Source organism: Mytilus edulis, chromosome 1 (assembly GCF_963676685.1).
Source record: "Mytilus edulis chromosome 1, xbMytEdul2.2, whole genome shotgun sequence".
In the NCBI taxonomy this organism is placed as follows: domain Eukaryota; kingdom Metazoa; phylum Mollusca; class Bivalvia; order Mytilida; family Mytilidae; genus Mytilus; species Mytilus edulis.
In genome coordinates, this window is record NC_092344.1 from 22,044,295 (window position 1) to 22,183,265 (window position 138,971).

Sequence of the window (138,971 nt, forward strand, 5' to 3'; positions counted from 1 at the left end):
TTAATTGTATTAAATAAATCTTTGTAACATACAATATATAAGTGTGGACATCTGAACATGGATTAACTTGGGTTAATTTCCTTCTTATATTATTTTATAACCACTATCAACACCAGTTACTCAATAGTTCAAAAGGTCAATTGACTGTTCTCCTTTTATTACCAATGTCTCCATTGTATTTACCCAGACATATAATTGGACCTTATAATGACAAAATTGAAAGTCTTTGATCTGTGAAGTTTTTGGCCCGTTTATTACCAGGTTTGACCTAACATGTTCACCCAGTTATCATATTTATGTCCCCAATAGAAATGGTGTAATCATGGTAATAGTATTGATCTGGTTTAGTAGTTTGAAAGTTTGTTTTTCTGTTGAGTAAAGGAACATACACAACATATTCATAGAATAGCAGAATTATCTTTGAACTAATAACATATATTTATTTGTCAAACGAAATATATGGATTCATAAGTCATAAGTGTAGTTTAGGTGTGTTATTAAATACCATTGTAATAATATTGGGTTTTAATTTGATTTCTACACATCTTCAGTTGTTCTTATGTTCAAGAAGGAAGGCCTTACAGAAATGAAATATTGAAACAATAACTAAATGGTTTTCTTGACCTTCTTCACAGATTCATTAAGTTTGACCCCTGTTATTAGTAAGGTGTGTTTGACAATGATTGATAGTTTGTCTGCCAAAGGTCAGTGGTTCTATCAGAGTAGTACACTGTACTCCAGCTTCACAGATTCATTAAGTTTGACCCCTGTTATTGGTAAGGTGTGTTTTACAATGATTGACAGTTTGCTGGCCAAAGGTCAGTGGTTCTAGCAGAGTAGTACACTGTACTTCAGCTTCACAGATTCATTAAGTTTGACCCCTGTTATTGGTAAGGTGTGTTTGACAATGATTGACAGTTTGCCTGCCAAAGGTCAGTGGTTCTAGCAGAGTAGTACACTGTACTCCAGCTTCACAGATTCATTAAGTTTGACCCCTGTTATTGGTAAGGTGTGTTTTACAATGATTGACAGTTTGCTGGCCAAAGATCAGTGGTTCTAGCAGAGTAGTACACTGTACTCCAGCTTCACATATTCATTAAGTTTGACCCCTGTTATTGGTAAGGTGTGTTTGACAATGATTGACAGTTTGCCTGCCAAAGGTCAGTGGTTCTAGCAGAGTAGTACACTGTACTCCAGCTTCACAGATTCATTAAGTTTGACCCCTGTTATTGGTAAGGTGTGTTTTACAATGATTGACAGTTTGCTGGCCAAAGGTCAGTGGTTCTAGCAGAGTAGTACACTGTACTCCAGCTTCACAGATTCATTAAGTTTGACCCCTGTTATTGGTAAGGTGTGTTTGACAATGATTGACAGTTTGTCTGCCAAAGGTCAGTGGTTCTAGCAGAGTAGTACACTGTACTCCAGCTTCACATATTAATATAAGGAAAATAAAAGTGGCGTAAAACACCAATAGTCAATCAAACAAACTATGTGTCCCACTTCAAATATTTACATGTTCTGTTTGTTCCGCTTACTTCAAATATTGTTTTTGATAAAGCATCCAGCTGAATAAAAGTTAAGAAAATGATAAAATAAATTTGAAAATGACAATGTTTAAAGAAAAATAGCTTCCTCTTGAGTTAAGATGTCAACAAAGTTCGTGCTGACTCCAACTGTTACATTAGAAATCTGAGAACAGAAAACGGTTCTTAAAAAAACAATTGTAGTCAGTGTCGTGCTATTAATAAGTGGATAAATGTAGGGAAAATTAATGGTACAGTACAATTCATACTACAGTACATTTAGAATTAAAAAAAATCTGTTATTCAGGGATAATGAGACATGCAGTTAATGAAATGTTCAATGCCACATATTTATATATATATCTGTCAAGTACATTTTACATATATACTAACCATTATGAATGGGTAACATGCGTGATGTAAATGTAGACTCTGCTTAGAATGGGTATAGTATTTTGTCTGCACCATATGACACTCAAATGATTTGTGGTTTTAATTCTTTCTTGAAGGATTAGTTAGGATTAAAATACGCTTTAAAATAATTGAATGAAATTATTCGTCTGAACAATACAGTGAATATATATTTTTATTCAAAATTTGTTTATGCTGGTTAGGCCACTCCAAATTGTTTGTTTCTTAGCTATTAGTTCAAGGAGTTCTTTGTTGAATACATTTTGTGAAATTTATCTTGTCTTTCTTCATTTGAGGCAGATGGTTCCAGTATCATTATTTTTCAGAAAATCAATAGTTGGAAGATTTTGTAGAGCCTTTCATGTAAGATTAAAGTATTTGCAAATAATAAATGACAATGCTTATCTCTCAAGCCTCTCATCTTTTTTTTTGCGCAATGATAGGAAAACTGACCTTATGTCTGTATTTCCACATTTAAAAAAAAAGAAAAATTAAGATACCCCATCACATTAAAAAAAGACAAACTTTAGTTCATGTCTAAAAAAGGGATCCTGAATTAAAAGTACTTAATAAACCAAAAGTTTGAGTAGATGGTGTAAAAAAAAACATTAAAAGACCTATGAACAATGACCTGATATTAAAGGGCAGGTAGAATGACTTCTATGTTTGTAAATTGATACTTGTATAACATGGTTAATTTGCTGTCATTGTTCCCAGCTTAACAACTTTCCCTTTATTACCTCCCCTGATGGTTATCACAAGGATCATCAGTCTTGTCAGTGACAACAAGGTGTGTGTTCCTTTAGGGCACCTGTCTCACAAAGGATAGCTCAGCTGTGCACCTCTTGTCCACACAGTTTTTTTTGAAAAAATACACATATTTGTGGTTTTGTGATTAGACTCAGGACTGAAGAAAAATATTGTGGTTTGGTATCTGTGCGAAGCATTTTAATTTGCAGGAATTATTTTTGTGTGGGTTTTGGCAGTCAAACTTTATTTTTGTGCACTAAGATATACCTTGGATCATATAAACAGGATCAACCACAAGGGTAAGGTTACATGTGATACATGAAAGTGTTAACCATAAAATTTAACCAAATTTCAACACTTACATGCTTGAGTAGACTGACTTTCAAATATGGCTATGGTCCAGATAGTGATATATCATTTTTGGATATCTAAATTTTTGTCATTATATGGCCGATAATTTTCTTCTAAAATATAATGTGCATGTATATAAAATTTGCATAAAATTTGCACAAAAATTTCCTTAATGTGGTTTTAAATATAAAATGAATCAGTTTGAAATGATATTTAAAATGATTTACAAAATAAAATGTGGTAGGGTAAATTCTTTTTAAAAAAATGATTTATTTCAATAGGAAGATTCATATGGGTGTTTTTAATTTGAAATCTTATACATGAACATGATTGACTTGACATTCCTTTATATAGGTTTTATGTATGAATTAACTTCCTTCAGAAAATCTACTTCCCAAAAAGGGTACACACATTCAAAATGAAAGACCGAAAAAATACATGCATGGAAAATAGTTTTGGTAAAATTCTGATATCCTCCAGACTTTATAAACAAAGAACTGGTCAATATTTCTTGTTTATTCATGAATATTACACAATCTTTAGATTTCGTCATTCTGTCCCGTCAATGGCCATGCATAAATGATAAAGTTAAGGTATGCTAATCAAATAGTTAATAGAACAAACATGATCTGTTACGTAAGGTGAAGATAATGTTAAGTAAGGTAAACAATCGTCCCTAGATCACAGAGAGGCCTCGGTTACCTGTATAGGTAACGTTTGAACAAGATTTTTAAGATACAGGGTAACGTCATTGTGGTCAGGTAGGTTTTTGCTTCTCAAGTTTAATATTCAGTTTTGACAATTGATACTATTATATACTGTTGAGTCAGTAGTAAATTTTTAAGCTTAGTCAGAAGTTCCTTTGTAATGGTTGGTTAATATTGAGTTCTCACAATACATACTTTTATATTGCTTAGTCAGTAATATATTAGTAAGCTTAGTCAGTACATTTGTAATGGTTGGTTAATAATCGAGCTTTCACAATACATACTTTTATATTGCTTAGTCAGTAGTAAATTTGGAAGCTTAGTCAGTTTTGTAAGATTTATGCGTTTTGTACATGTTGTACATTCATATTTTAATAGGCAATTCATTACAATTGGAGGGGGTTAAACTGTGGCATGTTTCAAGTTGAATTTTCTGCTCTCTGTCCGATAGGTCCTTGCTTGAACAGTGTAAGTCAATATTCTTGCTCTCATCTTAGTCAACCCACTATGTAGAAGCTACCTTTTGGGGTTTATTTGCAATATTTCTCTCTGTCTGTATATGCATGGAAGATTTGCCACTGGTCATTAGCAAACAACATAGTGTAGGTAAACACAAATTTTGTGGTGACTCACTGACTTTAGTGTCAAAGAGTTTGTTGTTTTTTAAATGCATAATTTGTGTTTTTTTTGCAAGTGATTCAAATGCAGTTTTTTTTTTACAAGGTGGTGTTTCAATATAAAATATAAAAACAAGAGAATGGGTGTTTCGGCACAACACATCAGTCATAAGATAATAACCTCAATTCTACAAGATCAGTTACTGTTTTGGCAAAGGTCTCTTGGTTTAAGGGTGAGGCATGAGAATGTCTGCCAGTATGGCTAAGGTTGAATATCTGTCATTTATCACAAAGAAAATGATATAACAGAAAATGGTTTCATAGATATCAAGGAGTCAAAGGTCAAAAATGTTCAGTAAATTACAGGATATTATTTTTGTCTCAAATGTGTGATGAGATTTTGGAGATAAAACTTAAGAGATGAAAGGCAAATCCCAAACAATGATGGACAATAGTTTATTGTTCTACTGTTATCATAAATCCTTGGGAGGTGAGAGTAAAGTGTTGAAATATGATATCATTGTTGACCATATAGTGTTGATGTATGGTCTGCTGCTTCACCCCTATCTGTCAGTCATCCAGACAGCTGAGATTATAGAATACTTTTTCAAGGAAAAAATTATAGGGGTTGAAGCTTATGCTTAAGAAATAAAAGAGAAAGGAAGAAATGTTTTACTGTTGTACCTGTATCTTTTTTGACATAGAGGTATTATCATGTATCAATCAACCATTTAACCATTCATAAGGTATCATTTAAAAATAAGAAGGTTCTCCTATAGTACAGCAAACAATGATTGTAATGACAGAAGAGTACAAATTGTGAACGTTTCTTTTCTAACAGTTTACCAAAAAATTGTTTTTTAAAGATTGAAACTATCTCTGGTTTGTATCTGTTTGTAACATTGTATGTTTAGAATTTTATTTATCAAATTATTGCCTAATGAATGTTGTGCACATTCTTTTGTAATAAAACTAATGTTAAGTTTGACTCAAACCCACCAGGAAGTATGTCAGTTGTAACTAGTTATCTGCAGTCGCAGACAGGCACCAAGAGTCAGTACTTTAAAATTTCTACTGGTAAATAATGCAGATTACTGTCAAACACATATTTAATAACAAGGAATGTATGTCTGGTAACAGCAAGAAAAGGGGTATTACTTTCTGAGTAAATTTAATTAATTGGTCCTTAATAGACTAGGTAGATCTTGGTCACATTAAAACAGATGAGGGACCAATTCTGTTCATTCTTCTGTACTGACCAAGCACCTGTTGATGAGGGGTAGATAACTCTGTTTATCACCTGTTACAGACAGACTTATCATATGTTATGGTATATCTGATCTGATAGCCATAACATATAAAACAAATGTTTTGACAAATTAGTTTGGATGTATTAGTTATTGATACATTTATAAACTAAAACATACATCTGGATTCTATTTTAGAATTGATTCAATGGAACATGTATTAATAATAGTACTACAGACTAAAATGTTGGTTGTTATATTTTCTCAGAATAGAAAAACAAAGGATATGGGGTATACATCCATTACACAATGCAGTTCATGCACAGCAGAATACAATTAAAAAGCAATATAGAATTTTCAACCTTTTTTTAAAGAAAAACTGTGTTTCAATCTGGGACTATTATACTCATAGTCCCAAGTTTCAATTTAAGCTTGAACTCTTACACATTTTCCCCTCAAAAGTGGACTAAGCATCAAAATGTAGGTCTGATCAGTATCTGACTTCTGTGTTCTTGATACACAATTCCATTTAGTTTTCCAAATTGCATAATGTTTATTGAAATAAAGTAAAACAATAAATATGATTTTAATGAATATTTAAACTAGAAATTATAGATAAACCTTTAGTCATGTAATTTTAATTACCTTGGGGTTAGATTTCAGCAGTTCAATGTCGAATTTGCCTGGGCAGTGGTGACACTAGCATTGTCAATATTGTTATTATGTAGTCATCATGAATTATGTCATATTTTAATCTAATTAAATAATTTGGACTTAGTCATGTGAACTCAGGTGAGAAAACCAATCAGTCATGACAACCTGTGATAATTACACCACTGTCAAGTAATAATTAGCATAATTAGTATTAGCTGTTCTAGTTTTACTTTCCTGAGTGAAATGATTGGTGAATATAGAGTAGTTGTCAACTATTAATTGTATATGTATAGCCTACATATTACTGATCTGTATACACCTATACCAAACCACAAGAAGAAATTGTAATAAAAATTTGACAAGGTAGGAAATGTAGGAAGTGCACCATTTTATAAACAGAGGTCACATGTACTTTTATATTGATTTCAACAAAACCAAAAGGATAGGTGGTGACAGGCAAATATTTAGATTTGTGGTTTTAATCTCATAATTTGGAATAAATAATGGAAAACATGTATGAGCAATTTACCACTTATTTTGTTGAAATAATTGGTTGTTATCTTATTTATATGTTGTTTATCGTGACTCAAGGACTTGGTAATTTTGAAGTACAAATTAAATGAATGAAAAAATGCAGATCAATAATTATAAAAAAAAACAGTACAAATCAGATGTTATAAATGATAATTAAAAATGTAGGAAAATGGATATTATATTTGAACATTAATTTTTATAAAGGATTAAAAATCAATGCATATTCTTTCAAAAATTTACTTGAAAATCAGAACAAATGGGCTTTTTATGTTAAAATATAATTGAAATTGGGCAACATGTGCACATCTGCATCTTAGTATTCTTAACATTGAATAAAGAGTGTAGCAGCTGTATTAAACTGGCAATAAAAAATAATGTATTCAATATTTGGCAGATTACAATTTTCTTTTATAATTTTGCACTAACTTGACTACACTGGTGAACTATTAATTGGCATATAATTAATCAAGAGATATTCTATAAATCAAATAGTGAAATTATACCAGACAAATTTATCAAAAAAAGACATTGTCTCACAAACTTTGGTCTAGAAAAATCAGTAGATTTTAAGATAATATATCCCCAATGACGTAAGAAAATAATAATTTTCAAATAAAATGAGTTACTGAAGAAGAAAAAATAGCAACCACACCCTGTTAGTTTAACAGTGTGAAACTATTTGATACATGGCGTTCAAGAACAGCGATAAAATCCTATTTCTTACTCTCCATTAGTTTTCTCTTTTGACATGATATAAATTCCGGTTATCAGTATCATGTTTTACTACATTTTTTTTTATTTTTTGAATTAAGCTATGAAAATGTTTGTTCTATGATATAATAAAACTGGGTAAAATTAATCAGATCTTTACAACTGCACGTTTTTTCTCTCTGTTGAATGTCTGTAGATTCCTGATGATGCAAAATTCATGTAGTTTGTTATTTTTCTCTGAAGATATTGATTGCCACGGTAACACATTACACATTACCATTTTTGTAGTAGTTTTTGTGACACCCTGTTATTCTGAGAAAATCATCCTGACCACAAATATTTGAAGTAGGATTAGCTTGATCAATTTTTTTGTTTTATTTTAAAATACTGTTTCAAATGGACAAAACTAACATTTAATGAAGTTTTAGTATATATAATAACAGGCCTTTGCAAATATTTGGCCACGACAATACAATGGTTAGAAAAATGTGTTATAAAGTAACTGGTCCATTATGATTAATAATAAATAATCAAGAAACATACAACTGAACATTGTTTTTAACAAAATGTCATCCATGTGATGAAAATTACTTTGACATTTACGCTGAAATGGATCACACCTCTCTTAATGGCAGAAAATAGATTGTAAATCACTCCATGTTTGTCACCATTGTAATGAAATGTCAGGTTTTATAGAGAAGTAGGGCCTTTGTTAAAACAAGGAGATGGTAGAATTAGAGTCTAGCTGCATTTCAATTTTTGTCATCAGGTTCATCCTTCAGTCTTGAATTGATGCTACATTGTAAGCATGTCTGAAAGTCAAGTGTCAAAGATGATGAATGAGGATTTTCTATGGGAAAATAGTTACATTTTTCATTGACCAGAAATGTAAAATGACCCTAATGGACATGAGTGGACATCAAATGAAATCTTCTGTTCACTGGAATGTAGAACTGTCATAAGCATCAGTGTAGGTGGCTGTGGAAATGATTCTCAACAAAGTGATAATTACAAAACAAGACCTTTAGCATTGATGTGTCCTGACCCGAAGTGATTAGCCAACTGATTAGCTAGGGGTGTGAAGATCTATTACAATTGCTTTTAATTGCTTTTATCACTTATATCTTTTTTCTCATTGATAAAAAACATTTACTTTTACACTGGCTCCAATGTCATTGAGAGATTTAGGAAAGTTGAGTAATCCAAACAATGCGTAATGGGATTATTAGATTAGGATTAGATTAGTAGTATTTTGGATAGTGTGATCTGCTTTAACTCCCTTTGTCTTGAAACATTTGGCGAACAAGTAAATAAAATACCTCAGCACTGTGGGATTGTAAATTACACATGTCATGTGAATTCAAAAATTGATTTATTTAACGAGAGATGAATTACTCAGACATGTAAATTGTGTACTTCCATTTCAAGGTATAGCATGTTTTATAACCTTGGGCAAAAAAATATATTTGATTATTTTACATTAGACATATTAGCATGTATATTATTCCATTACAGCTAACTCACTAATTACATAGTGACTGAAGAAGTAGGTTGTAAAAACGGTGAAATCGTATTATTTTTCGTCTATGCCATCATAATGATAGATATAGATTGTGTTATAATGTAGTTATCGTTTTCTATTGCAGGTGATCTGAGATTCAGTTTATCATTATTGTGACTGTGGATAATTATTTGTTTGGAAAGCGAACATTCCTCTCGAGACGTTTTATGCAGCAACACTGAATAGTGAGTTATGAAGGATTGGGATAGATGCAACAACTGCAGTTCTAATTTGGATTGTACTAAATCACAGAAATTTGTCAAGAGGAAGCAAACATACTCTATAAAAATGAATTCTTTAACATTTTTATCCCTAGGATTTTTACTCATTTCACAATGTGTAGCACAGGATTTTAAGTTAGATGTAGAAAATTTAGTTAATTCTTTGGATTTTAAAAAGCCAGGAAAGACAGAACCAGTAGCTTTACATTGGGGAATAGCCGATACTTCAGCTGTAGTTGGGAAAATGTTTAATTATGTCATACCTAGTGATGCCTTTAAAGGAGATATAATCAGTTATAAGGTTAGTACATATTTATTGAGCTTGAAATTTAAAGAAAATGTGCATGAAACTCTGAAAAAAAAGTCAATTATTATTAGAAACAAAAAAAAAAGAAATGAGCACTAGAGAAAAAGACTAGCTGAGATCTGATTGACCAATGTGACAGTAGCTAGCAAAAAACATTAAAAAGCCAATGGGCAACCCCACAAAAAAAAACATTAAAAAAGCCAATGGGCAACCCCACAAAAAAAAACATTAAAAAAGCCAATGGGCAACCCCACAAAAAAAAAACCAATCCAAACTAGCAAGTGTTAGAAATGTTAACAAAATGAAATGCAATTGATGACTTTAGACATATTTATAAATCCAACGAAACAAGAAATTTCATAATGTTAGAAGCTACAAAATGTACTGTTATCTACAAACTACTGGTGAAAATTAAAAGGTAAAGGAGTGCTTGACCTGCAACAGGCATTATTCCATAAACATTATTTAACTCCAAATTAATTAGTAAGTTTGGCAAAATAAGGACCCATTTAGACCCAAATTTAGGTATCTTTATTTGAATCTGAAAGTTACATATTGTATTTGATATTTGGAAAGTCATTAACATTTAATGTGTTGGATGAAAGATGTGACAAATGTGTTTCATTGTATGATGTCAGCTGGAAAAATTGAATATTTGATAGTTACACACAATTTCATCATATTATGAATTAAAAAAGGTGTTGAGTGCTAGCCATGGGCCAAATTGGACACTATCAGATCTGTAAGCTTGATGAATGACCAATAAATTTGTTACCATGCTGGCCTCAAGTGAAAATATCACACATAATTTACAACATTACAAAACTTCCTGTTAATTAAAGCCAAGGTCAGGTCCCTGAAGAGTGACAACATGGACAATGACAGGCTAATCAGCCCTTCACCCCAGTTAGGTAAGGGGATCAATCTTGGGTGAAATAAAGGGAAGTCAATCCATGTCATGCTAGGTTGCAATTGTTAATAAATGAGCATAGGGGTTAATTGTGATGTTGCATGACAAGCAATGTATCATCTCTCTAATCAAGCACACTTCCTTCTCAAACCTTTGATCTTCATATAAGGAACCCACAAGAGATTTAGCTAAACTTCTGGTCAATGAGTTACATTTAATGGATCCCTCCCAAGTAAAAAAATGCAAGCAAGTTTAAAAAAAAATAAATAAATGGTACAAACTGCCAATGGAATAATTAGATAGTATATGTAGAAGATGATTGATTTTAATCCCATTTTTATTCAATCAATAAGAGAGAGTTTTGCTCTGAGTTCAACCTTTTCTCTAAGGACCATTTTAGCTAATTACACTCATATAGAATTACTTAATAGCAAACACAATTGGAAATTCAACAACTGAGGCTTTACAATCATCATCTCATAAAATAGATAATAAAGATCTATTTCTGAATCAACTCAATTGATATTTTTATATCAATTTCATGATCATAACATTTATCATTTTTAAGAGGTTAAAAAAATGTAACATTCTGTCCATAAAACGTAACTGTTGTCCTTCAACCCACACATGGTAACACATTTCTCTAATAAAACGCCTTTCCATGATAACACTACAATTATCATAATGAAGAAATAAAAATATGTGTAAAGAAAAAGAAAAATAATATGGTCCAATAAAAACTATCAAAGAGAAAAGATGAGCAGTTATTATCAAGTTATTGAGCAATATAATAGTCTTCTTCCAACATCTGGTTTACATATTGTATTTCTGGCAGATATAATAGATTTCCTAAATTTATTACCTCCCCTTAGCTCTGACAAATAATTGTATGGGTCATTGGTAACAGTATGCAGATATAGGGATGATTAGGATTGTTTATTGCAAGTGTCAGGAATAAAACAGAAAGCTGTAGTCACATATTTAACATTGTTAATTTCTAATGATTTACATGAATGTCTGCTTTAACAATGGAGTGCATGTGTCCTAAACTGAAACATGTTATTAGAAAGTCCAATACGTTTAAATCATTGGGAGAACGAAAAAAGATAATACTTTAACAAAGCAGTAAATATCATCTTTTATTCAAATCTTTGTTTTAAGTCGTGACAAGAAACTCTATCAGATAAACAATAATCTGACTTGATCAGCCTAATGCAGTAACCAATATTGATCACGTTCATTAAAAAACAAGAATGTCTGTTTTATTTTTATTTTCCAACATTTCTTAAATGTCAATTGTATCAGTTGGTGATAAAAATAATCTGGTTAACCAATATGACAGTTTGTCCCTCGCTTGTTGGATTTTAGATTATCTTCCAGACAGAATTTTGATGTTTTTGTCATCTGTGAAAATTACTCCAATGCATAGGAGCTCCTCCAGGGACCTATTAACCAAGTTTTCATGTCTACAACTAAACTTACAGGAATTTGCTTTATCTTAAAGCTGTCAGTTCCCAAGCATTTCTTGACGTTGATAGTTATTTTATAGATCTAATACAATTTTGCTATTATTGTTTTTGGTTTACCAGGTGCAGTATGGGTTAAAAAATGTCAGTTTCTGTTTTTGCTCAATACTTTTAGCATTTCCAGTCAGGAGTTATAATTACAGGGTTAAATATTTCTTTCAAATTGTTACTTAGGAATGAGAAACGTGCACTGAAGGGTAAAATCTTAAATCTGTGTTTTGTCTACTTGTAAATTTAATACTAGGTTATACATTTGAAAAATAAATGTCTTATCTTCAAATATATAATAAGGTCTTCAAAATGAGGGTAGCAATGGACTATTTAAATAATGACACTGAATATAGAGCAGCTGAATGTATTTACTTTTTTGTCATAATTACACATGGTTGATAACATTTTCAGTACCCCTGTAAATGTGATATCAGGAAGGCCGACAAATTTAAACCAGATTTAACCATTAAATTATAGCTTACATGAAATAAATATTAATCTGATCTACTCTATGATGTGGTACTAAGTTGGACTATGCAGATGTCACAGTTCTCAGTCTATCCCATTCTCATATCTAGTTTCTTATTAAGGTGTGCACATGTACCATGTGTACTAAAATAAATTGTAGAAACTTTTAACATTACTTAATAATAATATTTTTTAAAATTAAAGTTTCATACTATTTTGTAAACTAATTGACCAAAGCATGCATTCCTAAAGTTATTTTTTAAGTCTGTCTAAAATGCAACATCTAAGGCTGCAAGTGCTTCTAGTTTCTCTGTGATAAATTTGAAATAGACTCTGTATACAGACTTGCATTAACTGGTTTGGGAGAAGACTATATAAGTTTGATTCACTTGTGTCTCATCCCTTTTGCATATTTTTAAAAGCAAGTAAGATATGTTTTAATTATTTAAGTTGTATAATAAAAATGTAATAACAAGGTCTTCTTGTAATTTTATAATTTTAAAAGCTTTGAACATGCTCACATATTTAGTGACACAAATATGTTCTTCAGTAAATGCTTTTGTACACCCCTATAAAGTTTCCAAAAGATTCATTCAATTCTTTAAAAAAAATGTGAATTCATTTCCAAACAAAGAGAGATAACTCTAATGGACCTAAGGACTGTCCTGTTACTTGTGCCTTTTAGATAATCATTTTAAAATGAGTAAATCTTTTAATTTAATCAATTGTTTGCTATAACCACATGTTTAAAGGTACTAATTTAATTTTGGATATCATCCCAAACATGATTTTCTAAGTTGTGCAACTTTTTTATGATGATATTTAAAATAACCTAAAATACCAAAATTATACAAATTGAAGTTCTTTAATTGTGGCCCTTTTCCAAGAACTCAGGATCTACTCCTGATCAAGAAAAAAGAAACTAAAAAAGATATATTCTGAATGTAATAAAAGTCTAATACAGTTCTTAATTGAAGTTGTCAGACATGTAAGATATAGAATCAACAAAATAATATCATGCTTTATAGTTATTAATGTTATGATTAGTATTTCTTGGTTTGACCTATTAAGGTGATGTTATCTTGTCTAGCCTACGATGGAATAACATGTGCTCTGACTGAACTTGATCATGATGAAGTGATTTGAGCTTTACTTGCTGCTGAGAAACAGCATTTCACCGAATTTTTAGCATTGCATCACACTTTTCAAATTAGCAATCATAGATATAGCATAGGATTTCTTTCATCCGTCTGGAGAATAAGTCATTATTGCATTCACATCTCTACAGGCATTCTTTTATTCAAGTGCAAATAGTAAAGTAAAGAATTTCTTTAAATTTTTGTGTTTTTTTTTACTATTCCAGTCTATTTTCTTTAAAAAATGACATTTCTGTAGGAAAGCAGACAATTTACAAATAAATCATGGTGCCATGGTGCTTTATTCTTGACCAGGGTGTTGTCTGAATAGATATTATAAAAATATGTTTTGTAACTTTAATGCTGCATTAGTACCAAAAAAACCTGTTGTACTATTTATCACAAACCATTACACATTATATAACTTTAAGCATGTTTACATGTTATGCAAGTCTAATGACTTGTTTAGTTACAAAAAACATTAAGTAGTAGAGAAACTTGTTTCCAATGTCGCCAAAAGTGCAAGTTTATATGTACTTATAGAAGTTATAAAAAAGGTAATTCAAAACATGTTGTTAGTAATGTAACTTTCAGTGAGAATAGAGTTATACTTGACTTAATTTTCTTTTCTTTTTTACAGATTATGGAAGTTGGCAAAGATGGATTACCAGTATGGTTACATTTTGATAGTAAAAATCACCAATTGAAAGGCATTCCAAGTCCAGGAGACCTTGGACAACATTACCTCGAAGTTGTAGTCAAAGGATTGCAGAATTCTGTAGCCAAAGATGTTTTCTCAGTAACTGTAACAGGAGAATCTCCAGTCCTTAAATATACCCCATCAAACTCACAGAACGGGAAACCACAGGTCGTCAGATGTAGACGAGAAGTTCCAGAAACAGCCGTCACAATTGTTGTTGATGCCGATTTAGAATCTTTACCAGCTTTAAATAGATTAGACTTGGTCAATTCTGCCGCATCCTACCTCGGTCTAGCCAATGATATGATGAAACTGCTTCCAAAGGGAGATAAACCAATGATTGACAGCTCAACTTTAGTGGCTGGATCTGGTAATATCAAAGAGCCTAAACACACTGGGGTTCAAGTATCATGGCTGGTTGGTTGTGGACAGGTAGAGAAAGATCACATGCCAGTTTTACATCATGTTGAAAAAACAGCTCTTAATGGTAGTTTGGCTCGTGCAGTTGGTTACCAAATTAGTGGATGGCAAGTAACTAATACACTGTTTCAGGAAGCTCCTCATAGGAGGAGGAGAGCAATAAGAGCAACAGCTACTCCAGCCGTGACTAGAGGTCCACCAACGGTTTCAGAAGTGGTTACTGTCACTGATCCAATCAAACCAACCGATGTAGAGGAACCAATGACCAGAAGTATACCTATAATGGTCTCGCCATCTTTGGATATCCAAGCCACAAAGTCTGTTGTAGTACCACCAGCAACTCCAGAACCAACAGAAATGATGACCAAAGTTGTCACTAAATCTACTCCAATCATGCCACCAACAACACCAAAAGGTACACCGAAACCAGTCCCAACCAAAACAGAAATCTTACCAACTAAAACACATGTGATGACAGCAGCCCCACCCACTAAAACTACTACCGAGTCTTCAATGATTGATAACTCACCCAAATGTGACGATGGTAGTCTAGCAGCTCCTATCAGAAAGGGCAAAATGGACGATCTTGTATTTACCGCAGGAGAATCTAGTGTGATTGCAGTTCCTGATGATTTGTTTTATGATTGTCTGGAAGGGTCAACCGGTCAATTACGATTGGATTTATTCATTGATGGTATGCAAGTCCTTAGTCCAAATTCATGGATTGGTTTACAAAGGAAAAATAACAAGTGGTTTATTACTGGAGCACCGCTTGCAAATGACATGGGAATGAAAAGTTATAGAATTACAGCACAAAATAGAAAAGGACTCTTCTCTCCTGCGTTTGCCAATTTCATGGTGACAGTTATAAAGTCAAACATTAAAAATCTTGAAAATCCTTCACATGAGTTGGGATTAGTTTTAGATGAAGATTTTGATAAATTTACTGTGGCCAAAAGGATGATTCTAGTTAATCAAATTAAGAGAATATATCGGGATGATAGCACAGATAACATTAGCATACTCAAATTTGAACGTGGATCTGTAAAGTTTGGCTGGACAAATAATACTCTCCCAACAGACCATTGTCCTATTGATGGCATTAAAACTGTGGTTGGCAGACTTGTCAAGGAAGATGGTCAATTAACAGATAGGGCCAGGCGTATGTTGAAAGACTTTTCTGTTAACAAGGCTACTGCACAGCCAAAAGGAGAATGTTTGAATAATCCAGACTTTCCTGTCCACGGTGAAGTTGATCAACCACAACCAATTGATCCCATTCCAGATGGTAAAACTCCCAAGCCTACGCCAAAACCTACAACATTAACTCCAAAGAAAGAGGAACAAGAAAGTGATGATGATATGTTGATAACCACTGTTGTTCCTGCCGTTGTCATAATCATCATCCTACTGATCGCTTTGTTTATTGCCTGCTGTTTGTACCGTAAGAGAAGGAAGGGAAAGATGTCATTGGAAGATAAAAATACCTTTGTAAACAAAGGAGCACCGATTATATTCCCCGATGAATACGATGAGAAACCAAATGATGCTAACAAACCACTTATAATGGATGATGAAAAACCACCAATGCCACCACCAGAATATACTCGTGCATCAAGTGAAAGTTCCAGATCGTCCGATCATAAAAATGAGGAATATGAAGAACATGATATGACTGACATGAGTTCTCCTATGATTCAACCTCCTCCTCCAATACATAGTTCTGGAGGAAACAAACAACCAAGACCTCACATGCAAACTGCTTACAATAACAAGCCTGCTCCATACGTGCCACCGTAATGAGAAAGGCTTTTTTAGATCTATAGTTTAAATAAATTTGATGAGGACTTACGTGCTAACATACTGCAATATTTCCAAAAACATATATAAATATACATGTATACATGTAGAAAAAACTGTGACGTTCTCCAAGGATCTCACTGAGTTGGAGACGGACACTGTCTTGGGCTCGTCACATTTCACCCGTTATCTGTACACTATGCATGGATGTGAGGTAAATGATTGATGGAAGACTTTCTGAACTGTTAATTGGTAAAATTGTATGAAGTGACAGGAATGTTTACACATGGTTGTCTTAAAGATGTTGATTCTGACCAAAGAAAGCAATGCAAGACAATGTACAAGATTTGTTATTTTTTTATGCAAAATGTTGTGATTGAATTTTAAACATATTGAATGAATTGAAGGGAATTTATAGAAGAAGGTAAACCAAATTGTCTGTCAGTTCATAAATTTAATTTACAAAAAATGTCAGTTAAATGTATTCTTTTATATATTCAAATTAGGATCTTAGTGCCTAGTTTTTCTGTGTGACAGTGTTCAGGATTTTTATGTAGTTTTTGTGTTAAATATTGCTTTAAGATTCTGTTTATACATGTATATCCATTTTGGATTTTTTTTCTCACTATCTCTTCCTCTCTTAAGTGGTATATTTACTGTAAAGTGAATGTTCCAGGTATTTGATGATGTCACAGCTATGAAACAAAATGTAAATTTTCTAAATGTCTGTACATATCAATATCTGTATAGCACTAGCAGGCCATTCAAACAGTATATGTGAAGCACTAGTAGGCCATTCAAACAGTATATGTGAAGCACTAGTAGGCCATTCAAAAAGTATATGTAATGTGACCTAAATGTTTGAAAACATGTTGGCTTTATGATAGCTTTTAAATGTTGGGTCCAACTGAAGTGGACCAATTATTCAAGGTCAAAAATCCAGCAAAATTAGCATCATCATAGGGTAAATTGTTTCATTTGTTTTCTTTCTATTTCATGTTTTTAACCGAAAAACACTGCCCATAATCTATGTATTAAATTTCATATATTAAAGATTTCTCACTTTAGCATTTCTTAAACCACCAGATTATTTTATCACATAAATTCAAACAAAATCCAAAGACGTGATAATTCATAACTAACAGATAATCTCCCCTTCCCCATGAAATGTGTAAACTGGTATTTAAATAATATATCTTTGTATTCACATGTATATATTTAAGAATGAAATCCTCTATTTTTCCAAATTAATGATATTTCAAACATTTTATATCTATGGTTATTTTCATTTTATTTTAAGAAAGAGAGATATATTTGTTGCTTTTTTCCATCTTCCTATTATTTATTAGTAAAGCATTTATGTATTCAGATTAGTGCTGTTATGATTGTTTTATGTATTGTACTATTACACCACTATAGGTATCATCTTATGTCTTGTGGTACAACAAACTTTACCTGTATAAAGAGGACACTGTCTAGAGAAACCACATTTTCCTTCTGAGGCCTATTCATAGTGTCATTACAATCCATTTCTCATGTTGAGTGAGTGTGTACATGCGTTCTTATGTATGTGTTTTAAAAGATTCTTTCCATTGTATGGTCTTTTGAGATGGTAAAAAGTGGTTTATCTAGACATTTCATGTTTCTACGTGACTTGTATGTCAATGTATGTATAGAATATTTCACGTCTTCAGAATAAAAAGATCATGACAATTTTCCTATATCCGATACAATAACAATACTCAAGACTTTTTTTTATCAGGGATCGTATGATATTCAATATCGGAAAAGAAAAAAGACTTCTGTCCATGTTAGATACAATGCACACAATTGGGACTTACTTTTATAAGCACTTCATTTTGAACTAAATAAAAACCTATATAATATACCTTAAAAAAATCCTAAATAATAGTTCTTGAATTTTATGACATTTTACTTGATAAGATGTAATTACGGAAGAAATAGATGAAATCTTCCTTAAAAATGCTGAATCTTGTTCTGTTGTTTTTGTCATTTATGTTGACATATATTTGTAAATATTGCATTCAATTGAAGTGATGGACGAATGAATTTGATGTTATTTTAGTGCCTATGAGTATATGACTGAGTAAAGAAATAAAATTTTGCCTTTTTGCTAGGTGTTTCGTAGATGTATTTTAGTTTTTCATTTCTTCTGCAGCAGTTACATTTTACAAATAATACTTTGCATTTATTTACCCATTTACTTGCACCATGCAAATTCAAGTAGTTGGTCCATTGTATATTTTTAAGAAAAAAATCAACTTTCAAGTTGCATCATCCTTTTTTCTCAAATGAAAGAATTGATGATTTTTTATTTGACTTAAAAAAAAATTAGGTTTATATCTATTTATACATATAATGTATACGAAATATTTCTCTGTATAAAATATCATATTGATTGCAGGGAGGAAATGTTATTCCTGACACATACATATTTTAAATGAAAGTAAAACTTGCCAATGTCATTATACATATGTTTAAGTCATTTTTCTTACTCTTTTATCTATTTATTGGAATAATTATAGAAGATGTTTAGATACATTCATCTCTATCTGTCTGTGTAATTAGTTCATCCTACGAGCATTTCTTTTCTTGTTTAATAAAAGCCTCAGACGTTCTGGAGAACCAAACTAATGGTAAATGTAACATCATTAAAAAAATCAATGTTAAGAAGATTTATTTTTCATTAACAGACATGTTTCACAAATTCTGCAGATAATTGCAATACCATTATAGAAGCATAAGAGATCTACAACAATTTCAAATTGAATCTCCCAAGAGACTTTTCGATGCCTTTCATTATAATGATATAATGCAATGATTAATGTCATATAACTTGGCAAATGCTTACAACCATGAGGAAAAGCTTTTTATGCAGACAACACTTGCCATTGCTGAAATGGAGGGAAGTTAATGGGGGTGAATATTTATTTTAATTTTTTCACCAATTCACCTTTCTTTTCTTTATGTATTTTTTCGAAGACTTTAATCTGTTGCATATGCATTTTATATAAAAACATCTATATAATATACATGTATCTTACATATTTTATCTGTATTCAATCTTTCTTGTATGTGCCATACATATAATATCATTATTCTTCATAAACACTGTATGGAAGAAGATAACACTGGACCTAAATAAAGGGACATAATTTGTATTTATGGAATTTTCAAAGTGAGATAACTTGTATTTTTTAAATATCAAAGGGTCATAACTGTCCTAGTTCCTTCAAGACATTTAGACACGGGAGGGAAAACAGGGGAATGCTGCTGTAAACTGATGGAAGTACAATGTTCATAATATTTGAGTTAAAATGAAATACCACTGATCACAAATTTATCCACTGTTTTATTAGCGATTATTTTATTTTGTGTACAGTGTTTTCGCTGGAAGTATTATTTATCTATTATTAGTGAGGTACGCTACAAATTTTATTGTATTGTATGCTGTTGTATATTGATTTATTTTCATCCAAGCATGATAAAATAATAAATATCCATAATAAAAGTTTTTATATTTATTTTATTGTGGCAGTGGACTGCATGAAGTACAAGGTTGGAAAACAAAAATTATAACCTAAAATTGTTGCATGACTTTTGATGAGATACCATTTATATTTAATTTGGGTGTGGTTCTGCATTATTTTTAAACAGCATACATATGTTAGTCATCAAATTTGCACACAAGAATCATGAAAGTGACATTTAAAACAAATGAAAACCTATATGAATATGATATATATGCATAGCAGACATATAGCCACCCTTGTCTCTTTAAAGACAAACAAAACAATGACCACCTTTTAGATAAATATATAATATTAAAATGCACCCTTCTCATAGGAAAATAATAAATAATAATAAAATTATCCCCTTTGTCAGGTCAATCAGCATATCATTAAGGTCAGTCAGGGATAAGGATCAAATTGTGACGTGGTGTTTTTCTTGATTTTTAACAAACAAAAGGTCCTTGGGTTTGATTCTTTTTTTTATAGTGTGGTGTGTGCTTTGTCATTTCACAAATTTGTTTGAATACCAAATCGTGTACTTACAGGCAAAAGTTCAAGGCCATTACCTGAACCTAATAAGTTAGTGTTGCCAGTTACAGCACATGCATATCCTCCTCCAACAGTGAAGGTGACTGCATTCCTTATTGTGTATAGCTTATCATTTCAGAAGTCATAGTTTGTGTAAAGCTGATAAAAGATCAGACAATTTAGTCTGGCTTATATCGATTGACCTTAGTCTCAATTGTATGGTTGAATCAACATAATATTCATCCTAAATAATATATTTAACATGATGCTTCACTTTCGTTAGTAGGGAAAACAGAATATACCTGTCCATCTGTGTTTAACCTTCCTTTTTTCAATTTATTTATCAAGGTGTAGTTAGTGGATATGTCAGTTTCTTATTAACCTATCTAATATTTTAAAATTAATTTAGTTCAAAGAAAGAGTGAACAAAAAAGGCATTTCAGTGCATTCACTCTTGGTTATTTGAGGGAAAAGGAATATTTAGTGAATAACGATTTAAGCAACTATGATGGGTCCAAACAGGACAGCTTTCGTGTACACAGCAAAATGTTAATAGATTGGTGAAACCTTCAAAACAACTAGCAAAGACATACACAAAATACATACTGTTATTTCAACAAATATATCCATTACACCTTTTGGAACTCTGTAGTTTCATACTAGCATTTAATTTTTACTGGACCTTAATTACATAATTCAAGCTCGCCATGCAGTCAATACCGGACAATCTCCGATCTTAAATTCAACAAAATTGGACCATTACTTTGTCCTTATGAATTTGTACAAGGAGACTTGATTGGTTTTAGTATCTGTATAGGAGACTTGATTGGTTTAAGTATCTGTATAGGAGTTGATTGGTTTAAGTATCTGTATAGGAGTTGATTGATATAAGTATCTGTATGGGAGACTTGATTAGTTTAAGTATCTGTATAGGAGTTGATTAGTTTAAGTATCTGTTTATGAGTTGATTGGTTTAAGTATCTGTATAGGAGTTGATTGGTTTAAGTATCTGTATAGGAGACCTGATTGGTTTAAGTATCTGTATAGGAGACCTGATTGGTTTAAGTATCTGTATAGTTGATTTGTTTAAGGAAGTACACCACTAATTCATGGTCCCATTACTTTCTATGTTAAATTCCTCCATTTCAACCAGGCACACCTCTTTCATTTTAAGTTCAAATAAAGTGGCAATCATTTCATGTCAAAGCAACACTTTATGGTGTCTTCTACTGAAAAAATCAACATACCTTACATGGCATATAAGAAAGAACTGGTTCCCTGAACTTCGGATGTACCAAAACAGGTACTTCAGATCTGACAAACAGACCAAATGTACCCTCTTTTTAAAATTTGCTGCAGTTTTTTAAATATTTAAAATTAAAAGTCCAAAAGTGTTCTACAATGATCACCAGTCCTTCAGCTTTCATTTGATGCCAAAAATACCTAAATATCCTACATATTTTGAAAGTTACACTCATGCGTAGGAACTATTTTGCGTTAAATATGTACTACTTTCTGGTATGTGCTTTCTGGCCGGGCCCGAATTAGTGGTGTTACACCTTAAGTATCTGTATAGGCGACCTGATTGGTTTAAGTATCTGTTTAGGAGACTTAATTGGTTTAAGTATCTGTATAGGAGTTGATTTGTTTAAGTATCTGTATAGGAGACCTGATTGGTTTAAGTATATGTATAGGACTTGATTTGTTTAAGTAGCTGTATAGGAGACCTGAATGGTGTGAGTATCTGTATAGGAGACTTGATTTGTTTAAGTATCTGTATAGAAGACCTGATTAGTTTAAGTATTTGTTTAGGAGACTTGATTGGTTTAAGTATTTGTTTAGGAGACTTGATTGGTTTAAGTATTTGTTTAGGAGACTTGATTGGTTTAAGTATTTGTTTAGGAGACTTGATTGGTTTAAGTATTTGTTTAGGAGACTTGATTGGTAGAGTAGCAGAGTAGCAGCCAATTGTTTTTAAGCAAAGCACAGAGTTGGGTTTGTAAGAGTATAAACTGTCTTTACCATAAGCACCAGACATTAAGATCGAAAAATTGAGATAGAATCTCTACTGAATCAATTCTTATCTTGTTCACATACATCTATTGCATTTTGTTATTTGTGATGATCCGGACTATGATTGAGGACACAACATATCATATCATTGAACATGAGCTTAATAAATGTGAGTACAAAAGGGAAGCTTATACCTTTAGTTGCTTTTAGAAAACTTTTAAAACTTTCCAAAAGAATTGAACAATAAAAATTTAGAACAAGCACTCATTTTCTCAGCCTAAATAATTATGCTGTGTTTAAAGTAGCTTTTAATTTTTATGTAATGATAAGCACGTCCAGTGGCAAATATTTCGTGTACTTTCATGATAATACCAGACTTTGAATACGAATGGATGTGTTCATTTGCAATACGAATAAACGCTGTTTGGCTTTGGGTTTTTTTTGTCTTAATTTACATTCAACAGAAAGTTATAACAATTTCAGAGGACCAGTAGTACAACCGTATTTGCAATACGAATAAACGCTGTTTGGCTTTGTTTTTTTTTTGTGGTCTAAATTTACATTCAACAGTTATAACAGTTTCAGAGGACGAGTAGTACAACCGTATTTTGTTCAAAATACTATAGACCTCTGAATGGAATTCCTAAGTTACTGACTTTTCATCAATTTGCCAATGTTATGATGAGTAAGCATAATCTTTGTGTCATACCACAACGCAAAACATTTATAGCTAATTGTAATTTGGCATGTTAAGTTCAGTCGGAATGACAATTTAAAGAGTTAACTCTATAAGCTAGCTTAATATACCTCTATGACATTTGTAGTGCATCGGTTACTGACTGTCTGGAATATTATCCTGATATCTAATGTTTACATTGGAAAACACTTATATTTACGTAATCTACAAGCAAAACAATGAGAAACAGAATAGACACTTAAAACATCTGATATATTACAAATATCTGTCAGAAGAATGAATATATTGTTTAACAATATTATCAATAGGATGATGCGATTTTAAGTGATTTGCCCTTCTATAATGTTCATTACACTGATTGAACAGTTTAAGGGCGTTTCTTTCATCAGCATCTACGCATTCACAATAGAACATGTTCTGTACTGGGACGAATGCAAAACTTGAAAGGGAGATGGGGGTTCAAAGTAGGGATGAGTGCTGAGATAGTTTTTTTTTTGCAAAAATTACAAATACAGGATATGGAGGTATTTCAAACTGCTTTTAGACCCCAAGGTTTGACTGGGGGTATAGACATTTGGTCATTCATTTGTCTTATTCCGGTGGCAGTAAATTTCTTTTCAATGTGGGGCATATGTTTGGTTGGGCGGGATGTATCAATTCGCACATACGTCTGCTCGGAATTGGGAATTTGATTCCAATACCGCTAGACGGGATATTGCATCACTCTCGGCACGCCAATTGCCCTAGCAACAACTGTTTGAGGGATCAATAGATTGTCTATTGCAAGGTTAAATTTCTGTCCCTGTCCAATATACCAGTATTAGTTCCCAGTAGCATTCCTAATTTCCCGTCCATCATCCCGTTTGACCCCCTATTGCAGGTCTTTGATCTTGAAATTTTAATGTTAAGAAAATCATTGCCTGTCTGCATGAAATATTTGTCACTGGGCGTAAAGCAAATAGAAAATCATTGCCTGCCTGCATGAAATATTTTTCACTGGACGTAAGCAAACAGCAATCATCCAATTATAATGAACTTATTCTATAGAATCTTGACTGTTGTCTTTCCCTCCACGTCGAATATCTGCCTAATTAAATTACCACACTAATATTTAGAAGTGAAAGGGGTGTTTACAATGCATAGTCATAGTCTTAATGATTATCCCTGTTTAGAAAATTAGTCCAAAATGCAAAACCAAATGTTAACATTCATTTTCATGTACATTTATTAGGCTATGACAAAACGCAAAACGTTTAACAATAATCAAGTTAGTCATCTCTAAAAACGAGTAGTTCTCGGTCAATGCTTGTATAAATTGTATATTGTTGACTTTTCCATATTTAGGAAGAATATCCTCAGCTAAATGAAGTAACATCCTCTGGCAATATCTGCCAATTTTGTGTTGGTTTTGGCAGTTATCAAGGTCTTGTTTAGATTCTGGAAAAGTGATTTTTATTAAGGAGATCTATTTTCGGAATATATTGAGGTGTGTGCATTGCTTGTGATAAGATTTTAATTAAATGACTTGTTTGCGTACAGTATTGAGAATGTTTACGTAATTATTACATGCTTTTACTAAAATGATTACATAACCAATGAACAAACTGTAATTATATTTATATTCAAGTAAATCATACATTTTCCTCAAATTTCGGCAGATTTTTAAATCAGAAAATGACGAAAAAGAGAGGCGAAAGATACTACAGGAACATTCAAACTCATAACAATTGTGTGATAACAAATCAATGTACTAATTATACCTAAAATGGGTCCACTATTGGAAATAAAAAGAAGTCTTATCTATCTTATCATAAGTCGAAAATAAACTGACAGCACCGTGGATAAGAAAGAAAAGACAAACAAATAATAGTACACAAACCACAACACAGAAAACGAAGGAATGAGCAAAACAGTTGTTCCAAAAGGGTAAGCGGATCCTGCTTCACATGTGGTACCCACTGTGTTGCTCGTGTTAATTAGTACAAACCCGGTAATAAGTCTTAGTTCGATAGGTCGCATTCAAGAACAAGAGGCTCTCAAGAGCCTGAATCGCTCACCTGAATTTTTTTGGTTTAATCTCATATCAATGATTATTTTGGCTTTTCAATTTATTTAAATGTTCTTTGAATCGTCCTATTTTCTTCAAAAGCAAAAAAAAATCATTTTCTCCTATCTTCTATTTTAGCCATAGGAGCTATGTTTCTTGACATACAAGGAAATGAAATATAAAATTTATACTAGATACTCTGAAACTCTAAAACTCATTTAGCCTAAGTTTGGCTGAAATTGATACAGCAGTTTCAAAGGAGAAGATTTTTTAAAGTAAGTCAACATGATGAACAAATTGTGAAAAAAGTCTTTAAAGGGCAATAACTCCTTAAGAGGTCAATTGACAATTTTGGTCAAATTGACTTATTTGTAGATCTTACTTTGCTTAACATTTTTGCTATTAACAGTTTATCTGTATCTATAATAATATTCAAGATAATGACCAAAAACTGCAAAATTTCCTTAAAATTACCAATTAAGTGGCAGCAACCCAACAATGGTTTGTTTGATTCATCTGAAAATTTCAGGGCTGATAGATCTTGACCTAATGAACATTTTTACCCCACGTCAGATTTGCTCTAAATGCTTTCGTTTTTGAGATATAAGCCAAAAACTGCATTTGACCCCTATGTTCTATTTTAAGTAACGGCGGCCATGTTTTTTGACGGATCAAAAATCGAAGCACACACTTTGTGCAGGATACTCTAAGGAACAATCATGCTAAGTTTCAATCAAATCCATTCAGTAGTTTCAGAGGAGAAGATGTTTGAAAAATTGTTAACGACGACGACGTCGACGACGACGACGACGACGACGACGACGGACGCCAAGTGATGAGAAAAGCTCACATGGCCTTTTAGGCCAGGTGAGCTAAAAAGGGGACGGGATGCTAGTTACGTCATTAGGAACATATCCGCCATCACATTTGAAACAGATTTTACATGGTAATAAACCAACTCGTGATGGCATCCGTAAATTTACGAAGCGATGATTTTAGGTTTACTTGAAAAGATTCCTAGTAGGCAACAATTCTTTATTAAGGAAATCATAATAGGAAATACAAGCCCTTGAAAATCGTGTAAACTGCTGGTGCTGCTAGAATGTTGCTATATAGAAATGGAAAGTTCACACTTGGGAGGTTGAAATCATCTCTTTTCTCTTAAAGTTTTATTTTCAACTGACCGTCATTTACAATTTCTTGAGGTTAGGCAAGATATGAGACAGACGTAACTGTATCTGTTGTACCATTCATCTCAAGTTCTATTGTATAGATGAAGAGATGAAGTGGACAATCCTGAGTTGAGTGGACAGTTTTTCTTCTTTAAGCACAATAATTTAACGTGTGTTAAAATCATTTAAATGGCCAAGAAAAACGATAAATGAAGGCACGTATGTTCTACTGGAGATGAATAGGATAAGTAAATAATCCTGCTTAGAGTGGACAGTTGTTTTTCTTAACGCACAATCCTAGAATGTGTGTAAACATAATTAAATCAACGCCTCATTTACCTGATATTAATAACGGGCATGGGTTATTAACACAAATTAGGCGTATCACAATATTTATGATAAGGTTATCATAAAACTTACAATTTTCATAAGAAAAATATCACAACAAAGATATTAAATTAATACCTACATGATTACTGGTTTATGTTGAATCACTGCATACACGCTTATCTAAAGAATGTTGCCATTACTCTTGAGTAATGTTCAAAAAATCTTAATAGTTTGATTCACCGTTAACTAATACGTAATTTAAAAAAATTGAAACTTCGACTTATGTCGAAAACAATATTTTACACCGCCCACGATAGAAGAGGTGCATAATGTTTTCTGCTCTGTCCGTCATTCCGTTCGTTTCGCCTTACTTATTCTCAATCTTTATACCAAGAGTACACATGCTGAAACGTCTCGCCTATTTTACTGAACGAGGTTGAATTTATATTGAAAGTCTTTAAGCAACTTTAACCACAACTTATACCTCCTATGCTCATAGAATCTGAGAAACAGACCCGACAGATAAACACTAACCAATGAAAAATGAAAAAAATATATCAAGGTCAATTGAATCCTCAGAATGAATCATAGCACTCAACCATTTCGGACACCAAATATTGTTATGTTAAGCTACTTCATGCTTATAGACTTGACCAGGAAATCAAACTTATCCTTGATGACTGATCCATAAAATGTGGTCGAGGTCAGTTGAACATATCTGTCAGACGGACACGAAGACCTTGCAAATATTCCATATACCTGCGACTACTAGAACACATTATACCAAATATAGTTATCCGAACTATATGATGAATAAGAAATTAAAACAATAAAAATAAAAATTTTAAACAGGTCAAGGAAAATGGACATATGACAGGCGGACATTTCAGAACATACAGTACCTGTAAATTCAAGATGTAGATTAATGTTTTCTATCTTTTAAAAATATAAAGCTTTATTCAAAGTTTACGCCGTTGCCACCATATGAATAGCATCTATTCTACTACTTTCGTCGCAGCGGGAGAAAAACACATGTGTATGCCCTCCTACGATAGTACTAGTGTCTCGAATGAGTGACGGTCATCCTGTCTCCGCCATATCAGCTATTACAGGCAAGGCTTAGCAAGTCTTGGTCTGAGTTAACTCTCACCAATAAAGCATAGAAAATATGCGACTGTTTAATTTAAAGGGACCTTATTTGAATTATTTTACGTTCGTCACTTCGGGGCATTGTTTAGTTGACTATGCGGTATGATCTTTGCTCATTGTTGAAGGCTGTACGCTGACCTGTAAGTGTTAATTTCTGTGTCATGTAGTCTCTTGTGAACAGCTGCTGAAGAAATGTCTCATTGGCAATCATACTTCATCTTTTTTATATTATCAATATCAAGGACGTATAACTAACATATATACGTCCTTGTCAGTATCAATTGATCATTTCATTAGTATATATATATCTATAATACTAAAATTACGAGGTCCAATTTATCAGCCGGCATCAGGTAAAAACGACATATCAAAGAATTCAACTTTATATATAGCTAATATAGGACAATTGTGTAGATTAAAAATTACACCACTCCAGACCCTTTTGTTTTCCACATAATTAATATTGCCAAGTTCCGGGTCGAATCCGGTACCGATACCAAAAGTATATTCACCTGTTACCCATTACCTTATCTGTACGTTCCGCATCTAACAGGCGCACCACCAAATGGTGTATTTGATTTTACTATATACACGGGTCATAACCACAAAGTCGACACAACTAAATTCAATCATTGTCAAATTGTTCCCTATTGTAGTTTTTTTTAATTAGTAAAACAATACTAAGATAACAATACGAATACTAAAAATTTGGACTAAGGCGTATAGGTACAGTTTTCAATTTGTTAGCGGGCATGACGCAAAACAGCGAATCAAAGATTTGAACTTTATTGGACAATGCTGTTGATTAAAAAATACTCAATTCCAGGACCTGAATATTACCAATAATTGAAAAGTTCCAGGTCGACGGGTTCAAACAGAAAGATTTGAAAGCAGAGAAAACTGTGTATCTTATAATCGGCACGACTTTATCAGATGACAATACCAATACTAAAATAAGGCTTACGCATAGTTATATACTTTAATTCAGTCACGGACCCGCGATATCACGGATCCATGTGTTCTAGTATATATATATATGTTACAGTGAATTTGTATAATCAGGGATTATGTAGAATCCCTGTTTTTTCAGGGATTATGTAGAATCACTAAAAACATTAGTGATTATATAGATTCCCTGAAAATGACCAGTGATTTTATATAATCACTGATAATTTTAATTATTATTCTACAAATTCCGTAATATGATTTCAGGGCCTATCAATAATTAAAAGTTTCAAAGGTGATATCTCAAACCAATTACACTAGTGGTTCGAGCAAGGATTTGTATAGTCTTACTATACAAATCCTTGGTTCCAGGAAAGGGAGATCCCAAAAAAACTAATGGTAAAAACGAAAAGGCTGAAGAAGGATATAGCCTTGCTATATACATTGTAGCATGGAATCCTGCTCGGATCTTTAATACAAGAAATCAGTTTGAGGTTGCTGATTTCCCTTCATTGGTACAATTTGTACCTTCAGATGTTTGTGCTGAAAACTCTATTTCTCTGAGACGTGCCGTCAAATGTGATTTGATGTGGAGGACAAGGTTTTTTTTTAATGTTGATATCGTGGTAAAAACAGATGTGAATTTGATAGATATTGCCTGTAGAAAATCAGGGCAAATGTGTAATAGTCGATGCCATCCAAATTTAGTTTGTAAATAAAATGTTTAATATTAAAATATTATATGTAACATTAACATTTATCAAAACAACTGTATGCATAAAAATAGTTTTAATGACAATTTCATTTTATTTCATTTCTCAACCTAAAAACAATTGCTAAAACAATACGATAAAAAGAATAATCATTATGCAATTTAATATTTTCATACTGACTTCATCAACCCGCACGTGTGGGCTCGCTTGATATTATTAATACTAATACAGTCAATATCAAAAAGAACTTGCTTGATATTATTACTGATAAAGTCAGTATAAAAATCAAAACATGAATTATTCTATATATAAAGTGTTACAATTCTTATTTAGATGCAACACATAAATGGTGACCAAAAAGGTTCTGCTTTCACACGAGAGGATCTAGAAAAAAATTAAATGTACACATTTTCAATAGTTAGTAGGACTTACTATCAAATGGAATTAAGGAGATATGTACATGTAGTTTGAGACTTCTGCTGAATAGAAATATGTGGGTCTACCTGTGCCTGTGCCTGTTTTCAAATTAGTCCATATTGAAGTTTAAAGGATCCAAAATTAAAAATATGTTTGATTTCAACTGACATAAAAAAATTTGGTGTTATTTATATGCTCAATATACATCTGCGGTCGTATCAGGCTGTGCATGGCAAAGCATTTTATTGCCTTTAGGTTTGTACTTTTTTTTTTGGGGTCATGAAAATAAATTTGCTAACATGAGAATACCCTAATTTTACCTAAATTGTCAGTTTTTTTTACCAAACTTTTTTTTATGTACCAGACAAAAGTTTATTCTGTGCTTATTTTGTAGACTTCCCTTGTTTACAATAGAGTAATACCAATTTAATTCTGAGTCCATGTAGAGTCATTGAAAAATTAGTTTGAAATAACATCCAAACAATCCATGATCCTGTAATGAGACCAGTACCCAAATTCCATACATCTTTACATGTATGGTTAATTTCAAATCCTTTAAACTGGGATATAAAAAGAGATTTTGTTTTATTTCATGCTGTAACTATTATTTTTGAAAGAAAAGGATGTTCATGGTAACACATTTAATTTGCTCATTTTATTGGAACCCAATTGAACCTTTCCATAGATTCACCTAAAATATGTTTTGCTTATCATTTAATTATATTGTGCTTATCATTTAATTATTTTGTGTATAACATTTCAATATTTTTGTCTTTCATATTAATAAATTATGCCTAACGTTTTACAATATTAAAATTGATGAAATGGTGATAGACACGGAAGAGTATTGTATGTGTATGTAGAAAAACTGTCAATAAAAGTCCGTTAAAAAGATTTCAAAAAAAAATATTGGTGTCGTTTAAGCAAAATATTACCAATAGATGCAGAATTGTCACACGTTTGTTTGTTTAATTGGATGTATTCTTTTTTATATGAAACTGGATGTAATAGACCAAAACAAGAAAACGCACGTTCACATGCTGTTAAAAGGGTTTGTAATTAAATGGTGTCTTTTGGTATTGGTCATCATATTTGTATTTTGTTCATTGTTTTGTACTTAAATCAGGCCGTAAGTTTCCCGTTTGATTTGATTTGCATATGTCATGTATAGGGGCCTTTTATAGCTTACTATGCGGTATGGGTTTTACTCATTGTTGAAGGCCGTCCGATGTCCTATAGTCGTTAAGCCATTTGGTCTCTGATTGATATTTGCCTCATTTGTAATAATACCACGTCTTCTTATTTGTATAAGCACGTCCCTATTATACTTCAATGTATTGAGAGATAAAAATTGAAGTATCGGCAAATTTACACTAATTGCAGACAGACAGATCAGAAAGTGTACACACGTTAAAACTCGTCGTATAATAGACAACTTTCGAGTTCGATGCATTTCCGTCATAAACTCTGGTTTTAGTGAACGTTATTTGTGCGTTTAGGGGCGTAGTCACTTCCATTCCAATGTTGAGAGAGTGGTTGGAAAACTATAATTCTATATTGTACGAATTATACGACAAATTGAATTCTCAAAATTGACAATCAGCATTGATGTCATTAGGGAATTGTCATTAAGTACCTACAGAACAACCATTATTTCTAGTTTATCCTGCACAATGACGATCACAAAGACGCTTGATGAACGTAAATAGTGCAGGGATACAGGCGACCCCCTCTATCTGGTAAATGACGTCATAAAGGCGCGTATAATTGACGAGTTTTTTCCGGTGACGGATGAACTCGAAAGTGGTCTATTAGAAAAGTCGGACAGACGAACAAATTGTTTTCACTATAGCTCTACTTCTAGACAAACAAGTACGCCAATATTCATACGTATACGCCGTAAAAAAAGGTTATGTACATTTAACTTATCTATTGATAAAGACATCTTTCAATATTATTCTCTTATACCGGCTGCTGCACTTCCTATGAAATATTATATTACAACTTCATTTTCGGTCGATTGAGGCAATAATGGCATGAGTTAAATTGCACAAAACAGCTCTTATTATAAAACAAGAAGTACTGCTTATAATTTAAATTTGAAAGATGATAATCTTTTGAATGTAAAAATAAAATAAAAATCAAAGTACGTCGGGACCTAAAGTTGACGATACGGTATCGGTTTTGTCATTGTTGAAGGTTATACTGTTGTCAATTTAAGGTATCGCCTCACTTAATTTATAGTTGGTTCACATTTTGAGATGTCAATAAAGTTGTCTATCCTCTTACAGTTCATGAAGCAATTTAGAACTAATGTCGGACGGAGATGCACCTTTATTTCAATCAGATTTTCTTTTTTGCCGTACATCTGACAAAGCAATCTGCTAGAATTCTTTTTTATAGTCTTTTTTTTAAATTATTATTATGAAAAGGTTCCTGTCCAAATTTCGTTTCGTAAATGTTTAGCACAAATGTTTTTTTCATTTTATGATTTACCATCTTATAAACTTTTGTGATAAGTATCAACGCTTTGAAAAACACCTGCAAACTCGTGTACGGCGGGAATGCTTACACGACGTTGTTGCGATTAAAACTAAATTTAACGTAATTTAGCGCCATACTGATAGACGTCGTAAAAAATTAAGGTTTATGGCTTTTATTGAAAAAACGAGCACATGAACCCCAATTTTTTTCTTTTGCAATCAATCAAGTACTGTTTCAAGAACACTCCGCCAAAATTTCAGGAAAAAATCAACGATCAAATTTTTTCTGCACTGCCGAAAAGACGCAAAAATATGTTCAATTTCTTTATTTCGGATATAGCAATCTAAATCCGGAACATGATGATTTGATTTAACCTTAAACTTGTTTCAGCATGTTGATGCCATGGATCAAAGGAATATTTTACAAAAAACCCGGTTAAGTTATGACTTTTCATTCAAAAGTATGGTTACTTTCTTTAAAAGTCATAATTTATGAAATTTCAGGGATTTTCTTCCAAATATGCAAATTTCGAACCAAATTATCTCAAAAAGTAAGTCATGAAGGTACTTTTTTCTTTGCATATTTGAAAAGTACACATTGAAATTGACCTTCTATCAAAATTTTAAGAAAAAATCAACGAGGGATCTCTACTGTATCGTATGCCCTTAAGGTTAACTTTTTAGATATTTCAATATGTTATATATTTTAGTATTATTTCAGTTATTCTGTATAATCCCTGACGTTTTTTCTAGTGATTATACATAATTATTGAAAGTTTATGTGATTATATATAATCCCTAAACTAACCAGTGATTCTACATAACCCCTGAAAACTTTAGTGATTTTACATAATCTCTGATTATACAAATTCACTGTGACATATATATATATAGTAATGTCCAACCTACACTTCTGTACACATGCATACATGTTCAACGTATCCTCGAAAACCGATGTTGGGAGAATAAGTAATCATCAGTTGTTCCTTGTGTGTAGGTTTATCTAAACCATCGTGTTTTTTTGGAAGCAGCATGACTGTATGAATGGGTGTCGTAGAAAGAACGATAACTCTATCAATTTAATAAACTAAATAAAATGAAAATGGGGAATGTGTGAAAGACACTCAGTGTACGGCCCGAGGGTTAACCGGGATGTATTAGTGTCTAGTCCCGTGGTAGCATACTCGCTCGTAGTGCTGATGATGGGGAATAATGAGATGCTAAATTATTAGCATAATGGTCAAAAGTTTAAAGAATAGACAAAAATGGCTCTCTTGATTGGAGAATACAGAAATAAACTAACCCCATCCAGACCCTTATGCTTTTGATCGATTGGTGCTTATTGCCACCTTCAGCACTTATATGCTATCTAGAGTTAGTCGGTTTTTATTGGTAGAAGAAGACTGAATGCCCAGAGAGAATAACCGACCTTCAGTTGGAAAACTGTCAATCTTAGTCAATACAGATTGGACTCGAGTGCACCGGTCACGTGTGGGATTCAAACACACAACCTTAGTGTTGACAGGCTTGTGCATCTGATGCAGTATTTTGTCTACCAAGACCATCCGGCCATCAAGGACCGGACAGCAAAATTTGACTCTCGGTGACAAGAACAAACGAAACACTTACCTACAATTTCTGAAAGCCGCTGGTGGCTACATTTTTGTACCAAGTCATGATCAGATTACCAAAAATTAAAAGAAAAAAGTAACTAAGGACTTCTATAGTGATATAAATCTTAGATATAACATAAAATTAATTGGTCTCTTTTCCCCATAATTTTATTTTCATACCAGAAAGATGTTCTTTAGATATTCTTCTTATTCCCATTGGTAAATGAATAAGATAAAATGATTTAAAGTTCAAATACATTGATGGCAAATGGATTTGAACACAATTTTGTTTTTTATATAGAATGAAATTCAAAACAGTGTGGCTGTGGTCATTGATTGACACATTAAATTCATCCATTGGCTGGGACAATTTAGGTGAACGTTTGTATGCAACGACCACTGCTCACTATGTACTTTTTAAAGACACTTAAATTATGGGGTCACCAAAGGTTCTCAACACCTTGATAAAGTAATTCGAAACAATTTATCAGAAATAACTCTATGTTTTGATTTATATCAATTATATAAATCAAAACATAAAGGTTATTCCTGATTATTTTTTCGAATTATTTTATAATTAAAGGCGTTAAGAAACCTTTGGTGGCCCCACATTTTAAATGTCTATCGTAGGTACGTCGTGAACAGTGGTCGTTACAGACAAACGTTCACGTAAATTGTCCCAGTCAATGGATGAATTTAATGTGTTAATCAATGGCCACAGCCACACTGTTTTGAATTTCATTCTACTTACATTCGGTAACTGTATTAACGGCTGTATACAACGAAGGATCGGAAAGTGTACCAAGTTCCAACTAGAGGCTCTAAAGAGCCTGTGTCGCTCTCCTTGGTCTATGTGAATATTAAAGGAAGCAGATGGATTCATGACAAAATTGTGTTTTGGTGATGGTGATGTGTTTGTACATCTTACTTTACTGAACATTCTTGCTGATTAAAATTATCTCTATCTATAATGAACTTGGCCCATTGGTTTCAGTGGAAAATGTTAGTAAAAATTGCAAATTTTATGAAAATTGTTAAAAATTAACTATAAAGAACAATAACTCCTAAGGTGGTCAATTGACCATTTCGGTCATGTTGACTTATTTGTAAATCTTACTTTGCTGAACATTATTGTTGTTACAGTTTATCTCTATCAATAATAATATTCAAGATAATGACCAAAAACAGCAAAATTTCCTTAAAACTAACAATTCAGGGTCAGCAACCCAACAACGGGTTGTCCGATTCATCTAAACTAAAGGCTCTAAAGAGCCTGTGTCGCTCACCTTGGTCTATGTGAATATTAAACAAAGGAAGCAGATGGATTCATGACAAAATTGTGTTTTGGTGATGGTGATGTGTTTGTACATCTTACTTTACTGAACATTCTTGCTACTTACAATTATCATTATTCTTGCTACTTACAATTATCTCTATCTATAATGAACTTGGCCCAGTAATTTCAGTGAAAAATGTTAGTTAAAATTTACAAATTTTATGAAAATTGTTAAAAATTGACTATAAAGGACAATAACTCCTAAGGGGGCAATTGACCATTTCCGTCATGTTGACTTATTTGTAAATCTTACTTTGCTTAACATTATTGATGTTTATAGTTTATCTCTATCTATAATAACATTCAAGATAATAACCAAAAAACAGCAAAATTTCCTTTAAATTACCAATTCAGGGGCAGCAACCCAACAACAGGTTGTCAGATTCATCTGAAAATTTCAGGGCAGATAGATCTTGACCTGTAAACAATTTTATCCCTGTCAGATTTGCTCTAAAGGCTGCGGTTTCAGAGTTATAAGCCAAAATCTACATTTCACCCCTATGTTCTATTTTTAGCCATGGCGGCCATCTTGGTTGGTTGGCCAGGTCACGGGACACAATTTTTAAATAGATACCCAAAAGATGATTGTGGCCAAGTTTGGTTTAATTTGGCCCAGTAGTTTCAGAGGAGAAGATTTTTGTAAAAGATAACTAATATTTACGAAAAATGGTTAAAAATTGACTATAAAGGGCAATAACTCCTAAAGAAATCAACTTATTTGTAGATCTTACTTTGCTGAACATTTTTGCTGTTTACAGTTTATCTCTATCTATAACAATATTCAAGATAATAACCAAAAACAGCAAAATGTCCTTAAAATTACCAATTCAGGGGCAGCAACCTATCAACGGGTTGTCCAATTCATCTCAAAATTTCAGGGCAGATAGATCTTGACCTGATTAACAATTTTACCCCATGTCAGATTTGCTCTAAATGCTTTGGTTTTTGAGTGATAAGCCAAAAACTGCATTTTACCCCTATGTTCTATTTTTAGCCATGGCGGCCATCTTGGTTGGTTGGCCAGGTCACCGGACACAATTTTTTAACTAGATACCCCAATGATGATTGTGGTCAAGTTTGGTTTAATTTGGCCCAGTAGTTTAAGAGGAGAAGATTTTTGTAAAAGATGACTAAGATTTACGAAAAATGGTTAAAAATTGACTATAAAGGGCAATAACTCCTAAAGGGGTCAACAGACCATTTTGATCCTGTTGAATTATTTGTAGATCTTACTTTGCTGAACATTTTTGCTGTTAACAGTTTATCTCTATCTATGATAATATTCAAGATAACCAAAAACAGCAAAATTTCCTTAAAATTACCAATTCAGGGGCAGCAACCTATCAACGGGTTGTCCGATTCATCTCAATATTTCAGGGCAGATAGATATTGACCTGATTTACAATTTTACCTCATGTCAGATTTGCTCTAAATGCTTTGGTTTTTGAGTTATAAGCTAAAAACTGCATTTTATCCGTATGTTCTATTTTTAGCCATGGCGGCCATCTTGGTTGGTTGGCCGGGTCACTGGACACAATTTTTAAACTATATACCCTAATAATGATTGTGGCCAAGTTTGGTAAAAATTGGCCCAGTAGTTTCAGAGAAGATTTTTGTAAAAGCTAACGACGGACGACGACGACGACGGACGCCAAGTGATGAGAAAAGCTCACTTGGCCCTTTGGGCCAGGTGAGCTAAAAGTTCAGAGCAGATAAATGTTGACCGGATAAACAATTTTACCCCATGTCAGATTTGCTCTAAATGCTTTGGGTTTTGAGTTATAAGCCAAAAACTGCATTTTACCCCATGTTCTATTTTTAGCCATGGCGGCCATCTTGGTTGGATGGCCGGGTCACCGGACACATTTTTCAAACTACTTACCCAACAGATGATTGTGGCCAAGTAGTTTCAGGAGAAGATTTTTGTAAAAGATTACTAAGATTTACGAAAAATGGTTAAAAATTGACTATAAAGGGCAATAACTCCTAAAGGGGTCAACTGACCATTTCAGTTATGTTGACTTATTTGTAAATCTTACTTTGGTGAACATTATTGCTGTTTATAGTTTATCTCTATCTATAATAATATTCAAGATAATAACCAAAAAGAGCAAAATTTCCTTAAAATTACTAATTCAGGTCCAGCAACCCAACAACGGGTTGTCCGATTCATCTGAAAATTTCAGGGCAGATAGATTTTGAACTGATAAACAATTTTACCTCTGTCAGATTTGCTCTTAATGCTTTGGGTTTTGAGTTATAAGCCAAAAACTGCATTTTACCCCTATGTTCTATTTTTAGCCATGGCGGCCATCTTGGTTTGATGGTCGGGTCACCGGACACATTTTTTAAACTAGATACCCCAATAGTGATTGTGGCCAAGTTTGGTTTAATTTGGCCCAGTAGTTTCGGAGAAGATTTTTGTAAAAGTTAACGACGACGACGGACGCCAAGTGATGAGAAAAGCTCACTTGGCCTTGTAGGCCAGGTGAGCTAAAACGTATAACTACTAATGAAACAGGAGCTGCAATTGAATGTGGGTACAATTCTGTAAGTTCAAATACTTATTAGATAAAAACTGTTAGACTCTCCCCTTACACCTCTGCAAATTAGAAAATAACTTAGTGCCAAAATCTTAATGTTTGAGGAGTAAGTGATGAGATTTTTACCAACATGAAGAAACCCCACTTTAGAATCTATCATTGTGCCAAGTTTAATGAAATTCAACAGATCATTTAGAAGTTGCAAGGTGAAGGCTGTGTCGCATCCTCATGCATATTCAAAGGGTATTATATGAAGACTACAAAGCACTCAAATCATGTCTTCTTTAATATTGAATGCCTTGTCTGTATAACAATAATCATGAACAAGAAAGCTAGAAATATTTAAATGTAGTGTCTAAATAGTCCTTTCTTAAACCGAAAAGCACTAAAGTTTTCTTACTTATCTTTGATATAAGAAAAACATTGTTGATTTTCATTTGAGAATTGTTTCATATTTTTATCAACCCTTAAAAGATATGTTTTGTACATTATAGAAGGTCATATGTTACTGCTGACCTCCACTTGTTTAGAAAACCTGGATGCTTCATACCTTGTATACAGATACCTTATGATACAAAATTTCCATCTGTACATTGTACCAAGACTTGTTTCAGTGACTACATGACCTATATTTGGTATATGGATTCCTTTTAACGTTTAGTATATGTCTGTCAGGTAGGGTTCACCTGACCTTAACCTTTTAATGGATCAGTAATAAAAGTTATATAGTCAAATTCTAATGTCAGTACTGAAAGCATTAGGTCAATTATATTTGATGAATGGAGTGATTGTTAAGTGTACATGTGTATCTGTCCTTTCATATAACAGACTTTATGGTGACCTATAGTTTTTAATTTCTGTCATTGGGACTCTTGTGGAGAGTTGTCTCATTGTCAATCATACCACATCCTTTTTATATTTAAACACGAATTCAATAATATTACAGGCAATAAATTCAGTGTGTGTTGTCTTGTTTTAATATCCTATAAATATGGAAGGTATTAATTAGAAACCAAGCAAATAACTAATGAAAATCAACATAACAATACAGAAACAAAGTCTGATATTAAAGGGTTGCAGTTAGTGCCCATAGGAATGTCTATAACAAGTCCATAACATAACAATACAGAAACAAAGTCTGATATTAAAGGGTTGCAATTAGTGCCCATAGGAATGTCTATAACAAGTCCATAACATAACAATACAGAAACAATGTCTGATATTAAAGGGTTGCAGTTAGTGCCCATAGGAATGTCTATAACAAGTCCATAACATAACAATACAGAAACAAAGTCTGATATTAAAGGGTTGCAGTTAGTGCCCATAGGAATGTCTATAACAAGTCCATAACATAACAATACAGAAACAAAGTCTGATATTAAAGGGTTGCAGTTAGTGCCCATAGGAATGTCTATAACAAGTCCATAACATAACAATACAGAAACAAAGTCTGATATTAAAGGGTTGCAGTTAGTGCCCATAGGAATGTCTATAACAAGTCCATAACATAACAATACAGAAACAATGTCTGATATTAAAGGGTTGCAGTTAGTGCCCATAGGAATGTCTATAACAAGTCCATAACATAACAATACAGAAACAATGTCTGATATTAAAGGGTTGCAGTTAGTGCCCATAGGAATGTCTATAACAAGTCCATAACATAACAATACAGAAACAAAGTCTGATATTAAAGGGTTGCAGTTAGTGCCCATAGGAATGTCTATAACATGTCCATAACATAACAATACAGAAACAAAGTCTGATATTAAAGGGTTGCAGTTAGTGCCCATAGGAATGTCCATAACAAGTCCAAAACATAATAATACAGAAACAATGTCTGATATTAAAGGGTTGCAGTTAGTGCCCATAGGAATGTCTATAACAAGTCCATAACATAACAATACAGAAACAAAGTCTGATATTAAAGGGTTGCAGTAAGTGCCCATAGGAATGTCTATAACAAGTCCATAACATAACAATACAGAAACAATGTCTGATATTAAAGGGTTGCAGTTAGTGCCCATAGGAATGTCTATAACAAGTCCATAACATAACAATACAGAAACAATGTCTGATATTAAAGGGTTGCAGTTAGTGCCCATAGGAATGTCTATAACATGTCCATAACATAACAATACAGAAACAAAGTCTGATATTAAAGGGTTGCAGTTAGTGCCCATAGGAATGTCTATAACAAGTCCAAAATATAACAATACAGAAACAATGTCTGATATTAAAGGGTTGCAGTTAGTGCCCATAGGAATGTCTATAACAAGTCCATAACATAACAATACAGAAACAATGTCTGATATTAAAGGGTTGCAGTTAGTGCCCATAAGAATGTCTATAACAAGTCCATAATAACAATACAGAAACAATGTCTGATATTAAAGGGTTGCAGTTAGTGCCCATAAGAATGTCTATAACATGTCCATAACATAACAATACAGAAACAAAGTCTGATATTAAAGGGTTGCAGTTAGTGCCCATAGGAATGTCTATAACAAGTCCATAACATAACAATACAGAAACAAAGTCTGATGTTAAAGGGTTGCAGTTAGTGCCCATAGGAATGTCTATAACAAGTCCATAACATAACAATACAGAAACAATGTCTGATATTAAAGGGTTGCAGTTAGTGCCCATAGGAATGTCTATAACAAGTCCATAACATAACAATACAGAAACAATGTCTGATATTAAAGGGTTGCAGTTAGTGCCCATAGGAATGTCTATAACAAGTCCATAACATAACAATACAGAAACAATGTCTGATATTAAAGGGTTGCAGTTAGTGCCCATAGGAATGTCTATAACAAGTCCATAACATAACAATACAGAAACAAAGTCTGATATTAAAGGGTTGCAGTTAGTGCCCATAGGAATGTCTATAACAAGTCCATAACATAACAATACAGAAACAATGTCTGATATTAAAGGGTTGCAGTTAGTGCCCATAGGAATGTCTATAACAAGTCCATAACATAACAATACAGAAACAAAGTCTGATATTAAAGGGTTGCAGTTAGTGCCCATAAGAATGTCTATAACATGTCCATAACATAACAATACAGAAACAAAGTCTGATATTAAAGGGTTGCAGTAAGTGCCCATAGGAATGTCTATAATATGTCCATAACATAACAATACAGAAACAGTCTGATATTAAAGGGTTGCAGTTAGTGCCCATAGGAATGTCTATAACAAGTCCATAACATAACAATACAGAAACAAAGTCTGATATTAAAGGGTTGCAGTAAGTGCCCATAGGAATGTCTATAACATGTCCATAACCTTTATTGCCTAAAAGTACAAAGATGTTACCAAGTAGAGAATTTTAAGCTTTAACCATAGCATCACAGCTACAGCTATAGAAAGTCCCTGGATCCAGTAAGTATATCTAAAATTGAGAATGGAAATGGGGAATGTGTCAAAGAGACAACAACCCTACCATAGACAGCAGCAGGTCACCAATAGGTCTTCAATGCAGCGAGAAACTCCCGCACCAGGAGGCGTCCTTCAGCTTCAAATATATATACTAGTTCAGTGATAATGGACGTCATACTTGACTCCAAATTATACACAAGAAATTAAAATTAAAAATCATATAAGACTAACAAAGGCCAGAGGCTCCCAACTTGGGACAGGCGCAAAAATGGGGCGGGTTTAAACATGTTTTTTGAGATCTCAACCCTCTAGCCTGAAGCATGTTCAACTAAAAAAATCAAAATGTTCCTTTTTATCCAAACATACTACCCTTATCCTAGGAACATTTTTACAATGTCCCTTCAGGTAAATACTAAAAAAATATTCTCTTATTTATATTATAAAACGATTTATGGATAGTAGCACCTGCAAGCTTTAACTGTTGTTACACTTAAACCTTGAACACTGGTCAAGCAAACTAGAAAACATTCTCAGGAGACAAACATTTTTGAGTATTGATATTACAGATTAAAAAAAAAAGAAAAAAGAAGCACTACACAAAAATTAAAAATGTTTAATACCTCACAACCAAAAATCAAAGCTTTCAGCTAAGATAACATAAATCATAATAATAAAAACCAACAAAACAAGACTTTAGCACTATCAACATATAAAACAATGGTTCTTAATGGCTTTCGAAAGTTATCATACCAAAAAGGTTTGAAAGATGCACATGTAAATAAAATAAAATAGAAAAAATCTGCTAACAAAACAAACGTGGCAAATTACATATTATTTTTAGTATACAGAACAAAACTTACATTTTTTTATTATAAGCTACACATACAAGATATCTGGTACTTCCACATTTGCATACACCCTTTTGTAGAAGAAAATTTGATATTATAACTTTTTTGTACTAAATTTTTATGAAGACAAAAAGATAAACATATCAAAGATAACAATTATCCTAACTGACTAGTTTCACAAGAGACATATTTATGTTGTATTTTATTTTCCAGTTACCCTTACAGACTACAGTACACAATATATCAAAGCAAGGGAAAACTTGAAATTGTAATGAAATTGAATTATAATCTCCCTTAACCTAACAAAAAATACCTTTGCTACAAGCATAACTGAAAATGAAAAATACACATCATGTCAATCAACTAGTATGCAGTGGCGGATCCAGAAATTTTCATAAGTGGGGGCCCACTGACTGACCGAAGAGGGGGCCCGCTTCAGTGATTCCCTATATAAGCAACCAAATTTTTTCCCAAAAAGGGGGGGGCCCGGCCCCCTGCCCCCCCCCTAAATCCGCCTCTGGTATGACTAAAAAGTGTTCAGTATGAAAAGGAGACATTCAATTCTTTGTTTGTTTGTTTAGGTAAACCAGAATGGACATGTTGGCCACACTTTCAAGTTACTGACCAAAGATTGAGTAATTTTGTTATAATTTTGCATCTGTCATCAATTGAAACAAGTAAAACATGATGCATTGAGTAAAGATCTAGTTATAAACATTAGCTATTTTTCAAATTTCATTACATGTATATTATAAAAAGTAATGTCAATCTTCAGAAAAACAATTTATCAATTTATTTTAATGAATATTTGGCACAAGTGCTGGCTACACCATAACAATTGTGATACATGTATCATTATTCGAATTTTGAGAAATAATTAGAACAATATTATAACTATTTTTTAATCCTGAATTAAATATCTTAATAAGTGCAGTTCAAATTTAGCAACCAATTTTATTCAATGCAATTATATAAATGAAAGAATAATGATAAATCATAATTTTCATTTTATATTGATGTAAAAAGCCTTAAATCATAAATCACAAAATTGAAATAATACAAAACCCTGAATAGTTGAGGAAAGTTTACAGGTAGGAATGAAACAAAATGGAATGTCATGGTAACTCATTTTCAGTAACGCTCAATAATGAAAGACTTGCTTAAGTTAAATTTTACTCGTATTCTTGTACACTCTAGATTAAGAAAAAACTTGAGTGAGTTAAATTTGCACAAATTTAGCAATCAGAAGCCTTGGACATTGGTTTTCCAGATAACCAACTTATCTCTAATAAATTAAGAGATGTCATGTCTATGTATTTAAACAATAAAACTAAATCCTAAACATTTTATGTGTTATTTTCAAACATTGACCATACTGAAAAGCTGTCAAAGTTAAGGTCAAAAAGCAATCCTCAATGGTTTGCAGCATATCCTTTGAGGTAATGAATGTATGAGCCTAATATCAAAATCCTAATGCCAAAAGTAGAATGAATGATGGTCTGGGCAAGATGCTGGCAGGTAATTCATTAACCCACGTGAATCTGTTTATGAAACATTCTGGACATGCATAGTATTTTCAAATGAACCAAACTACTGGACTTGGAGTGTATAATTCAGACTCTTTAAGACCTGGACAATATTTTTTTTTTAAATGTATTCAAAAACAACTAGTGTTTGCCCAGGTTACTTCTAGTTTTTCTTAAAATTATGGCACTAGTGATCATTTGGCATAGATGAATAAAAATATAAATGAGAATAAATAACAGAAAAAATCAGTAAAAAATATGGAGTTTATATTTTCATTCATGAGAGTCACAAATGCCTTCCAAAAAAACTTCCAAAAAAATGTTGTGACATTTTCAGCATTATCATTGCAAATAAAACAGGTCTGAGAAATTTATAGTTACAAATTTGACAAGGTTGCTGATTGAATCATAAATACTTAACCTAATTTAAAGCAAATTTTCCAAGCATGTCCTTACAATCACAGTGTAAATGCATCAGATATTTGTCAAATCTATGGATCTTTTCATGGAATATCATAAATATGAGAGCAACCACTTGTCTTTTCAATGCAAAGGTTTTCAGAAATAAATGATTATATATTAAGGATACTTATCAGACAGACGGTAACTATTTATTAAGTAATATCACAAAAATACCGAACTCCGAGGAAGATTCAAAAAGGAAAGTCCTTAATCAAATGGAAACTATGCATGGCTATGTTACCGGGTTTCTATTTATAATTCATTCACCTTGTAAGGTTAAAATTCCTCACAGGAAGTTTTTAAATGCAGAACACATAGGACTTAAATGCATCATTTCAAATTTTGTATAAAATATCAAAAAGGTTGTTGCTGTACAATACAGGGAATGATACAACATGAATTCTTTTTTTAAAGATGTCAATTCCTCCTGTTAAAGAGTTGTCTCATCAACCTCTCTGTTTTCTCTGCCTCTTCATCATCCCCCATCATCTTCTGGGCATGTTTTAACATGTTATAAAATCCTTGCTGCTTAGGACTCAGTTCTATTCCCTGAAATGATTTCAGTATTCTTATAGAACCTAAAGGGTTAACTTGGATTAGAAATATGGTAATTTCTGGACTTTAATTCCTACCATCTTATTGTTAGAATTAGTACAAATAAACACATTTTTGTATGCAGTGCCGCATGTCTATTGATACCATGTATTACCCTTGACTGTGCAATCTTCCCCCGTTATTACAGATGTCCAGTATTTCATTTTTATTTTCAAAGCTGGAGCAAGGGCATTCATGTCCTCCTTTGTTTTTTTTATAGTATGCAATTTTGACAAAAGAAGATCATATTTGGTAAATGCTGTTCTCTCAGGACTAAATTATACTTAAAATGAATAGTCTCATTTTAGGTGTTACTAAATAACAAATTCTCCAAACTCTTTCCAATTTTCCTGTTGCAGAATAATCCTTGACTGTTTGTATCTTGTTCTCTTCCATGTTCTATTCTAATATAAAATATTTGCCACTGAACAGCATTATGTGACTTGATATCTTGTTTATTTAATAATTGTAAACTCTGCTTCAGTAGTAATTGCAATTTATACAAACCCTCTTGAAATGTTTGATAGCATCCTCAGGCCGTTTATGATTGACCAGAAAGGAGCCATATTGAGCATGAACATCCCAGAGGTTAGGATTTAATTCAATGGCTTTTTTATAGGAATCTTCTGCTTCTTCCATCTTGTCTAGCTGAAAATATATCAAATGCCATGGTTATGATGTTCACTTACAATCCTGACTAAGCTCAGGAATAATGTCCCATAAAATACATTTACAAAGATTAACCAGAACAAAAGGTATGTAAAATTATTTCAGGAAATTTTTGTGTCACTTATTTTTTTCATTTCAGTTAAGTTTGTAATGCTTCACATGCAGTCATATAAAATCAGTGATTTGCCTGCATTCATTTTTCCATATTCTTAGTGAAAAAATTCCATGGTTTCTACATCAGGTATGTATTTATGCATACCCATAATGTACCAACTTTGGTGGCCGTTACAATGGAAACGAGTCTGGTGACATACTATTTTTAACTCAAATTTTTATAGAGGCCATTGCATAGTATATGTATGCAAATTTTAAGAAAAATTCAATGGGGAAAAAAAATTGCTATATCTGTAGGGTGCCACCTTAAAGCACAAAAAAAAACAAAAACACAAAGAACATGCATAATATTACCTTGTTCAATAAATCTGCTTTATTTAAATAAGCCAGCACAAAATATGGATCTTTATCTATTGCTTTCAGCGTTAATTCTAAACCTTTTTCCACATGGCCATGTTCTCCGTAGGTTTGACCTAGTTTCATCATCACCTCTGTACTTTCTGACCAAAAAATGATTATTTTAAAGTATAAGCAGTAAAATTGATAACATAAAAGGGTTTTTACTTATACGAGACCTTCTAATTTGGGTTTAAATTGGTTAATATGAGAGCTAATGCTCATTTAAGATGAAGAATCGATGATTGGCAATAACTTACCACGATTTTCAGCAAAAAATAAATAAAAGAACAGCTTTCCAATGTTTCCCACTGATATACATTTTATATCTGTCAAAGGGCAATAACTCAATGGTTGTTTTTCTTTTCTTAAATTTCAAATTAAATATGCTAAAAAAACAGGAATTATTGTTTAGAAATGTATGATGAAAACTAACCTAGCTTGAGTTTGATTTCATATTTCATAATTCAATCAGTAAATGTCAAAACAATAAAAAAAATAATCTAACCTGTATTTTTTTGGTCATTTTTGTTGTGTTTCACAAATCTAAAAGATTGGCCAAGTAATGTTGTCATTCATGCAGACAGACATGTGCAACCCTATAACACCTCTTTCTTTGAGGCAAGGGTATAAATACCGGTATGTATATTCTTTGTGAACTTTGGATATTCTTTCACAAAGGTGTTTGAGCTATCATATTTTTTAAATTTAATTCTACTCTAGTAAGCATAAATACATGAAAAGTTATAAAAAATAAATACCTGGTAGTAGTTTATTAAGTTCCTCATATAGATGAAGTATTTCTGTATGGGTATCAGCCTTTTCTTTTTCAGACAATTTACCATTCAAACTGTTCCTTCTGTTGAGTTCTGTGAAATTTAATTTGCATAATGTAATTCTTGATAAAAAAATATTAAACAGAATAAGACCATCTAGATTTCATGTCTATAAGATGAAGAAATTTCTCATACAAAAAATATAAACTATTAAGACAGTACCATTTGGATTTAAACATAGTATTTCTTCAGTCCGTTTGCATTAGTCCATATTTAACAGCATCCACATACTCTCCATTGCATGATTGTGTCTTATATTTGTTTCACTTGTGACTCATGGAATATAAGTATACACCAAACTGGGGATTTATATATATCAGAGGCAGATTAGATGCTAAGCCCCCTCTTTATGAAATGCACCCTCCCTATTAAAATCCTGAATCTGCTTCTGAAACTGAATATGCCTCCCTCCCCTCCACCTACACACCTTAATGGAATGTGAACTCCCTTTAAAACCCTGGGTCTGCTTTTGCAGCTTTACATCTGTGGAAGCCAATTTTTGTATGTATTGATTTGAATAATTCACTAAAACTGAAAAGCAAAACAATGAAAAGCTTAAAAGTTTCAGTTGTAACTTAAATTCTAAAATAAAATTGAGAAAGGTATAATTATAATGATATGTCCCATTCTACATCAAAATTGAACATTCCTTCCTGAGTATCAGTTGGGCAATTTTTATACATTTGATCTTGTATTTCTCTATCCAACAAGAGTGCACACGCTGAAATGTCTCGCCTTCTTTACTAATCATTGATATTATGTTGATAGTCCTAAATATAAAGCTTTAATACAACTGTCACATAAACTTAACACTAACCAAGAAAACTAAACATTGACCAATGAACCATGAAAATGAGGTCAAGGTCAGATGAACCATGCCAGGCAGACATGTACAGCTTACAATTCTTCCATACATGTACAACAAATATAGTTGACCTATTGCTTTTAGTTTTAAAAAATAGATGAAAACACAAAAACTGAACACTGAGCAATGAACTGTGAAAATGAGGTCAAGGTCAAATAAAACCTATGCGACTGACATATAGATCATAAAATATTCCATACACCAAATATAGTTGACCTATTGCATGTTAGAAAAAAAAACCAAAACTAAAAAAAATGAACCATGAAAATGAGGTAAAGGTCAGATGACACCTGCCAGCTAGACATGTACACCTTACAATCATTCCATACACCAAATGGGTCAATATCTTTAATTGTTTTTACATAGGCGGTAATGGTAACGTTTTTTCCTGAAGCTCAGTCCATATTGTAAACTTGGATATGTATGATAGCTCGTTTCAAAGCTGCGAAAATCCCTTTTTTAACACATTAAGTTCTTTGAAAATTTAATATTTGAACACATTTAATAGCTCCATAGTTTTTACACATTTATTCTATGTTCCTCTACTTTCCTAATCACCACAAATGGTTAAGCTCAGTCATTTGTAAAAAAATAGAAACATGTCCAATATCACTACACAGAGATTTGTTTTTAACACAATCCTCATTTCAAGGCGCATTAAAGATCTTGACCCAAATATTGCAGACCTTTTGCATACAGTATAAGAAGAAGCAGACCAAAACACAAGAACTTTACAATAACCACTGAACCATGAAAATGAGGTCAAAATCAGATGACACCTGCCAGTTGGACATGTTCACCTTACAGTCCTTCCATACACTGAATATACTAGACCTATAATTGCTTATAGTGTCTGAGATATGAACTTACCAAAAAAACTTAACCTTGTTCATTGATCCATGAAATGAGGTCGAGGTCAAGTGAAAACTGTCTGACGGACATGAGGACCTTGCAAGGTACACACATACAAAATATAGTTATACGATTTCTTATAATAAGAGATAATATAAATTAACAAAAACTTTTTTTTCAAGTAGTCACTGAACCATGAAAATGAGGTCAAGGACATTGGACACGTGACTGATGGAAACTTTGTAACATAAGGCATCTATATATAAAGTATGAAACATCCAGGTCTTCTACCTTCTAAAATATAAAGCTTTAGAAGTTTGCTAAAGCCGCTGCTGTTGGATCACTATCCCTATCTCGAGCTTTCTGCGACAAAAGTCGCAGGTTCAACAAAAATAAGATCTTAGCTAACTGAAGTAGTAATGAGGGAATAATATTAAGCCTATGCATGAACTAAAATACACACCATATAACATGAAAGGAAAGCATCATAAGAGGATTGATTAAAATGCTATGTGTCTGCTGCTAAATATATAATTATGAAAAGAGAGGGGAAGGTTATTATTAAAAGGAAGACAAAAAAATCGAAGATCTTAGTTCATATCAATTGTTAAGATTTTGATATATACATGGATGACCAACCAAATAAGATTTCTACATGTATATGAAAAGTTACCACAGTGACTTGGGGCAATTGCTTAACTTAAATAAGCTAATAAAGTATAACAAAGTATAACACGAAGAGCATGATGCTTTAAATTCTCAAGAAATATTTAATGATAAAATAAGACCATGGTTGTTTTTTACTTACTTTATCAAGAAACTGAAATGTTAACGCCAAGATGTATATAATAAGCAAACTGGCTAAACAATACGGGAAACCTTGGAGTTACATTATTATCTAGAAGGATGAGGAGGTAAAGGAAATAATAATATCATCTATCATGTCTAACTCTGGGAAATACAAATTATTCCTATCCCATGCAAACAAATTCAAATTCAAACCTACTGTTCACTGAAATAAAAAGGAATTTTAAAACAGTGGGCTATTTATTCTAACTTGGTTTTATGACCTGCAGTTTAAGACAAAACTTTTGTAATATTCTGACCTTTCTACTACACAAATACATGTGTACAAATAAGATGATAAGCATTGCTTTTCTTTTTCCTTAAAGCTCAGTGAATAAATTGTTTAAATATATTTTCTTCCTCTGAAAAATATTTTGTACATGTATCCAAATTCATATTTTTATCTTCAATTTTTTTTTTTCCTATCTCCATTTTTCAGTACATAAAACTCTCTAGAGTTATCTCCCATTCATCACTGATTTCCTATACAAAAGTGTTGCATAATTTTCAATTTACCGATTAAATCTGTGGACTATACTTGTGCAAATTTTCTACCTCCACTTTTTTACTGTATTTCTAGTTAGATTTTAGCTGAGTTAAAACTAGGGGACTATTCTAACTTTGTTTTATCCTGCAATTTTAGACAAAACTTCTCCAACACCTATGTACAAAGGTGATCCTCACTTTTCTCTGTTCCTAAAGCTTGATGAATAAATTTGTTCAAATATAATTCCCTACTCTGTACAAATATTGTCTGTATCTAAATACATATTGTTTTCCCTTTTCACCCTTTTTTTCAGTACATAAACTTTCCAGAGTTGTCTCCCATTCCTTACTGAATTCTTATACATAAGACCTTAAACTGTCACATAATTTTCAATTAACCAATTAAATCAGTAGACATTACTTGTGAAAAATTTCTACCTTTTCTTTTTCACAGTATTTCTAATTAGATTTAAACTAAAATAAAAGACCAACCTTCGTAAACTAATTTTTCTTGTTTAGTAGAAGCTTTCTTTCTCTGTATACCTATTGCCACTGTGTCCCCCATATTTATTGTACCATGGTATGTCCCTTCTGGCTGTCAAAAATTAAAATGCAGTTTATTATTACATATGTTAAAAAGGTGGAACAAACTTTATTACTGAAAATATAAGATAAGATGACTTAATTTATAATTTCATAGCCATTGGTCAAACACTTGATAATAACATTCAATTTGTTGTATTACTTTCTTTTGGCATCATAAAAAGGTTATTTCCTTTTATTTGTCTGGTGAAATCTTAGAATCCAGAAAAGTATTATCTATTTCTTTGCATGAAAGACAAAGGATTCAGTCATAATGAAATACTGTAATTCAACTTATTTCAGCATACTTTTTATTCACATTTAGCCATCTTATTTCTTATTTATATCATTTCCCTGCAATATAATTTTGTTGGCATTTTTCATATAGATTTAAAATTCACTACATATTCAAAATTCCCCCAGTTTGTTTACAGAAAATCAACAGGGTATTGATAATCACTGAAAACTTATAGAAATAACTACTATTAAATGAGTTTTGGCTACTACATTTTAATTTAGTATTTAATATTTGAACAGATTCAAAGATTTCCAAGAACAAAATTTGGCAAGAAATTTAAAGCCAAATAAATGTTTAAAATATTTTATATAAATTGATCATGAGAGAAGCAGATCTATAACAAATTTGACCCCAACAACTTCTTAATGTAACTATATTATGTACCAGGTATAGGATTTCTCCTGCTTTCTGAACACATTCTATTGGTTTTTCTGACTCTGGTAACAAAGGATACACCTTCTCAAACCATTCAATCTGTGTAAAACCTGGGTAAACTCCTGAAATAATAGTAAATGAAAGTTATATTTATCAATTAAAATCACTCCCATATGTAGCCCGAATAATTCAGTCCCTCCCCGTAATCGATCTCTCCTACTTGCGAGGGCCTGCATTCTTTACACGATAAAAACTCTTCACAAATCCTGGATTTTGATTGGTGCCCTGTAGATGAGGTGACCAATCAGCAATTAGCTCAATTTTATCGAGATAGGTAAATCCCGAGCTAATTATGAATGGTTGATTGAAGATTTTTCATTGTCTACGCATTCAGGCGTTAATGTAGTAAGCGGAATATAACGACTGAATTATTCGGGATATCCCATATGATAAAAGTGCTTGCTAATTCAATTTTAACATTTTTCTATGTAAGGGGAGATAAGTGATGAAATTTGACAATGCTTCACTCTGCATAGCATGCTTACATACAATTTCCTATAAGATAATAAAGAAAATTTTGCTTTGCAGTTTGAGAAAAGTGGGATAAAAATTTCAAGGACCAGATGTATGGAAGGACTGATAAACATAAAGCAGGCTATAATAAAAAGTTCTATGAAACTTTATTGAAAAAAAAAATACTGGTTATATATTTATAATTTAATTTTGGATGTAACGCGTCTTCTGATTGGCTGACGTTATTTTATTATCAGCCCATAGACATAATTTAGTCATGTGACCGTGACGTCATCAACATTTTTTCATGGTTTACTACGGTTGAAAATGGAATTTAGAATTAAATTATAAGAAATGACTAATATTTTTTCTGTCAATTGGAAATAATATAAAAAATGTGGTGCACTGTTAAATAACTCGCTATGCGCGTTATTCAGTGTGCACCAATTTTTTTGTTATTTCTTCATAGACAGAAAAAATATTTACAAAAATTAGAATTAGTGACCATAATTTGCTCATTAAGAAGGGCAGATATCTAAAAAATACCTCGAGACAATAGAACATGTCCAACTTGTAAAACCTTAGAAGATGAAAATCACTTTCTCCTCCACTGTCAAATTAATAATGTTTTACGTATAAAACTTTTTAATGACATGGCAATAGATAATCCTATGTTTCCAAATTTATCTGATACTGAAAAACTAGTAGTCCTACTAAATCCTTCTAATATAAACCAAGTGAAAAAAACAGGTTCCTTTATAAAACAGTCTTTAGAGCTGAGGACAGGGGACTCTTAGTTACTTTTACTTGTATATATATAGATATGTGTGTGTTTAACTCAGTTATTTTATTGTTGCTGTTACTTTTGTTTATGTCACAAGTATAATGTTACTTATATGACAAATAAAGATTATTATTCTTAAATATAAAAAAATGCAACCAAAGTATCAAGAAATACATGTAATATGAGATATTGGAGTGTTTATTTATGTTGAGATGTTACAATAATGTTTTAGGTAAGGGTGAAGGTTGGTACCTATTAAAACCCACTGCTTTGTTTGCACCTGTCTTAAGTCAGGAAACTGATATGTTCAGTGGTTGTCATTTGTTTGATGTGGTTCAAAGGGGTTTCTTTTTTTAAATATAGATTAGACTGTTGGTTTTCCTGTTTGAATGGTTTTACATATTTTTGGGGTCCTTTATAGCTTGTTGTTGAAGACAGTACTTTGACCTCTAATGGTTTACTTATACAAATTGTAATTTGGATGGAGAATTGTTTCATTGGCACTCATACCAAATCTTCTTATATCTATTTACATGTTGAATGGGAGTTATGACATACCTCCTGGAGGTGTATGGTTTACTGGATATAAAAACCATCTTTTTTCTCCGTATATCACTCCATTCCAAGCATCAGCATGTTTATGGAAGCTGACACCACTACTAGAGGCTCCAAGGAAAAATATACTATCATCTCGGCCATCCTTAAAAATACGACGTTCATTTATGATCACCTACTAGGTTCTTTGTTCCAAACCTGTAACTCTATTATTTTAGTCATATATTCTAAAAATCTTCTTTGGTTTTAAGGTATAATTCTATGTGGTTTATATATCTTGACCCAAAGATTGAATATGTTGCTACATTAAAACATGCAATTCAAAATATTGGGTTTTTTCCCCTTTAATCAGTTTCATGGAATTTGGATGTGGAAAACTAAAATTTGAATGCAGAAAAGCAAATGGGATGGACAGACAGAGACAGACAGTAGAACAGTCAAGTGTAACACCCAATGCCCCATTGCCTATGGACGGGACATACAAATTTCAGTTTTTTTCCAGTCATTCGTAACCTATTTTTTCCAGTTAAAACTAACTTTTATAAAAGACAAGAAAGCATTGCAACAGTTTCAGTTCATTTAGACACAGAGAGTCTCAGTTACAACCATATCCCTGGAATTTATTCTAATTATTGTAATAATTGTATTGTATTGTCGTATTAAGAAATTTGAAATATGCATCAGAAAATTCACATTTATGACAACAAATATGAATGAACCAATACATTTGAAAAAAGACTGCCATAAATTAACTCTATCTTACAAAAGATATATAATCCACTTATACATATAGGGCATATAATGAAGACGAATCAATGCGTTTTATTTTCTCCTTCTTGTGAATCAAACAAAGTATGTTTACTTTGATTCTATAAATGGCCATTCGTCTCTGTTTACTCAGACAGTTTTATTTACATTTAATTCTAAATATTTTTCTTCTTTTGTGTTGTTAGAAGATTGGAGTGGTTGTAAAATATTTTGAAGTTGCATTGCGGTAATTATACTGTACCTTTATTTCAAAATATTTCGGTGGTTTTAACGTTGTTGGTAGACTTGAATCATTGTAAAACATTCGGTCAAAAATGTACCTACAATTATATTTAACAATAATTATTTTAAATACTACCAGCACTTGGAGTTTAATATCAGAGTATTTGTAGAAGTATATTGAGACGTACAAACAAAGAATATAGCTTGTTAAACATTTTTCTTTTGATTAGAAAACCAATAAACAAATAGTTATAATGAGTACTTCTCGATAAAAACAAATAACTCAAAAGTTTACTTTAAATCACTTTTCCATTGGATGAATTTTTAATCAGGATCAAACAATTTTACATTTTAATAATGTATTACTTGGTACATGTAGTTATTGATGCATAAGAATATCTAGTTTTAATTACCTATCAAAACTAAAACTTTCTAAAAATAAAAACTATTTAGAACAAGACAATCTGTCAATAAGACACTATGACCAGTGTCACTGTAACATTTTCAGGTTCAGTGAACTGTCAAATCTGGGTCAAAAACATAATTTGGCATATTTTTAAATACTTCAAATCAATATGAACAAGAGTAGTTAAGTTTCAAGTTGAAAAGACTACATCTTTTTGGTTAAAAACCTGAACTAACAAGAATGTGTCCCAAGTACACGGATGCCCCACTCGCACTATCATTTTCTATGTTCAGTGGACCGTGAAATTGGGGCCAAAAATTTAATTTGGAATTAAAAATTTAATTTGGAATTAAAATTAGAAAGATCATATCATAGGGAACATGTGTACTAAGTTTCAAGGTGATTAGACTTCAACTTCTTCAAAAACTACCTTGACCAAAAACTTAAACCTGACAGACGGACGAACGAACGCACGGACGAACGAACGCACGGACGAACGGAGGCACAGACCAGAAAACATAATGCCCCTCTACTATCATAGGTGGGGCATAAAAACTTAAACCTGATACATGTAACAGGGGTGGATCTAGCCATTTTAAATCAGAGAGGTTCCAAACATATGTCCCCATACAAATGCATTGATCGTCCAAATAATAAGGTGTGGTTCCACCCCTATAAAACCTCCTGTGGTTCAGTCCAAACCCTAATTTGCCATACATTTTAATAAGTTCACATTTTTTATAGAGAACATGTGTATTATAAAGTTTCAAGTAACTTTCAATAGGGTGAGAAAGTAGGTCCTAGCAATATATGGAGATATATCTATGTTGTATGTTTGGGTTTCAGTTGATCGAGATATGTCTATGTTGTATGTATGGGTTTCAGTTGATCGAGATATGTCTATGTTGTATGTATGGGTTTCAGTTGATCGAGATATGTCTATGTTGTATGTATGGGTTTCAGTTGATCGAGATATGTCTATGTTGTATGTATGGGTTTCAGTTGATCGAGATATGTCTATGTTGTATGTATGGGTTTCAGTTGATCGAGATATGTCTATGTTGTATGTATGGGTTTCAGTTGATTTTACCACTTAGATGTAAGGGAGGCATTCAGAAACAGAATGAATGCTTTGTTTAACGATTTCACAGAGTTATCTACCAATACTCACAATGGTTCTCCCTTGTCATCTTTAGACCTTATTAACTGGTCTACAAACTTAGTAAAAGAACTCTCCACATTCCCATTACCACCTCTCCTGACAATTTCTAAGGAGCTTCCTGAGTAAACTAGCCAGTCACCATATTCTTTTTTCAAGCTTTCCACTGACCAGGATTCTGGTCTTGTCCAACCTGATGCACCATTGTCAAATGAAACTATGAGAGGTTTTTTAAACCTGAAGTCTTTTTCAAATTCTGCATTGGTGAAGTATTTGGCATCTTTACGAGTAACTGTACACTTGGATGAACCAAACTTTTGAATCACATTGTCTGAAGCTAATCGCCATCCCCCTTTTGTGGATATTGGAGGAGAGTGAGATTTTTGCAATGTTTTAGGCAATAAGTCACTAGTATAGACTACAAAAATAGATAAAAAGATGATGGATACAGCTCCTATAGACAATGCTGTGGAAGACAATCCACTTGGGGACGGAGAATCAGGTGTAGATTCTACGTTGTTATTTTGTGATGAACCATTCTTTACATGTTTGGTCTTTCTGTTTTTCATACTACCGAGATACCAATATGAACTGAAAAATAAAAATCTAAGTTATTTCAGATAAAATTTAAATAATGCTAAAATTTCATTTTCCACATGCTCAGCAGAGGCCGGAAATGTTTTAGTTGTTTATACAGGGAATCACTGAAGAGTGAAGGTAGCAGCCCCTCTTTTAAGCAGCTAGTGGGCCCTAACTTATGAAAATGTCTGGATCTGTTACTGCTCTGTCCTAAGAGCTGCAACATTTAACATTTAACAAAAAAATCAGTTTTCAAATCAAATCAATATGAAATTATTAAATATACATAACAAAAAGTTAAAGGACCAGGGGATTGTAAATAAAAGTTTCCTCAGTAAATTCTACATTTTTTCATGTAACATTTTAAGAAATCAAATTACTAACATTAAAGTGTGGTTTTTCATACAGAATTGTGATGTATATTAAAAGCCAATCATGTGGTTTACAAAAATAGAGTATTATTGTTTTTACTAAAATATACAATAAAAAATAACTTTTATAATAATCGGTAATATCAAAAATTTTAAGAAGCAGATTTACCTGAACAATGACTTGTTAACCTCTGTTTTATATGTAAATTCTTGTAAATATATATTTCACTTGTCAAAATTATTCCAGGTAACCCATACTTGATGTATATCACATTGCCGATAGCTATGATTATTTTTTTCTCCTGATATCAACCTGATTAATAGAGACAATTAGCTTTCTTATAATTCATGTACATGATTGAAAACTTTTAGGTAAAAGATTCAAATCGATAAATCTCAACGTAAATATTAGAATTTTAAGACTAATTTTCCTTTAACCAATATTATTTTTGAATGAAGTATATAGGCAGAATTTATAACAAGTTAATATTAATCAGAAGTAAAATAAAAGATGAAATTAAAAGTATGAAGAGAAATATTTTCAAGGGGCAGGTAAAAATTGACTGCTATTGATAGTCACATAAATTCCGTTTTTTTTTCTTTCAAATAACATATTTACATACATACAATCCTACCTTGTAATTCTCCATAAAGAAGAAATAATAACTTAGTTTCTGTATTATCTAAAACATTGCGTTATAAGCAATAAAACTTGAGTGTTCTTTTTTTTAACAAGAGCTTCCCAAGTCTTTAGGGTATATTTGCCATCTACACAGAGGTAAAGTTATCATAACAATAATGTCTTTTAATGTAATATTTACATACATAATCATGATCAGGTAATACCATGCATTACATCTGGACATTGTTTGTATACTATAGGAGGAAGATTACTGTGAAGCTTTGGTAACAAGAAAGAATTTTTATTCTTTTTCAAGGGGAATAATTTAAGTAAAGGGCAAACAAGCTTTTGTAGACGTCATATGTGTAACCTCTAAGAATGGCAATAAAGTACTAGTAATATCCTTGTCAGAAAAGATCATAAAAGTTGTTACACATAGCAAACAAGTTTTACAGTAAGCTGTTGACACAGAGATATGTCTCGCCCTGCATGTAATTTTGATAGTAAAACACAAATGAAGCTCGATACCAAATTTCAGGAAGCTCTGGTTTGTAGTTTGATATTTAAGACAAGTCTAATGATAGACCAACCAACAGAGACATATAATACCAATATATAATACCATTCATGGCAGTGGTATGAAAATTCAAATCAATGATCAGTGAAGATAAATCATTTCCCCAAATTTTAGCAAAGTGTCTTGGTCTTCAATGTAAGCATAAGTCTTATTATAGAAATCTCACCGAATTTAGTCAATATTTGTGGAGTACTGTGGATTCATTTATTTTCATGGGGATCATTATTTGAATACAAAGGACTTTTGATATCACTAGTTGTACTTATAGCAGTAGCTTTTACTTGCCTTTTTACAAGGTGAGCAAAAACACAGATATTCATTCCTTTAAGATTAACCTCAATAAAAGACCTGTTTGCACTATTAACTCTCATAAAAAAATCTCTTTCCATCTGTGAATTTTGTTAATATCTTCATAATCCTTTTTTTATTTTAATCCCATTGTCTCATGTTTAGATCTTTAATACGCCCATCATGATGTAATACAATTCAGTTACTGTTTCCGTGTATTTGTTTATAGAGCACAAATAATTGGTTTTTAATGTTAACATCAGCTATTTTACAATGAAAAGGTGTTTTAACTGAAAACTAGTGCATTCTTTGAGCAAGCATAAATTGCTAACCTGTTTAAATTATGTTATACAGACTTTTCATAATTATATTTTATAATTTCTAACTTTTTTTGTAATTGAAATTTCCCCCCAAAATAAATAAATAAATAATTAGCTTATTGATTGTGTTCATACCAGTGCAGACAGACTTTTGGCCCCCTTGAAAAAAAAAAAATTAAAAAAACCAACAAATATATAAGGCAATTCAAAGTCATTTCTATGTGATTTTTCATATATATTCAATACATTTTGTCTTCTCAGATAATGATCATATAAGAGTCATTTGAACATTTTTGTAGAAGATTTATTACTGGGTTTTTATGGCAAAGTTAAGCAAAAAAGCTTAAAACTGTAAAAAAAAAAAACTTCATTTGTTGGAAGTTATACCAGTATATAGAGATGTTCAGTTATACCAGTTATACCAGTATATAGAGATGTTCAGTTATACCAGTTATACCAGTATATAGAGATGTTCAATCATTTTCTAGAAATGTAAGGATTATTATCTAGTTCTTTATATTTTGGGCAATTTTAAATTTTAAGATTTTCTGTTATCTCTAATTTTTAAGATAATTGGACTTTTTTTTGCATTTTACCATTATGTTCTATTTTAAGCCATTTCCACTAGATTGGTAGGCATTAAGACTCAAAATATGATTTCGAACAGGATACCCTAAGAAACATTGTATAAAACTTTGGTGTGCCACAAAATCTTTTTTTGTTCATAGAAATTATAATTATCAAAAGATTAGTCATAACTAAAACTATGATGCTGCACATAACTAAAAGTCTGGACTTTGCATCACTGAAAATGAATCTTGATGGATTAAGGTTTTATTAGATACTTAACACAAGATTAAGTCTGGAAGAACATTTTAAAGCGGCCATTAATAAAAATGTATTGACTACTTACTGATACAAGCGTTAGCCTTTCAAAAAGGCTATTCGACTCTTAGCTGATGAAAATATCAACAAATTTTACCACACACGTGAGGTCACACATTATGAAGTAGTATGTTTATCGTTGTTGTTTACTCCAGAAGATTCGACTATTTGTAGATAAAGGTTACATGTGTAAAATCTAATTGCTAAAATAGAGAGGACAAATCCGATACTCTACGGGATTGAAGGACATTAACTAGGTTTGGATTGTCCTAACCAATCAATAAACTTTGATTATTCACGTCTCGTAATATCTTCCAATCAGGTAGCAAGAAAAATTCACGTCCTTACTGTCCATCGTTCAATTCTTAATCTCGACTCCTAGGAGTCGAGAATAAATTTCCTGCTATGGATTTAAGAGAAAAGTAACATGACGGATAGAAGTATTACGTGATATGAAACAATAAGCAAATAGATAATAATTATGACAACTTTTCCATCAAATAGCTTGGATTATAGACATGTTGTATAAACTGATAGATAGAATCTAAAAACAATCCACTAGGACAAAAATCATTGATTGAATGATTGGTGTTTAACTCAATATCCACTAGCACTCTAAACTATTCCACCGTGGCCATTTTTTTTTATTGTTGAAGGAAGCAGTTTTGACTGAAGACTACATGTTGAAACTGATGATTGGATCTAATTAAACAATTCTCTGAAAAAATGATTGATTGAATGATTGGGAGGTGTTTAACTCAACATTAAGCACTAGAAATTATCATAATGTGGCCAATTTTTATTGTTGAAGGAAGCAGGTTTGCATTAAGGGAACCACCAGAGGATTGGGGGGGGGGGGGGGGGGGCTGATGCCTGCCTCCTTCTTTTTGTGGAAAAAAGTTGTTTGATTATATAGGGGAATCACTGAAACATAACTGGAGCAGGATGGGCCCCCTCTTATGCAGTCAGTGAGCACCCCTTATGAAAATTTCTGCATACATGAGGTCCTTGACTGTAATTCAACCTTCGCTATGAACCTATGAAATATCATTGTTGTAAATTGTAAATGTAGCTCATCTAGATACAATATTAAGCACAAAATTAATTAAAAAATATTGACTTTAAATTTTTCAAATATCAGTCAGGACAACAAAATGTTTGTACAGCTTTTAGTTTTAAACTAGACCCCTTTTCTTAAAGTGGTCTGTTCATAATAACTCTAAGTCAAGAAGTAGGCTATTAAATCAGACTAAGTCCTGAAAACAATATATAAATATAAGAGGATTTCATTTCTGTTTTATCATGGAATATATTAACACTAAATCCTATTGTTATTTTACAAAACTATTCAAAGCTGTCGGATCAAACACCAGTATTTCACTTAATGATTCACAATTAATATTATTATGATCAAATGAGCGAACTTAAGTAATCTATCACCTAGTTTAAGAGATGAAGACAAAAATAGGATAACAATATTCATTGAGTATACACATTTCATAGAATAGAAACTTAAGCAATTTGGGTTCTCTTTCAATACATTGATACTGTTAATTTGGCACAAATCCTACTCTTGAATCCATATGTAAATGAGTGTTTCAAATGAATTGTTTAAGTGTTTAAAATTTCTTGTATTATAAGCTACAAATATTTAACTGCAGCTGGCTTATCAAACCCAGATAAACCAGAGTTTTCTTATTAGTTTGCATATACTTTAATATAAAGAAACTAAGAGACACATCATATCAATAAATCTTTTATTTTCCTGGGGTGTTAAACCACTGAATATTTCTGTCATCACCCACTTCCAAATTAGACTTGAATACAATTTACTGCTATGTAGATATACTGGGAAAGGAGAGCAATTGAAGGCTAATCATTTAAATAAAAATAATTTACTGAAACGTACCAATGATGATGATCTCGTAAGTTTGTTGACATATTAGTTCCCAAGAAATGTTAAAAATTTCAGAACAAGCAGTATTGTATGGAATACCTAAATAATTTCAATTTCAATAGAAATTTGTTTTAATTTACCATTACTAGTTTAATTGGCAATTACATTGTCTAGAAAAATAGCCATTTGAGGTTATTTGCATTTCAAGATATGTATAGCTCCATATAAATTCTTGAAAAGAATTTTTTTTTTTTTAAAACCATATATGCATTTCTAGCTGTATTTAGTAATACACTTTTGTGTTGTTGGGCTGTTGTCTCAATAATAAATCTCTACTTCCAAGCTTTATTAATTTAATAGTTTTATATTTTTTACCAAGTTTAAATTTTTAAATGAAATTCAGCTCTCAGCATCAATTATTTTATAATGCTAAAATTCCTGTCATTCAGTGAAATCAAGAAAATGTCATAAACATTAGTATGAATATATGCAATTAATTACATTTTTACAATACTTATTTTCAAATCAAATATTTATGTATTAATAAAATCCTACAACTTACAATAAAATAAAATCAACCTTACCTTAATAAAGAGAGTTTAACTTTCTCCGTTTACTCTCTTACTTGAGAGAAATGAAAATGTCTTACTGTAATTCAACATACGAAAAAAATCAATGCTGAACTGAGTGTTAATATACAATGGATGATGGTTTAAGTCTTTTTGGTAAATTTAGTTTTTAAATTGTTTAAATATTCACCAAAATAATTTAAAAGATATTTCATTTACAATTTAAAAACTTTTTATCCAAAATCTATCTGCGTAACATTGTTCAGTATTATAGGCATTAAAGAAAATAAAACCAAATTTAGATCTGAAGTCAAATAACCTTATCAATAAGTTTAACTAGGTAAGGAAAGTATTAAGCCACCACAAAATACATATTAAGTTTACAGATTTGACGATTTAAATTCATTTCTTTTATTAGTAAGTGCATCTTTTATTAGTTGTAAACCAGGTAATCGTCAAAGGATGAGAGTTGAAAGACATTTAATGAATTGAAATATTGTTTGTCAGACACATTTAAATTGAATATTTAACAAAACAGAACTTCATAATGTTTTGAGGAAAGATCGTAGATTGTAAAAAGAAGATTACTGTCAGTAATGTTTTTACTTTTATCTACCGTTATGTATTGTTTTAACATTGGAAACCCCCATATTGATTTGGAATAAAGTGTACAGTGAGTGAGCAGTCATTTCTCCCTTTCCTTCAAGTACTGTTTTCCCATTGAAATACTCTCCAAAATACTTTTGATCAAATTGTACTGTGAGCAGAGCTGTAACTTCCATCCAGTATTGTATTGGAAGCCTCTTTACAATTTGGATCAATTAAGCAGAGGCATTCCAGGGCAGGAGGATTTAGGGGTTAACCCCCCTTTTTTTTTGACACCAATGCTTTTGAATGTGAACATATTAACCCAACTCACATATTTTTTAGATAACAGCCAAACCTCAGTAAAAACTGAAAAAAAAATGAAAATTTCAGAGGTAACTCCAAAACAGGTTGTCAAACATATCAAAGTAGACAGATCTGGTCATACTGATAATTTTTAAAAATTTAACCCCAGAAGAGATAGGTCTTGTCATGTTAGTCATTACAATTTTTAACCCAGTTCATTTTTTTTAACAATAACAGCCAAAAACTGCAAAAGTGATTTTTTTCAGGGGACATTACTCCGAAACAGGTTGAAGTATTTTTTTCTATAATTTTTAAAATAAATACATTTTGTTGTGCTGGGAATTTTTGCGATTTACATTTTTAACCTAAAAAAGCAAGGAAATGCAAAAAAAATTGAAAAATCAACATTTCAGGGGCAATAACTCCAAAACAGACTTCAAAGCATCATCATGGAAGATTTAGATTATCCAGCTCTTCTACCTCTTAAAAAAACTTTAGTAAATACAAATAGAATAGAGAAAAGAAATGGGGAATGCATCAAGAAACAACCCCACCAAAGAGCATAAAACAGCTTAAGGCGAACTATGGGTCTTCACAACACAGCAAGAAATACCCGCAACCTGAGGCCTGCTTCAACTTGAGTTGACATTACCACTAACACCAAATATGCACCTGCTTGTCTCACATACCAAAAAAAAACCATTAGATGCAGACAAGACAAAAATCAAAAAGAACGCCACACAGATAATTGAAGGATGAATAAAAGTACCATAAGTAACATCCTATGTCCCATTGATGATGGGCGTATAAAAGATTAATTGGTGCAGATTTATGATGACACCTACTGTTTTGGCACCTTGTGCACCATGCACACCTGTAATTACATGCACAAAATATAATAAATTTTGCAATATAAATTATATGAGCTTGAACAATATAATTTTCTGAACAATATATTTTAAAAGATTTATGTGGTCTTTCTACATATAAAAGAGGATGTTATAGATATTACAAGGTATGATTTATTATATTTTCCAAAATTCTTTCCCTTTGTTTTCAAATATCTCCCAGCGTTTTATGAAAGATTTACCTTACAGGTGTAAAATTTAGCTATGCAGTTTAAATAAGAGGAGTTATGATATTAAGACACAGCAATCCAACAACACAATAATAGGTCAACGTATGAACCATATGCACTAAATTAACAAAGGATATTAATTTTATGGATGGATGAAGTTCTGAATAAAATTAAGTTTCGTTGTTTTAAACTGTCATTTTGCTCTTTTTGAAATTTATGAAATAGGAATTCTATGAAGAATCATTTAAGGCAAAAAAAATGGAAACAACATCTACCAAAAACTAAATAAGTACTCAAAACAAAATGAAATAAAATCACTTACATATCGTATGAAGTAAATGACTATATACTAAAGACAGCAACATGTAATGAAAAGGTTTATCAAAAGTGACAGTGGTCCAAGTAATATATTTCTAGACAAAAGGTCCTTTTGTAATTACTGCTTGCATACTGTAGGTGTTTTGCAGTTTAGTCCAACCATTCCTTGCATCAAAAAAAGTTATCCTATTACAGCTAGTATTGCATATGGATTCTTAGAATGGACCTTATCACTGATCTATCGAATGAGGTTAAGGTCAGGTGATCTGTGTCTTGATAGACATGAAAACTTTGCAAGGAACCCATATATATTCCAAATAAAGTTATTCTATTATTCTATTACTAAAAACTAGAGGCTCTAAAGAGCCTGTGTCACTCACCTTGGACTATGTGAATATTAAACAAAGGAAGAAGATGGATTCATGACAAAATTGTGTTTTGGTGATGATGATGTGTTTGTTCATCTTACTTTACTGAACATTCTTGCTGCTTACGATAATCTCTATCTATAATGAACTTGGCCCAGTAGTTTCAGTAAAAAATGTTAGTAAAAATTTACAAATTTTATGAAAATTGACTATTAAGGACAATAACTCCTTAGGGGGTCAATTGACCATTTAGGTCATGTTGACTTATTTTTAGGTCTTATTTTGCTGTACATTATTGCTGTTAACAGTTTATCTCTATCTAAAATAATATTCAAGATAATAATAGAAAACGGCAAAATTTCCTTAAAATTACCAATTCAGGGGCAGCAACCCAATAACAGGTTGTCCGATTCATCTGAAAATTTCAGGGCAGATAGATCTTGACCTGATAAACAATTTTACTCTGTCCAATTTGCTCTAAATGCTCTGGTTTTTGAGTTATAAGCCAAAAACTGCATTTTTACCCCTATGTTCTTTTTTTCACCATGGCGGCCATCTTGGTTGGTTGGCCTGGTCACCGGACACATTTTAAACTAGATACCCAAATGATGATTGTGGCCAAGTTTGGTAAAATTTGGCCCAGTAGTTTCAGAGGAAAAGATTTTTGTAAAAGTTAACGATGACGGACCACGGACGCCGACGGACAACGTCAGACGCCAAGTGATGAGAAAAGCTCACTTGGCCCTTTGAGCCAGGTGAGCTAATAAGGGAGAAATTCACAAGAAAAAAAATCTAACAAAAAACCCTAATTTGGCATAAATATTAGAAAGAATATATCACAGGGAACATGTGTACTAAGTTTCAAGATCAAAAACTACTTTGACCAAAAACTTAAACCTGAAGAGGGTGGACACTGATGAGCACACAAACCGAAAAACATAATGCCCATAAATGGGGCATAAAAATGTGTGAAATAGACATTTCAAGCAGTATTTCTTTCCTGTTTTCTGCAGACAATTTCTGAGAATACTAAGATACAATGCATGGATATGACAATAGCACATTGTGGCCTTAATAGCTAGTTGACGTTATATTGTCAAAAGGGTTTGATGCACAAGTAATCTGATTTAAGTTTCCAAATAACAAATTCTAGCCATTTCTTTATTTATGGTCAGCCATATATACAACATCCTTTCATCCAAATGAGCATTCACCATTAAAAGACACACTCATATAAACCAATACAAAAAAAACTATAAAGAGAAATAATAACACTTTATTTTCAAATCAGGGAACATCAAAATGAAATTAACATTTTCCTATTTTGGTTTGTAACACCCATTTTTCTAAATGAGGCCATGAAAACCCAATCAGGTTCCTATATAAATCTAATTGTAAAATCAAATTAGAATTTTATATATAAAAACAGCTGGCTTATGTAAATTCTGTATTAAATCTATATAAAGGTGCATTTGATTTGCAATTTTACACATTTGAAATGAAACAATCAAAATAAATTTTAATAAAAAAGAAATATTAAAAGTACAAATGACTTTTTCCTCACATCTCATCAGTGATTACTAAATTTTATATTGATCTGATGAGTTAAAACCTTTTCAACTGATTTATTTAGTTTGTCTAAATTTCGTATTGTTACACCACTGTCCGAGATTGGGGGGAAGGCTTGATGCCTCACTCATGCAGCAAACATATTTAACCGTGCGACATGTGCCTGTAATTCAGTGGTTGCTGTTAGGTGCTGTATATAATATTTTTTTTTAGTTTTTGTTTTGTTCATAAATCAGGCAATTAGTTTTCTTGTTTGAATTGTTTACATTTGTCATTTTTGGGGCTTTTGCTAATTGTTGAAGGATATACAGTGACTCATAGTTGTTAACTTCTATGTCATTTGGTCTCTGGTGGAGTGTTGTCTTATAGGCACTCATATCACATTTTCTTATCTTTATATATGTGCAAGGTTTTGAGTCTACTTTAAACCCAAGCTTTAGCCCACATAAAAATAAGAAGATGTGGTATGATTGCCAATGGGACAACTATCCATTAGAGTTCAAATGAAGTAAATGAAAGCACTCATAGGCAACCATACAGCCTTTAACAATGAGAAACACCCATATATTATAAATGTTGAACCATAAAATCTTGGTAGAATTGTGATTTGGTATATATATTAAACAGTTAGGTTCAAAAGGAATTTGTGAACCAAGTTTTATGTTGATATGACCACAAACTACTTTAAACCACCTAACTTTACAACATGACTAGACCCACAAACTACCTTAAACCACTTAACTTTACCAGAAACATGACTAAACCCACAAACTACCTTAAACCACTTAACTTTACCAGAAACATGATTAGACCCACAAACTACCTTAAACCACTTAACTTTACCAGAAACATGACTAGACCCACAAACTACCTTAAACCACTTAACTTTACCAGAAACATGACTAGACACACAAACATAAAAACAGTATTGTCTCTCTTTTACTGCAGGTGGAACAAAAAAAACTTAGCATATCAATAACTGACAGAAAGGCATACACCAAATGTTGAAATAAACTCATACTGGCCAGTTTGACCTGATGACCAAGAATTTCCTGTTTTCTGAGCCTGTTCTAATCAAGTCTATTTACACATACTCTTTTTTAAGACTTCAGTAATACAATGGGACCTTATTTCATTCATTATTTAGTATGTATTACTTATTTTTACTAAAATTGTGTTTTTTTCAATGAATTCTGTGGATAGAACAGATGTTTATTTAATTAATTCATTTACATGAATTGGAGATGTAAATTTAGGGTACCTTATAATTGAATTTCTACACAAGAATATTTAACAGTAATATGCATGTATATTGGGTATCAAGACTTCTTTTTGTCAATTGTTGTTTGTGATATATGGGTCCCTCGTAAATTTATACTTAGTGAATATATAAACTGTTTACCGAGACACCTGATCTTCAAAAGTTTCAATTGAATACTAAAGAGACTTGAATAGGTGTTAATTTACTTTGTAAGATTAAGCAGCTCATAAAATTCTAGATGGTTTCATTGTACTAAGATTGACTTTAGACCTGACAGTTCTTATATAAATAGGAAAGAATAATTAACTTTTAATGAAGTTTCAAAATAGTAATGTATTTTGTGAAAATGTTCATCCAATAATCAAGAAATACTTCTATAATTTTCAAATGATCCATTTTTACAAACTTTCATGCAAATTATTATAAAAATTTATAGAAGTCAGAAGTAATGACTTTAGACATGATCAATTGAACCTGAAGTATTGGTCAAATTTTTATTTCTAAAAACAAAAAACCAATGTTGACTTTGAAAATTATAATTTGCCTAAAAATCTATGAAGACGAGATTTATTTGACCATTTAAAAAAAAAAGTAAATAGAAGTTTTAGTTCTAAAGTATTCCATTGTTAAATATTTTATTTGAAAAACAATACTGTTAACCTGACCAGTAAAGATAGCCATTGCTACTGCCAATAAAATATAAAAATCAGTAACTTTATAAATACTTATAAAATAACTCCTTGGTCTGTTTAGACTATTTGCTCAAATATAGTAATTCTATAACAGAAAATGATGACCTGGACATCCACTTCTAAGGGGTATAATGTGATTCTGAAGTAGAATCACTAAAGGCATAGATCCAGTTTTGATTCAATGGTGATGTTTTTAATAAAGTTTGCATGCCTAGTCAATTCAAATATAAAATAAAAAATATCCCTTTATGTGCTACTCTCAGAAATAAATAGGGTTGAAATTTTAGATGTTAATTTTTGGGCATTTCTTTCCTTTGTAAAAACATACCTATTTTGTTTTGTTTCAAAAGATAAACACAAGCTGATTTTTGTAAACAAATTTGAAAGATCTTCTTTACATATGTATGCCCTAAATTTGTATAACAATTCTTTGGAGATGATTATTTTTTTTTATCAAAGTTTCATCAGGCCTCGACAATAACGCTTGTCCAATTGTCTGGTACCAGAGGGAAAAAAGGTCGGACAAGTAAAAGTTGTATCAAGCTTGTCCGTCGGGACAAGTTCAATTATTCTGCAGAAAATAAATTTAATTCAACTTTGATGAACAAAGTAATTATAAACAAAAAACAAGAAAACAAATATTAATTTGACACGTTTCTGTATTCTGTTTATTCAAATTCAAAATCGTTTTCTTCAACATCTTTACTTGCAATCGATCATTTTGAGCTGTTTCTTTGTCAGGTACGTTTTAAAAGGTAAAGGTATACTATTCTCGGAAACCAGTCTTACTGATCCAATGTCACCTGACAGGTTTAGCTCCAAGTTTAATAGACAGTTTGGCACCGTAGGAGACATATTTAGTAGACATGATTGATAGACAGTTTGGCAAGGCAGGAGACATTTTAGGACCAAGACAAATCAGTACCTCATTTTGCTACCTTATTCTGTTCCTTATAATAAATACCATACTGGTAATTTTTTCACAAAAATATTTTTGTTTATTTACCATAAAATTCACAAAATCATATTTGATCATTATTAGAAAAAAAAACAATACTTGCAATATGGTGACCTATAGTTGTAAATTTCTGTGTCATTTGGTCTCTTGCAGAGAGTTGTCTCATTGGCAATCAGACCTTATCTTCTTTTTATTGATTGCATTTGAATAAATTTTTTCAACTTAAAAAAACCATGATACAAATCCAATGAGTGAACAGGCCTATTAGATGCACAGAGTCTGGTGAGACTATCATTGATGAAAACTAGAACCTAAGTCCTGTGACATGACTGAATTCAGTTGTACTTGACTCATATTTTTGAAAAGTATTTCAAAAAGAAATACATCAAATTCTGTTCTATTGTTTAAATTCGTTTTGTTCCTTTAATCAACTTAAGATGTAAAAAGGTTATTTTTAATAAAAAAATAAAAATTGGACAAGTAACAATTTCATTCGGACAAGTAAGTTTTGGTATGTACTTGTCCTACTGGACAAGTTGAAAAAAAAGTTATTGTAGAGGCCTGTTCATGATTTTAGAGATCATTGTTTGCTGTATACCTTTGAGATTCAAAGGGGCTTTATTCATTATGACCAAAGTTGTAAAGTATTTAATTACTTTTAAAAGAAACACATATACTATTTTTTTTTATCACACTCCTAAAATCATTGATCACATGGTACATCTATTTACATCTCTATAGAGTTTTGTAAATGTTTTCAGGTGACAGAGTTGTCTACCCCTTTACCTAATCCCATGAGGCTGAGTAGGTATTCTTCATATTTCAGCAGTAAAATAAAAACTATCAATTGACTGCTTATATGGTGAACTTTATATCCAGTGGCCAATATTTCAAGCATTTTTAGGACAAACATCAAGAATTTTAAACGTGTCATATTTTTGCCGACAGTGCGATGGTTGTATAGCCAGTCAAGGTCGTTAAACACTTCCACCATCTGCAGATTTTCACTTTCAGTTTTTATTGAAATATCTAGCTAAAAAAATACTATCATTTTCTTCTTTGCACCATGATACATTCCCCCTATATATTTGTATACATAACCTTGCCAGTAACTTAAACCTGATAGATATGAATTGCATTACTATAGATTATATTGTCTATCAACACAACAAAAGAATCAAACAATACTATCTGTTTTGGTGCATACAGAATTAATTTATTTTATAAACTTATGTAGCAACCAAGTCATTTATATAGCTTATGGACCACTACAAAGAAAAGAAATATACCTATAAAAAATAATCCTAACTGTTACATAAACAGTATTTGTATATCATACAAGGCCATTTCTTTCATCAAATCAAAATATTTTGTCTATAGTGAAATTTCTATTATGTGTTCATTAAATTAAAGATTTCCCTTTTTCTCGTTTGTATGAACGGCCATATGAAAGTAAAGGAGAATGACATGTAAACAGATATCCATAAAACTAAACCAAAGATGGTGCCGCTAGAAAAAAAAGAAGTTGAGATTCACATCTAGAGTTGAAAACACATATATGTAATTCACTTGTATTTAAAACTATCTACCTATTATCATGATTTTATAATTTTCTGCAGCATATAACGTAAATTTATCAAAGATTAACTGAAGTTCCCTGTCAAAGTTTCACTCAGAGAATAAAAAACAACTATATAATACTTGTGCTTAACTTTGTACATTAAATTTAATTATGAATACTAAATAAAACTTACATGCTGAACTTAAAACAGACAAGCAATTTTTCTTTTAATTACAGGTATAATATAGTGACTTACCTGTCATTTTAAAATTCACCCTATAAGTTAATGGTCTTATAATCTTGGTTACATCAACATGTAAAAGCTATACTCCATTGTTATTCTAATAAGTGTCTTATTTTTCTTAAGTTAAATGAGGCATAGACTCAGCTGTGAATGTCAACAAATTCCAGATAAAGATGTCCCCATAAAATTTTACTTTACATAATTTATATTTCATACACATAAATGATGTATTCAAAAAATAGAAAAGTGTATTTATCATTTATGTAAAACCATTTGAAGACATTTATGTCACATTTCAATTTCATATCTGAAATTTATGATTCAATAAATAATTTGCCACAGAAAATTGTTGTACATTAATGTTCACATTTAGCTAGTTTGATTTCAACATTTTCTTGCAACATTTAGAAATGTTACATTAAATATTATCTATCAATTATATGAGTTCATGAAAGATCAAAAACTTTTTATTTTATTTAAGGGGAGATAACTATAACAAATAACCTAGAGATCCTAAAAACAGATGAAGTATATTTGCATGAAACCATCAATTCTACAGAGTTGTAATTAATTTGGCTGGGGCATATTCAAGAATTAGTTGTATGGAGGCACTGGGAGGCACTTTTAAAAAACACTAGTCATGACATTATAAACAAGTTATAACACAAATCGCGACAATAATGATAAATTATCTAATCAAAATAGCATGGGTGGTGATCTTAGAAAAAACTCGCCTTCCAAGCCATACTCCCCATTAAAGTGGTACCCAACACCTTTACTCAAATTAATTTGGCTCGTTTAATTTTCATAAAATTTTGACAAAGTATTTACTTTGACCCTCTGACAAAAATATAAAAATTTCAAAAAAATTGAACCAACCAATTTATCAGAAAAAATACACTGGTTTTATAGCAGTTTGACAAACACTAATTTTGATCATTGAGAAGCCTAATATTCCCTCTACAACACAACGTAATTAAAATGTTTGGCTGACTTTACAGAGTTATCTCCCTGTAGTGTTAGGTACCACCTTAAATTTAAATTTGAATTAATTGATAAAAATTCAGGAACAAACTCACTGATTTAATTACTTCAACATTTCTATGGTCCAAATCCTATGGATATTTTTTCATATGTACAAACTGGGACTATTACACTAACATATATTTACAAAGTTTAAATATTTGTCCTAGGTTGAAATGCTCAAATCAAACTGATTAACAACTTAGTCTTTGCTTTGAAATTAAACCTGAATTTGATCAGTGATAGAGAAGATTAAGTAAAATTTAAGATAATAAAGGGGAATAACTCTTGAATTTTTAATATCAAATCCATCAAAACTTTACATATTTCATTTTCCATAACATTATGTACTAATTTCAAAAAATTTGTTGAACCACTTTATTTTTCGCAGGTCAATAGTTACAGAGGAATAGAGGATACAATAAAAGGCTACCTGGTTTGTGAATTGTCAAAATCCATGTTTTTCTTATATATCTTTTCTATTAAAAACTAACTAAAGATATACACTCGACCATTACTGTTCAAATAATTTGTCAGCATTAATTCAATTATTATCCACAATTCTAAAGTAAATGATTTTTCTGATAAGTTTGGGAAATATAACCTTCAAATATGTCAAATTCAAACTTACATTTATGGTCCAAATGACACTAAACTGTATTATATGGATAAATATTGCAACAGATTGACAAAGTTAAAAAACACTATCTATGCTTGCTCATGTGAAATACAAGTGTTATAAACAGTCGAGAAATAAAACTGAGCATGGAAATAGGTCAAAAAGACAACAATCTGACCAAAGAGCAGAAAACAGCCCAAGGCAATCAAATGGGTCTGCAACACAATGAGATAATCTGTCACCCAGATTTATTTTTAGAAAAGACACAGACCAACATACACTACAAGAATTATTTTCTCTTCATGAAACTTTTTCAGAAAGCAATAACTGTCAATTTATGAAGTCTATTTCAACTTCTTCAATTATAATGCTAAAAGTAAAGGATTCAATTTTTCAAATATAATACAAATTTAAACTATTATAGACGATTCCACACAGATTTTCTAAAACAAAAACCTATATACCTTTAACTTACTTTGCTACAGGTGATTCATCTGTCCCGCCATTATTCCTTGCTCCAAAACTTCTAATGCTACTGGATTTTGATTTTAAAATGGTTACATTTCCCTTCTTGTTAGAAGTTGTGGCCCCACATGAGATAGATGCTGTAGAATGTTGGGTTCTGAGTCTGTGCTTACGATGTCCAGTTGTTCTGCATTTAAGTAAAGGTGCAGATGGCATAATATTAATTACGAACTAAAAAAAATCCTATTTGCACTTGTAGTATTCAAAACAACAATCATTTTTACAAAATTTAAAATCCAGTGTAAAAAGAAATATGCTTTTTACAATTTTCTTTTGAAATCGTACTAATGAAATTTAGAATTTTATTTGTACATTTAAAAATTGTAGAGATTTGATAGATAACAACCACAAACTTTCTTTTATTGATTGAATGTTTTTAGATTTATCAACCTGACAGATATCCTTGTTTGTATGGTATTTTATCATGTACATAGTATTGACAGAAAAGTTTACAAAATATCATTGATAATACAATAATAGTATCAAATATCAGATACTTAAATAGTCATCCCGTTTTAAACTACTATGTATCAATGTTAAATAACATTCAAAGGTTAAAGTTTTTTGATAGTGTCATGTTTTAATTGTATGTCGGTACAGTCTGACATTAACATTTCAATTTAAATGATTTTCAAATTGTTAAAATTAATGGTGACTAAAAAGTGCATGCAATCTTGAGTTGCATTTTATTTTGTCTACTTTTTTTAAGGTTTTGTCTATTAATCACTTGAAGCAGACATTTTTGTAGGAGTTTTGATTTCATTTACTCTATGGAAAGATTTGTATCAATAAGATTAGAACCCAAACACAGATCATTAATCTTTTTGGGACACTTTTGATCATAAGTTTTGAAGTATGCATACTCCTTGAATTTTATTTTTGGGGGGTTTAAGTCGTTCTAATGAAGATTTAACTCCATAATCGAGCTTTGCATTCACAAAATTTATGAAGTCGAGTTATTTTCATTTTTAAAGTTATTAAACTCAAAACAATGATATTCAAATTTATAAAAAATAAATTTGTGACTCTCTAATTCGAATTTTCTTAGGAGTTGGGCATTTTTGTTATTTTACTTTTGAATGACAAAAAGAAAGGTTTGTTAGTTCTGAGTCAGAATAATACATGCTTTCCCATATGAGTATAATATTTGCCACTGGGTGCTAAACATAAAATCTTATTACTTTATCTTAATTTAAGCCTCAAGAGGGAGACCATTTTTGAAGTGAAGAATACCATTACAAGTCATAATATGCATGTAAATTACAAGTAATTCTCTCAAGTATTAAACTGCTGAAAAAAACTGAATTTAGTGATGTGTACATAAATAAATTTTTTTGCAATATCAAGAGGGGTAATATATTCTATAAATAACGATTAATTTTACAAATGAGAAATAATTTTTAAAGTCATTGTTCTTAGCTATTTGCAGTTCAATCAAAATTCTAACAAGAGAATATAAAAATTTGACAAAATATAATGTCAGATATTTAGTTAAAAATGAAAAAAAAATAAAAATATAAGATTCCATAGCAAGATATTCCTAAATCAATCCTATGACTAGCTCTTACCTCTGATTGCTGTATTTTCCAATATTTCTGATGATCATACAATAAATACAATGTCTTCTACCAAGCAAGAAAGAATACAAATATTCTGACAGATGCACAATAATTATAGAGGGTGTCATCTTAACAATAAAGTTGCTCTCTTTATTGGCGATGTTGATGATGAATAGTGGTATTACTGACATTCTGTTTATGATAGAATCTGGAGTGGTTCTCTCAGCAAATCTATCTGCAAATGACAAATGGATGCCAACATTGACAAGATGGTAATTTCCTTGATAAAAATCATTTAATGTTATTGTTTCCATGATTTTGTTACTTCTTTATAATTAGCATTTTCAACCTTCATTGGAAATTTTCCCCTTTTAATTATAAAGAATGCAATTAAAGTTAGTGAAATAACAACAAAAGTGTCAATATGTCAAAATATCCATTCCTTTAAGCTTCTAGTAAAATTCTACTCATGAATAAATAAATGTAAAATATTGTCAAAATCAAAATAGTGACAAAGTGATTTTTATGATAATTTTACTGTTTTCAAATGTTATGTACAAATAAAACCAAGTTTAATTATCTGCTTTTGACCATTTTCAAATGTGTCTGTACAATAGTACGGTGTTACACTTGGAACAAAAAAAACTTCTCTTTTTTCAAAATCAAACCATATACAATACCTTATAGACCATTGATTAGATGATAAAAATGATCTATCTATATGTTTCCCTGGAAAATGTTTCTGTATATTAACACGAGTTTATTTACAGATATGAAATATGAATGCCTTTCTTTTCTTTGATATTTACAAATTATTCATGCAAGGCTTAAAAGATCTTAAAAGCGGGTCATAATATATAAGGTTGATTGTTGTGCATTTCAATCCTGTATAGTCCCAAAAACCACTCAAATCCATATTATGAACCAGGTGGATTCTCTTTAAAATACAGGACTGATGATGTTCAGGAATGAAATGCTAGGAAAATGTTGTCAATGTTACAAAAAAATGCTTTATAAGGTCATTGCCTATGTACAGAAAATACATGATATACATAGAAATAGAAATAAACTGCACAAACATCATATTAGAAGTACAATGTAATTCATCAATTGTATTTGAGTGGAAAATCCATGACTAAAGCACATTTGTATTTTTGTTCTGCATACTCATACATGCATTCTGACATGCGAGTACAATGCACAACCAAAACAAGACTACTAAACAGAATATAAACTCTGATGCCTCAGATACATATCTAGGAGAAAATGGAGGTCACTGTGATACACATTTGGAAATACAGTGAGAAATTGTTGTGGTTCTATATCATTGTCAAATTACAAAATTTTAAGCAAAGAAACAGTAAAAGCAAGAAGTTCTAATTAAAGATGAAAGACCAACTTATATTCTGACCAAAATTATTTTGTTAATGTAAAATCGATTTTTATATAGAATTTACTTACTAGTTCTTTTTTTCACTAATGTTCACTTCTCATTCTCGACTGACTTGCTGTACTGAACTTTAATCAATATAGTCTTTCTTTTTTTGTTGTGTAAATAATTCTTTTTTAAGCATTCAGATCAGCATGTTTTGTACATATGCTCCTCAAAATCTATTGGTGCTGAAAGATAAAGAAATATATTACAGCATGCAATGTGCTTGCCTTTATTGGTTTTGCCAAGTTGTAGATATTTGTAGTTTATTCAGCCAGAAGATGCATATTTTAGCATACCAACATCATGTTTTGACCTACAAAATGTGAAACAAATATGGACTCATCTTGTGTTTTTTTACAGTTGTAAATTAATACAAGTCCAATAAATAACAACCATTTAATGTTTCCTCTGTTATACATTTTACCAGAAAAAACCATCAAACTACATTTAATTGTAGTGTACTAGACCAAATCACATTTTTCTCTTCTTTTTGGGGAATCTTTTTGCTGACAAGTACAATCAAACTATCTTAATCCATGATTTGTTTTTTATCTTTTACTTCCTCTCAACAATTTTATCAATAAGATATACATCATCTAACCGTACCTTAGTTGTGTCATTTTTTAGCTGGTTTTGGAAGGTTTTTTTTCATAGGGTGGAGATGGGAGAAGTGAATGTGAATTTGAGAGAATCATCTAAGATTTCCACAATTCTTCAAGGTCAACATTACGAATAAGAGAACATTGGTAATGGACAAATGTTCTTTTTTTGTGGCCAATAATGAGCTATACTTACCAACATTTTCATGAACTATTCTCTTCTTTTCAATATTTGTTGTTGAAATTAGACTGCTGGACATACTGTGACATTCACTCCTGGTACATCAACCATTGGGAAACATCATGGATTACTAATAGCCTTCACTTCTTTCACTAATATAAATAATCTTGATTTTGCCTCATCACTTGTTTCACATCTGGAGCACTGGAGATCACTCCCAGTTTTTGATGGAATTCTTGTTGTTTATATATTCTTTAGTTTTCTGTGTTGTGATTTGTGTATTTTTGTTTGTCTGTCTTCTTCCTGTTTAGTCATGGCATTTTCATGTTTATTTTTTCGACTAATGAGTTTGAATGTCCCTAATTGGTATCTTTCACTCTCTTTTTCAGGTGAACAAGTTATAAAAAAAGGCAACAATAAAGAGCTGCATCATCAAGTGGTCATACCAAGCGAAGCCCAAACTTGACTATCCATGGGGGTCTTGCATCGTCGTTTGAAGTATATAAAACAGGAAGTGTCTAACTGATCCAAAAAGTGCATACACATTACAACTCATCAATGTCAAGCTGCTGACCAAATATGAAGTTTGATAAGAATGAAAATCTTAGGTTGAATTAAGGGGCTTGCGGGTACAAATCTATTTTTTTTTTAACTATAGGATTTCACTATTCTTTTCTATAAATATACTTTATCCTTTACTTAATGGAAAAATAAAATAAAAATATGGGGTCATCGTTATTTTAAGCTCACAATCTATCTTCGAAAGAAGCATTAATTTTTGTTAAGATACTTTTTTTATTAAGAAAAAAAAAGATAATATCTAATCGCTTAAATTTTTCAATAGTTTAGTGTAAGTACAGCTTATCTGAAAAAAAATAGAAAGGTCACCGATGAGCAAGATATTTTAATCTTAATGCAAAAAAAGGGAGATAATTTGGAGCTTTTTCAACGATATATACATTTAAAAAATCATCTGGGACCAAAATGAATTGGTTTATTTTGGTTGATTTTTGTACAATATCATAAGTAACAACTAATATTGTAATAAATAAAATTTGTAATGAAAAAAAAAATATGTTTAAATTTTTGCTGATTTTTTTTGTACCATTGAGCCTCCTTAAGTACCAGAGAAAGTTTTCTTAAGACTAATGCCAGGACAAGGTAAATACAAAATAACCCCATAACTTCTACAGACGGGATATAAATTAATATCCCATGGCCAGTCTTGTTTTAAACAAGAATGTGTCCATAGTACAGATGCCCCACTCGCACTATCATTTTCTATGTTCAGGGGACCATGAAATTGGGGTAAAAACTTTTGGCATTAAAATTAGAAAGATCATATCATAGGGAACATGTGTACTAAGTTTCAAGTTGATTGGACTTCTTCAAAAACTACCCAGACCAAAAACTTTAACCTTAAGCAAACAGATGAACGGACGGACGAACGGACAGACGAATGGACGGACGGACTGACGGAGGCACAGATCAGAAAACATAATGCCCCTCTACTATCGTAGGTGGGGCATAAAAATGTAGCAGCAATATAGAAGGGATCATTCTAGAATCTTTCAAACTGGTGCAAATCATTAAAGCATCAAAAGAAATGAATTTTGTATATTTTAAACACTAATCGGTCTCAGTTAGAAACTAATTGTGGATGAGAAGTTGGTATGATCATAGTATTCACTTTTAATTTCTACTTAATTTCTCTTGTTAAATGCATTTGGAATGTTGATATAATGGTTTGAATTATATGATGTAGTGCTTAGAAGAAATAGTCTTTTGTCTGCATTGATAAAGTTATTTCCTGGTCATTCCTTTTTTAATTCACATTTTCAATTGAAAAATTCTGACATATGTGCAGAGAAAAATTAATTTCAAATACCAATTTTGAATTTAATTCAATATAAAATAGTCAGATTTAAATCATTGAGTACATAATTGGGAAAATATGCAAACTTTTAAATGAAATCTCTAAATATTGGATACCAAATTAATTCTGTGTAATAACAGTACAAAAGGATATCCTATTTGAGATGTAAAATGTTTATTCCAAAAGGGAACAATCTTAATTACCAGAAATTATAGCTTGGAATTTTGATAAAAAATGAAGACACAAAGTTGTGACTCATTTGATTATTGGTGGCTAAGTCTACATGTTATAGAGCTTGTATGTCTAACTTTTAAGCTGGCCAATCTTTGCTCTTACTATGCTTGACAACAAAAAAGCAAAAAAGCAGTAATAAAGATTGAAACCTAAGACCTACCTGACAAGCATATGCTTACATTTGGGTCAATGTTTATAACTCCCTATAATTCATGAATTGACAATAGGGTAACTTCATATTGCTAATTTAGAAAATTATCCTAGCATGTCAAAATTTCAATTTTCAAACCCTTTTAGACTTTATTTTCAAATACATGTATACTTTTCCTGTCAAATATTATCCCAATGTTTTATGGTTTAGAAATGGTCTCCATTTTAGCAAGACTAAAGAAAGTACCTTGGATGTTCACCAGATTCAATGCTGGTACTGATAATTAAAAAAAGTACTAGAGAATATTCATTAACCATTGCTATTGAACATTTAATGTGTATGAATCCAATATGGACACAAATATTAATTATACATTTCCCTTCAAAATCACATGATCAAACACATACTTCATGTGTATACACAACTTCCCAACAAAAAGTAAGCATTTATAGTACATTTGCTAAACGATCAACTCATAAAAAGGTAAACTAGAGGCTCTAAAGAGCCTGTGTCGCTCACCTTGGTCTATGTGAATATTAAAGGAAGCAGATGGATTCATGACAAAATTGTGTTTTGGTGATGGTGATGTGTTTGTACATCTTACTTTACTGAACATTCTTGCTGCTTAAAATTATCTCTATCTATAATGAACTTGGCCCATTAGTTTCAGTGGAAAATGTTAGTAAAAATTTACAAATTTTATGAAAATTGTTAAAAATTGACTATAAAGAACAATAACTCCTAAGGGGGTCAATTGACCATTTCGGTCATGTTGACTTATTTGTAAATCTTACTTTGCTGAACATTATTGTTGTTTACAGTTTATCTCTATCAATAATAATATTCAAGATAATGACCAAAAACAGCAAAATTTCCTTAAAACTAACAATCCAGGGTCAGCAACCCAACAACGGGTTGTCCGATTCATCTAAAAATTTCAGAGCAGATAAATGTTGACCTGATAAACAATTTTACTCCATGTCAGATTTGCTCTAAATGCTTTGGGTTTTGAGTTATAAGCCAAAAACTGCATTTTACCCCATGTTCTATTTTTAGCCATGGCGGCCATCTTGGTTGGATGGCCGGGTCACCGGACACATTTTTCAAACTACTAACCCAAAAGATGATTGTGGCCAAGTTTGGATTAATTTGGCCAAGTAGTTTCAGAGGAGAAGATTTTTGTAAAAGATTACTAAGATTTACGAAAAATGGTTAAAAATTGACTATAAAGGGCAATAACTCCTAAAGGGGTCAACTGACCATTTCAGTCATGTTGACTTATTTGTAAATCTTACTTTGGTGAACATTATTGCTGTTTATAGTTTATCTCTATCTATAATAATATTCAAGATAATAACCAAAAAGAGCAAAATTTCCTTAAAATTACTAATTCAGGGCCAGCAACCCAACAACGGGTTGTGCGATTCATCTGAAAATTTCGGGGCAGATAGATCTTGAACTGATAAACAATTTTACCCCAGTCAGATTTGCTCTAAATGCTTTGGGTTTTGAGTTATAAGCCAAAAACTGCATTTTACCCCATGTTCTATTTTTAGCCATGGCGGCCATCCTGGTTTGATGGCCGGGTCACCGGACACATTTTTCAAACTACTAACCTAAAAGATAATTGTGGCCAAGTTTGGATTACTTTGGCCCAGTAGTTTCAGAGGAGAAGATTTTTGTAAAATATTACTAAGATTTACGAAAAATGGTTAAAAATTGACTATAAAGGGCAATAACTCCTAAAGGGGTCAACTGACCATTTCAGTCATGTTGACTTATTTGTAAATCTTACTTTGCTGAACATTATTGCTGTTTACTGTTTATCTCTATCTATAATAATATTCAAGATAATAACCAAAAACAGCAAAATTTCCTTAAAATTACTAATTCAGGGGCAGCAACCCAACAACGGGTTATCCGATTCATCTGAAAATTTCAGGGCAGATAGATCTTGAACTGATAAACAATTTTACCCCATGTCAGATTTGCTCTAAATGTTTTGGTTTTTGAGTTATAAGCCAAAAACTGCATTTTACCCCTATGTTCTATTTTTAGCCATGGCGGCCATCTTGGATGGTTGGCCGGGTCATCGGACACATTTTTTAAACTAGATACCCCAATGATGATTGTGGCCAAGTTTGGTTTAATTTGGCCCAGTAGTTTCAGAGGAGAAGATTTTTGTAAAAGTTAACGACGACGACGGACGACGACGGACGACGGACGACGACGGACGCCGGACGCCAAGTGATGAGAAAAGCTCACTTGGCCTTTTAGGCCAGGTGAGCTAAAAAATAAGACGGTTATAAATTGGTAGTTAGAAAGTTACTAATCAAAGATCAATAGGGAAGTCTTTTCAAAATGCTTTTTTGGTGTGTAAAAATGGTCTTCATTTGAAACTTTTCCTAGCTTCTATAATTCAGTCTATCCTTCATTTTTGCCACTAACTGTGTTCATGTTAAAACAGTTTATGTACAATTGAATTGTTAATCGTTTTGACATTAATTTTCTTCACTCTACATTGTGAGGTGTCCTTAAATTACATAAACTGTTGTTTAAATCAAATTACTTTAACCCTTGCTGAAAAATTATCTTGACACCAGACAGATGAAAGATTGAATACTTTCACTATGAAATAAAGTCATTACAAATTAAATGTTAATGTCAAGAAAGTTTCTTATCATTTTAACCAACAAAACTGTAAAAATATATTTAAAAAAATACATGATTTAAATATCCTAATGAACACTACATTATGTTCTTCATTTTCTTCACATAGTGAGACAAGTGTGCAAATATATATATATATCATTTATGTCAAAACTCTGATTAATGAAATTTAATGTAATTAAAACCAATTTTGCCTATTGAGTAATGATCTGACTTTAATTTCATGTATGCATGCACTAATATACTGAAAGCACAAATTCTGTTCACAACATTGCAGCATAATATACTGAAAGCACCAATTCTGTTCACAACATTGCAACATAATATACAGAAAGCACAAATTCTGTTCCTTGTATGCAACATAAAACCCAAAGTTAAGAATTAATATTCTTCCCCCTCCTCTTCTCCTTCTTGATCAGCAGAATCAACACCAACTTCTTCATAATCTTTCTCTAGAGCTGCCAAGTCTTCCCTGGCCTCAGAAAATTCTCCCTCCTCCATACCCTCACCAACATACCAGTGTACGAAAGCTCGTTTGGCATACATCAAGTCGAATTTGTGATCAAGCCGAGCCCAAGCTTCAGCAATTGCAGTTGTGTTGCTCAACATACAGACGGCTCTCTGTACTTTAGCCAAGTCACCTCCTGGTACAACAGTTGGTGGTTGGTAGTTGATGCCGACTTTGAAACCAGTAGGACACCAGTCCACAAACTGGATGGTTCTCTTGGTCTTGATGGTTGCAATGGCAGCATTGACATCTTTTGGGACTACATCTCCTCTGTATAACATACAACAAGCCATGTACTTACCATGGCGTGGGTCACACTTTACCATTTGATTGGCTGGTTCAAAACAAGCATTGGTGATCTCGCCAACAGACAGCTGTTCATGGTAAGCTTTTTCTGCAGAAATGACTGGTGCATATGTAGCTAGTGGGAAATGAATGCGTGGATATGGCACCAAGTTGGTCTGGAATTCAGTAAGGTCAACATTTAATGCACCATCAAATCTTAAAGAAGCAGTTATTGAACTGACAATCTGACCAATAAGTCTGTTCAAATTTGTGTAAGATGGTCTCTCTATATCTAAATTACGTCTGCATATGTCATAGATAGCCTCATTATCAACCATAAAGGCACAGTCCGAGTGTTCAAGAGTTGTGTGAGTGGTCAAGATGGAGTTGTACGGCTCAACAACAGCAGTTGAAATTTGAGGAGCTGGATAGACGGCAAATTCTAATTTAGATTTCTTTCCATAATCAACACTGAGACGTTCCATGAGCAGGGAAGTAAATCCTGATCCAGTGCCGCCACCAAAACTATGAAAGATGAGGAAACCTTGTAAACCAGTACACTGATCTGCCAGTTTACGAATTTTGTCAAGGACCATGTCTACAATCTCTTTACCAATTGTGTAGTGACCTCTGGCATAATTGTTGGCAGCATCCTCTTTACCAGATACCAATTGTTCAGGATGAAAGAGTTGTCTGTATGTTCCTGTTCTTATCTCATCTGAAACAGAATAAATGAAAAATAAATAAGACAGTTAAAATAACGACAAATGTAAATATACATGTAAATGAACTTTTTTTTATCACACCTATATTTTCACATCTGTAAAAGATTCCATTTTTCTTAATTATTTGGCAGATTGCATTTCAAGTGTTAATGTTAATACTGTTTAATAAGTGAGAAATAACTGTAGTTTGTGATATTTTTTGTAAGTCATCAAGGTGGGTTTATCTTCATCAGGAAGGCTCAAACTTTTACATTTGAAAGGGATGAATAAATCTGTGGCAACATTGGGAGTTATATGATCAAAAAGGACCAAACAATAATAATCCATCTGAGGTCAACTCTATGCATGGCTCTGTTTCTTAATAAGAGATGATGATTCCCCACCACACCCTTTTTTAAACTTTTTAAAAGTCAAGCAGTACCTATTACAAGCATTCTCAGGACAAAATTATGTTTGAACCAAATAGTAGTAAATGAGTTTTCAGTTACAAGGGACATAACTCAATCTCTGTAGGAACATTGATCTTACAAGATTTCTTTCTCAATATATATTTTCTAAAACCTTTAATCTGATATAAAAATATATAGTTTTCAGTAATCTCACTCAAAAAGTAGTGGTCAATGACTGACACAATTTTGGTATTTTTCAATAAAAAATGATAGTAAGCATCAGTAGAATTTCTCTAAGGACCACCAGAGGAATTAGATTCCCTTAACCATATACTTTTTTACTCCACCTAAAATTTTAGACCAGACACATTATAACTTTTGGCATAAAATATCATAGCTTAAGCTATAAAATGTATTTGAGGGAAAAGTTGAAAAATGTTACATGAATCTTTAGAAATAATCAAAATAATAATTTCTAAAATTACAACAGAAAAACGCTGAATTTATTGAATGCATTTATTATTGGGATTTAAAAAAATAAATAGAAAAAAAATGCAAGATTAATAATTGCAATTTTCGGGAAAATTAACAGACAATACAACGCATCAAATTTAGGATGCAATTTCTTTTCATTGCGATATTCTTTGAGTCAGTATTTTTATGACCCACCTACAATAGTAGAGAGGCATTATGTTTTCTGGGCTGTGGCTCCGTTCTTCCGTCCGTCCGTCCATCTGTGGTTCCGTTCGTCTGTCCAGGTTAAAGTTATTGGTCAAGGTAGTTTTTGATGAAGCTGAAGTCCAATCAACTTGAAACTTGGTACACTTGTTGCTTATGAGATGATCTTTCAAATTTTTAAGCCAAATTAGACTTTTGACCCCAATTTCACGGTCCACTGAACATAGAAAATGAAAGTGGGAGTTTCAGGTTAAAGTTTTTGGTCAAGGTAGTTTTTGATGAAGCGGAAGTCCAATCAACTTGAAACTTAGTACACTTGTTGCTTATGATATGATCTTTCTAATTTTAATGCCAAATTAGATAATTACCCAATTTCACGGTCCATGGAACATGGAAAAGGATATTGCGAGTAGGGCCTCCGTGTACTTTGGACACATTCTTGTTTATATTTATAAAAACATCATAATAATTTCTGAATATACAGTATTCTTTACATAAGATTATTGTCAATTTCATTTATCAAAGATATGTTCAAGGATGTCAGTATCAACTTTTTTTTAAAACAATAAATATAAATCCTGCATTCAAACTATGAAAACGTTCATTGTGAGAAAATGTCATGAAATAAAAATCTATCACAAGTAGTTCCTATCAAACTTACTAAGGTACACTGAAGGTCTTACAGTGACCTATAGTTGTTAATTTCTTTGTCATTTGGTCTCTTGTGGAGAGTTGTCTAATTGGCAATCATACCACATCTGCTTTTTTATTTTAAGCAGAAAACTTTTAGTATAACATACCAACAACTGTACATTCTAGGTCAACAGACACTGCTCTAGCCTCTAGGCCGAGTTTTCCACATTTAAGTATAACCTACCGACAACTGTACATTCTAGGTCAATAAACACTGCTCTAGGCTCTAGGAACAAGTTTTCCACTTTTGAAGTATAACATACCGACAACTGTACATTCAAAGTCAACAAACACTGCTCTAGCCTCTAGGAACATGTTTTCCACTTTTGAAGTATAACATACCGACAACTGTACATTCTAGGTCAACAAAGACTGCTCTAGGAACATGTTTGCCACTATAAAGCATAACCTACCAACAACTGTACATTCTAGGTCAACAAACACTGCTCTAGGCACATGTTTTCTACTTTAAAGTAGAACCTACCAACAACCAATAAACACTGCTCTAACCACATGTTTTCCACTTTAAAGTATAACCTAACAATTAAAAATATTTTGGTTTGCCCAAACCCTACCCAAAGGTTGAGACAGTGGGTAGGTAGGTAGGCATTTTTTTTTTTTTTGAAAAAGAGAAATTGAAGTATCAGGAGTTTATTCGTCTTTATGCCTATCTGATTAAAAAAAAAACTTCTTCAAATCAGGACAATAAAAGAATTTGAGTAGGCAGCTTTTTTCTGGGTAGGTAGCATTTGGGCAAACAAACCTATTCTTTTTTATGGCCCTACCAACAACTGTACATTCTAAGTCAACAAACACTGCTCTAGGTCACATGTTTTCCACTTTAATGTATAACCTACCAACAACTGTATATTCTAAGTCAATAAACACTGGTCTAGGCACATGTTTTCCACTTTAAAGTATAATATACCAACAACTGTACATTCTAGATCAACAAAGACTGCTCTAGGCACATGTTTTCCACTTTAAAGTATAACATACCAACAACTGTACATTCTAGGTCAACAAACACTGCTCTAGGCACATGTTTTCCCGCTCCAGTTTCACAGAAAAAAGTGTTGAAAGAGTCGTCTCCCCCTCCTACAGTTTTATCAGAGGGCATCTGACCATCAGGTTGAATACCATGCTCCAAACAATACAATTCCCAGCATGCATTTCCCATCTGAACTCCAGCCTGTCCTACATGCACACTGATGCATTCCCTCTGAAAAATGTACAATTCTCCAATTACGCAAGGGTGAACAAATAACTATGAACAATGATCTTTCTAGAATGTAATAAATGTTGAAAAAGTGGATTATCTAGACTCAAAAAGATAATTGTTCAAAATAGAAATAAATAGCAAAATCAACAAGTGAAACTGCGAGCTACTGCAAGTGGATAATATTAATAGTGTAAAAATATGCAAGTGTTCGGTAAACAGGAAGTTGTTGAGTGATGAATCTGAAAACGCATCACACAGTATAGCTGACTTATATTGACCCTTAAACCAAATTTCAGAAATCCTTGTATTGTAGTTCCTGAGAAAAATGTGACGAAAATTTTCAACTTAGCTATCATGTGTAAAATCATACAAGTGTTTGGTAAACAGGAAGTTGTTGAGTGATGAATCTGAAAACGCATCACACGGTATAGCTGACTTATATCAAGCCTGAAACCAAATTTCAGAAATCCTGGTAGTGTAGTTCCTGAGAAAAATGTGACGAAAAATTTTCAACTTGGCTATCAGGTGTAAAAATGATACAAGTGTTCTGTAAACAGGAAGTTGTTGAGTGATGAATCTGAAAACGCATCACACAGTATAGCTGACTTGTATCAAGCCTGAAACCAAATTTCAGAAATCCTGGTAGTGTAGTTCCTGAGAAAAATGTGACGAAAAATATTCATGGGACGGACGGACTGACAGAGGTAAAACAGTATACCCCCTTTTTTTCAAAAGCAGGGGTATAATAAAATCAAATGGAAATCAGAAAATGCATGCATTATAGGGACAGAAGAATTTGGTCTACCTCCATCTACTTCCAATATTTGTGAAATATAGTTTAGATGTGCTTCTTCTAATTCAGTTTTTACTGGTTTTTTTCATGATCTTCCCAGTGTTTCATTATGTACAGGTTGGGAACAAACCCTCTATATGGTGATTATACTTGTATAGAGGGATAATCCTTCTATAGAGGGGTAAAATTATCCCTCTATAGAGGGGGTATTTTTGTTTAGACTGGATTTAAATCAAAATAGGGCAGAATGGCATTTTTTACTTATTATGGCAGTAGCCTGGAACAGTTGATGCACCAATTGATGTACTTAATTTAATATACACATGCCCAGTTTGATGCTTATCTGACTAAATATAAAATCTATTGTTCACCATGATTGAAAGCTGTCATGATCAGGTAAATTCTCACTTTATATGCCTCAAAGAACAGAATTTCTATTGTTAGATTTAACATGAAATTTAAAGGTCAACTATTCCTTTTGTTGTTGATCAGGTGTTCAGATAGGTTTACAATAGATTGCAAGTTTTGTCACTTTAGAAGAAAACTGGTCATCCCAATTTTGAGTAAAGTGCATATGCTGATGCATATACTGCTAGAGATTATAGCCAATATAAATAGAAAATGCCATTCTGCCCTAATTTGCTTTAAATCCAGTGCAAACACAAATACCCCTCTAAAGAAGGATTATCCCTTTATACAGGTATAATCACCATACATGGGGAGGATTATCCCTCTATACAGGTATAATCACCATACAGGGGGAGGATTATCCCTCTATACAGGTATAATCACCATACAGGGGGAGGATTATCCCTCTATACAGGTATAATCACCATACAGGGGGAGGATTATCCCTCTATACAGGTATAATCACCATACAGGGGGTTTGTTCCCAACCTGTTATAAGTATGAATCATCCCCTTTTTTGACAATCAATGCATTAGAATGGAACATATAGTTGGAACCCCTTTATCCTGAGTTGGGGATTCCCTTTTTAAAATGACTGGATTCTTCTTTAGGTACAGAATACCATCAAGTATTTGAGGATTACTTTCGGTTTTCCCTTGGTTATTTGCCATTCAGGGACAGGAAAATTTTCTCTTACCCCATTTTTCCTCAAATCCACTATTTTCTATTTTCAATTAATATATATTTTTTTTATTAATACAATGACCTGCCCCTATGAATTTAAACATTCTGTCAAGGAAAAATATTGAACTTCCCAAACTTGAGAGCTACATGCATAAATGTTATGTTTTGTTAAATAATTGTGAAATTTTTCTCTACAATCATAAATCTATAAAGGGTTTACACTTTAAGGTTCATGTGGACCCTATGGCTAAAATGGCCGTATTTTCACCTCAAAATTTACTCTGAGTACAGAAAAACCTGTGCATCTAAAAAAATTTAGGCATAGCATGCCCTAGATAAATGAATTTTAAGTATGTTTTATGTTTTAGAAAAATAAAAACTTACCCGGATTTTGCCGTGCACTTTTTTTCATTTCTCCAGAAGGTGCCAAAATAAACTAAGTTGGGAAACAGGTTTGAGAACTTCCCCACAGGTAAAAATTAAACTGTTAAAGTGAGCATTTTTAATTGACATGGACATTAGATGGACAATAGATACCTGACAATAAATAGTTATTTAAACTGTGTACCTGAGTGGACCATATCAATGTAAACTCAACTGTGTGTTAATTTTGGCACCTTCTGGAGAGACGAAAAAAAGTGTACGGCAAAATCCAGTTAAGTTAGGAATTTTATAAATCATGCAATGCATTTGAATTCTATTTATCTAGGGCATGCTATGCCTTAAAACTTTTCCAGATGCACAGGTTTACCTGTACTCAGAGAAAATTTTAAGGTGAAAATACGGCCATTTTAGCCATAGGGTCCACATGAACCTTATATACTGTAAACATCAACAACAAAATAATGGATGCTTCACAAATCGAGTACACCCAAAAATCATTTTCGAAAATGTATCTATTTTTTACTTTTTACCTGGAGAACGTCTATAGTATTGAAACCTTATGATACGCATGAATAGTAGACACAATTTCCTTGTTCGTTTTTATACTGCAAATACTTACCATTTTCTCTGTAAATTAACACCTCTGTCTGCTGTCAATGAGCCGTTGAGAGTACGTGTCTGTAATCGGAGCGGGAAAGTGTTGTGAACTTGAGATACCGGAAATGGGAGGAGTCAACGGCGCTGTACATATAGCATTATTATTATCTGTGAATTGTGAAGCAAAATTGAGTCAAATTTTTAGTATTTTAAAAAAAAAAAAGCTCCTATACTTTAACCCGAATTGAGTATATGATGGATCTTCTGGATAATTTAATGACTGCCACTAATAATCGTTCAATATTGTTTTATATATCAGGAGAGCCTGCTTTAGGTTTGTTTGTATTTAGATTTTGCATGCCCCTTGCCCCTCTTCCCCTTTCACCCCCCCCCCCCCCCCCGGCCTCCACACACACACACACACACACTCTCTTTTCAGTCATGCTACGTTAGCACTATCATATATTTCTTACCACTTCCCCATTTCAATATTAGATTATTCAAAATATTTATAGAGGTCAAGAATTAATTCAGCAGGACCTGCACAATTCCATTTAAGAATATTGATGGTTATTGTAAAAGCATTTGAAGATCAGTAATTAATGTATCGATATACTTATAATTTTTACTTTTACGTCTCGTATTGATATAAATTCATATTATAAGAAATAATTAATTGTCAGTACGAATGTATGGAGTATGAATTTTTTCTTTGTGTCTTTTTGTTATCAATGTATATATATCTGCCATCTGCCGCAAACCTTTTATACCGCAAAGGGATCCCAAAACCAATATCAACCAAAGGAGGCGCTGATACATACGCCAATAAGCTGATACAAAATATCAACAAACAATTAAGAGGCCACACATACAGTCTTCAAAAACAGTTGAAAGTCAATATTATTTTACATTAATGCTAGCAAGACAAATCTTTGTTTGGCTTGCTTGCTTTGTTTATATCAATGTTTGCTCAAGCAAGGTAATTAAGATAGGCGGGGCTTCAGCTTGTATACATCATACTTAAATTTTATTGGACGTTATGTTGGAGGTTAAGGACACTAAATTTTAAAACATCACATGACACATATTCTCACATGTTTCCTTACCTGTAAATATACAATACAGACAGGATTCTACTTCGTCGAAATTATCTTCCTATTACGCCAGTTCATTTTCACAATCGTAGAAACGGAAGACAATTTATTTTTTTCAGAGATCCAACTTAAAAGACTGTCATCAAGCACTTTTAGTAAAATAGCTATTCGAACACACCTACTCTGATTTTGTGATCTATTGGATTGGTATTTCACTTGACCCCTATATTTCATCTTTTAGTACTGTGATTTTTTTTAATGTTATAAAGTCAACATGTAGCTTTGCTATGTAAAATGATAGTCTGAAGCGAGATGATGTATCAAATACTCTTGTTTTGTACATTTTCAAGACAAAATATTCATCTCAAACACACCATAACATAAAAAAGGTGCACTCGATTGTCTCTTTTCGATACAATTGTTTCCCATTTTTTGTAAATATTTTCTTGAGTTGCATAATCGAAGGACAGACATGGAAATTACTGACTGAACTAATAGATTGATATGTTATAAAAACAATATTAGGTCAATTAATGTTGAAGGCCAGTTTCTCAGCCTCATACAAGAAAAAAGTTTATATTTTTCTTTCATTGGCAAATTATTGTATTTTTACAGGTGAGAAAACATGTGAGAATATTTGTCATGTGATGTTTTAAAATTAAGTGTCCTTAACCTCAGACATAACGTCCAATAAAATCTAAGTATGATGTATACAAGCTGAAGCCCCGCCTATCTTAATTACCATGCTTGAGCAAACACTGATACAAACAAAGCAAGCAAGCCAAACAAAGATTTGTCTTGCTAGCATTAATGTAAAAGCTGTAATGAAAAGAATACTTTATGTCAAAATCAAAGGACTCACAAGCGGGAGCATCAAGTCGTGTAAAAAAAAGGTGAGAAAGACACAATATGAAAGAGGGCAATAACAAATCATGCGCCAAACAAAAACATATTACACATGAACTTAAAGATTAAGCAATACGAAACCCAACTAAAATCGAGGTGCACGGTCTAGAAAGGTAAGCCGTACCAACTCCCCCTTGTTACATCCTTTATATTGTGCATGCACTCAGATGAGGAAAATCCAGGGATAAATCGAATTAGCTGATATCACAAATGAGACGGAATGGTGGTTACAATAAAAGGAACATGTCTGTAATCATATGTGACATACAAATTTCATAACAGTCAAAAAATGCTTGATGCCGTCGATAAAACGTTCAAAGGAATACTTTTGAATTTACCATGTATACGAACTATTGATTCAATAGTAAAATTGAGAATGGAAATGCCTTTGTTAGCATCAGCCCCTTTCAAAAAAATCGTTATAGATAACGCCAGCACTAAAATATCGTATCACCTGCAAGGGAGATATATACTAAATAGGCAGCAGTGGCGGATGCAGGAATTTTCGAAAGGGGGGGTGCTAGCCCAGGGCAAAGGGGGGTGCAGGGGGGGGGTGCAAAACATATGTCCCGATTCAAATGCATTGATCGGCCAAAATAAAGGGGGGTGCGGACCCCCGGAACCCCCCTCTGGATCCGCCACTGGGCAGGTATTGATGAATAGCTTAACATTAAATTAAAAATTACATTATCAGACAATTGTATGCATCTATTTGCCGTAATATTGAGTTCACAACAGACCCTTAGTGTATTTTTTTAGATGCAAGTCAAATACATAAAGGAAACCTTATATCAGTGGTATCATTTATTTGAAGTACAGTGGGATAGATGAGATAAACAAAGTAAAAATTTCAGCGAAAAAGAAATACTAGTTTCGTTTTATTCTAGTTGAAAATCTCCAAATGGTATATGTTTCATATATATGTTTACGAAATAAAGTTAGTTATCATGGCCGAATGCTGACTATCGAAGCAAAATAAAACCTTGTAGGATTTGGGTTTTCTAATATGTTGGTCCTCTGCTTTTGAAATTTTATAGTTCAATATTTTGGTTTCAGCAAAGTTGTGAGTGTTTCTATAGTAGCCTTTAGGTATTTTACAACGTACTTTGAAATAGATATTTCAGAAAATTCAACTAACGCAATGTTTTCAGGTAATTATCCAGATAACCAGTGCAGGTGTGACAATGCTAGTTTTGACGTCTTTTTTGTGTTGATTGCTCTATATTACAAATAATTAGCTTCGAGCATCTTTGACGACATTTCAGTCTCAAAAAGGCGCATATGTTCAACGGTTGCATCAAATAAGCCATGGGCATGGTATCTTGTAACGTGGTATCATTACGCAGAAGTTGTAAAGCTACATAAGCTATGATTGGAAGCTTTAGCTTGAAAGTAGGTCTAAGGGTTAATGCTGTCAACCACAGGTCTATGGTTACAAAAATAACAACCTGATCAAATTTTTTTTTTTCAAAATGAAACGGATGTGTTGAATTTTTATTTGTACGATTATCATGCGAGATGTTTTCTGCTAAAGAGGGCGTCGTCAGCTTAAAGTTTGAGATAACCTATAATGAGCTTAGTTAGTCATATCAGAATACATTTTTGTAGTTTATAACATGTAATCTAAGAGCACTTAGCCTGCGAAATAAGAAAGCACTTGCAGAACCAATTAACTGGTAACAATCACCTTTGACCTTTGACCTTAAACCATCTGAGCTCATGCGAAAGCATTTGTAAACGATAAGAATAACGAAATTCAGTGTTAAACTGGTAATAAAATTGAGAATGGAAATGGGGAATGTGTCAAAGAGACAACAACCCGACAATAGAGAAGACAACAGCAGAAGGTCACCAACAGGTCTTCAATGCAGCGAGAAATTCCCGCACCCGGAGGCGTCCTTCAGCTGGCCCCTAAACAAATATATATATACTAGTTCAGTGATAATGAACGCCATACTAAACTCCAAATTTTACACAAGAAACTAAAATTAGAAATAAAACAAGACATACAAAGGCCAGAGGTTCCTGACTTGGGACAGGCGCAGAAATGCGGCGGGGTTAATACATATTGTTTGCAAGCCTATCAAGTAAAATATATTGATCATTAATAATATTTCGTGTTTTTTTCTCAAAACGAATTCATAATACCACAATACAGGAAGAACCAAATATATCGGACTGTAAAAAAATCCTTAACCATGCAACTAGAAGCATCCGGCTCCTCCATACAAAAATAGACACATTAAAACGTTTAAACCCGCTGCATTTGTTTGCACCTGTCTTAAGTCGGGAACATGTTGTTCAGTGGTATTCGTTTGTTGATGTGGTTCATAAGTATTTATCGTTTTTCGTATATACTAGACCATTGGCTTTCCTGTTTGAATGGTTTAACACTAGTGATCTTGGGGACCTCTATAGGTGTGAATCAAGGCTCCGCGTTGAAGGCTTGCTTTGACCTGTTATGATTTACTTTCAACAAATTGTGACTTAGATGGAGACTTGTCTCATTGGCACTCATATCATATTTTCTCATTTCTCTGACATAAACAAAAACTAAAAAGCAAATATCACATGACCAAGATAGACTGACTTGGTACAAACACACACTGTGATACACTGGTGACACTGAATGTTACACAAAATAAAGCATCTTTTCTTTTTCTGTGAACATGTTTAATAAATATTGGCCGTAAGTTTTGCTGTTTCATACTCGTTTCAACTACATTTATCTCATCCTGTTTCTTCGCTGTTGTGCGCTTTCTGCATACAGTATAATAAAGAACAGGAAGCTATATAAAACCATATATGGAAAAAATCCGTTCGCTATTATCATTATGGAAAATGTATATCCGCACCAAATTAATGCCATTACAGACCGACTCCGGCATTCAAATATTCCCAACAAAGTTTCTTGGATTTCATAGATCCAATTTCGGAAAATTTCTACAAATCCAACAAACATCGGTCTGCGCTGCTGTCGATTCCAGACAACCAAACGATCCAAGTTGTCCATCAGATCACTGTTTGAAGAAGTGTCCGAAAAAGAGTCTGATTGCTCTGAAAAATCATCACCATTAATTCTTCCATTGAGAGATTCTTCACTTCCATCGAACTTAGGAAATGAAATGGCGTCGATCCGACAAGGCAGCCGACTATCTTCCTCGACAGAAACATCCAGATCTACTTCCGAAACTGACCTATCGCTTACTTGTTCCGACATTGAGTCATCGCTTTGTGTAGCAATAGACCGAATAGCTACGTAAGCTTCATCCTGAAACTAAACAAAATAAAACTTTTAATAATTTTCATTAAAATTCTTTCCTGACTCAATAATTTGGTAAATATTGATTTATCAAGTTGTAGCTATTTCTATAAATTCATATTTGGTCAGAAATTCATACACGATTTCATAAAAAAAACTATTATTATTTTAGGATCAACAAACTTTTCTCAAATCTAATTTACTCTAATCTATGAAAAAAATATTTACCAAGAAGCAGAAGCAGTTGGTTGTAAGTTTTGACGTAAGTTCATTTGTGAAATTGGTTTTTGATTTAAGACTTGACGTAAGTGTGATCTTAGACTTACGATGTTTTGTGAAATTGGCCCCAGGAAGGAAGGAGGTTCCGGGGAGTTAGAACCTCTTTTACAATCAATGCATTTGAATTGGGACACATGGTTAGAACACATTTTTAATTCGTTCATTTTTTTGTCCATAAATTAGGCCGTTAGTCATTTCGTTTGAATTGTTTTACATTTGTCATTTCGGGACGGTCATTTCGGAGCCTTATATAGCTTACTAGCCGGTATGGGCTTTGTCCATTGTTGAAGGCCGTACGGTGATCTATAGTTGTTAAATTATGTGCAATTTGGTCTCTTGTAGTGAGTTGTCCCATTGGCAATCATACCAAATCTTCTTTTTTATATTTATTCTGGGTCGGAATCTCCCTTTTAAAAAGGTGGATCTGCCCCTGAGAAGAGGATTTTTAAAAGTCGGATGGGGAGGGGGGACACGCGCTCTTATGGAGATACATAAATAATTAATGAATATACCTTATTTATGACCCACTCAAAACGTTAAATAGTTCCCCCCTGTAGACATTGCATTTTGACGATATCTTAAAAGTGCATTCTATACATTAAGTGTTTTATATATGCTAGTATATATCTATTTCACAAAGTTATAAGTTATTGTGTCTTCGGGAGTATACATGTTACCTACATCATTCTTTGATATTCAGAGGTAATGTATCGAGATCTAAATGCAGATGACATTTCATAAAAATCTGATAAATGATTTAATAATTTGAATATTAAATTATAGAGAAAAAAAACATTTTTTTTTTTTTTTTAAACATATATATTCATTTATTGCTGACCATTTCTGATTTCCAATAGATTTGTTTTTATATTGACGCCTTTTACTTTATTTGCTGTAAATGTGTCTTACCTTTTTATCTTGTTCACGCCAGTTGTCAACAAAATCTTGAATAGAATAATTGACGTGCAATCGCCTGTTCAAAACTGATGAAACTAGTGTCCTTTTTCGACATGTCGGACAAGAAAACTTCAATCTTGGGAATGGACATTGAGGAAGTTGTTCTGTTGTCAGTCTGGCAAGATTTTTTAGGCAGCTAAAATTGAGAAAGACAATTTGTTTTTGAACATATTGAAGGGAATAAAATATTTCTTTTTTACATATATAGAGACAATCCGAACTTGACAAGCAAGTTTATTGGTGACTGTAAGTGCTTGTGGGATTACAAATCCTATAATTTCGTTTCACATATTTGTTATAATGAGCATTTATCAGTTTGAAAAGTCTTGTAATATATTGTGCTATATTCACGCTTACCTTGTGCAAAAACTGTGTCCACATTGTAGTGTATGGGGTCGTCGATAAACACCAAGACATATACTGCATCGAAGAAGCTTACTCCAAGACGTAAAGGAACTATTTGCTTCTAAGATTTCCATAATGCAAGAGTGCAAATCCAGCTATATATTATGCCTTTACTTGACAAGTTTAGTGAAGTCTTGACCGGCGCCATGGCAAAAGCACAACTATTAGTGACGTCTTTGTGCTTTTTGGAATTGTGACGCTGTATATAGTTGCTGTTTTCTCATTTTCCCGCAACAACAGAACAATTACTAGTTGATGGTGGATGTAGAAAAGAATACAATAAACGATGGGAAGCAGGAGCCCAAGTCCAAAGAAAGTAACATTCGCTGATGAACATCATAGACACAGTCATTCTGCTATTCCTGTAATACGCGACAACATGTCGTTCCTTCATAAGAGATTGGTCGAAATGATGGAGGAAGCTAGACAGCTCCGTGATGAAACATCGTCGTTGGTGGGTGATTATTTAGATTTGGAGAAAAAATTCAGGGATCTTAGAGTTGTGACTAAAGAGACTATGAAAGAGGTAGACCAGCACAATCAGAACCTGGACGAAGTGATTTATCTCAACAAAGTCATACGTCATTTAAAAGATTCTGACAATAACATGCAATATGTGCCTTGTGTAGTGTATAAGAATGATACATCTCGATAGAGCTTAACATAGAGCCATATACTATCAGCAAAGAGTACCTCTATGGGACATTATTCCATGTACAGTTACCATGCGGGTAAAATGTGTTGGCAAAACAATCAGTGCAATTTGTATGAAGAGTTTGCGACTGGTGAGAAATATGAAAGTGTTTTATTGTTATCTAATCACTAACTGTTAATTTTTCTTTTTCTTTTACTTTAAATTATCTTATTTCAAGATCTGTTGTTTATTTTATATTTTGTATTTTCAATGTATGTTCAATGTATTAAATCGATGTAAAGTGTTGAGTTAAAGTCTCTTGCTTTTTTTTTTTTAGATTTATTAATTCCCTAAGTAAGTTTTATCAAGGAGGTTGTATGCGTCGGTTTTATGATGTCGGTCCCTATACAGACACAGGCGATAGACTGTTTTATCAGTAATTAAAATTACTTTAAGGTCCTAACTTATGTAGAACTATACTGAATTAAGCATATAACCGTAACCAATTTATCATCCCTACCCTCTACACCAAAAGAAGCTAAAACAATATGTACATGCGATCAGCACAAGCGGTATATATATATAAAAGAAGATGTGGTATGATTGCCAATGAGACAACTGTCCACAAGAAACCAAAATGACACAGACATTAACAACTATAGGTCACCATACGGCCTTCAACAATGAGCAAAGCTCATACCGCATATAGTCAGTTATAAAAGGCCCGATAAGACAATGTAAAACAATTCAAACGAGAAAACTAACGGCCTTATTTATATTAAAAATGAACGAAAAACAAATATGTAACACATAAGTAGTTCATTTTATAACGATTCATATGAGCATTTGGACTTGGTACAATTTCCAGGATTCAGAAAATATTTTCCTTCCATATTTGAAAACACTTCCATAATTATGACTGATTTCACGCAAAAGAACAATTGCCAATTTTTGCTTTATCAATTCAAAAGCAGGAATCTATACGAATTATCGCCCAATTGCCAAATTTCTAAAATATTGTCTGCGCTTAGTCTTTTTAAAATTTCAATTTAAAAGAGGACATTTTTATCGTCTAGAAGTATCTATCAATTATTAGTTTTTAGAATATATAAAGAAAAAAGACGAGAGGACATTCGTTTTCCAACCTCTATAATTGGATAAGTAAAGTTTACCTCTTCATTGACTTCATTGTCTTTCAGTTTTGGTCAGGGAAAACAAGATTTAATTATTAGTACAAATTTTGCTTTGAAGTAGCATCCATTAGCTGCGGATACTCCTAGATCGATAATCTGCACTTCTTTTTCTTCATTTTTGTAGTGATATTTTTTTAAGGAGGGGGGGTGGGGGGGGGGGGGGTAATATCGATCTAATAAGTCAAACTATCTTGTTTAAGGCAGGTCCTTATGTTGTACTACTACACCCCTGTGCCAAGAAAGGGGACTGGGATTAAGCGCTAATGCACGAATTGTAATAACGTTTATGTCATATTGATCTATGGAATAAAAGTGCTAAATGAATGATTGTTAACAGCGGTATGATTCTAGATTCTAATAGATTTTTTCTGTTTGGAGGGAAAAAAGAACTTCCTGAAGAACAACTGTTTTTGATGGCCTTTTATCTAATAAAGTAATATAAAATTGAGAATGAAAATGGGAAATGTGTCAAGGAGACAATCCGACCAAAGAGCAGAAAACAACCGAAGTCAAGTTTCCTGTGCTGATTTTTCTTTTTTACTAATGTTCCATTATCCACCCTTTGTTTGCTCAATGGAGAAACTTTTGAGACTCAAAAACTAGTCTTGTCCCTCATTGATTTATATGTATATTCCAATTAAGTAAGGATTACATGGTCTTAAGTCACATTAGTATTTCAATGTTTAATTTTTTGGAGAATATAGTGTTAATGGTAATTTCAGTTACGTGTTATTTATTCATCCCTCAAATATAAATTTTAAATATACTTCCATCCTTGACCTAGATCTTGTTAAGGATTTATGTGCTTATATTTGATATAATTTTGCTAATAGGACTAGTAGCACAATGGTTCAGAGAAACACCAATTAGTAAATTTAGTGAAATGTTAAATAGAATTGCACTTGTATGCAAACAAGATGAAATCAGAGGAACGTCACATCATGTACTCGAACGGTCCAACATTTGTTAGTTTAGGATTTTAAATAAATATTTTAAGAAGAGATTTTCTCAGTTTTAATTTCAAAATGATTGAAACACAAACGTTTTGAATAAGGTGTAAAATGTCAATTTATATTTATCTTACTTCTACAGAAGAGATGGCTAATGTCCCATTAGTTTGTTTAACTCGGGATTGAACAAGAAAACTGAAATTTGGATATCATAAAAGTACTCTTACAAGACGGATAACTGTTTTGTTTACATCAGTCATATAAAAATGTTATTCAGCGTAATTGTATATATATAGCTACTAAAGAAAATATGAATACAATATACACACAAAGAGAAAGAAAAAAGACAATATACAGCTTTACTTTCAATTATAGAATGTTTGGTTTTTGTTAAGAATGTCTCCTTCGCATATTGTAAATTTTATTCTTCGTATATTTATAAATCCTCACAACTTGCCAAAATCTATCAAATTTGCTATTAAAGGCTACGTTTTGTATCTGTACACATTTATTAATTAGTCATACTATTGGAAATACAATGGTGTAAGAACCTCATATTGCATATATGTAACTTCAGAAATTGGATGTTTGTCACAGTTGAAAAGGGCAAGGGTTTACTAAAGCGCATCATTGCAGTTATAAAAAAAAATATAGCGGTTCCATCATATTCTGTTGAATTTTGTCATGTTAAGAAAATTTGAACATTTGTAAATGTTATCAATGTAGAAAAACTTTATCCTGACATCTAAAATACATTTCTCAGCACAAGCACATATTTTCCGTTGGTCTGTTGGCATTAAAAAAACTGCTTCGCGCTATTGCACATTTGACCAATGATTTTTAAAGATTGAAATGTGAATATTTTTCAATTATCCCTTTATTTCTTTCCCTCGATTTAACGATTAAAGAATCCACGATCAGATGCTGTCTTTTCCTGTAGTGTTTTCAGTAATCTCTATAAGTAAAAAAATTCTCGAATCAAAAGTCCCCGATTTAAGCAGCACCGTCTTCGGCATAACAGGCCATAGTTACTATACTGTGTATTTAAAACTTGTGACAAGATATGTAAACATTTACTATATGAAAGTTTGTCCAATCAACAGTAGCCCTTAGTTGAAGATTTAGTATAAATAAAGTAATTTAAATATATTCTACAAAGTGTGCGGTCCTACAGAAGACAACTATGAAAGTTTTACTTAGTTTGTGTCTGTTGGTGGTACTTATACAATATGTTCATGGGTAAGTCACAACATATTACTAGTGTATTGGAGGCCATATACTTTAACGGTGTCAGAATCTACAGCAAGTGACATGTGTGTGTACATATGTATTGGTGTTTTATGCTTTTCTGTTTTGAACATACCAATCTTTTTGTCTTGAAAAATTAGTCCGAGAAAGCCCACGGCCCCAGCTTGTCTGGCAAAACAGCCGTTGGACGTCAGAGTAATCTCGGACTAGAAAAATAGGATTGTGCCCAACATTACAACTGTTTCATCTATGACAATATGGAGTAAAGAACCTGGAAATAATATATTCTTGTTTACCGCCAATCTTGGTAGCGAAGTAGTTATTTTTCAAAGAAAGTTCAAGTTCTGGCGATTTTCGTTTACAATGCTTATTGTTATTATAGTCAAATCATATCTAATACAAGTTATAACATTGATGAACGATTCACTATTCCGTATCTATATTGATTGCCACAACGCAATAATTAAGCATAAATAATATTCATTTTGATGGGCAATATATTAAATTTCCGTTGTAGTTTGAATTGTGTCGTTATAAATAAGAGCACTACATTTGACTTTTATTATAACTTCGCAACTTTGTTTTTATCACGAGTAAGGCGTGATAAAAAGTTAGCTATGTCGAAAATAACACTACACTTTGACAATTACCGGCTTTTGTATGATTATCATATGCTAATCATGGGTATCTTTAATTTCTAGCTAATATAACTATGAAAATGTAGTAATACGGTAAAAGAACTATGACAATGTATTAAGTTATATAGAGTTATAAAACTATGACAATGTAGTAATGTATTAATATAACTATGACAAAGTAGTAATGTAATTAAATAACTATTACAATGTAGTAATGCAGTAATATAACTGTAACAATGTAGTAATGCAGAACATTTTGCCTATATGCAATACATAATTGTAATATTGGTGATTTTCCAGAGGATGTCAGACCTGTTACACAACAGAAGAATACTTGTCAAAATATTACTCAAGCTGTGGTATGTTCGGATGGAGTAGATGTACCAAAACAAGGTAGGTTCCTTATTAAGATCAAAACAAAATGTTGACTGCTGTATTTTTTTTTAATATTTTTACCTATTATGTCTGTTTGTTTTGATCACGCATCGTTGTCAATATAATTGAATTTGATGCGACTGTCATACAAGTGAGAGGTTTAGCTAGCTATAAAACCAGGTTCAATCCACCATTTTCTACATAAGAAAATCCCTGCACCAAGTCAGGAATATGACACATACAAGGTAAGGTCCTTGCCTTCTATCATGCAAACTTAACAAATAGAATCATTTTCATGACAGCGTGGGCAACCGCAGTACTTAGGTTGGTAATAATACGGAATCATTTATATTTAACTTGTTTGTAATCGCCTATCGATACCAATGATTTTACGCTCACTCAGTCTGTATGAGGCCTTCCATCGGGTATTTAAATAGAATGAAAGAGTAAGGTACATGCAGGTGCCCGAGAAGAAATAACACGTACGATATGACAACTGGGCAAACGTTCACCTAATCTGACCCAGTCAATTGATAATCTGATCGCGCCAAAAAAATGGTCATGTCCACGCTATTATGAAAATGATTCTATTAATTAGGCAAATAGGAATCAATAAAAAAACTTCTTTTTTTTCCCTTCAGAACTTCAACCAGACAAAAATCGTATTCATGCAAGTGTTCAGGTAAGTACTATGTAGTATGGAAAATCTTTCCTTATTGAAGTTCAAGCCATATACATAACATACTAGTATTATCACCATATACATATATAGAAAAAAATAAAAACAACAGATAAAGTAATTGAAAATGAACGATTGAAACCAATCCAGAAAACACATTCGAAGCTGTTATTGTTGGCATTTGTATTTGCATAGACCAATGAAAAAAGGTTCTTTATATTGAAAACTTGATCACTTTTATAGGCTTCTAGTCTAAATGTCGAACTCTCACCTCATATGTTCTTTACTGACCCCATATATATCGTAATAGGTGACAAGCACACTGTGTAAATAATATTATTTTTGCAAATTTATGCAAATACCATTATTGAGTAGTGCATTCCATTATTAAGTAGTGCATGTAAACCATTATTAAGTAATGTTTAACAATTATTGAGAAGTGTACGGCATACCATTATTGAGTAGCACATATACCATGTAGTTTTTTTAAAATTTATTATGTGATTACTTGGTCGTTTTTTTTTTAATGATTATTTGATTACCAGACCAAATATTTCATGACTATTTGATTATTTGATAATCTAGGACGTTTTTTTTTTATTATTTGATACTTTTGTTTAAAATATGTTTTATATTGATTATGTGATTATATTGGAAAAACATTTGTGATTATGTGATTACTTGGACCCCCCCCCCCCCCCCCCCGTGAGGGGCCACAGAAGTGTATTTAAATTACCAATTCAATTGCAGTAAATGGAGGATGGAGTGGCTGGTCAACGAAAATCACATGGCGTAATGATTGTTCAACAACATGTGGACAAGGAATAGAAACAGGATACAAAACCAGAACTTGTACAAATCCAGCTCCGCAATACGGCGGCAGTAGTTGCTCTGGTTCTAGTACACAAACACAGCATCGATCATGTAAAGTCAAAGAATGCCCAAGTAAGCTATAACGTTTACATTTAAACAAATTCTGGAGGGAATAAAGTCCCTTTTATTTTTGTGTAAGTATTGGATCTATTTATGAATCTTTTTTAAACCTAGCTTACGAAGCTCATAGTGTACTTTTAATCATGTGTACTAGTTGTAGAAGCTTATCATAAAACTGGGATCATAAAATTACTAAAATCTAGTTGGTAAAGCATACAGTCTGTTTTTTTATAATTAAACCTTGTTTATGAAGTAAATATTTCTAGACAAGAAATAAAATGTCTGTAGCCGCAATGGAGTTTATTTACCAAACATTTGTTTTAAGCCTTAGACTGAAAAAAGCAAAACATACAAAACTTGAAGATTAGTATTTTTTAACATCAAATAAAATTCGTTTGGTCTTTTGTGGAGAGTTATCGCATTTGCCATAATACCACATCTTATTTTTTATAATAAGTAACTTATTTGAAAAAAGAAAAATGTCTATTTTAGTTGATGGTGGATGGACATCATTCTCTAAATACACATGGAACAACGATTGTTCAGCAGCATGTGGTGTAGGTGTTGAAACAGGATATAGAACGAGATCCTGTTCTAATCCTACCCCAGCATATGGAGGAAAAACATGTTCTGGTGCAGCAACTGAAAAAGCATCACGTAGTTGTAAGATAAAGGAATGTCCTAGTAAGTCTTCCTTCGTTTTGGTTGCCATTAATTTTTTTTTCTCTGTTAACTTAATTTCCTCCTAACAAAATATAATGAATGTTTTCTGTTCTAATGCAACTAAACTTCGTTGAAAAAACTTAAGAATTCACAATTATTCATGGAAGAGTTTTTCTTAAATCGAACTAGCTTAAAATCTTTGTTCTTAAAAAGTGAAGATAGCTTCCTTGGGTTTGTTTTCTGTCTACTTTCGTGTTTATTTATAATCCACACACTATTTATAACAGTTGATGGACAATGGAGCGGTTATTCTACAGTGTCTTGGAACAATGATTGTTCAACAACTTGTGGCGTTGGAGTAGAAACAGGAATTAAAACAAGAACCTGTACTAATCCAACACCAGCTTATGGTGGCAACCCATGTTATGGAGTTTCCTCGTCTACGCAGAAACGGCAGTGTCAACTTAAAGAATGTCCAAGTAAGAATTCAAGATGAGTCTTTTATCTAAATTCGCTAAGCAACACTTAAATTAACAAGAAATTATTTATTTCAATTTTTACCAGTAAAAGCATGACAGGATTATTCCTTTTCCTTTCATTTAGAAAATTACGGTATTTTTCACGTTTTAGAATTATCCGGTATTATTTATAATTTTCGTAGTAATGTTTTCAACCTCTTTTCCTGAAATCTAAAAATCTTCGATTTCACCCATGAAGCAAACTTATCAAAATCTATATATACTTTCTTTAATGAAAATAATATAAAAAAATAGAATTGAGAATGGAATAACATTGTAAATCCAAACCAATATTGTCTTCCTTGAGAATTGTCTAAGCTATTACAGAGAACACTACACACATTTTTGCAAAACCCCTTGAGAATATTCTGTATGACAAGGTATCTTACTTTTAGTTGACGGAGGTTGGACTGATTACACAGTAGTCACATGGAGTGGTAAATGTTCTACGACTTGTGACTTTGGAATAGAATCAGGAGTAAAAACCAGAACATGCACCAACCCGGAGCCATCTTTTGGTGGTAAACCATGTGTGGGAGAATCTTCGGCTACAGAGAATCGACAGTGCAAAACTAAAGAATGTCCAAGTGAGATTTTCTTTCGACACTTACAATTAAAACGGAAACTTCGGAAAAATTGAACGAGATCGACAATAATACAATTTGTACTGCAGCTACAATACTTCTTGTTATATAATTTACAAAATATATAGAAACAAAGTGATGTGTCAAGCAATGTTGATTTCAGGTCATGTCACTTTTCTTCATAATTCGGGGTTACATTAGAAATGGGGAATACAATTTTTAAAGGAACATCCAAATTATCATAAAGTTTAAAATACACAATTTTTTAAGGTATTGGCTCGATTCTATGTATCATCGCTTCGTGTGGATTTTCGTTTAGGTGCCATCTAATTAACTACTAAGTTGACCTCCGAAGACTGTCGATGGGCGATATAAGCATAGACTATGATATATATATATAAATAGATAGCAAACTCATCGAATTTCTCTAGGTCAGCTTAATCTGATAGTTTAGGTTTAAGATATATGTTAATCATAGTTTTTACCTGTATAAGAATGAGTGTGTGTGTGTGTGGATCGAATCAGTCAACCAAATGATTTACCGTGGTTTCACTTTCAATGTTGACATTCCTTTCCTTTTACAGCGGATTCCATTGAATATGTAGTCAAAGGTAATATCTTTGGTTAGCTTGCTTGTTAGCTGAACCGTGAAGTCATTGGTTTTTTTTTATAGAAGTCATTGTTAGGTTAGGTAAACTACCCTACTTTAAGAATAGACTAGTCCGACAGAAAACCAACCTATCTGTCTTTTGGACTATGCTACTTCGAGAAGGGTAGTATACCTGACCTAATAATGACTTACGGTTCAGCTAACAAGCAAGCTAACCAAAGATATTACCCATGGCTACACACTCAATGGAATCCGCTGTAATTACCAAACACACATAGTTCATGCGTAATTCATCTCTAGCTAAAGGATTAAATTGAAAGTCACATGGATGCGGATTCAATGAGGTAGAATTATTCACTTGCAAGTAATAATTCATCATCGATGTTTCTTAGCTTATTTTGACAAAATTGAACCAGACTGGCTTCTTAAAGCGAACTATTATTACACTTTTCACTTTCCTCAATGACTAAACAAAAAATATATATATATATACTAGTTTATATATCGTAGCTAGTGCCCCTTTAAAAATAAACACATTATAGTAAATCTCAAACATTTTAACATGTATCATTATATGTGATATTTTATTCAGAAGCTGTTCATTGTTTGATGAAAGTACATACTCAATTAAGCAGCATAAAATCTGCTGCTTTAGAATATTTAATTATTTGGTTTTTTTTTATGTTGAAGTTGATGGCGGCTTGAGCGAATACTCTCCTGTCGTATGGAACGGTGAATGTTCAACTACTTGCGACTTTGGAACAGAATCAGGAGTAAAAACAAGAACATGCACCAACCCATCACCAGCATATGGTGGTAAAGGTTGTGTCGGAGAGTTATCTGCTACAGAAAGTCGACAGTGTAAACTGAGAGAATGTCCAGGTAAGCTAGTTTTTTTTTTAGAGTTAACCAAAAATATGAATTTTAAAATATATATACACTACCTTAAACTTTGCTACTAGTGGAGTATTTTTGCATTTTTATTTTCTATTTTAAGTTGATGGCGGCTGGAGTGAATACTCTCCTATCACATGGAGCGGTGAATGTTCTACTACTTGCGACTTTGGAACAGAATCAGGAGTAAAAACAAGAACATGCACCAACCCATCACCAGTATATGGCGGTGAAGATTGTGATGGAGAGGTATCTGCTACAGAAACCCGACAGTGTAAACTGAGAGAATGCCCAAGTTAGTTTATATCTAAATAATTTTCAAAATTCGTTTTAGCAAAACAGCACCACACCCTCCCTTCAAAAATGTTTTAAATAAGATGAACAGCAACTCTGTGAACGAAACTCTGTCAATTAAAAACAATATAATGATTATGTGAAATGTCAATCATATATTACAATTGCACATTCCAACTCTTTTGTTTTTCTTTAGTTGACGGTGGATGGTCCGACTATGGAACTTTCACAGAATGGAGTTCGTGTTCTGTAACATGTGGCCTGGGAATACAGACAAAGTCACATGATCGAACATGTACCAATCCAGAACCTCAGTATGGCGGGAAAGTGTGTGAAGGAGGAAAAACTGAGACTGTTAGCAAAGACTGTGACATGGAAAAATGTCCAGGTAAAAACTACATGGAATTAATAATATTTTGTTTTTATGAGATTTGTAAAATCACTGTTAACATACATTTTTCAAGGCATGATCTGAAACATTATATCGAAAGAGATTGATAGCATTTGATTAAAAAAAAATATTGTGACTAATGTTTCATTGATTACGTTCACACTAATTTCAATCGTTTGTCTATTTTTCAGAAACTATTTGTTCTGAACTTGGACAAGGACACACTTTCACTGCTCATTTACAGCAGTGCACTAAATATTTGAACTGCTTAAATGGGGAAGTAACTGTGACGAGTTGTAGCGATGGTACAGAATGGAACAATGACATGAAGACATGCGCATTTCCTACAGCAGGTAGCACATGTCTGACAACAGAACCAAATGGTACTATATTTAAATTGTATTAAACATTAGTTGATTATATATCAATGAAGAATCCAATCCACACTTAACACGAAATACGTACCTCTGTATAAAAACTTGGTGTACAGTACCGAAATGTTGATTCACTACATTTAAAGCTGAAGGAAGAATGTTTAACCAAGAGTTCAAAGTTGTGAAGCAGAAGTCACCCCTTCGATTTGTTGACCATTGTGGAAATCATTTGACTCAGATATGTTCAAATAACATAAGTTAACTACGCCAGATGCACATTTTGATAATTAATGTGTGCAGTGATGCTCGAGGCCAAAACATTTGAAAAATCTAAAACATAAAAACAATGCAACAAAATCTCGAATATCCTGGACACAACGATGTCGGGAACATACATTCCTTATTTTGATCGAAAAAAACCAATTAAAAATACCAATAGAAAACTACCATGAAGTTTGATGAGACATCATTATTCACGGGTAAGTAATGAACTTGTGTTGCTTACAGGATCTGCTTACCACTCCGGTGCACCTGACATCACCCCTCGTTTTTGGTGGGGTTTGTGTTGCGTACAGTCTTTTGTTTTCTATATTGTGTTTAGTGTACTATTGTTTGTCTGTCTTTTCTATTCTAGCCACGGCGTTGTCAGTTTATTTTCGATTTATGAGTATGTCCCTTTGGTATCTTTCGCCCCTCTTTTAAATAATTATGTTTCATTTAAGATGAAGGAGTATCCTGTCAATTTCACGGACAACATCTTTCACATCCAACTGATTGTCACAAATTTTATCAGTGTGTTGGAACAACACCAAACGAGATGTCCTGCAGTAATGGTTTAGCTTGGAATGAAGCCATTGGAAACTGTGACCATGCTGTAAATGTGGAACTCTGTAATGTAAATAATCCCGATGATGGCGCTGCTGATGCTGAAGAAAGTACAAATGAGTCAGCTGTGATAGGTAATACATATTTATAGATATGTTTTCTACATGCTTTAGACTTTTATTGATTTTCGAACATTCAAATTTGAAATAGAAAATGATTTTTTTGTCACTTTTGTAGGGTTAAATAACAACTCATTTGTTTTTAACAGTTACAGATGTTTAATACCCGAAATTCTAGAACGGATGTATTGATGTGATTATATGACAAATAACATGACAAATATCATATATGGGAGGACCAAACAACTATAGTATGTTCAAAGTAAAAGAAAGAATTTATATAAAAAAAAGGTTTAAATCAGGAAAGCATCAGCAACCAGTATAATACAACTGTAATTTGATATATATTTTCCAATTCACAGAGGAGTTTGTCTGTGGAGGAAATACCGGTTACTTTGCTGATCCTAAAGAGTGCACCAAATACTACTGGTGTATTGCTGGACAGAAATATCACATGCCGTGTGCTGCAGGAACTCATTTCGAAAATGGAGGGTGTGTCGCAGGAACATGTTAAAGAGTTTAGTATAGTTATATATATTTATGTGTATTGATGTGAAGCCAAATCCATATTTTAAAATCTTATGATTTTTTTGATTTTTTTTTCAAGAAATCTTTTAAACACGTGTTTAAAATCTACACAATAAAAAATATAGCATATGAAAATAAATGAATTAAGTAAAAAAAAAAGATACAAGTATAAGTCAAATATAGGAGAATTTCAATGAAAAAAGTATAAACAAAAATACCGATCTCAAAACGGAAATTACAAACTGGGAATCCATAGAACCTGACAAAGAGAAGCGGTCGTCTCTATCAGCCGGAATCCATAGAACCTGACAAAGAGAAACGGTCGTCTCTATCAGCCAACAGTATTCCTAACCGCACAAGCATTTTCCGAAGAAAACGGTTTTTATAGCTATCTAGTATATATTGACGGCACAAATTAACAAACAACATAAACGATGCTTTTTGTAGACTAAAAATAGGCATGAGTTAGATTCGGTGCATAATATAGAATCTAATAGTAACAGTTGGGGAACATTAAAATATGATGATTTTTACTTTTCAGGTCAGTGAAAACAACGACAAGAAATTGTGTAGGAGGATACGAACAGGGCGATGCATTCATTCTAATGACTATTGTTAATTATTTCTTATTTTATATTTTTATATTATACATTGTAATTATCTATTTCAAAATTATAATCATTAAATAAGTATTTGCAATTTGTTGATCACATGGTCTTGTTGTTTAGAACCTAGTTTCGATCCACTTGCATAGTGAGTTCATGCGAGGTGAATCTTAGAAGGCTAATGTCGCCTCTGAGTTGCATGAAACTGCAGTAGCTTAATTTATCAAGGGAATAATGAGTCGATTTTAATGTTGGTTATGTATAATTTAAAAACATAAAAAAAAACATGGAAATAACTATAGTTCAAGGGTAAACAATTGTGTTCTACCTGATCTGCAATAAGAGGTGACGTCATGCACTGTGCCACATACGGTTTTCGTCATGAATTTGTTAGTCTAAACTCTAAACTACCAGAGCTCCTCATGTGTTTTGGTAGGAGTTGTGTTGATCAGTAAATAAATAGGCACTGGCTACGGTTACATGGAAATGTAACAATAATAAAAATATTATTGTTACATCGGAGACTAATTGCCGGAATGCAAAGTTGGGCAAGGAACCGATTAATTACGAATGTAACAATAATTATTGAGGCTACGGTTACATTGTGTTATTGTTACATGAAAAACAGCAATGTACGCTAAATTTATTAAATTTAAATCTTCTTTAGCTGTGTTGCTTAATTCTTTCATATGTACTAATTAATACTTGTAATAATGATAATTAATAAGTATTATTATTATACAAATGATGTTTAAGTAGTTTTACATATTAATCTTAAAGGTAATAAAAATACCTCAGATTAGCAGTGTCAAAATGAATGCGAAAAATATAGTTTGTTGTTGAGAACTGGGGCTGATAAAGTGTTCACTTTTTGAAGTATTTAACTGCACACCTTCTCTTATTACTGTCATTATATACTTTGAACAATGGATGCAGAGATTTATTTTACCAATTTAGTTTTGGATGAAAAACTTGGGATGCGTTTGAAACGAAAATGAAACAATATCAAGACACAAATTTCATACAGCTCTATAGCTATAGCTCTATACAAAAGCAACTCTAAAAAATTGATACATCAACTGAAGCAAAGTTTGTTAATTGCTAAGTTGGATACTGAAATCTGAGGTAAACCTAACATCCGTAATAGACGGCAATGCAATCATATTGAAAGACAACATGAAACTACACCACATGCTTTCAACCAAAAGATCGGATGAGAATATCAACATTGCGAGAGTAAAATAGTATTTCTCACCGAAAGCATGGCAAACATTAAAGACCGACCGTGCAAGGGCTGTATAGCCAGTCAAGGTCGTTAAAAACTTCCATTTGTAACATTAAAGATTTCCTGATCTTCTAAAAGGAATATCGCAGAATTGAATTGCACGGTATGCGATACAGACGTTCACTGCGGAGGGTAGGAGGGGTCCTGATCCCGAAATCCCGGGCTTAAAAACATGAAGTCCCGAGGTCCCGAATTAAAAAAAAAAAAAAATCCCGACATCCCGAAAGATCAATCTCGATATCCCGAGCTTAAAAAAACACCCGATCCCGCATCCCGAAAAAGGTCCTGCCCCCTTATTACTGGTGTGTGATGGCTGCTTGGAGTGGATTCGTCAAAATGATGTGTCGGACTTAAACATGCTCCAAAAACCACTTACTGGATATTTATAAACTGTCATTGTAAATAAAAAAAAAATAAAGACATTGTATGTATTGTAAATATAAAATAAATGTCTTAAACTTTTATTATTTAGTACTTATTACAAGTCCCCATCGTACATTGCTGTTTTTCATGTAACAATAACGCTATGTAACCGTAGCCTCAATAGTTATTGTTACATTCGTAATTAATCAGGTCCTCATCCAACCATGCATTCCGGCATTTAGTCTCCAATGTAACAATAATATTTTTATTATTGTTACATTTCCATGTAACCGTAGCCAGTGCCAAATAAATACAGTCTAGTTTTATGTGGTGATTTCTATAGGCTGTTGTTTGTCTTTTCATTGTTTTACATAGTTTGACATGAATTTATCGGTCTCAAATCATGAGATTTGATTCTCCATTCAGTGTCATCTGCTTTTTTTACTTTAAAAGGAAAATATAAGTAATTCAAGTATTTTGTTAGGTTTCTGCCATTGAAATATCTTTAGGACCAAAAGACACGGAAATTAACAACCTTAGGTTACTGTACGACCTTCAACAATGAGCAAAGCCCATACCGCATAGTCTGCTATAAAAGTTCCCAATATGACAGTGTAAAACAATTTAAACGAAAAAAATTAACGGCCTAATTTATGTACAAACAAGAATGTGTCCCAAAGTACACGGATGTTCCATCCGCACTTTCATTTTCTATATTCAGTGGACCGTGAAAATGGGATAAAATCTCTAATATTGCATTAAAATTAGAAAGATCATATCATGGGTAACATGTTTACTAGGTTTCCAAGTTGATTGGACTTCAACTGCATAAAAAAATACCTCGACCAAAAACTTTAACCTGGACAATACACTTTAACTTGAAGCGGAACGAACGAACGGACGGACGGACTAACGTACGGTACAACGAACGGACGGACGCAAAGACCAGAAAACATAATGGGTATAAACACATAAACAAACGACAACCACTGAATTACCACAGGTACTTGTGGACAGGCTACCCTGTGGGTGCCCCTGAATGGGAGTATCCCAAATGACCCCCCATGCAGTTTAATTTTTATTTATATTTTTCATTAAATGTTTATTTTAATTGTTTTTACTTGTAATATATGTATATAATTACAGGCTCCTGACTTGGGACAGGCACATACATACAAAATGTGACGGAGTGAAACATGTTAGCGGGGTCCCAATCCTCCCCTAACCTGGGACAGTGGTGTAACAGTACAATATAAGAACGAACTATAACTAGAGGCTCTAAAGAGCCTGTGTCGCTCACCTTGGTCTATGTGAATATTAAACAAAGGACACATGACAAAATTGTGTTTTGGTGATGGTGATATGTTTGTAGATCTTACTGTTATACTAAACATTCTTGCTGCTTACAATTATCTCTATCTATAATGAACTTGGCCCAGTAGTTTCAGTGGAAAGTAAAAATTTTGCACGGTTGACTTATTTTTAGGTCTTACTTTGCTGTACATTATTGCTGTTTATAGTTTTGCTCTAACTATAATAATATTCAAAATAATAACAAAAAAACGGCAAAATTCCTTAAAATTACCAATTCAGGGGCAGCAACCTAACAACCAGTTATCCGATTCATCTGAAAATTCTAGGGCAGACAGATCTTCACCTGATAAACAACTTCACCTCCAGTCAAATTTGCTCTAAATGCTTTGGTTTTTGAGTTATAAAACCCCTATGTTCTATTTTTAGCCATGGTGGCCATCTTGGTTGGTTGGCCGAGTCACTGGACACATTTTTTAAACTAGATATCCCAATGATGGTTGTGGACAAGTTTGGTTTAATTTGGCCCAGTAGTTTCAGAGGAAAGATTTTTCTAAAAGATTACTAAGATTTACGAAAAATGGTTAAAAATTGACTATAAAGGGCAATTACTCCTAAAGGGGTCAACTGCCCATTTTGGTCATGTTGATTTATTTGTAAATCTTACTTTGCTGAACATTATTGCTGTTTACAGTTTATCTCTATCTGTAATAATATTCAAGATAATAACCAAAAACAGCAAAATTTCCTTAAAATTACCAATTCAGGGGCAGCAACCTTACAACGGGTTGTCCGATTCATCTGAAAAACCTGATAAACAATTTTACCCCATGTCAAATGTCACCGGACACATTTTTTTTAACTAGATACCCCAATGATGATTGTGGCCAAGTTTGGTTAAATTTGGCCTTGTAGTTTCAGAGGAGAAGATTTTTGTAAAAGTTAACGACGACGGATGACGGACGCCAAGTGATGAGAAAAGCTCACTTGGACCAGGTGAGCTAAAAATCAGTTGAAAAAGGAATAACCATCAGATGGATAAAAATACAAATAACCTTTGGTGAAAGTTGTTTCATTGGCAATCATACCATAAATACAGACATTGGGCCATTCCAGTTAATTTCTGACAGGTGGGGATGGATGGGGAGAATTTTGTTTATACGTATCAGAAAAAAAAACATCATGAAAAACTACCTATCAGATCTTTCGATCTCAACACGGTTGATTTTTTTTATGTATTATGTGTCATATTAGTAAAATTAAAGTTAAACTGAACCATTCTTTCGATGATCTTCGATCAAATTATGTCGCAAAACTTTGAGACTTCAAAAAAAGGTCAACTTTATAGCAATAAAATATTTAATAAAACTTCGTCGGTATAATAAATGTAGATAAACAAAAAAGTCTTTTCTAAATATCGTCGGTAAATCTTTATAAAATCGTAAATCTCTCTACAGCATCGATAATTGGTAAAAATGGCCATTCATCGAATGATCGGTCCTTGTCGTTCTCACTGATAAAATCGCTGGGTCTATATCGGTTAAATCGCTCGCGTAATTTGGTGGGTAATTGTTCACTTTGTCTTGCGTCGGATACCCCACTGGAAGGAAAAGACGCGAAGCCCACGTTGTCTGCATACTATTATCGGAAACTGTATTCCTGTTCAGATCTACATTATTCTGGTTACCAGCATTTTGTCTCCTTGTTGCTGCTGCCGTTGCTGCTCTGCTTATCGCTTTACATCGTAGTTCATCGATTTGTGTTCGTGCATCATTCACGACCGACTTCCGTTTGTCTACTGCTGTGAAAATTCCATCCAAATTTTTCTGTATTTCGTTTATTCTGTTTTCAAAACATGCTTCGGAATCTGTATTAGTTGCTGCATCAACCTGGTATGATAATGATTAAAAAATAATTTACAGTTTAATCCGTGTTAAAAGCGTCGCATCATCACGAAAGCACAAAAGGCAATATCGAGACAATCATAATAGTTGCGGAATTTTGTGTATTTTTGTGTGCGTTTTTATGAAATAAGTTATATTGAATCTCGTCAATTTGCTTCATTTCAACGTGTGTGTAGGCCATTTTAACACTGTAGTGAGATCTTTGAATATGATTTTATCGGTATCAACATTGATATTGTTTTGATAAATTAAAACATAAATAAAAAGTTATGGTCCTACATTCCTCTGGATATGATGTACTTATAGTTTTGCATAACCAGAATGTTTATGACGTCCTAGCATTAAATCCGTTGGATGTGTGCCAATTGATGCTTTAGTCTAGGAGAATAGGATTTGTGTGTTTATTGGGATTTGTTTTATTTTACTTGTTTTCAGTAACTGCGCGTACTCTTATGTCGGTACTTTGTGTGTTTTGCATGATATTAGTTGTTTCTTTATCTTGTTTTGTTTTGGTGTTTCATGCCAATCTGATGGTTTAAGCAATTTTAAACTGAATTTTACAGTATGTTCTTACGTTGTGCTGTTACACAAATGTCTAAGGGTTTTTTTTTTGGAAGGATAAAGTGCTCACAACCATCTTTAACCCCACCACATCTTTATGTGCCTGACCCCAGTTAGGAGCCTGCAATGCAATAGTTGCCGTTGTTTGTGGTTTGTTGTATGTTTTTCGTTTATTTTTTTGTTTTTAATCAGGCCGTTATTTTGCATTTCAAAATATCCCTATCGTAATTCGTCTCAAATAGAATGAAATTCAAAACAGTGTAGCTGTGGCCATTGATTGACACATTAAAATCATCCATTGACTGGGACAATTTACGTGAACGTTTGTCTGTAACGACCACTGTTCACGACGTACCTACGATAGACATTTAAACTGTGGGGTCACCAAAGGTTTCGTAACGCCTTTAATTATAAAATAATTCGAAAAATTAATCAGGAATAACCTTTGTGTTTTGATTTATATAATTGATATAAATCAAAATATCGTGTTATTTCTGATTAATTTTTCGAATTACTTTATTTAGGTGTTGAGAACCTTTGGTGACCCCATAGTTTAAGTGTCTTTAAAAAGTACATACAAACGTTCACTTAAATTGTCCCAGTCAATGGATGATTTTAATGTGTCATTCAATGGCCACAGCTACACTGTTTTGAATTTCTTTCTAATTATCGTAAGCGATTTTTTTATCGCCCAAAAAAAGGATAGATTTTATCGTCATGCACCAAAATTTAACATTAACGTCATTTGGCAATTTTTGTACTGTTATTTGTAATTAAGGTACCCCCATTGCGACCCTCATTCGTGGAGTACTGCGTGTTATTTCTTGTGTTTAATGGGTAAAGGTGAACAACGAAATAAACGAGTGATTTCATGTATCGATCCCAAAGCCGGATTAATGGTATTCGATTGTTTTATGTAATAGCGAAAAGGACTGATGATCACTTACCTTGAACGATGTCTTTAACTGCAATATGGTCTCAACAATGGACGACAAGACATAATTCACGTGTACTCCATTCTTCATACGCTGGATGTCTGAAATCGGCACTTTCAGACGACAATTCGGACAATCTATAGATAGGTCTACTCCACCTTTTGTTGTGTTTACATTGTTCACTTTGTGTTTTCCTATTTCCTGGATGCATCTGTCAAATTAAGAGAGATAAGTTAGACATGCAATCATCTAGTTCCGTACATGTAAAAAAACGTTGGCATTGTAGATGACCGTTATCAAGTGAACTTCCGAAAGTGAAAATGATAATAATACGGAGCGTTTTTATTCATTTTAATTTATTTTTTTTTAATTTGGGGAAGGGGGTTTGGGGTTTGGGGTTGGGGTACCCACCTGGCCTAAAAGAGCTTTTCTCATCACTTGGCGTCCTTCGTCCGTCGTCGTTAACTTTTATAAAAATCTTCTCTGAAATTACTGGGCCAAATTAAAAATTTTGGCTTATAACTCTGAAACCAAAGCATTTTGAGCAAATCAGACTGACATGGGGTTAAATTGTTTATCTAGTCAAGATCTATCTGCCTGAAATTTTCAGATGAATCGGACAACCAGTTGATGGGTTGCTGCACCCGAATTGGTAATTTTTAAGGAAATTTTGCCGTTTTTGGTTATTATCTTGAATGTTATTATAGATAGAGATAAACTATAAACAGAGAGTAAAACAAATACATGTTTGGCAAATGATGTTTGAGAGGGACAATTGGATTCCGATTTAAACTTTTTATCTTCATAATTGAAATAGTGATATGCAGATATTTTTTTTATTGTACATACGATTCTTTCAACCAAATGTTGTTTTGTCACGGATAATTCAAGTGTTATCCTTGTTTCATCACGTTGACACAAGTGTTGTTTGGCATGCATACGGTAGATGTTTAGTTGATATCTCGTATGTAAGAATGTGAAGAATTAGAATAGCTTAGTTTGTCAATTCATGAATAAGCGTTTCTAGTTTCTTGTTTTATATATATATAGACCGTTGATTTTCCCGTTTAAACGGGTTTACACTAGTCATTTTGATGGCCCTTTCAAGATAACTGTTCGGTGTGAGCAAAGGCTCTGTTGTAAAGGACCGTACTTTGACCTATTATGGTTTACTTTTACAAACTGTGACTTGGATGGAGAGGTGTCTGATTGGCACTCATACCACATCTTCTTATATCTGTTCTTATGATTTTGAGGTATTTGACATTTAACTACAATCAGAGAGAGTTGGAGTGATTATAGTTTTCTGATCACATTCTAAATCAAAAATGTTCCTGTACATATGTACTTTTGAATAACCTATATGTTCTCAATGTGTTTGCTTGCTATGATTTACGAGATCATCAAGCATATTGGTTTTGCATATTTTATTGTACTTCAACTTAAGGTTATTTAAAAGAAAAGGTTTAGATTATGGTTAAAATGTGATGTTAAAATCTAAATATTTTGACACACTATCAATACATCCAAACCAACACTTTTTATTCTAAAGTAAAAGGGGAATAATATGCAGTTTTGTAATAGTACGGAAATGACAGAAAGAGGTACTTTTTTTGTCAAACGTTTAAAGAATGAAAATAAAGATTGAATTAGGTATTTACAAATATTACACTTTTTGAAAAACACTTATTCAAAGTAATTTTCGAGTATTGTAACTTACTTGAGACAGAATGTATGACCGCAAGGCAAAACTGTCGGTAGGTTGTAATATTCCCAACATATTCCACATTTCAGCAAATTTACTATATCTTGATTCAGAGTAACCGGGGCTACGTTCGGACGGAGTGAGGGATCCATTTCCGCAATCGAAACAACGCGACTGAAAAAAAAAATGCCGTCCGAACAAAACGTCCTTTGTTATGAGTTGGCAACTATCAGCGTCATAGGAGCTCTAAGCGACGCAACAAACCCGGATGTTAGGCAAGATACACGAGCAAGCTTACGTTTCTAAAAACAATGATGGTGAAAACCATTCAAATACTTTAACTATATATAAAATCAAAATTGAGAATGGAGATGGGGAATGTGTCAAAGAGACAAAAACCAGACAAAACCCCATGTAACTGTTATATGTGCCACATGTGGAACAGGATCTGCTTTCCCTTTCGGTCAAGTTTTTTTGTAGGATTCTTGTATCTAAGTCTTTGGTTTTTCTATGTTGTGTCTTGTGTACTGATATTTGTCTATTCATCTTTTTTCCCTTTTTTCCCTTTTTTGCCATTTTCGTTGTCAGTTATTTTCGATCTACGAGTTTGATTGTCCCTCTGCTATATTTCACCCATCTTTTATAACTATACTAGTCAACAAAAGAAACGATACACGACTTTTTTCAAATTAAAGATGAAGTTTTCCGTTTATAGGACCAATATTGAAGGTAGTAATACTTAATGACCATAGAAATATAAATCCGTTTAATAATTTTTTTTTGTTGCTTTCATGACGTCATTTGGCGAAATTTAACTTTTTTGACAAAATTTACATAAAACGACATTTTTAAAAACATAACTTCCAACTAATGCTGCCAACCTCTCATTTAAAGGTAAAGACAATGTTTGCCATCAATTCTTTTTAAAAAATCATACAGTTTGTTCGTTTATTTGTTTTTGACAATAGACAATACTTTATTAATAAACCTCAGACACATAGGTGTACACGTATACACATGTTTATACTCAATACATTCAAACTAAACATAATAATGCTACATACATGGTAAAATATAGCAAAATGTCAATTTACAAACTACCATAACATTCAACTCAAAACAGACTAACATAAATCACAAGTATCGTATAAGAATTTTTAAAAATATTGCTAAGTTTTTGTAAAGTTCTACATGACATTTGTAAAGCGAAGTTCAGCCCCACAAAAAAATCGTTAAAACATTATCAATTGATTTACCTGTAGACATGCAGTAGGTGTAAACTTAAAGTGAATTTAAAAAAAAACGGTAAAAATCTTAAAACTAATCCGAAAGGTTCCAAATTTACAGTGTGTTGTTTCCATATCTTAAGCATTGATTTGAGACGAAGATTTTTTTTTGTGCATTTTTTGAGATTTAAAAAAAACACTTTTTTTTACCAAAAATTAACAATATTTCAACCCATTAGTTACATCATGAACTTATCTTGATTAGCATATTGGATGATTTTAAACAAATTTGAAAATTCATTTAGTACTGAAAAAATTGTGTGTCGATTTTTTATCCAACTTTCCGAAAAAATAATTTGCACCCTATGATCGTTTACACAGAATTTAGTTACTTTTCGACAGGTTTTGATTTTCATTATCATATGTGCCGGCCATACATTGCAAATGAAAGCTTTATAAAAAAAAAAGTGTATCTAATTTTGTTTTATATTTTAAAATACTTTTTGATAAATTTTATTTCAAAGTCGTGTATCGTTTCTTTTGTTGACTAGTATATGTGCAGATAAGTAGAAAGAATTGGAAAACAAAAAGATACGGGTCTGCAATTAATGATTTAAGGATACTATACATAGAAGAAATAAAAAGAAAGGAGCTTTTCTATTAACTTCAAGTCTTGCTCCTCGTCGCGATATAAATAGTCGTGATTTAAAGCATTCATCAATCAATCAATCAAGCAATCAAGCAATCAAGCAATCGATGCCGTATAGAACCCTTTTTAAGGATTAAATTTACCTCAGAATTATCGGAAATATCAGTGTAATGCAATATCTGACAGAACATAAATTGAATTCTAGTTGATCTGTAGTTATGTTTGAAATGGATCTAAGATAACTTTACCTTTATAAAAGACTAATACTTTTGTTTTATTAGAATAGTGAATACGTATACCAGGAAAGGTTAAAAATTCGGATCAAAATTTCTGAAATATGAATGGGTTCGCAATCAGGTTAATTTATCATATAAATGTGTGTCATGCGTCAGTGTTACGATAAGGTGCAGATATAGTATACCTGACTTTCTTTCTCGCGCTACTACAGAAATTTAACTTCGGCTAACACGATGTGTGATACTTTTAAAGCGGAATTTAAGCTTAAACATTTCGGATTTCCATGCTCAAAGCCCGAGGCTTTATATACATGTCAGGTATGTGCTGATTTTTCTCTTAAACTGTTTCTTCCTATATTGTGTGGTATTATTCACCCACGTAGTAGATATAATTGTCGTATGAATTTCGTCATTTTGTCATTTAATATATTTGTGCGGTTTGAAAGATGAAATGGGAAAAAAATATTTTTTTAAGAAAAAAAAAGTATTAGTTCGTTTTAGGATTATATGTTGTTTGTTTTTCAAAGTAGATTTTTTGGTCTTTTGCTTTTTTTTCTTCCTTTTCGCCTTTAATATTATTCATATATTTTTTTTATAAAATGGTAGCCAAGTTCTGTAATCACTTGTTTTAAACTGCTCCAAGAAACTCCCACAGTTAATATGACACTGGCAGTGAATGTTAATTTAGTATTTTTGTTTGTTTGTGGTTGCAGCTATTTTGTTTTGTTTTGTTTTGTTTTGCTGTTTTATTGACGTAGTCGGGATCAAATCATGGTTATCCATATTTAAATCATATATTTCATTTGTGTGTTTAATTTTAAATTTGTATTTTCGAGTATTAGGTTTTTTTTTTCAAACTGAATTTAATCGATTCTGATAGTAATAACCAATATCTTCCGAAAATATATTGCGTAATACTACACGATAAGGTATTTGCTCATATGCTGACCTTTATTTAATTGTTCATTTCTTTTTCTTTTGGTCTTGGGTAATATGTGTTTGACTGGTAATCTTACTATATATCCTTATTTTTACATTCCTGCAGAGGCTGATATAAAACTGTTCACTTCCATATCTATAATAGTTTATTCTACTACTGAATCTTATTCTTAACATTTTGGAAACCACATACTTGTGAAACACTTTCTTATCCGGAAAAGATACTGATGTGGATGTGTGAGTACACAAATATTATAATGAGAATTTCTATTTTCATCAAAACGGAAGCAGTGCTGAAAGTGGTGTAAAACATCAATCAATCAATAGATAAAACAAATCGGAAAACAAATCGAAAACATTTTCTCTAACTGGCTTTCTCTTTTAGTTGAGTATTTGTTTATCAACCGAAATTTTCCACATGTCCTTAAAAGAACGCGCAGCTTTTATAGCTTTAAATAGCCTATTTGTAAGGATTGTCCGTTCAAGAATGTCATTCATTAATCGTATAGAACACACCCTTTCTTTCTCAATAAGAAGAGTGTTAAAAAGCAAACCTGGTTCCTCGGTAAACTCTTTTTCTTAACTTAAGGTTAGTCTTGAAAAATGTTTTATCAATTTTTTTAACTAAGCAAAATATGGCAAATCTTCGTAAGTATTAACGAAAGAAAAAACACAGAAAAAAGTGGCGTGAAAAGATTGGGTATGGGCACTGAAAGTTTTTTTTGTTTTTGTTGTTGTTGTTTGGGGGTAAACTAAATGCAAATATTTTATCAACTCCTTTAACGAGTCGTTCAAAGGAAAGTTGCTTTTGATGGCTCATGATAAACATTGACGGTTTAACCTCTTCCGGAGTACCCGAGTTCAACCTCTTCCGGAGTACCCGAGTTCAACCTCGATGTTCAATGGGCTCTGTGGTCAGTGCTGTGTTGTTCTGGGTTACACTTTTTAACAGCTACTTTTTTTTCACATGACCATTCTCTTGCAAGATTTGCTCTTCTGTGGTTATTTTACAGTTTTTGAACATGGTTTTATATGTTAGAATTACAATTTATATTTTGGTAAGGCCATATTAATCGTGTTGCTATTTTGGGTTTAATATTCCGGACAATTTATATTTAGAGGCTTATGGAAAATTTGGTGGATGAGGTATAGGTACTTGTGTCAATAAACGACACAGATTTTTGTTTTAGTATCTCTTAAAGAAGAAATTTGTCTGGCACTGCAAAAAGTGCAAATATTGTGTTGTGTATATACTCAAACAGTACAATGTATTCTTTGAAAAAATGAAATCGACTTGTTACATAATAATGTCGAATGTTCTGGTTAGAATACGAGACAGACAATGCTTGAAATATGTCAGTCATACATATTACACTTTGAAAAACAAAGAGGTAAATGGTTTTTTAAAGTATTATTTACAGTTGTAACCATAAAACATGTTTTATGATAATAAATCAAAAGCTATACATTAATTTTGTTACAATACAAAAGCTGGAAATTTATTTAGTTTTTTTTATGTTGTTATCATTAGGGCAATATATCATTACTTTATAGATGTAACCTGCCTCTATACTTTAGCATTGTCTCACCTCGAATGAACTGCACTGATTATTTTAAGAGATATGCACTAGTGTGCTAATTTTCTTTGCATGTTGTAATTAACTTGCAAATTGTTTGAAAAGGTTTAATTGCCTTTAACATTTAAAAGGAATGCAATATGCAAATAAAAACTTTCTTTTTGTTTAAAAACATACATGTACATGTATATCGTATCTCCTTAGCCAAACAACATTATTTCAAACTACGTAATATAGATTCTCTTTTTTAAAGTCTTTGAAGAATGCTTGACAAAGTATGATGAATTTGCCTGTTTGTGTTGATTTGTTAAACTGTTAAAGTATGAGTGTTTGCATAAGAATCTGTTATATCGGTTTTATATTTGCACATCCGTAAAACATTGCAACGGTTGAGAATAACAATATTTGAAGTGAGTTAGTCCCATTTTTCAACAGGAGAACACCAGTACACATAATGGCAAAATTTCCGGTATAACGACATACGAAAGTACTTGGCTTTTTTAGAAAAAAAATTGATGGGTCCTTTTGATTTAAATATGCTCGTTACTTTTAAAATTGACCATTTCTAAGAACCGAATACCCGTTATAAGCATCTTTTCTGCATAAAAATGGATTCGTTCCTCAAGTTCTTGGCTTTCTTACCTCAGTCATACATGACTTAAATGAAATATGCTAATCTCAGCTACTACTAAAATGTCATTAGTGTCTTCTGAAATTGACCTTTTTGGAAAAATAGAACAATTATCATACCTTTGGGGTTTTTTTTGTAGTTCAAAAGCTCAACTGTATTCTAAAAAGAAATTATAATAAAAATTTGGAAGTCAGAGTTTATGAAAATGTTGCATTTGGCTATCCGTTTTTTGTTAATCAATCGTTCACACAAACAATGCTATTAAACATAGCACGCCCCCAAAAAAAGGATATGATCCGATGCAAAATTTCATCACGATGCCATATGTATAAATGCTTGAAAGGAACAATAAAAGTACAGATTAGTTTATTTCTTAGTACTAATTGTTAATGTTTTATATTGTAGTGGAAATGGCATCGAGCTATATACTGGACGATTCGGCTTATAATGGCAGCATATGCTCTTGGAGCTATAATGACAGTTTATGTGATGTCCGTTGGAGAAAAACATTTAGTGCTTGTGTATTTAACCATTTGGACATTCACATTGCTTACAATACATCTATGGATAGCAACTGTCATAACAATATTCTACCGACCAACTATGAATAAATCTGGTGACAAAATGCAGGGTGTTACAAATCCAGATTTTCTACCTTCAAGTGTCGAAAGTACCCTTTCACAAACAGCAGACTTGAACAGAAGCAACATAGGAGAAGATCAAAGATGTATTCCTTGGTTCCTAAAACTGTCTTGGTTGCTTGGTGACGTCGTTTTGTCGTTTGAAATTGTGGTTTCGATAATTTACTTTGTATTTTTATTTCCGGATAAGGAAAACAGGGGTGCATTAATCAATGATATGAATATGCATGCCATGAATACAGTGTTTGTTTTGATTGATTTTTGTATAAGTGCAAGACCTGTTTATTTGCTGCATGTTATTTACCCAATTATATATGGAACTATCTATGCTATATTTAGTGTCATTTACTGGACACAAGACCACGTGAACAACGTGTTATATTCTGTTCTAGACTGGAATAGTCCAGGTAATGCTGTTGGTCTGGTAGTGATTTTAGCTGTTGTCATTCTACCTTTATTTCAACTTATATTTTTTGGAATGCATCGATTGAAGTTAAGGATCTACTGTCATTTATATGTTTAAAACATATACAAGTCTCCAAATGTCTGCATGGATTATCTAACGTATATAGTTGATATACGAGTATGCTACACCCTTAGTTGTTCTGTCGATTCTTTTTGAAGATGTGCCCAATTCTGTCGATTCTTTTCGAAGATATAACCAGTCCATGTCGGTTTTGTACGAATGTGTGCTCTGTACCTATTATTTCTTTTCTTCGGAGATGTGCCCTGTCCCTGTCGTTTTAACAATATGTACGTAGTTCCTGAAGGTTCGTTTTGAAGATACGCCCAGTCCCAGTCGTTTATTTTCCAACATGTGCCTAGTTTCCCATTTCTGTGGCTTAATTTTAAAGGCTAGGAAACTTGTTTGAATTCGACATTTGCCACCACCATTTGTTAGTTTATAATATTGTCATGATTCGATGACATGAAGCTTGTTCCTATAGTTTAATATTATTATACACTTTTGTCATCCCGGTGCCATGTATAGCGTATTGTATAGTTTCGGTTTTGCTCATTGTTGCAGCTCATACGATAACATGGAGTTGTTCACATACTTGTTTTGTTGTCCTTCGAGGGATGCTGATTGCCAATAAGCCTGTCAACTATTATCTTAGGACAACAGGGCAAGGATAAGACCAATTACAGTTCTCCGGTTTTTAAAAAAAATATATATGTATAAATTGATAATATGCAAAAGCAAAATAAAGCAGAAGCTATTTAAGTATCATCTGATATATCGAACTACTTTAAGGTATATAAATATGACATGTAGTTGTGTTTGTGCTCCGTAACAGCTTATTGAGTTTCACCATTTGTAACTGTTTTAACAGTTTGTTCGTGTGTTGTGTTGTTGTGTCGTTGCCCAAGGTTTGGGGAGGGTCAAGCGCTCACAGACATTTTTAACTCCGTCGTGCATGTCTCTCCCAAGTCGTGAGCCTTTGGTTCAGTAGTTGTCTTTGGTTCATGTCGGTCATTTTATATTTCGTAAAGTGTATTGTTACAAATTTTGTTGTTAGTTTTCTCGTTTTCATGTCGGGGTCTTGCATAGCTGACTAAACGGCATGCATGTATTTCTCATATGTTTTGGTTCGGTGTACATGCAGCATATAGAATGTAAAGCTGTTCCGAGATGGAGACTGATGGAACATAGACTTATTATTAACGTTCTAAATAGGGCAATAAGAATTAATATACAAAATATCCGTTGTCTCATTTTGATAAGCAGGGAATTCCCCAATGGTCAATAGCGTACATCCTGAAACTTTAATTTGGACAATTATTACGCAATATGTCCATAAAAAATCTTTATTCAGCCAGGAAAAAGAAGTTAAAAGTAAGATACGAATATTTGTTGAACAGCCGAAAGTGAATAGTAACAAGACTTTATAGACAATGGAATAAGGACTTTCATCCTCAACAATATGTTGGGAACTCTGTATGCTATGCAACATACGTAGAACATTGTATAAATTTAGATAAAGATGTCGATATATGAAACCACCTATGCTGCCCGCTAAATCGACCATTGTCTATTTTGTCATATTTAAGCATTTGGAGATGAGATACACTTTTTGGTTAATTGTGACATAACAGACCTATTGTAATTGATAAAACTTGTTCTACAAATTCATTTATACACGTGTAGATTTTGAACAATGTAAATGATTGCATACAGTACGAGGCATCTAATTTGCGTATAATATGATGGCAAAATGGCGCTCTTTATTATTTACTGAAAAATGTGTGTGCGTAGATCAAAATCAGCAATTTCATGTTTTGCATTATTGTAGATACTATTTAAGTAAACCAGATCATCATATTGGTTGTAAATTCACAAAATGTGTGAATAACCCTTTTTGTTATTCATTAATCGTATTTTTATTTACTCCATACTCAGTTTTGTTGCTTTAAACAAATTCTTAATTTTTATATAATATAGAATGAAATTCAAAACAGTGTGGCTGTGTCCATTGATTGACACATTAAATTCATCCATTGACTGGGACAATTTAGGTGAACGTTTGTATGTAACGACCACTGCTCACTATGTACTTTTTAAAAACACTTAAACTATGGGGTCACCAAAGGTTCTCAACACCTTAATAAAGTAATTCGAAAACTTAATCAGAAATAACACGATGTTTTGATTTATATCAATTATATAAATCAAAACATAAAGGTTATTCCTGATTAATTTTTCGAATTATTTTATAATTAAAGGCGTTAAGAAACCTTTGGTGACCCCACAGTTTAAATGTCTATCGTAGGTACGTCGTGAACAGTGGTCGTTACAGACAAACGTTCACGTAAATTGTCCCAGTCAATGGATGAATTTAATGTGTCAATCAATGGCCACAGCCACACTGTTTTGAATTTCATTCTAATTGTGTTATAAATATAATTTATATTATACATGGTTCCTTAGACTTCAGCATTAATTTTACCGGTGTTTATTTTTTTTTCTTATATCTTTATTGATATATATGCTCCAGATTGGTATTGAAGCTACTAAGAACAGTCTATAAAATGTATATATAGTGTCCCGAAGGTCAACTTTGGCTGGGTATTTGTCTTATTTATGTTACTGTACAGTAGATACATGTTTTTTTAAATAATTGTGCAAAACTTTTTTGACACTTTAATAAAAGAATTCATTATCATTGTTATTATATCTATATGATCAATTTGTTTGGCTATTGAGTGTTAAAAGAGGTCTAGAAGTTTTGGAATTGTCCATCCGTACGTCCGTCCTTCCATTTCCTCGTTAAATGATTTTTTGAGTTGACTGTTGTATGAAATTTACGTAGTCGTATCTGCACACTGTAGTATAGTTTTGTGTCCCCTTCTTCTCATAACACCCTAATGAAAATAAATTAACTTTCTCAGAAATTAAACAATATGTGTGCTTCAAATTTGGTCTTTTTTAAATTATATATGGGTTCCCATGGATTTTTCAGTCACTGGGCCGGGACATGGTATCATGGTTTTCCGCTGAACATCATATTTGTATTTCATTCAGTTTTTTGACGTAAATAATAGTGCAGCAAAGCATTACGGCCAATTGCTTTCACTTTTACAGGGCGAAAATTAAAGTTAGTTTGTAATTTATCATTATTTTTTGAAGGGTGCAAGCAAAGCGAAAAATTTCTGATAACTCTAAAATAATTCGAATTGTTTTAGTTTATACTATATGTACTGAACCGTTTGTTTAAAAGTTGTCTAAGTTGTCGGACTGCCAAAGCTTAAGCAATGGTTAGAAACTTTGCTTAATTGATGTGGATTAAATGATTAGACATAAAGCCTGAGAAAATAAGTAACAGTGTATCTGCATTGCGTTGTTTATTTATTTGACTGCATTCATTAGTGTAGTTTATCTTTTTAAATCGAGATACAACTTGCAGTCGTTTCAAACGGGTTGCAGGTGTCGAATTCGAAACTGAAAAAATAATTACAAAGTACTGAGACTGAGGACATGATGAGTGAAAGCCATCAATCAGCGAAAAAGAAAGAGAAAGTCGAACGAAAAATGACTATATAGAACAACTAATCCAATAATTCAAATTTGTTTTTATCCTGAACACGCATGAACTATTTGCCATTGGACGTTAATCAACCACCAAACAATCAATCAAATATCTAAAAAGAAATCAACGACAGACCGAAAAACTGACAATTCAATCAAAGTGTCACACTCTAGAATATGGTCTGATTTTCGGTTGAAGGTTATTTTTTTACGATTGAATACATAACTGCCAAACAAATCACAATAAAAACCACAGACTCTGTTAGGCATAACATTTTATAATTGAGTATCCTATGATGAATTGCTGCGCATACTTCTCTTTATATTTCAAAGTCCATAAAGCTGCTATTGAGAATAAAACAAATAAAAAACACGAGAAAACCATGCATCATTTTGTATAAAGTAAGAGGCTTACACATCAGGATTTTTACTGCCGTACTTGAAAGGACTATTACCGAGCAAGATCCTGTGATTCATGGCAGGAAATGTGTAAAAACATATATCTAATCACGACAGGGTTCAGATTTTACCGTTATTAATACGAATTGGATATGTCGCATGGGGGAAGAAACTCGACCAAAAATGTCCCGACCGCATTCCGCCTCACCACAATCGATCCAACAGAATCAGAAAGTGAACCGACTAGAGTGTTGTTACGGCTTCGGTCTGATACATCGATGATAATCTGCCACAACATAGTCACTATTGTAATCTGACTAGACAAAACCGGCGTTTTCTTAATGTAACAATATGATAGAATGAAATTCAAAACAGCGTGGCTGTGGCTATTGATTGACACATTAAATTCATCCATTGACTGGGACAATTTAAGTGAACGTTTGTATGTAACGACCACTGCTCACTATGTACTTTTTAAAGACACTTAAACTATGGGGCCACCAAAGGTTCTCAACACCTTAATAAAGTAATTCGAAAAATTAATCAGAAATAACACGATGTTTTGATTTAAATCAATTATATAAATCAAAACATAAAGGTTATTCCTGATTATTTTTTCGAATATTTTATAATTAAAGGCGTTAAGAAACCTTTGGTAACCCCACAGTTTAAATGTCTATCGTAGGTACGTCGTGAACAGTGGTCGTTACAGACAATCGTTCACGTAAATTGTCCCAGTCAATGGATGAATTTAATGTGTCAATCAATGGCCACAGCCACACTGTTTTGAATTTCACTCTAAGACATTCCAGATCATCGAGGATAGCAATCCGACCTTATTCACTTTTCGTGTTGTATCGCTGTTTGTTCGCCAACGAAAGCCAAAATCGGACGCTATAATACATGAATGCAATATATGACCGAGTTAGAAATATGGATAGCAACAGCGCAGCTGTCAACAAAACTATACGATTTTTAGAAAAATGTAACTTATTTATTAATAATAAATATATCAACAACAGATTTGTTACAACTATGGTTATATTTTTTTTTAAATGAATGATACATAATTATTTCTTTGGTGGCTTCATGTGCATGTATGCATGAAGAGGACTAAGTAAATTTGTTGTCTTCAGTGATGCTAATGCTAAATAGCTGATAATGTCCATTTTTACCAAGAGAGATCTTTAGTTGAATTTGAAATTGACCGAGCAGCTACAGATTTTAAAAGTTAAAATACATTATTCTGTAATCTTAAAAATATGAACAACAAAAAGAACGTAACAACTAAAATTTCAAAGTAGAATAAATAATCATGAACAATTAGTTCTTGTTTTCTCCAGGGAGAATGCAACATGAAATTCCTAAAGCTGGATATGCCATCGGTTCGCATTCTGTCAAGGTTAGACTTTCTACATCCAAACACTCCACATCAGCCAACACGCTTCCTTCCTGTGAACTGACGCCGCCAAGAATGTAGATTTTCGAGCCTGTATAATATAAAATTGCAAATTATCATTCCATCAATTACATGTATGTAAAATAACGCCAAAATAAACTTTAGAGAATCATGTTCATAACAGCGTAGACAACCACAAAACGTATGTTGGTATTAATACTGTACTTATTTGATCATCAACTATCGACAACAGTGATTGTGCGCTCACTCAGTCAGTAATAGACCTTCCAGTGGATATTTAAATAGAATAAAAGAGTGCAGTACATGCAGGTGCACGATAAGAAAAAAAAAAAGGTTTTAAGCCTTTAATATCATTAAACTGCACTAGCTGCGCTTTCGGTAAATAATTTCTCTTTATTAAAGCTCAAGACTAAAAACGTTGACACTCCAAAACCTAACACAAATGACATAAACCAGTGCCGGACACCAATAGCAATTATTACTATCCGCAATGCTGACTTCTTAAAGTTGGAATGCCAATGTATAACTTACCTATTGCAGCGGTGCCGCAATCATGTCTTGGAATCATTATATCTGTGACCTTATCCCAAATATCGTCTTCCTCGTTGTAACAATAGACACTGGACAGACTCGTAACCGCTGACGAAGTATCTGACATGTTGGATCCTCCAATCAAATAAAGCTTGTCTTCCACAACGACTAAATTTGCATGGCAGCATGGAGTAGGCAATGGTTCTTTTACCGTCCAACTACAAAACAGTAAAGTTTCTTCGTCATTTAATTCATAAATACACACAGAAATCTAGAGATGCTAAAGGGAATCTCAAAACAAACTGTAGAAGATTCTGTTTACTTTCATTTGCTTTCAAAACGTTATGTTTCAACCTCTTGTACATACATGAAGATTTTATAAAGGAGTAAATTGTGTAAATAAAAATCGGATGTTGCTTGTTAAGGATCCTATACTTGTTTCGATGTTGCATTCAGAAATAACACACACACACACACAAAAATAACATTTGCAGAATTAATATTGTGTTTGATCTATATATGTTTTATTGTTATTAACTGGCTGTTTCTGTATTGGCACATGTATAGATTCAAGGTTTGCTGTAATGGACCCGAGACCCGTAGGATCGAGGGCCAATACAGCTGACCGAGAATCGATCAGAATCTATACCAGTGCCAATACAGAAACAGCCAGTTCATAACACTTTTATTAAATATTCCAACTTTTTCAATACAGACTTGTTCTGTATGTTGTATTACATACATCAAATGTGTATATAGGGCCAATATTTCCAATACGGACTGGCAATGAATCCTGAATTACATGCACAATATATGTAGTTCAAGATACATTGCCAATCCGTATTGGAAATATTGGACCGGGCCGAAAGCAATATAGATCACGTGATTTATATGACCAGTACGACGTCACCAGTATGACACATGCCGTTTTGGTAGTATTAGGGCTGATTTAATCGTATTATTTAATAATAATTTGAATGTGTCGTTTCAATTTATTTTGGGGCAAATGGTCAATGAATTACTAACCCAACAACAACAAAACTAACAGACGTCGTTATTACATTTTTACCGACGACCATTCGTGATTGAGTATAAGCATGAAACATATATATATATATATAGGAGAAATGGCCATGCCTCTTTTATAGGTACATAAAATCACACAGAATAGTACATGGTCCCAATTCATTAATCAATTGAAGAAAACTCGGTTGTTTGGATTCCTTCCATTCCCGAATGCACATTATCACTGTTAAAAAAGATACCATTAATGCCATGTCTTTTTAAAAAGTTAATTTATTTGATATAGAAGTCAATTCAAGTCGAATTCAGACATTATCTGACGTACTTTGTAAAAAAAATATTATAAAGTGTTAACTATTATATCGAATTTGACAAATATAATCTTGGCAACTTGAATACAATCTGCTTGGTTTTAATTCAGTCTTTTTTCAGGACTTGTTAGTGGTCTAATTATTCTCGATTATAACTATGATGATCTTTACGTCTAAAGATAACGCATAAACAACATTTTAAAACATTTATGAGTTAATATTGACTGATTTAAAACGTTTGACCTTATAAAAGATTTTAACATGGTTTATTTTTTGAAGACTAAATGTTGATAACGATTTCGTCAACGTATGGTATAATGCTTTGGACGACTTACATCTAAAACGATTCATTTGGGTCCGGCTCATATCTAATTTGTCATTAACAGTGTGCAGAATGATGATTTTAGGGCTGCAAGGCTCATATCTAATTTTGTCATTAATGGTGTGCAAATTGATAATTTTAGGTAATATTTTTAAATTCAAGACGTTTATGAACTCATAGTCACATAACAAGTGACTTTCTATAAAATGATATTCCGACTATATCATTATGTTTATGGAAAATATTATGCGTCAATTTATAATCATCCTGCATTTTTCGTTTTAAAAATAAAGATATGGTCATTGTCACCTAGTTGTACGCTTAAATTATGAACGAAGGATTCAAAATACTGAGTACGCCAGGGTATATTTTTGATGTACTCGTTTTCGCCTGCGTCCAAGCAGTCTGTTGTATATAAAAAGAAAACAGACGATTAAATATCTATATTTGCTAGGAGAACAAGAGAAAAGCACAGCGAGCCTCGTTTGTGTTTCTATATTCGGATAAATTATATACTTACTTATTTGTCCTTGGATTATAACACTCGACAGTATCAAGAACGATTTTATTGTTCATTGTCTCATAGAAGCCGCCAACTACATACAGTAATCCATGGTAGCCAGCTGTAGCCATGCCAATCTTTGCTTCTGTCATACTTTCTGTAAAGCCCCAAATATCGGTATCAGGATTGTAATATTCAACTGTATTCATGGGCCTGTTAAGAATAGATACACATACGTTTTTTATCAAGATAGTAACATCTCGTATGGATCAACAAGTATTTACAAGCAAAATGTTTATAAACATTTTTAAAAAGCTTCACCCAGAATTGGTTATGAATTATTTAAAATAAAAGTTTTAAATTTTTACGAGAAAGTATTTTCAGTCCAAAACCAATGTACTGAAAATTCTCTGGACGCTTCTAACCTTCCGTCCGCATTATGTCCTCCCACTGCATAAAGAACACCCTCCAGTACTGCCAGTCCATGGTACATTCTTGCTGTTCTCAAAGAAGCTGTACGTGTCCAGTAATTTCCCTCTGGGCAAAACCGGAAGCATGTGTCTGTCGGATTGGCAAGGTTTTCTTGTTCATCAGGTAAGATGATAGAACCAGCTGAAAACCACCGAAAAAAGATAGCATTTATCTTTTGAATTCTCATTAAATGACGTTTTTCTTTGGATGAAAATCAGCTTTGTCAACTTCACAGTTTAAAAGTGTTATTCAAAAATAGTATTGACCTCACAAAAGGCTTCAATTGTAGTTTGTGTAAAGTAAATTTGCTTTTATTTGCAGAAGAAAAAAACATTATGGCGCGGTGAAATTAGTTGTGTTTGCGAATTTAGTATTGCATAAGTAATTGGTCTTTTCCCTTATAATACATGAACATCTTTTATTTCCCATCTAACCCTGGGCCGCTAACAGATCTTAATTGAAAACTACATTGAGTTTGCTGTATGAATCTCTTACCAACAACATAGATGTAGCCGTCTAGAATAGCAGTGCCTAGATGGTGCCTCGGTTCAGGGAGTGTAGATACTACTTTCCAAGTATTGGTTTGGGGATTGTACTGCTCAACTAGCTTACTGGAATAGGTGCTCTCTGGACTGTATGGATTGATACCACCTACTACCAAAATGGTTGAAGGTTTTATAGGAGCAGGGTGTGGACTATAAAATGCCGTTGCCTGTGTGGGCTGTTGATGCAGAGATCCTCCTAGATAAAGCTTGCGCTTAGTCTGTGGTGGTTGGTTCAGATTTATTGGCGCTTGGTTCACGTGCATTGGCATCTGTGGTATCTTATTTATTGGATCTCTGTTGTCCGTTATCGAACCTCGACGAGACACATATGGAGAAGTAACTTTGTCCTTTGATGGAGTCACTCTAGTTCCATTCTGTGCAGATTCTCTACCTGGCTGGGGAACCCCTGGGCCGCTACCAGTTGAATGTCTCTGTGCAAAAATATATCATTATAGTCACAATACTTTTTACTACTAGAAAAAGCAGTCTTTGAAAATAATAAATTTGTAACTTAACCATTCACCTTATCGAAATTACTAAAACATCTCCACTTTGAATCGCGTGTTTCTTATTGATTACAAGATTGACAAGCTAGTATAAAAAAGATGTGGTATGATTGCCAATGAGACAACTCTCCACAAGAGATTGGGTTTTCTTTTCTCATTTTCATAGATCTATATCTCATCTTGATCTAAAACATTTCTCTATATTTTGAAAATGACATTAGAATGGAAAGTGTGTCGACTCCCCCTTTAGCAATGTGATTTACCATCAAAAACTATATAGATTGGACCTTTGTCTCTTGTGGCAACAACATACTGGTAATGGTAGTATTCAGCCACAAATGCTCAGGAACATTTGCGTTTTTGAAATCGGTAATGATATAACGTACACGAGTTTTCATAAACCAATTAACATTTTATTCTTTTTAGTCCAAAAACGTAATTTATGCTTCAGACCTCTTTTTTTAGACTGCAGAAATTTTGCTGTGTAATTTTTGGTACATATGTAAACTAAGGACATGGAAATTACTAGAAAATGGGCTAATAATGTGCCTCTGGTATCTTTCATCCCTCTTCGTTAAAGGAGAAGGTTCACGAAGGGTTAAAATTGGCCCTGATTTTTTTTATGTTTTTTAAATTGGGGCAAAACATTACAAATGTCCCATAGAAATACTTGTGATAATACTACTAAGACAAAAATATTTTTTCTGGCACTTTCCTTTACTATTTATGGAGCAATGACCCCTTCAATGAGTACAATTTGTATTGAAAGGTCAATTTTGGTACTTTTTGTCCATAATTTTAATTGTTTTTGACATAATTAACCTTGGCCTCGATCAACGATCCAAAAAGTGTTTATATTGATGAAATCTATATCAAAATTGGAATCTTTTGGTTACAACACATTCCGGATCGTAGGTGGCCGCCAATGTGTTTCAAAAGCTTTTATGTCTGAAAAATGCACAAAATCATCATATTTTGACAAAATGTCCAAAATGGGCTTACTTTGGCGAATATCTTGTAGTCCTATGAAAAGAACTGATATATTTAGCATTTATACTTTTGAAATAGACCCATTTACGAACCAAATTGAGACCTTTTTGGTGTTTTATGATAAAGTTGATATTTAGGCCATTTTGTGCCATTAGTGAACCTTGTCCTTTTGCATAAACTCTTTAACCAAAATTTTTTAAAAAAATCCCACGTTTTTCGTGGTTTTTACTTATACCAAAACCGTAAGTTGGTTAATACATTATTGCGCACGTGATCTAAGTTTGCGAGTAGAACATTGTTTAAAATAAGATATTGATTAGTTTGCTATTGTCCTAATGTTTAAAAGGATATTTGAGTTAAATTCATATGAAACCTCAAATTAAAAAAAAAATATGCATATGTTTTTTAAAACTAAATGGATAGTTTTCATTATACAACTTATGTACATATACTTTTTTCTGAGGAAAATTCTTTAATTTGTCCACATTTAGAAGAAGTTTACTTATTTTTAATTGCTTGCTGCGAGGAAGCAATTCGCCGACATATTTCCGTATGTATAGTGACCTAAGCGTGACCCTCCTCGTAAAAATCCGGTGATAGCAATACGCATGAATCTGTCATTAAAATAAACAATTACCTGATTGTATATGTTAAACACGTGCTTAAAGGAGACGTGACACAATTTTTTTTTTTTAAATTAATTAATAAATATTGGTCAAATAACATATTGTAATAATTTTTTCTTGTCAAAACCTCATTTAGCGGCCTTTTAATGGCCAAAGAATCCAGCGCTTGTTGATTATTTACTATAAGGTGGCAATCGGTAAACTTCGGCTTCAAAACACGGCATTTAATGAGTAGCCATATTTGCTAAATCATAACAGACAGATAGAAAAAAAATTGACGATTATACGATATATTTGCGTTAAAAAAAATGATAAAATCGTGCACAGAGGACTAAGTTTATGATATATACATGCATTGGTTCAAGAATTGGATGAACATTATTTTTCACCAGTCACTCGTTTCTTATGACTTTAAGCAATCAACAATGAAAACTATTGATATTTGCTTTTATCAGGCAAAGATGGTGGTAATATCTCAACTATTAGTCAACCATCAGATCTTTTAAGTTTCTCAGAGTAAACAGTACATCAGTACTTTTATAAATAATGTTGGTGCAGTACTCTCTTTCAGTTACCTAGTAATATTAGTATTGGTCTCGACATAGAAGTTCCGAACCTCTTTTACTTTAGGGTCACTGTACTTTATGGTTTGGGTTTGTTAAGGATAAAGTTAGGGGTAGTTTCTTATATGGCTCAATATATGTTTGAACCCCTTAAGTAACAGAAGGCCTAAATCAAATTTCTGATATACGTAAACGAGTGTAGGATTGGTATAAAAGATGGTCAGGGATAGTTCATTTATCTTTGAAAAAACTTACACGAGGTGCTGGTATGGATCTACAAGAGTAACTCTGGTTTTGTTCTGCGTTACTGTAACCAGTTATGCTAAATGGAACTTGATGAGCTTGTCTTTTGCTCTCTTGGTTTGAGTGCATTGGTGACCTTTTCTCGAGTGCCTGTGTCCTGAAATGAAAATAAAATAAAATGCAAAAGTGACCGCTTATATTGTATATAAATGCGCAAAAAGATTTTTTTTAAATGCAATATTTTTTTATACAAACACATAACTGTTGATAAAAGTTATATCTGTTATTGTTGGAACATACATTTTATACCACTTATTCAGCCAGGAATAAATAACGTAATACTTATTCCTTGATATTTCTTACTTTTGAGACTTATATTATAAATGAATTTCTATTCCAAGACATAAACAAGAGTGCACACACTGAAATGTCTCGACTTCTTTACTAATCATTGATATTATGTTGATAGTCCTAAGTATAAAGATTTATTACAACTGTCACATAAACTTATCATTAACCAAGATAGCTAAACAAAGACCAATGTACCATGAAAATGAGGTCAAGGTCAGATGAACTATGCCAGGCAGTTATGTACAGCTAACAAAGCTTCCATACAACAAATATAGTTGACCTATTACTTATAGTTTAAGAAAAATAGACCAAAAACACATAAACTTAACACTGTGCAATGAACCGTGCAATTGAGGTCATGGTCAAATAAAACCTGCGGGACTGACATAAAGATCATAATATATTTCCATACAATAAATATAGTTGACCTTTGGCATATAATATTAAATAAAAAGACCAAAACTAAAAAAAACTTAACTTTGACCACTGAACCATGAAAATGAAGTCAAGGTCAGATGACATCTGCCCGCTAGACATGTACACCTTACTATCATTCCATACAACAAATATAGTAGACCTATTGCATATAGAATGAGAAAAACAGACCAGAACACAAAAACTTAACTATAACCACTGAACCATGAAAATGAGGTCAAGGTCCGATGACACCTGCCAGTTGGACATGTACACCTTCCAGTCCTTCCATACACCAAATATACTAGCCCTATTGCTTATAGTATCTGAGATATGGACTTGACCACCAAAACTTAACCTTGTTCACTGATCCATGAAATGAGGTCAAGGTCAAGTGAAAACTGTCTGACGGGCATAAGGACCTTGCAAGGTACGCACATACCAAATATAGCTATCCTATTACTTATAATAAGAGAGAATTCAACATTACAAAAATTCTGAACTTTTTTTTCAAGTGGTCACTGAACCATGAAAATGAGGTCAAGGACATTGGACATATGACTGACGGAAACTTCGTAACATGAGGCATCTATATACAAAGTATGAAGCATCCAGGTCTTTCACCTTCTAAAATATAAACCTTTTAAGAAGTAAGCTAACGCCGCCGCCGGATCACTATCCCTATGTCGAGCTTTCTGCAACAAAAGTTGCAGGCTCGACAAAAATGATTGAAAATGCGTTTCGATAATTTCGATAATTGACCAATTTAAATTACCGATTTAAAGGAGTAGAGTACAGCACATAACTTTATCCATAAAATTAGTTCCTAGAAAAAACATGATGTTATAAAATGTCCTAGTAGGAGTTATCGTATGAAGTTCCATTGTGTCGGTATTTCTGTTATGGTGATTGAACTATTGCGTTAACTTGAGAATTTCATTGATGAAATTTTATTACATTTGTGCATTTACGCTAGAAACCTCTAACAAAGGACACAATAATGAATAAAACGTTGCAATACATACTTACTTGAATGCAATGTATAACATTTCTTTGCACTGTGGTAATTTGAATATTTCTGTCTGTGGTTCGACGTGTTTAACAAGGTCCTCAGCAGAAATGATAGAAAAACGAACACATTGAAGTAGTTGAGGAGCGTAACTAAGACGCTCTTGTCTATTGAAATCAATCCAAGAAACAATGGCGAAGAATATTTCGAGCTCGTTTCCAACCTTAACCCTTAAAGCGTCTCTTTGTAATATTTTGATTACCATATCGTATCGGCTGTGCAAAAAACTCTCTTTTCTGCTAATGTCAGAAAAGTTATCATACACCGAAGCTTCCATTTTCTCCAAAATATCACTAAAGCCATGTTTTTCTGCAATCTGCATCAAAAACAATACATTTGTGGAATCGAAGTTCACTAAATGTTGCCTACAAAGGAATATTGCTGCTGACACTCCAAGTTGCTTGGCACAACTAAGAAGTGTTTCTACATTTGCATCTGTAATTTTTAATTGATTTGTGTAAATATAATTAAGTATGTCTTCAGTAGCTTCAATTGAAGCGTTCAAGAGGTTGACTTCTGACAAAGTTGACGGTAGTCTTTGTCTTTCACAATACCTAGATGTGAACTTTTCACTGTGGGCAGCTAATGCCAGCTTATGAGCTAGAAATTCCTTTCCGTTTACACGAATAACGATATCACAGAGTTGTTGTTGTGTCCACAGATCATACAAAAATTCGGAAAGTTCTTTACCACCTTCATTGCCGTTTGCAGAATTGCAAGTATTTTTTCCTCGCTCAATAGCGTTTCCAGATATGTTTTCGAATCTACTTAAACTTTTTGCCCTTGTTTCATATTCTTTGTAAATTGATTTCAAGTTTTCCATTTCGACTGCATTCTTGCCCGTTTGTTCCTTTGTTTTCAAACTTCCAATAGAAAAATCCAAGGCATTGCGATCTTTGGTTGGTTCATCTTCTTTGGGAGTCAAAAAGTCTCCTAAACTCTGTCTTTCTCGTTTCACCCTTGCTTTATTTGGGGTTCGGCGCATTACTTTACTGGAGTTGGCTTCTCCGCCACCGTCCATCATTTTGTATGCTTCTCCATTTCCATGGTTCAGTTCTTGACGTCATAATACCTAAAGACGTTGCGAAATCAATGCACTGAACAAGGAATTGTATTCGAAGTTAGGCAACGTATACGTATTTGTACGATATTAAGGAATCATATAAAGTTTTGCATGGAATTGCCACTCGTTGAACTTTATCAGAATATAAAAAAAGTATAGAATTAGCTTGATTACTCGAAATAAGTTCATATAATTTTGTTAAAAGCACACAAATGTCCAAAATATCACCCAATAACCAATATTTGGACTACTTTAAATCTATTTTAATTTAAATTGATGCTAATATCCAAAAACTCAGGTAATTTGAAACAGATAACTCAAATAAAGTTGATCAAGACGAAATAATAGTGTCCGTAAAAATGCAAAAGACAAGCATGATAGAATAATTTCTGTTAAAGCGATACATTTAGCAACCCATAAAAAACACAAATCAATATAGTGTCCATATAAAACTTTCATCCCTTTGACGTTATTTTTGAAAATCCGCATTTACTTGAAGGCTAAGCATTAACACCATTTGTCGACTTTGAATTGGCTGTTCAGAACAAACTAATTTGACTAGATTGATGTGCCACTAGTTGCAGTAAATAATCTGTTAAATTTGCCGCCACTTCAATGCTGGACCGTTTCCAAATCAATTGAGGAGTGCAAATAGGGTTTCAAAATTGAAGTGTTCCAGTATATACAGACCTAGAATGGTTTGGTATGTAGCCGTTCTGCGTGTAGGCGCCGCAGTTTTAATCATTTCTTTTGATGCTTTCAACTTTTTAAATGGTAA

General features: G+C 32.6%; 8 protein-coding genes across 28 annotated transcripts in view; 3 read left to right on the forward strand and 5 right to left on the reverse strand.

The window, feature by feature from the left end:
* The window catches only part of LOC139527952 (dystroglycan 1-like), an 87,769-nt gene extending 67,692 nt beyond the window's left edge, over positions 1–20,077 (forward strand). For 9 of the 14 annotated variants that reach the window (XM_071323695.1, XM_071323708.1, XM_071323716.1 and 6 more), the window contains 2 exons: positions 9,152–9,588; positions 14,266–20,077. In XM_071323695.1, coding sequence (XP_071179796.1) covers positions 9,259–9,588; positions 14,266–16,545 — 2,610 coding nt within the window. In that variant the 5' untranslated portion in view covers positions 9,152–9,258 and the 3' untranslated portion in view covers positions 16,546–20,077. Of the gene's footprint in view, positions 1–2,672; positions 2,984–3,776; positions 3,797–8,159; positions 8,308–8,721; positions 8,934–9,151; positions 9,589–14,265 lie in introns of those variants that run through there. The other 5 variants (XM_071323700.1, XM_071323772.1, XM_071323748.1 and 2 more) reach the window with 5 other exon arrangements.
* A 21,976-nt stretch (positions 20,078–42,053) lies between these two features.
* LOC139528021 (bifunctional arginine demethylase and lysyl-hydroxylase psr-1-like) lies at positions 42,054–75,972 on the reverse strand. Of its 6 annotated transcripts, XM_071323802.1 has the most exons (12): positions 75,846–75,972; positions 74,394–74,619; positions 72,776–72,952; positions 55,623–56,201; positions 54,065–54,143; positions 53,059–53,200; positions 51,213–51,325; positions 50,441–50,543; positions 46,825–46,932; positions 46,022–46,167; positions 45,392–45,532; positions 42,054–44,839 (listed from the first exon to the last, which is right to left on the reverse strand). In XM_071323802.1, the coding sequence occupies exons 2-12, from the start codon at positions 74,573–74,575 to the stop codon at positions 44,708–44,710; spliced, it is 1,902 nt and encodes a 633-aa protein (XP_071179903.1). In that variant the 5' UTR covers positions 74,576–74,619; positions 75,846–75,972; the 3' UTR covers positions 42,054–44,707. The 6 variants fall into 6 exon arrangements, with proteins under 6 accessions (XP_071179903.1, XP_071179911.1, XP_071179920.1 ...); XM_071323810.1 differs by lacking the exons at positions 72,776–72,952; positions 74,394–74,619; positions 75,846–75,972 and adding an exon at positions 72,115–72,155; XM_071323819.1 differs by lacking the exons at positions 72,776–72,952; positions 74,394–74,619; positions 75,846–75,972 and adding an exon at positions 70,671–70,967.
* Positions 75,973–81,686: 5,714 nt separating this feature from the next.
* Positions 81,687–89,054, reverse strand: LOC139528099 (tubulin alpha-1 chain-like). Of its 3 annotated transcripts, XM_071323930.1 has the most exons (3): positions 88,919–89,054; positions 85,808–86,030; positions 81,687–83,041 (listed from the first exon to the last, which is right to left on the reverse strand). In XM_071323930.1, the coding sequence occupies exons 1-3, from the start codon at positions 88,919–88,921 to the stop codon at positions 81,912–81,914; spliced, it is 1,356 nt and encodes a 451-aa protein (XP_071180031.1). In that variant the 5' UTR covers positions 88,922–89,054; the 3' UTR covers positions 81,687–81,911. The 3 variants fall into 3 exon arrangements, with proteins under 3 accessions (XP_071180031.1, XP_071180037.1, XP_071180044.1); XM_071323936.1 differs by lacking the exons at positions 85,808–86,030; positions 88,919–89,054 and adding an exon at positions 85,222–85,267 and having other exon boundaries at positions 81,719–83,041; XM_071323943.1 differs by lacking the exons at positions 85,808–86,030; positions 88,919–89,054 and adding an exon at positions 84,916–84,948 and having other exon boundaries at positions 81,719–83,041.
* Positions 89,055–93,547: 4,493 nt separating this feature from the next.
* Positions 93,548–95,992, reverse strand: LOC139528121 (E3 ubiquitin-protein ligase RNF135-like). The gene is made up of 3 exons (XM_071323953.1): positions 95,752–95,992; positions 95,347–95,530; positions 93,548–94,173 (listed from the first exon to the last, which is right to left on the reverse strand). The coding sequence occupies exons 1-3, from the start codon at positions 95,871–95,873 to the stop codon at positions 93,622–93,624; spliced, it is 858 nt and encodes a 285-aa protein (XP_071180054.1). The 5' UTR covers positions 95,874–95,992; the 3' UTR covers positions 93,548–93,621.
* Positions 95,993–99,708: 3,716 nt separating this feature from the next.
* LOC139528128 (coadhesin-like) lies at positions 99,709–108,959 on the forward strand. The gene is made up of 14 exons (XM_071323965.1): positions 99,709–99,815; positions 100,763–100,855; positions 101,479–101,519; positions 102,267–102,461; positions 102,942–103,133; positions 103,400–103,591; positions 104,026–104,217; positions 105,515–105,706; positions 105,822–106,013; positions 106,209–106,400; positions 106,595–106,786; positions 107,500–107,736; positions 108,084–108,238; positions 108,791–108,959. The coding sequence occupies exons 1-13, from the start codon at positions 99,760–99,762 to the stop codon at positions 108,233–108,235; spliced, it is 2,118 nt and encodes a 705-aa protein (XP_071180066.1). The 5' UTR covers positions 99,709–99,759; the 3' UTR covers positions 108,236–108,238; positions 108,791–108,959.
* A 4,195-nt stretch (positions 108,960–113,154) lies between these two features.
* On the reverse strand, positions 113,155–117,168 carry LOC139528135 (E3 ubiquitin-protein ligase SH3RF2-like). Its single transcript, XM_071323978.1, has 3 exons — positions 116,934–117,168; positions 115,226–115,424; positions 113,155–113,702 (listed from the first exon to the last, which is right to left on the reverse strand). The coding sequence occupies exons 1-3, from the start codon at positions 117,068–117,070 to the stop codon at positions 113,265–113,267; spliced, it is 774 nt and encodes a 257-aa protein (XP_071180079.1). The 5' UTR covers positions 117,071–117,168; the 3' UTR covers positions 113,155–113,264.
* Positions 117,169–119,069: 1,901 nt separating this feature from the next.
* LOC139528141 (protein rolling stone-like) lies at positions 119,070–123,555 on the forward strand. The gene is made up of 2 exons (XM_071323992.1): positions 119,070–119,347; positions 122,582–123,555. Exons 1-2 carry the CDS (start codon positions 119,264–119,266, stop codon positions 123,338–123,340), a joined length of 843 nt encoding a protein of 280 aa, XP_071180093.1. The 5' UTR covers positions 119,070–119,263; the 3' UTR covers positions 123,341–123,555.
* Positions 123,556–128,215: 4,660 nt separating this feature from the next.
* LOC139528147 (kelch-like protein diablo) lies at positions 128,216–138,198 on the reverse strand. The gene is made up of 7 exons (XM_071324006.1): positions 137,091–138,198; positions 135,309–135,453; positions 132,319–132,799; positions 131,778–131,964; positions 131,371–131,565; positions 129,195–129,412; positions 128,216–128,733 (listed from the first exon to the last, which is right to left on the reverse strand). Exons 1-7 carry the CDS (start codon positions 138,152–138,154, stop codon positions 128,567–128,569), a joined length of 2,457 nt encoding a protein of 818 aa, XP_071180107.1. The 5' UTR covers positions 138,155–138,198; the 3' UTR covers positions 128,216–128,566.
* Positions 138,199–138,971: the final 773 nt, after the last annotated feature.

Bases quoted from the DNA above. Each gene is read 5' to 3' on its own strand.
- LOC139528128 (XM_071323965.1), top strand. From the start codon at position 99,760: ATGAAAGTTTTACTTAGTTTGTGTCTGTTGGTGGTACTTATACAATAT. The intron at 100,856-101,478 runs GTAGGTTCCTTA...TTTTCCCTTCAG, and splicing joins AGTAGATGTACCAAAACAAG to AACTTCAACCAGACAAAAAT. The intron at 101,520-102,266 runs GTAAGTACTATG...ATTCAATTGCAG, and splicing joins GTATTCATGCAAGTGTTCAG to TAAATGGAGGATGGAGTGGC.
- LOC139528099 (XM_071323930.1), bottom strand. The intron at 83,042-85,807 runs GTATGTTATACT...ATTCTGTTTCAG, and splicing joins CCTAGAATGTACAGTTGTTG to ATGAGATAAGAACAGGAACA.
- LOC139528141 (XM_071323992.1), top strand. From the start codon at position 119,264: ATGTGTGATACTTTTAAAGCGGAATTTAAGCTTAAACATTTCGGATTT. The intron at 119,348-122,581 runs GTATGTGCTGAT...TTTATATTGTAG, and splicing joins AGGCTTTATATACATGTCAG to TGGAAATGGCATCGAGCTAT.
- LOC139528147 (XM_071324006.1), bottom strand. From the start codon at position 138,154: ATGATGGACGGTGGCGGAGAAGCCAACTCCAGTAAAGTAATGCGCCGA. The intron at 135,454-137,090 runs GTAAGTATGTAT...TTTTCATTTCAG, and splicing joins ATGTTATACATTGCATTCAA to GACACAGGCACTCGAGAAAA. The intron at 131,965-132,318 runs GTAAGAGATTCA...GGTGGTTTTCAG, and splicing joins CGGCTACATCTATGTTGTTG to CTGGTTCTATCATCTTACCT.
- LOC139528121 (XM_071323953.1), bottom strand. From the start codon at position 95,873: ATGGAAATCTTAGAAGCAAATAGTTCCTTTACGTCTTGGAGTAAGCTT. The intron at 95,531-95,751 runs GTAAGCGTGAAT...TCTCAATTTTAG, and splicing joins GGACACAGTTTTTGCACAAG to CTGCCTAAAAAATCTTGCCA. The intron at 94,174-95,346 runs GTAAGACACATT...TATTTTGTTTAG, and splicing joins GGCGTGAACAAGATAAAAAG to TTTCAGGATGAAGCTTACGT.
- LOC139528021 (XM_071323802.1), bottom strand. From the start codon at position 74,575: ATGTCAGTAATACCACTATTCATCATCAACATCGCCAATAAAGAGAGC. The intron at 72,953-74,393 runs GTAAGAGCTAGT...ACTTAAATGCAG, and splicing joins GGAAAATACAGCAATCAGAG to AACAACTGGACATCGTAAGC. The intron at 44,840-45,391 runs GTTTGTATAAAT...AAATCATTTCAG, and splicing joins CTATCAAACATTTCAAGAGG to GGAATAGAACTGAGTCCTAA.
- LOC139528135 (XM_071323978.1), bottom strand. From the start codon at position 117,070: ATGGATCCCTCACTCCGTCCGAACGTAGCCCCGGTTACTCTGAATCAA. The intron at 115,425-116,933 runs GTAAGTTACAAT...TTAATTTGACAG, and splicing joins GGTCATACATTCTGTCTCAA to ATGCATCCAGGAAATAGGAA. The intron at 113,703-115,225 runs GTAAGTGATCAT...TTATCATACCAG, and splicing joins AGTTAAAGACATCGTTCAAG to GTTGATGCAGCAACTAATAC.